The 117507-nt window shown below is 36.5% G+C and overlaps 2 protein-coding genes across 2 annotated transcripts; one reads left to right on the top strand and one right to left on the bottom strand.

Annotated features, from left to right (window-relative positions):
* Positions 1 to 10451: 10451 nt before the first annotated feature.
* On the bottom strand, positions 10452 to 24605 carry LOC108715184 (intestinal mucin-like protein). The gene is made up of 11 exons (XM_018260094.2): positions 24496 to 24605; positions 23538 to 23569; positions 17134 to 17308; positions 16727 to 16831; positions 16064 to 16104; positions 13862 to 13972; positions 13613 to 13711; positions 13297 to 13425; positions 13116 to 13155; positions 11227 to 11350; positions 10452 to 10763 (listed from the first exon to the last, which is right to left on the bottom strand). The coding sequence occupies exons 1-11, from the start codon at positions 24587 to 24589 to the stop codon at positions 10589 to 10591; spliced, it is 1125 nt and encodes a 374-aa protein (XP_018115583.1). The 5' UTR covers positions 24590 to 24605; the 3' UTR covers positions 10452 to 10588.
* An 11215-nt stretch (positions 24606 to 35820) lies between these two features.
* LOC108714921 (mucin-5AC) lies at positions 35821 to 92507 on the top strand. Its single transcript, XM_018259797.2, has 31 exons — positions 35821 to 35886; positions 50751 to 50765; positions 56529 to 56662; positions 58301 to 58415; positions 59125 to 59218; positions 59758 to 59864; positions 62542 to 62758; positions 64428 to 64553; positions 65496 to 65613; positions 65701 to 65839; positions 65917 to 66027; positions 67757 to 67826; positions 69168 to 69305; positions 70653 to 70817; positions 70987 to 71081; positions 72249 to 72375; positions 72511 to 72766; positions 73663 to 73717; positions 75181 to 75279; positions 75551 to 75702; positions 75787 to 75925; positions 77598 to 77708; positions 78429 to 78608; positions 79216 to 79455; positions 82786 to 82942; positions 85511 to 85639; positions 85748 to 85892; positions 87105 to 87148; positions 87233 to 87415; positions 89447 to 90565; positions 92341 to 92507. The coding sequence occupies exons 1-31, from the start codon at positions 35821 to 35823 to the stop codon at positions 92505 to 92507; spliced, it is 5013 nt and encodes a 1670-aa protein (XP_018115286.2).
* Positions 92508 to 117507: the final 25000 nt, after the last annotated feature.

Below are 117507 nucleotides of genomic sequence, written 5' to 3'. Positions count from 1 at the left end.
CCATTCCGTGATTTGAAACTTTCTGGATAATGGGTTTCCGGATATACCTGTATAATCAATCTTCAATATACAAAATAGGTTTATTTATGAAAATAAAAAATATACATATATATATATACATATATAGTATATATACACCTCTCTCTCTCATATATATATATATATATATATATATATATATATATATATATATATATATATATATATATACTGTAAATATGTTATAAATTAGGTGACAAGCGTCTTCATAAAAATAAACTGTTTGTATTCATTGAATTCTCGACTAATGTTTTGTCAGCTTCATATTTACATCACGGTTTTCCAATTTGTTTTCACTGAAAAGGTTGGAACATAAATCACCTGTGTTTGATTTCATAGGTGAGCGGCTTCCACCATTGCATGTAGTGTATACTGTGTATTTGTTGAAAGAACAGAAAACTTCCATTTTACGTTGGAAAATATCAATGACGCTCTAATGGTTCTTTTCAAGTTCCAAACCCCACCCCCTGTTGGAAAAGACACGAAAGGCAAAAATACTTTCATATCCTTTTCTTCTGTTTTTAATATATTGCTTTGCTAATGTGTTATCACTATTTGTTTTAGTTTTTGTGCTAAAAGTGATGAGCAAAACAACAACATTTCTATAAAAAATTGTCAAAAAAAAATTGTCAAATGCCTTGAGCCAATGGAAATTGCAGTTAATACATTTTTAGTTCTGTAATAGCATACACATAGCCCTATCTTGTTGTGAAACATATTTCTATGCTCCAACTATACTTTATAGAGCTAAAAAGTTTCCATGTTGTCAATTTCTTTCAAATATGGCACCTGGACAGCTTAGACAGACTGTGAATGGCTCCCATCTGATTGGTTGAGGTGGACAGCACATAATAACATTTTTTACCATTTTTCTGGTGCAAAAACCTGTTGTTGTTTTTTATCACCAACAACATTTTTTAGTGCCACTGGCACAAATACAGAATACATGCCAGCTAACCAATGACAGTTTTGTCTGCTTCTTCGCCCTGCTATGAAATGTTGGCCCTACTATAAACTTTTGCCGTCTGCCCTTGACTAACGGCTGTCATCCATTTTGCCAACGGTGTGACATTTGTATGTATCGTCTAATGATATAATTGGTACATTTTATCTATAATTTCCTTTCCATATGTTCTCCAAAATCAAGATAAAGATCACACAATCACAGGTAAGAGCAGTAAAACTCTTATGAATTAAGAAACGAAGGCGGTAGATGGAGATAGTTGGCAAGGCAGGAGTTAACCTGGAGGTGTTCATGCATCCTATCAGCAGGAATCAAAGGGGATTTAAACCCCAGGTGATAGTAAACCTATACAGGTATGGGACCTGTTATCCAGAATGCTCGGGACCTGGGGTTTTCCGGATAATGGATCTTGCCATAATTTGGGTCTTCATGCCTTAAGTCTACTAGAAATTCATTTAAACATTAAATAAACCCAATAGGCTGGTTTTGCTTCCAATAAGGATTAATTATATCTTAGTTGGAATCAAGTACAAGCTACTGTTTTATTATTACACAGAAAAAGGAAATAATTTTAAAAAATGTGGATTATTTGGATAAAATGGAGCCTATGGGAGACAGACATTCCGTAATTTGGGGCTTTCTGGATATCGGGTTTCCGGATAAGGGATCCTATACCTGTACTATATTTATAAATAAGGAATCTATTTCCTCTAACTCATTTCACAATCACCCATCCTACAGAACGTGCACATCTCCCCTTGCCAGTTCAATTTTGGTTCTTGGAGTAACTAGCAGCTCCATTACTCTGATGGTGTGCTAGTGGTAACTAAGGGGCAGATTTATCAAGGGTCGAATTTCGAGTTCATAGGAGTTTTTTAAAACTCCCATAAACTCCCATGAACTCGAACAATCAAAATTTATTTTAAAAATTGCATTTTTCAAAGTGGGGGGAATAGGATCGACCCACAAACTCAAATTGAATTTGATTCTAGTGTTTCAAACTCGACTCGAGTTTTTTTTGCGCAAAAAACTCGAATGTCAGGAAGTCTGCAAACAACTCCTAATTGATCCCAGGACGTCTTCCATAGGCTAAAACAGCAATTTGGCAGGTTTTAGGTACATAGTCAAATTTGAGTTCTTAAAGGACCCGTGTATGATAAATCTGGAAAATCAATTCAGAATTTTTAAGAAAAACTCTAACTGAAAACTCGAAATTCAAATTTTGCCTTTGACCCTTGATAAGTCTGCCAATATGTGTATGCTGGGTGGGGCTTGATAATACCCTGACCCGCTCTGACTCAGCCCATGTCTGCTCTAACCGCGTCTCCTCCTTGCCTAAATGGCTCGTAGTAGACCTTTTTCCTGCTGCTGAGAGGTGTTCATCACCACGGCCACGCTGTAGCGTTGGATAGGCCCGGCGTTCCACTTTTGTACTGTTCAGTTAGGCCGTTCCAGCACAAACCATTCCACTGTCAAGGTGCAGTGGCCCCAACCACCACATCAGTCTGTCCCTTTTTTCTTCCACTCCACCAGCAATCAGTAGCATGCAAGTGGATGCTGTGAGACTCACCGGCCAGCAGGCATTGTACCAAGCAAAACTTCAGGGTAAGGGTATTGCTACATTTCAAGACTCAGCCACTAGAGTTTTGCAACATTGTTTCCAGCTTCTTAACAAAAACATCTTTTTTTTTTCTTTGTAATAAGAAAACAGTGCCTTGTAGTTGATCCAAAATAAGATAAAATTATTCCTTATTGAAAACAAAACCAGCCTATTGGGTTTATTTAATGTTTACATGATTTTCTAGTAGATTTAAGGTATGAAGATCCAAATTATAGAAAGAACCATTATCTGGAAAACCCCAGGTCCCATTTCCGGATAATAGTATAATACCGTGAATGAATCTCTAACCTTAGTAATTGCACATGATTAAAAACCAAAATAAACACTTCAGGGTATTTTCATATGCTTCTGAATTTTGTTACTATACTGAAAGAAATACCAGAGTAAGCAAACAGATATAAAAACATTTTAAGCAATATTATTTTTTCCAATGATTCTGTGTCATATAATCCCTAGCTAATCACTAAACTCAGTCCAAGCACAATTAAGCAAATCTGTCATCAAGCAAATAACACAGGTCAAGATTAAGTCAGTACTAATCTCATGTGACTCAAATGCTACAGTGGTTGAGTAAATCTCTGATTGGTGTCATTTCAGAATTAAATGGTGGATATCAATTGTTTACTTTGCAATAAAAAAAACCCAGTAAGAACATTAGTAGCTTTGATAAACTAAAAAGAACATTTTTATTTGGATAAATATCTACTAAGGCTCTCAGTAATTCAACACTATTATGCCATACACTGTTTTTTTAATATATATTTTTAATTTACAGTTATTTTTACAGAGTCACACGTAGACTAATAGATCAATGTAATTAAAAGTCTTAATTTTACCCACATCTTGTAACCAACAGAAATCAATCAGATGTTTGTTATCAAACAGCTAAATAGTAAATGCTGCTGGCTTAATGTTTGTCATAAGGTACTAGACACTTAGGGGCATATTTATCAAGGGTCAAATTGAAAATTCAAATTTTTAAAAGTTTATTTCAGTGCAATTCGACTAGGGAATAGTCCAAATTTGAGTCGAATTTAAAACAAATTTGAAATTCTAATTTTGAAATTTATCATGTACTCTCTTTTAACAATTTGAAATAGACTATTCGCCATCTAAAACCTGCCAAATTTTTTTCAAATTCAAATCAAATTTGGACTATTCCCTAGTCGAATTACACAAAAAATAGATCAAAATTCGATTTTTTTTTATTCCTAATTTTCCCTTCGACCCTTGATAAATATGCCCCTTGTTGTATTACTAGAATTGGGACTATTAAAAAGAAATGGTCCCTCAGACCAACTGACCCCCCTCTGACATCAAGGGTCCCACCCCTCCTGCTTATTTATTACTATTTACATATTTACATATTTAAAAAATAATTTTGGATTTATTTTATTCCTCACTGCATAAACCTCTTTATACCTGAGAAAACACTTCTGTCAAACACAAAGATTTCGCTTTGCGATGATGATCCTTGCTTACAAGGGGAATATATTGACATGTATTGACAGACTTATCAAGGGTCGACTTTCGAATTTGAAAAAATTTGAAATTTGAATTCAAAAAGACCAACCAAAATTAAAGTTAAGTTTTTGTGGCCGAACAAGTCCATTTTCGATCGAATAGGTCCATTTTCAATCTGATTCAAATCTTTCGAATAGAACTAATATCGCATTCGAATCGTACGAGTAGAAGTTTTACCAAAAAAAAAAACGTTAATTTTTCAAAGTCACCAATTAACTCCAAATAGATTCTAGGAGGTCCTCCTTAGGCTAAAACAGCAATTTGGCAGGTTTTAAATGGCGAATGGTTGCAGTCAAATTTTTAAAGAGACAGTACATGATAAATTTTGAAATTCGGATTTTCGATTTTTTTTTTCAAATTTGGACTACTCCCTAGTCAAAGTACACAAAAATTCATTCAAAATTCGAATTTTTTTAATTCTAATTTTCACTTTGACCTTTTATAAATCTGCCCCTTAGTAAGCAGCATTTTCAAAACATCACACTTTTCGTCTGTGTTTAACCCTGCTCACAACTTTTTCCAGTTAATATGAGATGCCCTTATACTACCAAAGTTTGCACATCTAATATTTAGTGTTTTAGTTACTCCCTTATAGAGTTGTTTCTGCAAAATAGTCTGAAAGGAGACCATGTTACGATCACTATTCCCTAAATGCTCATCCACACAAATGCTAGAGATGAGTTCAGTATTATTAGTTATTACAAGATCCAAAGGAGAGTTATTCCTAGTAGGATCCAAGCTAAGAACCTGAACAAGCTGAAATAAAAAGTTGGCTTTAAGTATATTTACAAACCCGCTAGCTTTATCTGACTTGGCAACCCCATTACTCCAGTCAATGTCTGGATAATTGAAGTCATCCATAATAATAAGTTGACCTAGTTGAGAAGCCACCTTTATTTGTATAAGTAGCTGGGCTTCATTCCTGTCACTTATACGAGATGGTTTGTAACATACAAAGATGGTTTTCTTTGTAACCCTTTGTCCAGTCAAAATTTCAACCCAAAGGGATTCCACACCCTTTCCAAGTGCCATCCATTGTTATTTCTTTAGAGCACTGCTTTAATTTAGGTTTTACATAAAGACAAATTCCTCCACCATTTTTAATCCCTCTGCCCCTCCTAAAAAGGGTATAGCCATTTAAATTGAAACCCCATCAGGCCTCAGTGATATTATATTATACTTTCTAGTGCACACAAATAACTCTAACTCTAGGAAAGAAGTAGGAGCCAAATAAATATTTAACATGGCGGCACTGATGGTGGCACAGGTTCAAGGGGCCTGGTTAGATTTTTATGGGCTGGCTGCTAATTATTAAATTATTATCTTGCGTGTAACATCTGAAGCACATTTGCCGATGCTCTCTGACTAACATGTCTGCTGGTCGGGGGCAGCGCTAGGACACTTACACCGGGAGGGAGCTCCAGATGTGAGTGTCCTCCTGAGGGATTTTTTTTTTAAAAAAAACTACTGTTACCCCCAACTGGAGTGTGGGCTTTATTAGTTTGCGCCTTTGGTTGGGGATAATAATTTTGCTCAACAGGTGCCCTTTCATTAACCCAGTCACCAGGCAGTATTTTAGAAGTCAAAATGGAAGATGAAGTGGTGAGTGTCTGAAATGAAAGGCAAAAAATAAAATAATAATAATAATAATAAATGAACACTCAGGGGCACATTTACTTAGGGTTGAATATCGAGGGTTAAATCCTTCGACTTTGAATATCGAAGTCGAAGGATTTAGCGCTATTCATTCGATCGAAGGAATAATCGTTTGATCGAACGATTAAATCCTTTGAATCTAACGATTCGAAGGATTTTAATCCATTGATCGAACAATTTTCCTTCGACCAAAAATTTGTTAGAAAGCCTATGGGGACCTTCCCCGTAGGCTAACATTGAGGTTCGGTAGGTTTTAGTTGGCGAAGTAGGGGGTCGAAGTTTTTTTTAAAGAGACAGTACTTCAACAATCGAATGGTCGAATAGTCGAACGATTTTTAGTTCGAATCATTCGATTCGAAGTCGAAGGTCAAAGTAGCCAATTCGATGGTCAAAGTAGCCAAAAAAATCATTCGAAATTCGAAGTTTTTTTTATTCCATTCCTTCACTCGAGCTAAGGAAATGTGCCCCTCTCAGTAGATATGGGTTTTAGTTGCCAGGACAGTGTTTTCAGTTGTAATCTGTAGATAGGCAGGAAAGCCAATAATTCAAATCAAACAAAAATAATTAAGACCAAGTAAAAATTTGCTAAAATAGTTCTATTTATAACTTAATACAATTAAATCAAAAGGTGGAATTCCCATTTTAAAGTAAACTGAAATTAGTGTATGGATGTTCACTAATGATTTTTTATAATACATGTTGTATCTGACATCTACGGATCTACTCACCTGTTGTCCACATCATCACTCCAAGGCTAAACACAATGTGCAACAGTAACTTTGACAAGTTCCATAACACAACTTTGTTATTTAACAAAGTCAATCAGCAAATCCAGCAAATATGATTTAGCAAGAAAGTAACACTGAGATTGCGGAAAAAGACACAGAACAGAGGTGCTGGAGATTAAAATTAAGAACTTAATCCAACCTCAAATAATTTAACAGCAAACAATCTACGCATTAAAAGAAGTGGTTTCTCAACTTAAAATAAAAGAGGAGGTTTAGCATAGGTCATGTAGGCAAAATAAAGGACACTCAGTAAAATAACCTAAGGGAAAAACAAAACGTGTTATTTGATTAACTCTTAAATGACGACAAACTCCAACCTTGTTGCTTTTAACTGATTGTTGCCCACAGAGGCCGTTCTGCCTCCAACTGAACCACATTGGTGCATACCCTAAAAATGCCCTGTAACCTCTGTACCAGCATCGTAACTGCAGATTTACATAATGAGGTCGGCAGCCTCCGTCTTTGACAGATGTTTTTTTTATGGCTGGATAGCAATCGTCAATCTGGTGCATGCAAAATGGACACCAGGCCCATGCTCCTGGCTTTTTAAAATTGCCCAGTAGTGATGGGCATCTGACCTGTTTCATTAAAATTCACAAAACTGTCAAAATTTTGCCAAATGCATTGAAGTCTATGGGCGACAAATTTTTTGATGCATGACAAATTTTTGACAATTTTTTCTCACCCATTGGAGTCTATGGGTGACTTTTTCAAAACCTGGCCAAAAAGTTTGCGCACTATTACTGCTTAGGGATCTAAGCAGTAATAAGATCCCTGGCGCTCCCCCACGACTCTACTGGCAGTGGCATAACTATAGAGGAAGCCAACCCCATGGGGGGCCCGGGGAAAAGGGAGGCCCAGAACCATGGGGTCAGCTTTGTCTACAGTCATTCACTGTGGATTCGCAAACCTGCTGCCTGAATGGCCATGTGCTTGCAACCTCTATAGGGTTTGATCACAGGGCAGCTGGAATGTTGTACAAATAAATAAATGGCAAGCCTGCAGGCTCGGCATGGGTTAATCATGTATTTATAGATGACATTGATAACCTAGAGATCCCAAACCTAACATTCTTCATCTTCCTATTACTGGATTCAATTACCCAACTCCTTATAAAATCAATATTGTCTTGAAATCTCAAACATCTCCTATCCAGATTTAGACACCTCTGCCCTTTATAACACACTCACTACGATTTCTCGCCAACTTAAAATGCATTAGACCCAAACAGCCCCATAACTAGCATACAGCGCAAAATACAGCTCTCCAAAGATGGCCACATGCACTTAAAGCACACCTCTCTTTTATTGTTTTTATTTTTGTTTTTAAAAGAGAACTTCTTTATCTTACTGTTGCCTTCACCATTACCTTTTCTTGCTACATTTAAATATATTTTTTGTAAAGGTTCAAATGCCACATGAGGGGGCCGATTCACTAGCTTCGAGTGAAGGATTGGAAGTAAAAAAACGTCGAATTTCGAAGTGTTTTTTGGGCTACTACGACTTCGACTTCAAATAGAAGGATTCAAATTAAAAATCGTTCGACTATTCGACCATTCGATAGTCGAAGTACTGTCTCTTTAAGAAAAAACTTCAACCCCCTAGTTCGCCATCTAAAACCTACCGAACTCAATGTTAGCCTATGGGGAAGGTCCCCATAGGCTTGCCTAAGTTTTTTTGGTCGAAGGATAATCCTTCGATCGATGGATTAAAATCCTTTGAATCGTTCGATTCGAAGGATTTAATCGTTCGATCGAGGGATTATTCCTTCGATCAAACGATCAAACTATTTGCGCTAAAATCCTTCGACTTCGATATTCGAAGTCAAAGGATTTTAATTCCCAGTCGAATATCGAGGGTTAATTAACCCTCGATATTCAACCCTTGGTGAATCGGCCCCGAAGTGTCATTACACTGATAACATTACTCTTATCTGGAAAGGAGGATTAAAAACTGATGTCCTGCTTTAATAATAATTGAAATGTAGCCTTTACCCACACTATTGCAAAAATGGTATAGTTGTTTCTTGATACTGAGTTGTAAGGAAATTCTTAATGAACACACACATTTCAAAACTGGGTGTTAATTTCTACCTACATCCTAAACGTATGCATCCTTCCCATTGCATTAGAACTATTTTGCTGGGCCAGTTTCTATGTCTAGCACAACTGCAGTGTACTTTCAGAGTTTGTTAAACAGACTGAATGAATCATTAGAGAATAAGAATTATGACGTGACTGTGGTAAATAAAGTGATGGCGAAGGCTTCTTATTTAAGAACAAAGTACTGTATAAGATAAAAAAAAGAAGTTTTCCACACTTTATTACACACTACACCAGTGTGGCCAGTTTGATACACAGTGCTTCCTTTTGTATCACAAAACATTTAACATTCAGCATATAATGGGCAGATTTAATGTGAGATTAGAGAAAAACCTATCCATTTATTCGTATGGGATAGTAGAAGTGTATTTATCAAATAGTGAATCTATCTTTCACCTATTCATAAATTATACAGTAACTTTTGCTCAATAGTGATGGGCGAATTTATTTGCCAGGTGCGAATTTGTGGTGAATTTGCGTAATTCGCCGTCAGCGAATAAATTTGCAAAACGCCCGTGAAAATTCACGGCAAAAACGGGCGCGGGCATCAAAAACGGGCGCCGGCGTAAAAATAATGGGCGCCGGCATCAAAAACGAGACGCCGGCGCTGTTTTGCGAATTTTTCGCAAATTCGCCCATCACTATTGCTCAATTCTTTTCTCTTTTTTTCTCTTAGGGGCCTATTTACTAGCAATCGCAGATTGTCATTTTTTTCAATGAATCACAAAAAAATTTGGATTTTCCTTTATTTTTAAAAAGGTATAAAAATTCACACTTTATTAAGTGAAAAAACCACTAAAGCTTTTAATGCTAAAAATGAGTGTATATCAAGTTTTAGTGAATTAACATCAGATGAGTGAACATTCTCTTAGCATTAGTGAACATTCACATCTTTCAGCTACTATAGGTGGAATTTCTTAAAAATTTTAATAAAGCCATGAAAACACCTGTATACATTAAATTCTTATTCTACCCACCATTTTCAATGGGTCTACATACCCTCAAAAAAATTAAAAATGATGTTTTGCTCTTATTAAATATTAAGCATTCAAGATTTTGAAACTCTAATTTTAATTTTTGAGTTTAAGGGGTTATTTACTAAGCTCCGAATACCCGAAATTCCCAGAAATCTGAAAAATTCGTGATTTGTTTTATAAAATTGGACTTTTAAAAAAAATCACGAATTTTTCGGAATTTATTAAACCCCGAGGGCTAAAAAGCCTGAATATAAAAACATGGCATCTCAAACCTGTCGAGGTTGCATAAAAGTCAATAGAACAGTCCCATTGATTTATGGTTGTGTCGGGGGTTTCGGGCAATTTCACTATGTTTTCAGAGCTTTCGGGTGAAAACTCAGAAAAATTCAGAGATTTTGGGGAAAATTCATGAAAAAATATTGAAAATCTGAGCTTTTCCCTCAAAGCAAATTTTCGGAAAAATGTAATAATTAATAAGCGTTAAAAACCCGAGCGGGTTAGATCGGAGTTTGTAGCAGCCAATATTGAGATAAATTCGGACCTTAATAAATAACCCCCTTAGTGTAAAATGCTTTAATTCTGCTAAAAATTCGAATTCATATGTTGAAAAATCAGTCCCAAAAGGTTCACCCTAGTTCTGCTCCCATACCAGTAACTTATGAACCCACTGAACTACCAATATTTTCAGATAATTATTGACCTAAAATATTTCAGTTGTACCAGTGTTACGAAAAGCATAAGAATGAATCTTTCAGACTTCATCAGTTTGTATTGCATCAGAAAGTACTTTATTTTTAGGAGGCAAAAGTATAAATCACACTAGCAATTAGCAATTCATTTATTTGAAAGTAAAGTGATTATTAAATTAATGTTTTTCTATTTGATTAAAATACCTCCTTAAGGGTTTGAATGTTTAGACTATATGTTTCCATCTGGACATTTGGTGCCAGTACACTTGCACTCCTGCACATCAATGTATTTATGATCAACTAATGTTCCATCAGGGCATTGCAGCTTGATTTCATTTGTTGTAGTCTGAACCTCTTGGCAACAAGAACATTTATGGGACATAGTCTTTTCCTGAGCAGAATATCTAGACAGAGGAAATACATCAATTATTGTAGGAGTCTTAAACAGAATTGTTTTCTTTTCAAGTTCCAATGATTCTATTTTTTGATCGAAAAACAGTTCATGAGATATTTGCAAAATGCATCAGTAAAAACAAACATCTTGACAAACCTGCTTTTGGTTTCATTTAATGAGATTACAAACCTGATATTAGCCCTGTGGAAGGGGATAAGGAGTTTGAGGCTAGATTATAGTGAAACAACAAATTCTTCAGAAGTGCTAAAACTGCAGTGATACCTTCAGAAAAGTTTGTGAACAAATAGGCAAACTAATTAGGAAATTTAAGTTCACCTTTAAATTTAAGTTCATTTCAGTTAATCAAATTCAAGTAGTGTTAAAAAATCAAAATAAAATGTTACTAAATCTGCACCAATTATATATATATATACATATATATTCAGTTTATGTAACAATTATTTTCATCTTACATTGAAGATGTTCTGCAGGATCCTTCACAGCGAGACATTCTGACTCTTGTTGTAGACAAGCACCCTCGGTAGCTCAAGTAATCATCAAATGCCTGTACCTTGCAGGACTCGTTCTTGTGGATACCTGTAGAGTAGTTACATTACAGTTATTTAAGAAAGATTTATTTATTACATTAACAAGCTTTAACATATTTACATTTAACATGCAAGCTATACATATTTGATAGTACTATATTCTTATTCTCCCTGTTCCTTAATATTTTTTAAAACATATCTTTTAATTAGTAATTACAGGTTGACCCTATTATTTTATTTCTTTTTACTTTGTAATTTCTTTTGTTTTGTGGTTTGCTATCAGAAACGAGGTTTGTTTTATTACTGTAATATCAGATAAAGTCACTTTACTGTACACTCAGTCACATAGGGGTGATTAAATTAAAGAAAAGAGAGAAGACTGGGGAGCTACATTTAGTCCTCCAGGAACCCATGACTGACACCCTTTTATGTTTTAACCAACACATTTGATACTTATTTACATGGGGGTTATTTATCACTAATAATACAAATGTTTCTGATTATTTAATTAAAAAAGTCTGACCAATCTAGAATCCCTGATTTGACCTTATTTATTATTAAAAAAAGCTTGATTTAAATGAATTGTGGAAAAACGTAATAAAATCAGATTTTTTCCCCCTAAACGTTTTTGTGGGCTTTTTCCAGAAAAGTACACATTTTTGGATTTTTGTCTGAAAAGCCTGAAATATTCAAATTTTTGGGCTAATTCTAGTGCAAACTACAGAAGCTTTCAAATACTACAGAAGCTTTCAAATAGGATAGGGACCTCTCTCATTGACTTATATATACAACTTCAGCAGGTCTGAGATGCTGGATTGTCAGATTCTGATTAGGGATGGGCAAATGTTTTTGCCTTGTTTTGCAGTGGAAATGATGCCCATAGACTTGTATGGTGGTGCATGTAAAAAAAAATGATGCGCTTCAAAATTTGGGGACGCAACATTTTTTTTGCCACCCTTAGACTTTAATGGGTGTCGGCATCATTTTGACGGCGGTGTATTTTTTGGCGAAACGAAACGGCTCATGTTTGCCCAAGCTTAATTCTGACTTTTTGCATCCTCGGGGTATAAATAAATCTCAAAATATTGAAGTCTTGTTTTCACACAAAATTTTATAGTAAAAAAAAAAAACATTCGGACTTTAATAAGTAACCCCCATAGTATGCTTCTGATGCTTTTAGAGACTGAAGCTGCATCTAGCAGGTAATGTATGAGTATAACCAAAGTCCATTGTTTTGAACTAGGTTCAAAGACATATGTGCCTGGTTCCATGGAAGACACGGAGTCCTTAACATGAAAGTACCACTTGGAAATTACCTTGCTTGACCTAAAGGTGGCCATAGATGCACAGATAATATCGTACGAAACAAATTTTTGTCCGATATTCGCGTGTATGGTGAAAAAAGAGCCGACCGATATCAGCAGAAGACTTGGATATCGGTCGGCTCGTCGATCGGGCTGGACGGAAAATTTTGATCGGGTGCCTTTGAAGGGACCCAAACATCGCCCATTGTTAGTGCTGAATCGTCAGATACAGGTAGAATTCTATTGTTTCTTCCCGTATATCTACCTGTATATCTGACGATTCAGCTCTACACGTGTGTATTGAAACGAACGATCTTTCTTGGAAAGATCTTTTCCAAGAAAGATCGTAATTGTTACGTCTATGGCCACCTTTAACCATGAAGATATTTTATTGCCTTTGCTTTGTTCAAGACACTTGTTTATATAATATAGTTTTGTAATAAATGGTGTATAAATTAAAAGATATAGAAACACATAAAATCATGTACAATATATCTATAAGGAACTTACATGTTTTACAGCATCCATTAGGTGAGAGATGAAGGCTTCCCTGGTATGGGGAGGGGAGAAGAAGGTTAGTGTTGTATAATTGTGGACTATAAGCAAGAGATCTCTAGAGTCACATGGGAGTGCAGCTCCTTGATAGATATGTGAATAGTAAAAATCCACATGGCAAATATGAATTACTTACAGGCTCACAGTCTTCTTCATTTAATAAGGGGCAAGAGATTTGGGAGATGGTGGTGATGAACTGATCATTGATTAATGAGCATTTGTACATTGTGCAGTTATCATTCATGGAGGGCAGAACATCTCCAGGCTAAAGAAAAATAAAGTGGTGTAAATGGCAAGATCTTGTACAATTGCATTTTTACTTGATATGAAAACAACAACAAAAAATGAAAACACAAAGTGAATGACAAACATATAACTAATTTTATTAAAATATACAGGCTTGTACAGATAATTCTGCTACAATGTAACATTTCAACTATGACTAAACTTACATTCATAAGCCGGTAGGAGCCGTCATACTTCACAACACAGTTGGTTGGTTGACAGGAACCACAGCAGTCAGAACGGGAATTTTTCTTCACCTTAAAACCCTGTTAAAGTAAATAGAAGCTGTTAATAAACCTGTGTACATTACTGTTAGTTCTTTAGTAAAGTACATTGTGTATTGTGAAAGGATGTGAAAGAAAGGGATGCACCATACCATTAAGAAGATATTCAAATGCTCATTGCACACTACTTACAGCTGGGCACTGTATGTCACATACAACTGGGTTGCAGGCAATTGTAAAATTGTTTCCTTGTTGTTCACAGACACAACTCTCACACTTCTCTGAGTAAACAGGAGATCCAATCTGTGGGAACATAAAATACAACATAAGATTTAGTACAAATATATATATATATATATTCACCACATGACAACATTAAGGGGCCGATTCACTAACTTCGAGTGAAGGATTCGAAGTAAAAAAATTTTGAATTTCGAAGGGTTTTTTGGGCTACTACGACCTTCGACTACGACTTAAAATCGTTCGACTATTCGACCATTCGATAGTCGACGTACTGTCTCTTTAAGAAAAAACTTCAACCCCCTGGTTCGCCATCTAAAAGCTACCGAACTCAATGTTAGCCTATGGGGAAGGTCCCCATAGGCTTTCCTAAGTTTTTTTGATCGAAGGATATTCCTTCGATCGTTGGATTTAAATCCTTCGAATCGTTCTATTCAAAGGATTTTACGGTTCGATCGAAGGAATAATTCTAGTTCGATCGCACTATTTGTGCTAAAATCCTTCGACTTCGATATTCGAAGTCGAAGGATTTTAATTCCCAGTCGAATATCGAGGGTTAATTAACCCTCGATATTCATCCCTTGGTGAATCGGCTCCTAAAATGTAACCCATTACCAAATACCTAAAAACTACTAAAGACGTGCACTTAAAAACTGCGGTTTTTACCTCTTGTAATAATTACTGTTTTTGGTATGTAAATCTCAATGCTGCAGAATGTGCTGGCGCTTTATAAATATATGTTAATAAAAATAATATGTCTTGAGCCAATGTTTGCTCACTGCAGCTTTCAGGATATTTGTCCTCCAAAAAGATATAAAAGGATAAAAGGATAAAAACTAAAATGAATTGTTCACTAGTGATGGGTGAATCTGTGGTGTTTTGCTTCGCTGAATAATTCGCAAATTTCCTGCGAAATTCCGGCGAAAAATTAGCGAAACAATGCCGGCGTCCATTTTTTTTGGATGCCGGCAAATTTTCACGCCGGTTTGGTGAATCGTGGGAATTTGCCGCATCACTACTGCTAACATTCCAGAGCACAGAACTAGAGCACTGACTCAAATGCATGATCCCAAGCACCATAAATGTTACACTTCTGGACTGTGTTATGTTTTATAGGATGGTTTGTTACTAGGTAATGGACAACTGTAATTTAGATAAATTCAGAAAGATTAAAGGTTTTATAATATTTACTCTACTCAGTCAACTCATGCTTTTTATGTACCCTTTTTTTGTTATTTCTGGAGCTAAACAGGGACAATGAAGTTACTTGATGATTTATTCTTGAAAGGTAAATAATTTGATTACCAGTGCACAGTTAACCCTCCTACATAATAGACACCAGATCAACATAACATAAAATATGTAAAGAAAGAGGGTTTCATATTGGTAATCTAATTATTTAACTCAAAGAACCAAACATGGTGTAACTTCAGTTTCCCTGTTTGGCTTATTTAGCTCAAGAAACAACAAAAACATTGACATAGAATAATAAGCAAAAAGTTTGTCCAGCACAAGCCCTATTCATTAAATCCAAGTAGAACAAGGGATATACTGGCCCTTTGATCTATAAAGTATATTTGGTAGTGTTGTCGAGAATAAAAACAAAACACTGTTTTAAGGTTTCACTTTTAATTTTTAAATTCAATTATTTAATTCTTATTGCTCATATTTAGTTTAAAATGTATAAACATTTGTAGTATTATTACTGATTTGCCAAAAGCTATGATAAATATCTAAGTTTTAGTGGACTTAGAGGCCCATTTACTATTGGTCGAATATCGAGAGTTAATTAACGCTCGATATTCGAACCTCGAAGTAAAATCCTTCGGAAAAATCGTTTGAAACGAACGATTCGAAGGATTTTAATCCATCGATCGCACGGAAAGCTTATGGGGACCTTTCCCTTAGGCTAACATTGATGCTCGGTAGGTTTTAGGTGGCGAAGTAGGTAGTCGAAGTTTTTTTAAAAGAGACAGTACTTCGACTATCGAATGGTCGAATAGTCAAAGTTGAAGTCGAAGGTCGAAGTAGCCAATTCGATGGTCGAAGTAGCCAAAAAAAAACTTCAAAATTCAAAGTATTTTTTATCCTTCACTCAAGTTTAGTAAATGTGCCCCATAGTTTTATTATTTATCTCTTAAGAATGCTGCTTACCAAATATTCTGCGTTTTCTCTTACACAAACTTGTTTTGGTTCTGGAAAAAAGAAAACATGCATCAGATGTTTGATTTTATTTTTGTAAGTTAAATATCCCCCTAACATGTGATAAACCCGAATACCAGTGGAATGGTATTTCTGTATTTATAGGGCCAGACAAGAAAGGATGTCTTGTACTGACAGGCCATATATAAAACCCATTAATCAAGTTTATTTTCTCGTTTTGTAAATTATGATTTCCATCCTTAATATTAAATGGGATCTTAATCGACCGTAAAACTTTTTCATTTTAATGAAAACCTTCATATTTTCCCCACATTTATATCCGGTTTCCCCTCCCACTCTCTTTTTGCACCGCACCCATTTCTACCTCTATTGTCTATCCTTTTTTATCCTTTGTTCTTCCTAACCAACCCTACTTGTTGCCTGTTTCCCATTCTAATGCCCTTAAAAACCTTTGCTGTAGGGTGTGCTTCTAGATCTTCTAGTTACACAGATCAGACCACGACTGGTTGTTCAAGTGCAAAACTGATTAAATGTTTTGGGTTTTGCTCCATTGGAATCTACTGTTCATGTATATTTAGTTTATATTTAGTTTATCCACAAGATATCTAGTTTAGTCACTATTAATAACATGCAGTCACTTTATCACAAACTTACCGCAAATATAAGTATGGCAACAATGCCCTTCCTTGATGAAACCCTTAAGTTCAAATCCAGGTTTACATTTAGGCAAGTTATTTCTGCAACGATTCGGGTCACATCCTTTAAGAAAAATTATCAAAATTATATATACATATATATATATACAGCGTATTCTTTACTATTAATTTGATATTAATTACACTGATTTGGAAACCTCAAAATTCTAATTTAAGACGAAAGAACATAAATAAACAAAAGGAACTGGGCGGGAGTGTTTTATTTTTTTGTTGTTTCATAATAAGGTTGCCTGGCAAACTGAATTCGCAAATAAATACTCCCCAACAGTTGCCATTTTATTTACACTTAATTTTAAATTATTTTTAATCATTTGCTGTTAATGGGCATAATAGGAAAATACTTACTGCATACTTTTTCTTCACAACACTTATTTGTAGGGCTGATTTGAGTCACTTGGTAGAAGCCTTCCTGAGTACACTCTTCATTTTTTACGCGGCAAAGTTGTCTTTGGCAGATTATTCCACAACCACCCTCATAACACTTGCAGATCTCACAGTTAAACTCAAAGGTTTCTCCATACTGCAAAGAGAGGAAAAGGATCTAGCAACTATAGCCAACTCTATCAACAAGGTTAAAATCTTTGTACTAATGACATATAGGGCCTATCTTAGGTAATTGTATTATCGATTTATATGAACAAGGGGGCAATTCACCAAGCTGGAGTGAAGGATTCGAAGTAAAAAAACTTCGAATTTCGAGTCATTTTTTGTGCTCCTCGACTATCGAATTGGCGTAAATTCACCTGAGTAGAATGATTCGAATAGATCGAGCGCGAAAATGCTGCGACTATTCGCCATTCGATAGTTGAAGTACTGGATTGAGTGCAAAAACGCTGCGACTATTCGCCCATTCGATAGTCGAAGTACTGTCTCTTTTAAAAATACTTCGACTGCCTACTTCGCCACCTAAAACCTAGCGAATTGCTTTAAAAGCCTATGGGAAAGTCCCATAGGCTTGTTTTCCAAGTTTTTGATCGAATAAAAAGGCATTCGATCGAATGAAAATCCTTCGAGCGAATATTCGATCGAGCGCCTATTCGTCTGGCAAATATTCGCCAATTCGACTATTCGCCAGTGCATAAATTCGCCCAAATTGCCTATTCGATTCTATTCCGCAGTCGAATTTCGAGGGATTTAACCCCTCGAAATTCGACCCTTGATGAATTTGCCCCTAGATGCACTTAGGCCTGTATTTTTGTCATCTGAACACATGAAATGCTACTCCATTTAACAGGGAGATAGATGGAAAAATGTCTAAACAATATATGGATTAGTTCAAGATGTGTTTAATTTTTACCGAAACTGAACAAATCTAAGCACTAGATTTAGGGGCCGATTCACTAAGCTCGAGTGAAGGATTCGAATGAAAAAAATTCGAATTTCGAAGTATTTTTTTGGTACTTCGACCATCGAATTGGTTAAATTCGTTCGAATTCTAACGAAATAGAACGAATCGAACGAAAAATCGTTCGACTATTCGACCATTCGATAGTCGAAGTACTTCCCCTTTAAAAAAAACTTCGACCCTCTACTTCGGCAGGTAAAACCTACCGAAGTCAATGTTAGCCTATGGGGAAGGTCCCCATAGGCTTGCCTGTGATTTTTTGATCGAAGGATTTTCCTTCGATCGTTGGATTAAAATCCTTCGAATCATTCGATTCGAAGGATTTAATCGTTCGATCGAATGAAAAATCCTTCGATCGATCGATCGCAGGATTAGCGCTAAATCCTTCGACTTCGATATTCGAAGTCTAAGGATTTCAATTCGAGGGTCGAATTTCGAAGTATTTTTAACTTCGAAATTCGACCCTTAATGAATCTGCCCCTTAATGTTACAACGGATTAAAAAGCCCTTAAAAACAACCATACTAAGGGGCTACAAGATGCTCCAAATTTTTGTTAGTTCCAAAAGCTCATTTTGGTAAAAATATGGAAGGTGTTTTGTCTCCAAACCCAGAGTGAGTAAGGAAACTCACACAGGGCTTCCTTAAATGAATACTGTCATGGAAAAACATGCTTTTTTCAAAATGAATCAGTTAATAGTGCTGTTCCACCCGAATTCTACACTGAAATCCATTTCTCAAAAGAGCAAACAGACTTTTTTATATTTAATTTTGAAATCTGACATGGGGCTAGATAGTTGAAGTACTGGATTGAGTGCAAAAACGCTGCGACTATTCGCCCATTCGATAGTCGAAGTACTGTCTCTTTTAAAAATACTTCGACTGCCTACTTCGCCACCTAAAACCTAGCGAATTGCTTTAAAAGCCTATGGGAAAGTCCCATAGGCTTGTTTTCCAAGTTTTTGATCGAATAAAAAGGCATTCGATCGAATGAAAATCCTTCGAGCGAATATTCGATCGAGCGCCTATTCGTCTGGCAAATATTCGCCAATTCGACTATTCGCCAGTGCATAAATTCGCCCAAATTGCCTATTCGATTCTATTCCCCAGTCGAATTTCGAGGGATTTAACCCCTCGAAATTCGACCCTTGATGAATTTGCCCCTAGATGCACTTAGGCCTGTATTTTTGTCATCTGAACACATGAAATGCTACTCCATTTAACAGGGAGATAGATGGAAAAATGTCTAAACAATATATGGATTAGTTCAAGATGTGTTTAATTTTTACCGAAACTGAACAAATCTAAGCACTAGATTTAGGGGCCGATTCACTAAGCTCGAGTGAAGGATTCGAATGAAAAAAATTCGAATTTCGAAGTATTTTTTTGGTACTTCGACCATCGAATTGGTTAAATTCGTTCGAATTCTAACGAAATAGAACGAATCGAACGAAAAATCGTTCGACTATTCGACCATTCGATAGTCGAAGTACTTCCCCTTTAAAAAAAACTTCGACCCTCTACTTCGGCAGGTAAAACCTACCGAAGTCAATGTTAGCCTATGGGGAAGGTCCCCATAGGCTTGCCTGTGATTTTTTGATCGAAGGATTTTCCTTCGATCGTTGGATTAAAATCCTTCGAATCATTCGATTCGAAGGATTTAATCGTTCGATCGAATGAAAAATCCTTCGATCGATCGATCGCAGGATTAGCGCTAAATCCTTCGACTTCGATATTCGAAGTCGAAGGATTTCAATTCGAGGGTCGAATTTCGAAGTATTTTTAACTTCGAAATTCGACCCTTAATGAATCTGCCCCTTAATGTTACAACGGATTAAAAAGCCCTTAAAAACAACCATACTAAGGGGCTACAAGATGCTCCAAATTTTTGTTAGTTCCAAAAGCTCATTTTGGTAAAAATATGGAAGGTGTTTTGTCTCCAAACCCAGAGTGAGTAAGGAAACTCACACAGGGCTTCCTTAAATGAATACTGTCATGGAAAAACATGCTTTTTTCAAAATGAATCAGTTAATAGTGCTGTTCCACCCGAATTCTACACTGAAATCCATTTCTCAAAAGAGCAAACAGACTTTTTTATATTTAATTTTGAAATCTGACATGGGGCTAGATAGTTGAAGTACTGGATTGAGTGCAAAAACGCTGCGACTATTCGCCCATTCGATAGTCGAAGTACTGTCTCTTTTAAAAATACTTCGACTGCCTACTTCGCCACCTAAAACCTAGCGAATTGCTTTAAAAGCCTATGGGAAAGTCCCATAGGCTTGTTTTCCAAGTTTTTGATCGAATAAAAAGGCATTCGATCGAATGAAAATCCTTCGAGCGAATATTCGATCGAGCGCCTATTCGTCTGGCAAATATTCGCCAATTCGACTATTCGCCAGTGCATAAATTCGCCCAAATTGCCTATTCGATTCTATTCCCCAGTCGAATTTCGAGGGATTTAACCCCTCGAAATTCGACCCTTGATGAATTTGCCCCTAGATGCACTTAGGCCTGTATTTTTGTCATCTGAACACATGAAATGCTACTCCATTTAACAGGGAGATAGATGGAAAAATGTCTAAACAATATATGGATTAGTTCAAGATGTGTTTAATTTTTACCGAAACTGAACAAATCTAAGCACTAGATTTAGGGGCCGATTCACTAAGCTCGAGTGAAGGATTCGAATGAAAAAATTCGAATTTCGAAGTATTTTTTTTGGTACTTCGACCATCGAATTGGTTAAATTCGTTTGAATTCTAACGAAATAGAACGAATCGAACGAAAAATCGTTCGACTATTCGACCATTCGATAGTCGAAGTACTTCCCCTTTAAAAAAAACTTCGACCCTCTACTTCGGCAGGTAAAACCTACCGAAGTCAATGTTAGCCTATGGGGAAGGTCCCCATAGGCTTGCCTGTGATTTTTTGATCGAAGGATTTTCCTTCGATCGTTGGATTAAAATCCTTCGAATCATTCGATTCGAAGGATTTAATCGTTCGATCGAATGAAAAATCCTTCGATCGATCGATCGCAGGATTAGCGCTAAATCCTTCGACTTCGATATTCGAAGTCGAAGGATTTCAATTCGAGGGTCGAATTTCGAAGTATTTTTAACTTCGAAATTCGACCCTTAATGAATCTGCCCCTTAATGTTACAACGGATTAAAAAGCCCTTAAAAACAACCATACTAAGGGCTACAAGATGCTCCAAATTTTTGTTAGTTCCAAAAGCTCATTTTGGTAAAAATATGGAAGGTGTTTTGTCTCCAAACCCAGAGTGAGTAAGGAAACTCACACAGGGCTTCCTTAAATGAATACTGTCATGGAAAAACATGCTTTTTTCAAAATGAATCAGTTAATAGTGCTGTTCCACCCGAATTCTACACTGAAATCCATTTCTCAAAAGAGCAAACAGACTTTTTTATATTTAATTTTGAAATCTGACATGGGGCTAGATAGTTGAAGTACTGGATTGAGTGCAAAAACGCTGCGACTATTCGCCCATTCGATAGTCGAAGTACTGTCTCTTTTAAAAATACTTCGACTGCCTACTTCGCCACCTAAAACCTAGCGAATTGCTTTAAAAGCCTATGGGAAAGTCCCATAGGCTTGTTTTCCAAGTTTTTGATCGAATAAAAAGGCATTCGATCGAATGAAAATCCTTCGAGCGAATATTCGATCGAGCGCCTATTCGTCTGGCAAATATTCGCCAATTCGACTATTCGCCAGTGCATAAATTCGCCCAAATTGCCTATTCGATTCTATTCCCCAGTCGAATTTCGAGGGATTTAACCCCTCGAAATTCGACCCTTGATGAATTTGCCCCTAGATGCACTTAGGCCTGTATTTTTGTCATCTGAACACATGAAATGCTACTCCATTTAACAGGGAGATAGATGGAAAAATGTCTAAACAATATATGGATTAGTTCAAGATGTGTTTAATTTTTACCGAAACTGAACAAATCTAAGCACTAGATTTAGGGGCCGATTCACTAAGCTGGAGTGAAGGATTCGAATGAAAAAAATTCGAATTTCGAAGTATTTTTTTGGTACTTCGACCATCGAATTGGTTAAATTCGTTCGAATTCTAACGAAATAGAACGAATCGAACGAAAAATCGTTCGACTATTCGACCATTCGATAGTCGAAGTACTTCCCCTTTAAAAAAAACTTCGACCCTCTACTTCGGCAGGTAAAACCTACCGAAGTCAATGTTAGCCTATGGGGAAGGTCCCCATAGGCTTGCCTGTGATTTTTTGATCGAAGGATTTTCCTTCGATCGTTGGATTAAAATCCTTCGAATCATTCGATTCGAAGGATTTAATCGTTCGATCGAATGAAAAATCCTTCGATCGATCGATCGCAGGATTAGCGCTAAATCCTTCGACTTCGATATTCGAAGTCGAAGGATTTCAATTCGAGGGTCGAATTTCGAAGTATTTTTAACTTCGAAATTCGACCCTTAATGAATCTGCCCCTTAATGTTACAACGGATTAAAAAGCCCTTAAAAACAACCATACTAAGGGGCTACAAGATGCTCCAAATTTTTGTTAGTTCCAAAAGCTCATTTTGGTAAAAATATGGAAGGTGTTTTGTCTCCAAACCCAGAGTGAGTAAGGAAACTCACACAGGGCTTCCTTAAATGAATACTGTCATGGAAAAACATGCTTTTTTCAAAATGAATCAGTTAATAGTGCTGTTCCACCCGAATTCTACACTGAAATCCATTTCTCAAAAGAGCAAACAGACTTTTTTATATTTAATTTTGAAATCTGACATGGGGCTAGACATATTGTCAGTTTCCCAGCTGCCCCCAGTAATGTAACTTGTGCTCTAATAAACTTCATTCACTCTTTACTGCTGTACTGCATCTTGGAGTGATAGCACCCCCTTCCCTTCCCCCTCAGCTGCCTAACAACAGAACTATGGGAAGTTAACCAGATATCACCTTCCCAACACAAGATAGTAGCTCCCTAGTAGATCTAAGAACATCACTCAATAGTAAAAATCCAGGTCCCACTTCAACACATTCAGTTACACTGAGTAGGAGAAACAGCAGCCTGCCAGTAAGCAGTTCCATCCTAAAGTGCTGGCTCTTTCTGAAAGCACATGACCAGGCAAAATGACCTGACATGGCTGCCTACACACAAATATGGCAACTTAAAAAAATACACTTGTTGGTTCAGGAATGAAATTTTATTTTGTTGAGTGAACTATATGCAGTGTAAACAGTGTAATTTAGAAATAAAAACTACACCATAAAAATCATGACAGAATCCCTTTAAAAATTGCTTATGCAAAAAAAGTCTTAAATTGATCCCTTATTCCCTTATTATATATATATATATATATATATATATATATATATATATATATATTAATCCAAAAATGATTACCTTGCGGGGTATGTTGTCTGGCCCAATACACCCTGGAAGAAACAAGACACAGTTCATGAGAATGAAAGAATATCCAGGTGCACAAAAAATTATTTTATTTATAACTGGAACATCATATTAATAAATTCACTGTAAACAGGGAAATTTATCTGCTGTATAAATGCCATATGAACCTATACATTGCATAAACAAACAGTTTCAAGCTGTGCAGTAGAATTAAATAAAATGTGATTATGGTAACATTTCTGGAGCATGCAGCTTTGCAGTTGTTTAATTAAATTATTATCATATTTATTGAAAATGGCTTTTGGTAAATCTATTTATAAGTAAAAATATATTTTGTGCACATATTGGGAGTATGCCTTGTGCCCTCTGTTAGTCTGTCTGCAAATGCATTCAGATTTTTCCCCTTAAACTCACTGCTTAAGATTAGTGATAGGCGAATTTATTCGCCAAGTGCGAATTTCCGCACGTTTTTTGACACAAATTTTGCTTTTTACGGCAAAGCGAAATGGGACAAATTCGCCCATCACTGCTTCAGATCATATAGTAGTACAATAATACTACTATACAGAACTACTATAAGTAAATACAACACATTCACTTACAACAGTGAAAAATTCCTAGTGGAGTATCCAAGAAAGATGCAAGGGACATGTAAGCAAAATAAGTACTAATACAGCCCAATACAGGGACCAGTCCCCGCCAGTGCTGCCTTTATTGTAAATCTGAATGAATGATGCCCACATTAGGTAACAATTAGGGAACAGGGAAGGGACGCCTACATGCCTCCCCATATACAGTTTGGCCAAATACAATTGCTTTATTTATCAGGGGCAGGCCTGAGGCAGTAAAAATGGTGTCAGCTTGCACTTCCTACTGCTCTACTGTTTACTGTGCATTGAGTTCTATAGATAGGTTAGCCTTTCTGGGTTAAAACGTCAAAACATATACTCACCACAGTTGCTTACACAGGAATCGATTGCCATGCTAAACGGCATGCTCCCTTTGGCACAGAAGCATCCTTCCACAACACGTCTGTCCCTTTTCATTGCTATTTCATCAGTTGGCCTAAAGATCCCACAGATTCAGAAATTAAGTTAATACGAATAATAACAATAGTAATAATAATGCAGGACATGTTTTAAAATCTTTCATATTCTTGGATCATTTGGATAGACTGGATATACTGTACTATGTAATGAGGAAATTTAGAAATGTATGGCATTCAGATGCAATAATCTCTGGGCACAAGCATATACATTATGGCACATTTTATTGCAGATCATAAAACATGAAAATGCATGGCTATTTAAACCATGGGTGTACTTAAAATCAACATATGGTATTCTGTACTATATTCTGCTTCTAAAAAATGGGTAAATTGATATATTTTCCTTCATTTTTGCTTTTAATACATTTTCGCAGATGTGTAAATGACAGGAAACACTGACGGTTGACTACCTACAGTAGAGACTGTGGAGCAGGAGAATGAACTACTTTCAGAACTTCTCAGGACCACCGTTAACAGATCACTACAACCACTTTCCTATAGTGTCACACCAGGTCACCACTACCCAACTGCTGGGAATCAGTCTTCTCGTCTTCACAGATCTGATGGTCGTCTTCGTTGAAATCCTTTTGGCTTGTAATCAGTGCTGAGGTCAATTTGAGTGATAGTTCTTAGTCTTATTGTCTGATATGCTTTCTGGCATAGAGTCTTCCAACTGCTTGATTTGCTTAAGTCGGACCTTTATTCTGATCAGTGGAGGGCTGTATGTAAAAGTAGCGGGCAGGTCTTCCTTATTGTGAATTTGTGTACTAGCACATATTTTTTGCATTGATAGGCTTGTACCCATCAGTCTTTACCCTGTATCTTCACTAACGTTGGTGAGATAAGTAGGGCTTGGAAAGGACCCTTCGGTCGTGGTTCCAGGGCGTACTTATAGTAATGATGTTTGAAGTACACCCAATATCAGGGCTGGAGCGCATGTGCCTGATAGTTGTGGTGGGTAAGCTGGACAGCAGTGACTTGTGATTTATTAATAGACAAGCTATTAGACAGTTGTATGCAGTATTGCACTACATTATCACTGAGGGTTCTGAGTTCTGCAGGGAAAGTCATTGAAACATCAGTAGTCATTATCCTGCCTGGACAATGGTTGCTCACCAGAAACACTCACAGTAGAATACTTCTGGTTGGCAAACACTTTACTGGAGACAGAATTTAATTTGATGTATCAGAAGAATGTGCCCCCCAACCCCATTGCACAACTCTGCAGTTACAGCACTGGTACTAGGGGCCCATACATTTTTCAGGGGAGTCACAGTTTGGGTAGGGAAAGGAGGGCTCTTTGGGGGTTAACCATTTACATTATTGGCTTCTCCTTTATTATATATACTTAGTGATGTCCAGGTGCATAACTATATTTCATCAACTACTGCTACAGATAATGTTTTATTTAGGTAAAAATAAAACAAATCAGACAACACTTTGATAACTTTCCTCTTGTCTCTGTCCTTTGTGCCACATCTGTGTCTCAGTGCCTTATCCTATCCATATAAACCAATTTTTATTTATTCCACCCTCAGGTACAGGGCTGGGTACTGAAATAAAACATGTTATGATCCCTTCAGTCTTTCTAAATCATGAGAAGCTTGTCAATTGCTTTAAAAAGTATCCACTTTTGGTTTATTTCTCTGGCTCCCTTGATAAATCTGGTATAAATAATGATGATACAGAGGCTGCACAACTGCAATTTTACATACTTGTCTCTCTTTATATAGCAGGATCACTAATAGTGTCTCTGTAACCTGGCCACCCACAATAGAGCCAAAAAGATTTGAATACCTTTCTTTTTTTGGAAAATTTAAAGAACCGTGATTTACAAACTGGAAAACAGTTTTTACTTGTTTAATTTGGGATATTAATGCAGACCAATGAGCTACTGTTTGATGCCCAATTTGCATAGGTTTACCAAAGTTGGAATTATGTAGGAGACCCAAAATTTAAAATAGTGCAGATGATTGTTAGGAGTGTGAAACAGATTGCAACAATTTACAGATCACAGTGGCTGGAGGCCAACTACTATGTAGCAGGGCCGAGTGAATTTTACTAAGGGGCATGTTTACTAACATTGGAGATAAATATCTGGAGAGATTTCTGGAGATGTTGCCCAGTTATCACATTGCAATAATGTAATAGCGCCCCAGCAACCTCAGTGCAGTATTCTAAAACCCAGGCATCTGACATTATCTTGCTCTCTTGGTTTTCCCACTGACTCCCATATCTTTATTCTTCAGGTAGCCACTCCACCCATACTGAACTGAATCTGAACACAAAAGCGGAGAATAAATAACAAATTATTGCTTGGATTGTTTGAACAATTTATATCTTCCCAATCTCTACCTCTTGATTCCCTTTAGTGTCAGACAAACCCAAGTTTGCAACCTCTACATATATCAGCCAATATTCAAGAAGAATATGTGCTGAATTCTTTGCCAGTCTTTGCCAGTCTAGCTCTTACACAGTTACATAGTTACAAAGTTGGGTTGAAAAAAAGACCAAAGTCCTTCAAGTTCAACCCATCCAAATGAAACCCAGCTCACAAAACTATACACACCCACTGAGACTATCAATTTTTAGATTTTAGCTTCACTATAGCCTTGGATATTATGCTTTTCCAAGAAATCATCTACGCCCTTTTAAAGGTGTTAACACTGTTGGCCCTCACAACATCGTCTTGCAGAGCATTCCACAACCTCACTGTCCCCACTGTGAAGAACCATCTACGTTGCTGCAAATAAAAGTTATTTTTTTCTCTAGTCTATAGGGGTATCCTCTAGTTCTATGATCCATTTTATGAAAGAATAAATCTCCCACTAGCTGTCTATAATGCCCTCTAATGTACTTACAAAGAGCCATCATGTCTCCTCTTTTCTGCAGAGAAAACAACCCCAAATGTGACTACCTTCACAATTTAAATTACCAGTTTAGTTGCACATTTCTGCACTCTCTCCAGTTCATTTATAACTTTTTAAGGACTGGAGCCCACTGCATACTTCAGATGAGCACTTACCAGGCCTTACCAATAAAGAGGCCACACCCATACCCTATGTAAACAAATCACATAAAGTATGACCCATCTTAATGTTTCGGTAGGGTACTCTGTATGACATGGCTAATCCTGACAAATTAATGGACAGCAAGTCAAACCATGCACTGAACCTAATGTTATATCTTAACCAGCCATCTTTAAAATAGGTTCATAAGCACTGGGGTTGCTGATGCACTTTTAAATGTCTTGACTACTCCTAAACTATGAAAAGATTTCTATGTGTGTCCGATTCATCAAAATCAAGTCAACAGTAGCTCCAGGGTTTGCACAGTGCCATGCATCAATAGACATAGCAGTGCTCAGAACGGATGGCAGAAAGGACTGATCCGCAATAAGTGCAACCATACAGAAGAACACCGAGTAATTTTGGAAGCAAGAGCCATATTGTCTGCAACTGAAGGGGATAATGGTTATGAACATGTGGGAAAAAATAAAAGCAAAATATCTTGGAAAGTGTTAATGGGATTCTGAATATACCTAAACTGAGAAAGACAAAAAGCTTTACCATGAAAACCCATAATTATGTTCCCAAGTATTTATATTTTCAGTGTCATGGAAGTAGTAACTAATACAATTTTTAAAAAAAGTGATGGAGAATATTATTTTAAAAAGTGAGCAATACTGAATTTTTAGTTCTCACTTTAATGTTTTAAAATGTTTTAAGATATTTATTTGTCTGATGTTATATTGTATTTTAGGATGTATATATCCAGTGGTGTAACAAGATACAGTATTACTGGGCCCAACAGCAAATTATTTTTCAGGCCCCCAAAATGTCTAGAGTTTTACTGAAATTGTATATGAATTAGGGCCTCATGGGGACCCTATACCTCCTGCCCCCCCCCTGCAGCCAGAGGGTCTGCTTTGTCTATAATTACACACCTGTATATATGAAAAAAGTATCCTGGAGCATTAGAGTTTAAATGACTGAAGGAAATTGTCCCTAATCCCCTTGAAATAAATTTCCTTAATTTTAATCCTGTGAATGCATTTAATTGGTTAATACAGTTTTGAAGTTAAAGTACACTTGGTCCACGTGCATTTTTTTATGTTTGAATTTCCTCAACTGGAAACTGCCTGGTGACGCTTAGTTACCAAACACACATGTTGCCCAGCACCCGGAACTGCCCGTTGGTGTAGGATGGAAAGTGCAGCTTTATTGTTTAATTAACTATAAATAAATAGCAACAGCAATGTAATTCAATATTACTTGAATGACAGATAGATTCTTCAATCTTTAGCATTTAAAGTATCATGAAAAGGGGACTCCTAAATTGACCTTTCGCTTTCAGCCCTCCTACTAAACCCCATTGTTAAATAATTCAATGAAACACCAGGATCCAGAAATGGTGGAAAATGGTCACAGCATGTATTCAAATTACTCAGGAGCGAAATCTTTCACCAAGTTTAGTTGTGAAATTGATGCCTATAGACTCCAATGGGTAAAAAAAAAATGTTGCGGGTCATAAATTTGTTGCGCAATTTGTCGCGCATCAAAACACATTTTGTCGATCATAGACTTTAATGCCTTTCGGCGAATTTTAAACACTTTGCGAATTCATGAGAAGATTCTCCCCTTAACTATTCATGTTTTATCAAATAAATAGGACTTTGCCAGCCTCACCCCAAGGCAACCCAACACCAGAACAAATGCCAAGCACCCTGGTCTCGGCTCGTGCTTCACCTGTAGTGCTACTCAGCTACTTGGATGCCACCAGGACTTAAACGAGAGGTGCAAGGCTAGAGGTTCTGGATAAGCAGAGGGGCACGACTGTTAGCAAAGTCTTTGGGAAGAAGGTCATGGTACAAGGTGTTAAACAGAATCATAGTCGGAACTGGCCGGGTCGAGGCAGGCATAAAGGGAGCGTAAACAAATCAGGCCGGGTCTGGGCAGGCAGCGTTCAAAGCGAGGTCAGTCAGGCAGGTGAGGTCAGGCAGGCAGGAGATCAATCAGAAGGATATAGCAGAAGAGGTAGTCGAAATTCAGGCAATGGATCAGGATATAGAGGTCAGAACCGTCAGGAACAGGCAGGGGCAGATAATGAGAATCAAGCTCAGAATCAAAATGGCAAAAGCTAAAGTCACCAGGAACAAACCTATAATGGGCAATTAGAATCTGTATAATGGGCCTTTAAATATCTTCAAATTTCGCGCCATTACATGCTAACGCCATCACGCCAGCGCGCATGCGCCAATTTACACAGCAGAGGCGCGCCACGGGCGCCCTTAACAAACTAGATTAGGAGGAAGCAGACGCGGCGGGCATCCCCACCGAGGGGGCGGCAGGCTTCCCTGCCGTCCCCCCACTAGACCACCAGGGTAAGCCATTACACCACAATATAACAGTGAATGCAGGAGCATCCACATTTGCTTATTGATAGATAATATGAGAAAGAAAAACTACTGATGTTTCACAAAATATACAAAAAGATGGGTGGCTTGGTGGGATGTAACTATCTCCTCAGAAGATAAGGAAGTGAACTGCTTCTTCTCCTGACATTGCATCCCTCTGTTTCTCCACCCCAGCCCAGCTTTCCACTGCTTTAACTCATTCCTTCTCATCCAATCATAGCTGCATCGGATTCTGCCAGTATCTATAAACATAAACCAGTATAATTTGGATCCTGGTCATTTGGTTCCCTTGTCATGCATCCCCTGCATTTATAGCTCCAGGACTTTTTTTTCCTACCTAAGTTTTTGTGTCAGTTGTACTTGGACAGGGTGCCAATACTGTCAATTGGATCCAGCTGCTCACATCAATACAGTGGAACCTGTAAACAATGACCTTTTTGAAAGCTGTATGGGAGTCCGCAGTCTACAATCTAACATGCCCAATATGATGCATTTAATACTGGGGATATACAGAAGTCAGTGGATGGTAGTGCCACTATATTGATGCACATAGTTAATCAAAATGAGGCCAGAGAGCCTGGTACCACATTATTTCTACATTATTTCCCTCTGAATTGGACCAGCCCAGTGTGCCACCTCCTCCTGCACACAGCTGATCTAATCTTAAATGGAATTCTGCCATACTGGACTTGTTTGTTCTGTGTCTATTTTCCATCTGAACACTGGGGCCTGATACTACCTGCAAGTTGAGCTTTATCCATTAAAACCCTATGTCTGACTAGCCCTAATCACCTGCCTCCAATCCACATATGGCTGACCATTGCATTTTCCTTAATATCATGCTGCTTCCCATCCATTCATGCATCATGTGAGGATAAGGGGCAGATTTAGAACTCACCACAGAAAGACTCACTCACTTTCTTTTCATTCTTATGGGGTTTTTAGAATCATATTTATCTATTTGGGTTCACCATTTAATAAATATACTTTTAAAAAAGTATATATAATATAGAAAGTCAGAATTTTGAGTTTTAAAAGTCATAATTCATCAGAATTTTTTTTGCTGGTCACAGTGCTCTTCATAGATAAGATAATTGGGTGTATGTATATCTGATCATGCAACCCTATTTGAATTGCCTTTTATGAGGAGGTGATCAGGAATCTTGATTCTGCGATGGCAGTGGATGGGATCACTTGTACTTTGCTAAAGGTTTTGATACAGTACCACATAGAAGATTATTGGTTCAATTAAAGGAGAAGGAATACCATTTTCTACTTGGGGGTGCCAAAAGTTAGGCACTCTCAAGTGACTACTTTTACTTACCTGACACCCTGAGCCAGTGCTCCTATCAGAAGAAAAAAATGGCAGCGCTGTTTCGCAAATTTTTCACCGTTTTGCGAATTTCTCGGGAAATTCACACATTTTTCGGCGAAGCGAGTATCCCAAATTCGCCTATCACTACTTAAAAGCCTTAGCAAAATGTATTTTAACCTTGCAGAGACTCTCTTAAAATATAAACACACTTCATTTGTTCCAAAAACAAGCAACCTGAGTAAAACGTTTGTGAATAAGCTGCAGCTTTGAAATGGAAAAATCTAAACGAACACGTAAACATTGCTAATGGGAAAAAGTGTCTATGTTTACCTTGTTGATATGTGTCATCATTTGGTTTGTTACCTAAATCAAACATTAAAATTCAAACTAAGCTTGTATTAATTTGTTCAATGCAGGTGTGCCTGTTACACGTGTCTTTATTAATTTTTTCCAGTATTCAGGGAAACCTATATGCAATGTTTTGTAAGCTCACGCGACTACAGCCCTTTAATAATTACAGGTATGTTTCATTTTGTATCCCTTTTTTATTAATGCACTGTAAATTTTATGTTTATTATATTATTATTATAGAGCATTGTGTAACTTGCTGGCACTATTCATTTATAATATATATATATCTATATATATCTATATCTATCTATCTATCTATCTATCTATTATCTATATATCTATATATCTATCTATCGTATATCTATCTATCTATCTATCTATCTATCTATCTATCTATCTATCTATCTATCTATCTATCTATAGATAGATAGATATATATATAGATATAGATATACACAGTTAGGCTCATAAATCTTTGGACTTTATGAGCCTTGGTTCTGTACATTACCACAATGAATTTTAAATGAAAAAAAACTCAGATGCAGTTGAACTGCAGACTTTCAGCTTTAATTCAGTGGGTTGAACAAAAAGATTGCATAAAAAAGTGAGGAACTAAAGCCTTCAGGGGGTCACATGTAATTGGACAATTGACTCAAAGGTTATTGGGCATGGGCAGGTGGGGGCAATTACTTTGTTATGTCATTATCAATGAAGCAGATACAATTACTGGATTTGATTTGAGGGGGGTGCTTGTACGTGGAAGATTTTGCTGTGAACAGACAACATGCGGTCAAAGGAGCTCTCCGTGCAGGTGAAACAAGCCATCCTTAAGCTGTACAAACAGACAAAACCCATCCGAGAAATTGCTACAATATTAGGGGGCCGATTCACTAACTTCGAGTGAAGGATTCGAAGTAAAAAAATTTTGAATTTCGAAGTGTTTTTTGGGCTACTTCGACCATCGAATGGGCTACTTCGACCTTCGACTATGACTTCGACTTTGTATCTAAGGATTCGAACTAAAAATCATTCGACTATTTGACTATTCGATAGTCGAAGTACTGTCTCTTTAGGAAAAGACTTCGACCCCCTAGTTCGCCATCTAAAAGCTACCGAAGTCAATATTAGCCTATGGGGAAGGTTCCCATAGGCTTTCCTAAGTTTTTTTGGTCGAAGGATAATCCTTCGATCGTTGGATTAAAATCCTTCGATTCGTTCGATTCGAAGGATTTAATCGTTCAATCGAAGGATTATTCCTTCGATCAAACTATCGAACTATTTGAGCTAAAATCCTTCGATATTCGACCCTTGGTGAATCGGCCCCTAGGAGTGGAAAAATCTACAGTTTTGTACAAAGAAAGAAAGCACTGGTGAACTCAGCAACGCAAAAAGACCTGGACGTCCACGGAAGACAACAGTGGTGGATGATCTCAGAATCATTTCATGGTGAAGAGAAACCCCTTCACAACAGCCAAACAAGTGAAGAATAGTCTCCAGGAGGTAGAGTATCCATATCCAAGTCTACCATAAAGAGAAGAATGAAAGTAAATACAGAGGGTGCACTGCAAGGTACAAGCCACTCATAAAACTCAAGAATAGAAAGGCTAAATTGGACTTTGCTAAAAAAAAAAGTCAGCACAGTTCTAGAAAAACATTCTTTGGACAGATGAAACCAAGATCAACCTCTACCAGAATGATGGCAATAAAAAAGAGCAGCCAAATGAATTCTGAAATACAGATGGACAATGACTCAAAACATACAGCCAAAGCAACCAAGGAGTTTAATTGAAAAAAAAAAGTGGAATATTCTCGAATGGCCAAGTCAGTCACCTGATATGAACCCAATTGAGCAGCATTTCACTTGTTGAAGACTAAACTTCAGACAGAAAGGCCCACAAACAAACAGCAATTGAAAGCCACCGCATTAAAGGACCGTCAGAACATTAAAAAGGAGGAAACCCAGAATCTGGCGATGTCCATGAGTTAAGACTTCAGCCTGTCAATGCCAGCAAAAGGTTTTCAACCAAGTATTAGAAATGAATATTTTATTTTCAGTTTTTTAATTTGTCCAATTTATTTTGAGCCCCTGAAATGAAGTGATTGTGTTAAAAAAAGGCTTTAGTTCCTCGGATTTTTATGCAATCTTTTTGTTTTAATAAAAAAAAGTCTGCAGTTCAGCTGCATCTGAGTTGTTTCATTTAACATTCATTGTGGTCATGTACAGAACCAAAATTAGAAAAAAGTTGTCTCTGTCTAAAGATTTATCGGCCTAACTGTATATTCGCTTGATGAGTATGCAGCATGCACAATAACCCTTTAGGTCCAGAAAACAGTTGCATTCTAACAAATTGCAGAGTTTTAACCAATTGCACAGGTAAGGAATATGGTGCATAACCAATAGACGGAAATGTAATGACCTGATGAATGTACCGTGATGCTCATACTTAGCTTAATGAGGAAGGTACTAATAGAGGCTGTGAAGTACATGGTAATTGATAAGATCAGAGTGAAGAGAGTGCTGGGTAACCCACACTGCACTTATCATGAAATACTTGAGGGGCCAAACTGTGCGTCTTTCCCTACTTGTTGTCCCCTGTTTAATTCCATGGAACTAGCTCATATGTTTTCTTACTCCCATGGACAATATTTTTCATCTGGGCATCCCTCTGTCTACACTGTTGTAAAATTAGCAGCTTCTTGCTTTTATCACTGTAAACTGTAATTGGTTAATCACACTTTGGTTTTCAGGCAACATATTCAAAGTGATCACAGTGCTTTATAATAATATTGACCAAGCACAAGGCACTCAAACTGTAATACCAAGAAATGTAATAAGTCTGTAACTGCTAATTTATAAATTGCACTCTTAAAAATGTTTATCCTTTTTGGTCTTCCATCTTTCTTAAAACATATTTTGCCACATCATCCTCTCTTCCCTTCCCATATACTGTATGAAGTTGTATAACTCCATCTACCTCCTTTCATTCAGATAAACCAAGAGCCAAGAAACCCCATTCAAACTTTCCTTGCTATTACTGGTAGCTGGAGAAATGTCCCCATCTCTATTTTTTCTTTGTCTCTTTACACTTTATATTTCTTTACAGCTGTTCTTCTAATTTGGTCACTAGTGATTTGCTGTGAAAAAGATGTCCATAGACTCCAATGCGTGAAAAAAAATTGTGGCATGTCAAAAAACATTTGTTACTCCTAGATTTTCAGCAAAGAGAAACGGGCCAGATTCACCCATCACTAACACAAACTGCCCAACACTGGCATACAGCTCAAACCAAAGCTCTCCCATTATGGTTTGCTTAGAACACGGGCATAATCTGCAGCACGTGTGAGAAAACATTAGAAGCTCCCTTTCCAAAGTCATAAATTACAATCACTGATGTGAATAATCTTTTTTCCACAGTAGCAGAAGTTATTTTGTGAGGCAACTTTGTTCTACTACAAGATGCATGTGTTCCTACATTATGGTTAGATGAAAGCCAACTTCAGATGTGGTAAAAAAATCCCAGTCAGAACCAAGCTTTTGCAGCTACAGATCTACTCTGCCATCCTATAACTTGTCTCTGCTTCGCCAATCAAACCTAATGTCACGGCCGGCACCCAATACCAGAACAAGTGCCAAGTACCCTGGTCTCGGCTCGGCTTCACCAGTAGTGTGACCTCCGTTGGGCTTCGGGAGGAGCCCTCAGCTTACTTGGGTGCCACCTGGACTTAACGAGTGGTGCAAGACAAGATGTTCTGGCTGGCAAAGGGGCACGGCTGTTAGCAAAGTCTTTTTGGGTGAAGGTCACGGTACAAAGGATTAGGCAGAAGGATGGTCAGACAGGCTGGGTCGAGGCAGGCGGATATCAGAATAGGCAGGCAAGGGGTCAAACCGGGTGATCAAACAAAGGGTTAAGCAGAAGAGTTGTCGTAGGCAGGCAAAGGTCAGGATACAGATTGTCGGATTGTCAGGAAGCAGGCTGGGTCAAACACGGATAATCAGATCAGAATTCAAAGACAGACGCACAAGGCTCAGGAAAACCACTAGAACTAAGTTCTATCACGGGCACTGGCTGGGGGTCAGAATGGGCCTTAAATACGGTTAAAGTTCGCTCCAAAACGTGCATCAATGCGCGCGCCCTAGGAATCAAAGATGGCTCCTAAGAACCACGCGGCAGGCATCCCCGCCGATGGTGCGGAGAGCGACCTCGCCGCACAGGTAATTTTATTACACCTACTTTACTGCAACCACTAAAACACTCTTTAACACTTTAAGTGCCACATCTGGTAGAGTCTAAGAGCTGTGGAAAAAAAGGATTTAAATGTCGGAGATCATAGATTCTACCATCTTTGAAAGTTGTGTCTCCCTTCCCTGCTTGTTCCCCAGCCCAGAGGTAAGAAGCAGAATGGGGGAACGAGTGCTGCTAGGTCAGCGGGTCCTAGCACCCAACGCTCAACGCTCCCCGTGTGCACGACTGTGGGCATGTGCCGGAGCACTGGGGATTATGAGTACAGGAATATGCATCCCCAGTGCTCCTTAGATTGCAACTGGGCTGCATGCTTCCCCTAAAAGCTTGCTACCCTAGGCTTAAGGCAAGTAAGGCCATTGCTTTATGCCCAAAGTCTTAGAAACCCTGCCAGATACAAAGCCAAAACATTTTACAACCCAAATTCTACATCTGGGGATCTCTCCAATAGTCATATTATGTGACAATATAACAGGGAAGAGGGCATGGTTGAGGGCCTCGGATGGCAGCCTTAGGAGGACAACCACAGAGCACCTCTATATACAGTTATGGGCCCTGTAATCCAGAATGCTTGGGACCTGGAGTTTTCTGAATAATGGATCTTTCCGTAATTTGAATCTCCAAACCTTAAGTACACTAAAAAATAATTAATTAAACCTAACAGAATTGTTTTGCTTCCAATAAGGATTAATTGTATCTCAGTTGGGACCACCTACAAGCTACTGTTTTATTATTACAGGTAAAAAGGAAATCCTTTTTTAAAATCTAAATTATTTGCTGAAAATGGAGTCTATGGGAGGTGGTCTTCACGTAATTCAAAGCTTCCTGGATAAAAGGTTTCCAGATAATGGATCCCATACCAATATTAAAAAAAAAACATTAACCTCTTCCAAAAAAAAATCATAATGGGTGAATTTGAACACAATCTGCACTAACTATGCATACTCTAATCTTGGAGGAAAAGGGGGCTGCCAGAGGGCCTGTGCCTAAGCCAGAACTCGACTGAAATAAAGTTCTGAGAAAAGGGCATGGCCAACAATAGAAACTGAGCCTTTATAATTCCAATTTGAATTTTCTTTTTAGAAGGGTGTTAAAACATATTGCTACCCTTCCATGCATAAAATATGGAATTAATTGCCTGCATACTTTTATGTCACTGACAAAATCATATATACATAGTTTAGCATGCCTTCCGAGTCATTAATAAATATATTATGGTAAGCAAAAGTGAACACAGGCTAGGTTGAGTGCCAATATACAGTATAGCCATAACGTTTTACAACTACAGGTATTATTATTTATTATTATTATTAACATGTATTTATATAGCGCCAACATATTGCGTAGCACTGTAACAGAACTTGTGTTTCACACATATTTAAAACATTTTGCATGCTGTCCACCACAATATGTGAACGATTGCCCATTTCTTTGCATTAGTTTAGAAGGAGATGGTCAGTTAATGGAAACTCCTCTCTCTGCAAGTCACAAGTCGGCAGCTATAGACATAGATGCAAACATTTAAATAAAGCAAATAAACACGTTGAGGCAATAAACACTTTGAGGCAACTATAGATAACTTGCTTGCTGCTGCTTATCTAGCGTTACAGCATGTTAAACCCACAAAAAAAGTGGCTCCATCTGTATATGTTTAAAATACAATAACACAATACAATACAATACAATGAGTATACAAGATATAGCCAGATGTTTTCAACAAGTCTATACACAAATTTTAAAATTAAAACGATGAAGGTAAAATGAGTATAGAAGGGAACAAATTAAAGCATTTTTAAAAATATAAATATCGTTAATATTAATAGGGCATAAATGTCTCAGGAGCTAGACTTACCTTTTACAGAAGATGAACTTAGACATGTTATTAAAGATATTTTCATTAGGGAAAAGTCCAGGGCCAGATGGGTAAACAATCAGACTGGGTGGTCTGGCCCATTGAGACTGCTGCCTTAGAGGCCCACATACCCCCCTGGCCCCCCACCCCAGAGTGGTCCACCCGTGTTACGATACCCTCTGCAGCACCCACAGCTTCAGTGGTTTTTCCCTGGTGTGTTTTGTTGACCCAGTCCGACCCTGCTTAAGGTCTAACATGAATATAGCTACAGTTATACAATGATTAGAAAGAGTCAGATCCCTATAGGCTCCCAGGAAGCCCATATGATTGTGAAACTATTTGAAGGAGCCACACATACGCAATTTGTATGCAGCTTGGGAACTTACCCCATTTATTGTTACCACAAGTGCACCAAAGTTTCAGGGGGATGCAACCCACCCGTTGACAATTACATTGTAGTTTGGTTCTTGCCAGTCTTAAGAGTAAACCTACACTACCAGTGCAGTGAACTGAAAAGGAGTTGTTACTTATCTCTTCCTCAGAAAGCAAACGCTGGATTAAATGGCATGGCCCTTTTGAGGTACTGCATAGAGCTAAATTACAAAAATGCATGTCCAGATTCCTGAATAGGTAAAGAGCTTGATCATGTTAATCTTGTAAAGCCCTGGAAGATAAAGGGCACCATGTTTACTGAACCTGCCCTACATGACTATTTTCCCACTGGTAAATGTGTGAGAAGTCCTCAAGTTCTATAGGTTAACAAGGTTGGCACAGAAAAGTTATCTGCTGACTCTAATTTCATAGTTTACAGATATGTTCTTAGAGCTACCTGGTAAAACACATCTGATGACACATAATTCAAGGATTAAAGACAAATCTCACAATTATCTCCTCCTTCACACGAGAAAAGGTCTTGTGAGGAGGAGCTGGTGTAGCCCCATAGTCCTAGTCCCTTATCCAGATAGGTCTATGCAGTGTCTAAGTTCGAAGCCTACCCAATGCTCTAAGTGGATGAATTATTATACTTCTCGGGCAAGGCAGCTTTTATATATAGATCTTAAACTTAAAGAAAGTTTACAAGAAAGTTACAGGATAGGATTAAAAAAAAAATGTTAGTAGCTTCAAATATAGAAACATTGATCACAACTTTTATTCAGGAACAGCTACGCTGGACATCAAACTTGATGCTCTCCAGGCTAGACATTTAGGGGCTAATTCACTAACTTCGAGTGAAGGATTTGAAGTAAAAAAACTTCGAATTTTGAAGTGTTTTTTGGGCTACTTCGACCATCGAATGGGCTACTTGACCTTCGACTACGACTTCGACTTCGAATCGAATGATTTGAACTAAAAATCGTTCGAATATTCGACCATTCTATAGTCGAAGTACTGTCTCTTTTAGAAAAAACTTCGACCCCCTAGTTCGCCATCTAAACCTACCGAACTCAATGTTAGCCTATGGGGAAGGTCCCCATAGGTTTTCCTAAGTTTTTTTGATCGAATGATATTCCTTCGATCGTTGGATTAAAATCCTTTGAAACGTTCGATTCGAAGGATTTAATCGTTCGATCGAAGGAATAATCCTTCGATCGTTCAATCAAACTATTTGGGCTAAAATCCTTCGACTTCGATATTTGAAGTCGAAGGATTTTAATTCCCAGTCGAATATCGAGGGTTAATTAACCCTCGATATTCGACCCTTGGTGAATCGGCCCCTACGTGTATTGTGAAATCAGAGCTGAGATGTAGGCAGGGGCATCATTTTTAAGGGTCTTGAATGTGAGTCTTAGTAATTTGCATTTGATTCAAGCAAAAGGATAGGCATAGGGAAGCAGTTGTTGTGGAATGATGAGATAGATGAATGAGTCTAGCAGCAGCATTTAGAACATACTGCGGTTGTGAAAGGTTATATACTGGAATGTCTGCATTTGGGCAGTGTTACACAGGTAAAAACAATAGGATTTGGCAAGTATTTGGATGTGCATTGTAATAGACAGATGGGAGTCTCAGATAATTTGTAGGCAGCACACCTATGTAGTTGATTGAAACGTAATATTATTAACTGCGAGTGAAACCTGAGGTACAGGGGAAGTTATTGGAAATATATCGAATTCTGTTATCGAGAGATTTAATACACTAACTCACAAAACTGCACAGCTTGCCAACCCAACATGAGCACAACACTGCTGGTTACTGTGTTGGGAAGCACCAGATGCTGTGGTAGAGCCCATCAGTAGAGGTATACACATCAGTTCTTCAGCTAATTGAAATGTTCAAATACTTTGATCATTTTATTACTGTCTTCAGTCACGCAAATATTATTTACAACGTCATTTAATTAACAGATTAACCAATGTGGGCTCTCAAATATTTTTGAATGAGAAAGTTTTATGATAATAGTCATTTCTGTTTTCAGACTCCTCCATTAGAGAAACATATTCTTAATCAATCTAGTGATTAAAGAATGTTTTGATATTAAATTAATTATTAAAACTTCCACGTCCTATTTTTTCCTGAAATATGCTACAATATTGGTACTGAGAGTTGTCCTACATATCCCTATTGTATTACACCAATTAAGCAGGATACTTTCAGTCTTCGTCATTGTGAGCAAGTTTTGAACAAACTCTCACCTTTTTTTGTTCCTGCAAAAGTCCATGGAGATCCTTTCTCTCTGCAAATATTGCATGTTAAATGAGGTGAATTAAGCCAAAACACACCTTGATCTCTGTGTCAGGTCAACCTCTCTTTGCCACCATATAAAAGCTTAGACTTTGAAAAGGCCAATCTGTTCATTGTATGATCCTTCCTGTCTGAGCTTCAAACGCTATGGGATCCTTTATTAGGATTCCATTATGGATGCTATTATTAAGCATGGGACTCTTGAAAGGTGGGTTATTGTGCCTGAATTTTTGTATTTCCAAAAATACCTTCACTTCATTTTGTCTAGCAGTGCTATTGTAGCCTTAGTTAAATTTACCATAATGACAATTGTATAAACGTATTGTTGACTTTCTATATAAATCTATTACAGAACATGGACGCTGACTTTAAATCATATCTTTTTCTGCATAGTTAAAAATGGAAATGACACTGTTACTGATACTGTTTATGCAATGATGATTCACATCTAATCTATTCCCTTCTGTTTTAATTAATTAATGCAATATACTGTATTGTTACAAATACATTTAAAAACACAGAAACCTTTGACACAGTGTCTATTTTTAAAACATGTCATAAACCAACATTTGTATTTTGGGTTAAAACCAATCTCAATTAGTTTTAAATGAGAAGATTTTTTTTAAAATTTGTTGAAAATTGATTTGTTTCTCTTTTCCTAGTTAGACATATCCTATACCCCCATTTAGTATCCACTGTCTATTGAGTTAGACTTGACAATTTGTCATTCTCATCTCTCTCTTCAATCTCAACATTTTTTAGTTATTTTGCCTCTAAGAAAAATTCAAATTTAGGGAATTTTAATATGTCTCAACTCAATATATATATTTTCTGAAGGGTTCTTGGTAGAACTGAGTTCCACAATTACTTATAAATAATAGGATTCAAATGTGTACACAGAAAATATAACTGTGCATGTATAGCTATGGAAGCTCTATTACCCAAAAAACTTCAAAGGCAAATAATCATCTTAATTTTTGAAAAAGATTCCCATAGATAGGATTATCCATTACAGAAAGATCTGGAAAACTCCAGGTCCATACCAATCTAGATAACAGATCTTGTTCCTTTACTTAACACTGTAACCTATGGTGGATGATCTCCAGCAAAGCAACGTGCCAAAAATAGAAAAAACATTCAGAACCTGAAACATTCTATCAAGTTATCATGTATCAAGCATGTATCAATCATTAGTACATATATAGCTTTAGGATTTCCGAATTTTGCTTTTGGACATATTTTGTTTGTTTTTATACAACAATATTTGCAATTCTCATATTTTAGCGATACCTTTCTAACAATAGTACTTAACAATGAATTTTGATTTGTTGAAATAGTATTTTATAGATTTTTTTTTTCGAATAAGCAGAGATACTGATCAACTAATTTGTTGTATCACAGAAATAACCAAATAGACAGCAATGTCCCTGAGTAGGGAAAGGGGGGACAGCAAAAGATTTTAGTGGGGTCTGAAGAAGAAAAGAAAAATTGACAATGCAATCTACTACCCCATAGAAGGGAAGCAACAGATCCTAGGACCTGCTGTTGTGAACACCTAAAAAAATTATTTGCTTTGGTAATGCCTCTACATACACAGATGTATTTTTCTCCTTGACTAAATATTTTTTTTGTGCAATGCCTTAAGATGTCCCTTAAAACCATTTATGGAGTGGATTATTATAATAATAATATTTGTATATTTGTTAGTAAAGCAGAGAAGTGTTAAATGAAAATTCTAACTAATAGATTAATTTCAAGTATACTTGCTAGCTTTATAACAGTGTTAAATACATCATTGGTCCAATAAATGTAGCCCTCATGCAAGAATGTTGATGTTAAATGGGATTTTTTTTTTTGCTTAATAAAAGAAAATATAATTATAGACAACATTCCACTATACATTTATTAAAGGGCCCTGTATTCTAAAAACCCCAAGGTTGATACATACCTGATAATTAATCTCATACATGTATCTATTTACTGAAGGGAAGATGCAGGAAAAATACTGTTTCAATCCCACTATCATAAAATTATATTTAAGTAGTTAAGAGCTTAAATTAAATTTTAATTGATTTATATCTAGTTTGCATAGAAGAATGAATGGGGTGTTAAAGGGGTCTACCACCCTAAAAATACAAATTTCCATTATATTTTATTAAAAATTTAATTTTTTTTTTAAATTATTTGTAAATGTAACTACTAATGAAAGGTGTGTTTTCTTTAACACTTTTTGTTTTCTGATATTTCAACATTGTAACATTAGTCAGGTCTTCTGTAGGTTGTTTAATCAGCTGTATTCACCTAACTCATGAGGAAACTTCGAGAGACTTCGGAAAACCGAAGCGCTACATATGCCATCCCGCCGGCGATTCTTGCCAGCGGGAAGGCATTGCGGGGAGATTAATTGCCCGAAGAAGAGGAGATTTCTTGCTGGGCAAATAATCTCCCCACAATTGCTACATTTGTCACCAGCCTAAAAGAAGGAAGGCTATTGTCATGCCACAACTGCTTCTTAGATAAGGATTTAGGTAAAAACATTTATTGAGATAAAAGTTTGATGGTAGTTTTACACCCTAAGGCGGGTTTGTCTCACTAGAGGAAAATGGAAAGGATATTGGCCCTGGTATACCCAATCAATATAATTCAATTATCATTTGTCCAACAAAGAGGTGATACAATAGATAACTGGGACAAATCATGAAAAAGTTGCACATCCATGCCTAAATCCCTGCACACATATTTTATTTTGTGCAATAAATGACCAAATGTGGGCAAAAAAAACCCCATTTCTAAAAAGTTAGTAAACCTATACAACCTATTTAAATACTTCATAACTTCACTCTTCACAAACTTCTTTGACTCCTCTGGAATTCTCTACTGGTAAATAAAACATAGCAGAGTTTATTTCAAGAGCCCCTAATATATAAGTTTATTTTATTACTGGATTTTCCCAATTCAGTAATTTATCTTGTGAATATGGAAATGAAAATTGTACTGCAACTTCTAGCTGGTCAATCAGCCTTTTAATACAGGACCTAATGTAGTTGGCCTTTCCTGGTTGTATGTCCAAATTTTGCTGCAGACATGGCACATCCTAGATAGATTTCATGGTGTTATTAGTGGATAGATAAAAAAGTGTACCCCATACAAAAATACATTACAAACCACTAAGAACTGTAGTGATTATTATTATTATTATGATTATTATTATTAGTGATTAGCAAATCTGAGCCATTTCGCTTTGCCAAAATTCATGAAATGGTGAAAATTAGCCAAACTGCATTGAAGTTCAAATATTTTTTTATCCGCAACAAATTTTTGATGCACAACAATTTTTTTCACCCATTAGAATCTATTGTCATCATTCGCTCATCACTGTTTACTAGAATCTGAAAAGTTCTCATTATTTTAGTAAAACCACTTCTGCATTGCTTAAATTACTATGTTATGTGTATATAAAATAAATATGATAGCATACATATTGATGAGCTGAATAGTTAGCTGTAAAGAGTGTGGGCTATGCACCTTTCTGCCTATGTATAGTGAATACCCTAATCAAGTACAGTTTATAAGCTTTCAAATGATTGCCTGAAAAAATAGTGGAACCAACCAGCGTTGGCACTTTCATATGATTCATGACAGAAAGTAGCAGAGGGTGAAACATGATCGGTAAAGCACCCAATAATTACCCAATGTGCCATAGGGCTTGCCAAAAACCCCTCGTGAGGCAACTTCGGGCGACTGCGGAAAATCGATCCAAGTGCCATCCCAACTTTGATTTAGATTCTAGCCGGTCGCCCAAAGAAGAGGCAATTTTTTGCCGGCCGACATAATATCCCCGTATATTCTCGTCTGTCTCTGCCCTAATATTTACAGTTTTTACCATTAGGATGGCCCTGTCATGTTTGGTCTGTAAATACTAATAAGCAATAAAACAAACAATTAAAAGGCATGTCATGGTAAGTGTAACAGAGCAGCCTTACCACCTCAGTGTCCACCAGATTAATTTCTTTTAACGCTCCATCCCACCAACAATTTAAGTTTTTTGTAATTAGAAGAAATGTCTCAGTAAAATGTCATATTTGTTTTGGCACACCAGGCTTCTTTTATCATATAAATCAACTGTTAAAGGACATCTTACCTCATATTAAGGTTAAAGTGATAAGAATGAATTGCTGTTGCAAATGGTCTTTAGGTTGGATTTTTAGGAATATCTAGTTTAGCAAATAACCTTTTTTTCAAATATCATTTTAATTGTCCTTCAGATTGGGTCTCCCCATGTATTCTTTAGGGGACCACTGTAGTCTGCACCATTGTACGGTTTGGTGTTAAAATCACCATCACTAATTTCCATTTAGTTGGGACTCATCATTTAAATTATTTGGAGTCAAATGCAGTTTCATCACTTGGACCATGTCACCATGGTATTGAATTAAAAAAACACATTTTAATTAAAATTTTTGATACAGGTACAGGATTCCCTATCCAGAAAGCTACAAATTGTGGGAAGACCATCACCTGTAGACTCCATTATAGGCAAATAATCTTAATTTTTGAAAAGGTTTCCCTTTTCTCTGCAATAATAAAACAGTACCTTGTATTTGATCCTAACAGATATAATTTGTATTTGATCCTAACAGATATAATAGTCATCCAAATTATGGAATGATACTTTATACGGAAAACACCAGGTCCCAATACCTCTAATAATGCAGTAATAAGAGGAAGAATAAAAAGAAACATACCAATCAAGCTATGATGTTTTCCATAAAAAAAATCCGCTTATTGATTTTCGCCTTGATAAAACCTTTATTGCGAAATGCGAGTCAACTAAATTGCCTTCAGCTTTATTTATTTATTTTAAACTGCTAAGATCTATTTCTTTACATCACAAAAATCTGTAAATGGTTGTTCTGGGGTGGTTTTAAAACCAACTGCTCGTCTCATACTATCCTCTCTTCTATTACAATTCTTTGTCCTATTCCAAAAGACCGTGGATTTGTGGTTTTTCAGGTTATAATAGCCTGTTTTTACTGCTAATTTAAGAATTGAGACCACAGTCCAGGTTACTCTGCCTTCTCCACCTTTGTGGTGTCCCAGGGATAGAATCTTTTAGGCAGTAGATTTTGGGACAACTCCACCATCTTCTATTTCATTTTCTTTCCATTTACTTCATGAATTTTAATATTTAGTGGTCACTATAAATTAATTATAAGTTTGGAATGAATTTGGGATGATAAATTGATTACTAGTTATTGGCACTGCACTTTAATCAAATTGACTCTTTATATTTCATCTATTCACTATGTTGCATCGGTTTTAGTAATCATCGGTATTTCACTTAAATTAATTGACCTCCATCAATACAATTGAGGAATTTTAATGAATTACAATAATGAAGTAATTTGTAATAACTGTTAGCAGTTTATTTATATTAATTGAGTTTTATAATTAGGTGATTGGGCCAAATTATCCAAAAATTATCCGCCTATGTGGTCTGTATGCCTATCTTTTTAACATGATTTTTGAATAAAGACTATTTTTGAATATAATATAGAGTTTTGGTTTTGGGATAACTTATTTTATTTTACTTTTTGGTTTTGGATGTTTATACCCTTTTGAACTGGGGTCTTTATCTCAAAAATCACAGGCCCTATAGAGACTAGCATCCCATCATATACATTTTTTCTATGTAATATTGGTCCAAATTAGACTTTGTTTAGACTTTTGTACTGCCAAATAGTTATTTACCGAGTATCAAAATGCATAGGGGTTGGTAAAGGTAGAACAATAGTTCTACCATCATGTTAGTGACCTATTTTAAGAACTTTTTTCTTTCTCTAAATTGTTACTTATAGTTCACTGACTAAGGTCAGACCTCTGCTGGAATCAGGAGGATAAAATGAATAAGAGTTAATCAAGGGTATCTTTTGCTCTTTTCATACTTACACCGTATCCCTTATGTTCTTTGTGACTTTAGCCATTATTAACAAAAAAATAGGGTTCTAAAGGTCAAAGCCATGGTATAAGTAACCCACATAGAATCTTCTTCAATAATGTACAATAGTTACAAGAAGACTATCTGTTTGGAACAATGTAAGTTCAAGTTAACCTACTCTATTAGACCTCACTTTTCATTCCACGTTGATATGTAATCATTAACCTGGCATAATGTGTGAGCCGATTGTAAATTCCAACAAATGTGGCACACAGGGACATTGTGTGACATGTCACATATGCTTTTAATCTTGAAGAACACAATGCTTGCAGTTATTAATTTTCAGCCACCAAACTTAACAAAACAAGAATATGCTTTGTTATATTGCTGAGGACACATCTGTTGTACATTTCTTAGAAAAACTACCTTCAAGTACTCAAAGATAAAGATATATGTTAAAGTGATCATTTGGATGACTACGTTGACAACAGTAAACGTGAGGAAGTATCAGTATGGCCCTTTTTTTCTGCATTTAATCAGTTCTTAATAATTAATAATTTTGCATTTAATCAGTTGCATTAATAATTATTCTTTTCTTAAAAGTAGGTGAATGAGCGGAATGTAAACATCTTCCAGATGAAATGTTTCAATAAGTGTTAATCTTAGCTTAATTTAAACTGGAATGTAAAAAGATACAATTATAGTATCGAATTTGTCATTGTTTTGCTTAATTTCTCTTATCGTGGACATATACAGGATCTAGGGGTCTTTGTAGATAACAAGTTGTCTAATTCTGGGCAGTGTCATTCTGTGGCTACTAAAGCAAATAAAGTTCTATCTTGCATAAAAAAGGGCATTAACTCAAGGGATGAAAACATAATTATGCCTCTTTATAGGTCCCTGGTAAGGCCTCATCTGGAGTATGCAGTTCAGTTTTGGACTCCAGTCCTTAAGAGGGATATAAATGAGCTGGAGAGAGTGCAGAGACGTGCAACTAAATTGGTTAGAGGGACGGAAGACTTAAATTATGAGGGTAGACTGTCAAGGTTGGGGTTGTTTTCTCTGGAAAAAAGGCGCTTGCGAGGGGACATGATTAGACTTTACAAGTACATTAGAGGACATTATAGACAAATGGCAGGGGACCTTTTTACCCATAAAGTGGATCACCGTACCAGAGGCCTCCCCTTCAGACTAGAAGAAAAGAACTTTCATTTGAAGCAACGTAGAGGGTTCTTCACAGTCAGGACAGTGAGGTTGTGGAATGCACTGCCGGGTGATGTTGTGATGGCTGATTCAGTTAATGCCTTTAAGAATGGCTTGGATGATTTTTTGGACAGACATAATATCAAAGGCTATTGTGATACTAAACTCTATAGTTAGTATAGATATGGGTATATAGAATTTTAATTAAAAGTAGGGAGGGGTGTGTGTATGGATGCTGGGTTTTCATTTGGAGGGGTTGAACTTGATGGACTTTGTCTTTTTTCAACCCAATTTAACTATGTAACTACTATGTAACTATATTAAACGGTACCAGTTTTTAAAAACAGTTTGCAAAATATGTCTTCACAACATAGTGCTTAAATTATGGGTGTTTTTTTTTTGTCCTAGGTATGTGCTGCTTTCAACAGGTTTTTAATCTTTCTGCCATTTATTGTGGGAAATTAACTTAATAAAAACTCTTACAGTATGCTTGCAGCTCTTCAACTGCAAAAGTACAATTAGTCTATATCAATGCTGTAGCAAAAACACAAGACAACCTTGTAGTAAAGTGAAATACATGTTAGTAATTATTATTTGGTTTTACGAGGTAGGAATTTTGCACTATATATCACATGTAAGAGAATACAGTAGTTGTGAATAATACAGTATACAGGTATGAGACCTGTTATCCAGAAAGCTTAGGACTTAGGGTTTTCTGGGTAATGGATATTTCTGTAATTTCTTCATACCTTAAATCTACTGGAAACTCATATAACCATTAAATAATCCCAATAGGCTGGTTTTGCTTCCAATAAGGATTAATTAAATCATAGTTTGGTTCTAGTACAAGGTACTGTGTTATTATTATAGAGAAAAAGGGAATAATTTTTACAAATTTGGCTTATTTGGATAAAATGGAGTCTATGGGAGGTTTTCCGTAATTCTGGATAATGGATCCCATACCGGTACCTTGTTCCTTTTCTGTATGAGCAGATCTTGGAGTGCACCCAATGACTTTAGACCATGAATCAAAGCCTGCCAAGCCTTGTCCTTTGCTAGCTCTTTGTTAAGTTATTATAGAACAATATAAAAGGTGTTGGCCACCTAACCGAAGAAAATGTCAATTAAGGCAAGACAAAAATTGTAAGCTGATACAGTAAAGTTTTCATAAATTATGAAGAATTACAATTCACATTACACTGATATATTATTGGGCATTCTAGGGCATCATTTCTGTATCAGCACAAAAAGTCGGAAAATGAAGCTCTCTGAATTTTATTACCTCAACCTCATAGTTTTTACCTTTTCATCGTGTACATACAGCATATTCATCATACCAAGAAAAAATTTAATCAAATACCAGGTTTAAATGTGTAATTCTCTACTAGCTGTTCTTTCAAAGCGGTGAAACTAGTGATATGTTTAATTGAATTAAGCATTATGTAAAAAACTAAGGGGGCTTGGATGCAAGTTCAAGAGCATCAAGGAGCACAAAAGTACTCTTTTGTCTTGGACCTAGCTGTGCTCTGGACCTCCAAATGGAAAAACACACAGCAGACCTGTCCATACCACCTCCTCTAGTACAGGACTCCATCGCTGCCTGAGCCTGCCAGCAGTGCATACCCTGAATTCCATGACTGAATGAGTTATATGTTAGGGGATCCCCTCCATCAGCCACCCATTAATATAGCATTGCTGAATGCAGGAAGTATTTTAAAGTGCAGTATTGGTGCAATGTGTAGAAAACAGCATATAGCACCTGTTTTTGAAATTTAATACCAAAAAAGGTCCCGGAGAAGTCACAAAACTCCACAAAATGTGAGTAAAAAACAGATGATTTATGTTATAATCTGAATACAAAACTTGCTTTCAGATATAAATCCTTTAATTCGGCATATCTCAGTTTGAAACTGCTCAAGTTCATCAATGCTGCTTTTAAGTTCAAAACTCTTTCATGAGGGATACAGTAACACCAACTCAGGTGTTTGTTTAATTCAGAAGACAAAGGGGTACATTTATTAAAGAGTAAAGTAAAGGTGGCCATACACGGGCTAAAAAGCTGCCGACAGACCGTGTCGGCACCTTATTGGGCCGTGTATGGGGCCCCCCAACGGCTTCACCGATCGAGATCTGGCCGAAAGTCGGATCGCGGCTGCATCTATTCGTTGATGTGGTCCTGCGATCCGACCGCCCATTACTATTTGTTAGGATCCGATCGTTGGTCCCTAGGGCCCACGATCGGATCAGCCCGATATTGGTCACCTCAAGGTGGGCATATCGGGGAGAGATCCGCTCGTTTGGCGACATCGCCAAACGAGCGGATCTCTCCATGTATGGCCAACTTTAGAGATCACTACTGTCCTCTAGAGTGAAATTCCGCCAATCGTTTCTATGGCATTTTTAAAGGCGTATTTATCAAAGGGTGAACTTTCACTTTGACCCATTGATAAATCCCATAGAAATAAATGGAGTGTGGCAGAATTTCACTCTAGCAGACCGGGGCGATCTCTAACTTCACTCTTTCATTAATGTACCCCAAAGACTGGATGCATGATGGATCACCCAGAAATGTACTTGTATCTTGTGTCACAGTTATGAGATGTGTCCGCAAGAGAGGCTTTAGATGAATATTTATCAAAAACATGTCTCAGATAGCTAACAGTATTCCACCAAACTACTCAACTTAAATATATTATTATAACTTTTCTACTAAAATTAATGCTGTGGGGTCAAAACTGGGCAAATTAACTGTTAGGAACCTATATTCATTATTATTACTCTGTACGAAACTGCAGAGATGAAAACATACTTAATTATGTGATAAAAATTAAATAAAAACAGGTTTAAAAAAAAAATCTGGCCAAATTTGCCCATGGGCAGTAACCCATGGTAACCAATCAGATTGCTGCATGCATTGTTCTACTTGCAGCTGGCTTTAAAAAGCTAATCACTGATTGGTTGCTATAGGTAACTGCCCATTGGCAAATTTGGCCAACGAGCCTCTATGACTCATTGTGCCAGGGTGGGCTATGCCATATCCATATGCTGCAGGAGATATAGATACCAGTAAAATGATTGCTCCATCTACCGTCAAAATTCTGCTAGCTTTTTCTTGATGCATGTGTTACATTAACAATCCTTTTTTCTCTTTTTAACTACAGCTGAGGATACAGAAGGTAAGTTATTTTCTTTTTTATCTTAGTATCACAGTACTAGCTGAAATAAAGTTTTGGATAACGATTTGACACTTTTTTAAAGAATATATTAGCACCTTAAAGAATTCGTGTGGCCTCAACTAAAAATCAGGGTCCTGATAAGTAATTTACTTCTTCACTGCTCCCCCCTATTAAGTTCATTAGATTTTTGGGTACCAGGGTCTATGACCCCCATTTGAAAGCTGAAAATAGGCACAAGAGAAAGTCAAATAATTCAGAAACCATATACTATATATAAGTAAACTATATATACTATAGATAAAAATAAAGACCAAGGAAAAGTTGCTAAAAAAGGCTATAGCATAAGTTAAACTATCTCTTTAAGGCATCATCTCAAAACTAAGCCGTTGTTTTCCAATATGAAGAAGGTAAATTTTAGGCAATTAAAAATGGGAAGTGTGAGTGAGGAATAATTTCACAAATGCAAAATAGGATTTCACACAATAAGACTAAAGGAAGATGCACACATTATGATAAGTTGGCTCAGACTTCATAGAGGTTGGGTTCAGTGACTTATAAGTGGGTCAGCTTGTTCTTTTGTGTTTTTTTTCTTTTGTACCTGAGCATTCATGCGAGAAACATGAAAACGAATTAAACTGACAGACTGCAAGCAATGTACAAACAAGAATTTAACACCAGGCATTTAGCAGTAACATTAGAGCTCGCAATTCCTTCACCTATTTATTGAAATAAAAATAATATTTTGAGGAGAAACGATTGCATTTAGAAATTGACGTTGACAACTCCATTGCACACTTATGCACATATTTATATAGACCTATACATATATATATATAGATATATATATATATATATATATATATATATATATATATATATATATATATATATATATATATATATATATATATATATATATATATATACTAATACCTGTACTAACTGTAGATTTTTGTATCACAATACCCTTGCGTAGTATGCTTGTCAAAAGCATTAATAGAATTGGCCTTCACAACATCACCAGGCAGGGTATTCCACATCATCCCTGCCCTGTTCCTCTAGTTTAAAGGAGAACTAAACCCCCTTGAGAAAAGACTCATCCACCACCCCCCATAGTCCCCCCTCCCTGCTTTTTCATAATGCATTCATGTAAAAAGTATCGCCAAATGCCAATCTCACTTCTTCATGCAGGGAAGCACAGCAGAGCTCCAGGGCACCATCTTCCACATCTTCTGTTTTCTTCGGATCCTCTTCCTTCCCTTTGGCAATTTATAGCTTTCCAGCGCAGTTGGTGCAAATACTAGAATGGCTCCAACTATGCAAACGCCAAATAGCTCAGTGTCGGCGTTCCCTTTCCGAAGAAAGCTGAAGATGCTGAAGATGGCACCCTGGAACATCACTTTGCTACTCTGTATGATGAAGAAGAAGTGAGATTGCCATTTGGGGACACTTTTTGTACTAATGCATTATGCAGGGCTGAAGCAGAGAGGGGGACTATGGGGGGGTAGTGGATGGGGCTTTTTTCATAGGGGATTAAGTTATCCTATAAAGGGATGGCATCTGGTGCATTGATCAATTTTATGGGAAAATAATACAGGTATGGGACCTGTTATCCAGAATGCTCTGGTAGTTTTTCCAGATAACAGTCAACTAAAAATCATGTAAACATTAAATAAACCCAGCAGGATTGTTTTGCCTGCAATAAGTATTGATTATATCTTAGGTTGGATCAAGCAGAAGGTGCGTTTTTCTTATTACAGAGAAAAAGGGAATCATTTTTAAAATTTAGAATGTAGATTGTTTGGATAAAACAGATGCCACAGAAACAGAGTCTATGGGAGATGGCCTTTCCGTAATTTGCAGCTTTCTGGATAATGAGTTTCCAGATAATAAATCCTGTATACCTTTAATATACTTCTAAAAAGTAATCTTGTTCTCTTGTTAGCACCTTATCTGGAGAGAAAACAACCCCAACCTTGATAAATTTTCCTTATAGTTTAATTCTTCCATCCATTTTACTAGTTTAGTTGCACATCTCTGATCCTCTCCAGCTTACTGATATCATACCTAAGGACTAGATCCAAAACTACACTGCATACTCAAGGCAAGATCAACATGCAGATCTCCATGATATACTTTAAGGGGCAGATTTATCAAGGGTCAAATTCATAGGAGTTTATAAAAACTCGAAATTTGAGTTAAAATCAAACACAATCAAAAAAATTGAGTTTTTGTAAATCAGGTGAATGGGATTGACCTGCAAACTCAAATCAAATTTGATTAGAGTTTTTTCCAAAAAAAACTTGATTTTCCGGAAGGCTGCAAACAACTCCAAATTGATCCCAGGAGGTCCCCCATAGGCTAAAACAGCAATATGTCAGGCTTAAGGTGGCGAATAGTCAAATTTGAATTCTTAAAGGGCCAGTGCATGATACATTTTGAAATGTGAGTATTCCCTAGTCAAATTTAAATAAAAAAACTTGGAAATTCTAATTTTGACTTTGACCCTTGATAAATCTGCCCCTAAGTCTTGGTAATTCTGCTCCTCATACAAAGTAGTTGGGTTTAAGCAGGTTTCTGCAGGTAAGGAAATTGGACAATGAAAGTTAAGTTGCTTTAGCCCCAGAATAATAATTGTCAAGGAGCAAGTGGATGCAATAATAATGTATATATCAACTAGCAGGTAGTTAGCAGGAGTTGAGCTGAAAGGGTTACGCTCCCATGAGCAATGACTGCAGGCAGAGTGTAGCTGCCTTAATGAATCAAACATAGAACACTAATAGCTGCAATAAATCTACAACAAAGAATCAAAGTACTGGTGAACTCTAGGGAAATACAACAGCTGCTCAAAAGTATAACTTAGATAAGAAAAGAAACACTTGACAGAGCAGCAGTAAGAAGTTACTGTACATACTGAGCTCAGGTGATCAAAAATGCAGCAGCAAAAACTACCCAGGACAGACAAAATTACAATTTACCAAAACTAAAGTCAGGAATCAGACACAGTAACTGGAAGCCTCACGACTTACCCATATCTAACCCACTTCTCACTCTCTCCACAACCTGTAGCTCAGGCTGTGTGATCAGATGACAAAGGGTTATTTATACAAAAGCTTCCCCTAAAAGCTGATTGGTTACCACTCTTGGAAAAATTGACTGTTCCATTGCTGAAGTAAACCAGAAGGTATGAATTCCCAAAATTGCACTGACTGGTAAACCAGTGGATCCTTCTATGATTATACTCAAGGCAAGGATGACCCACAAAGAGGCAAAATTATGTTTTTGTCCCAAGTGAATCCCATTTTATGCAAGGGAGTACATCATTCACTTCAGTGGCCACTAAATGACGCAAAAATCCCCAGATCCTTCTCAGTTATGGATACCCCATCACACTGCCATTTAGTTCTTGACTATTATTTCTACCAAAATCTATAATTTGCACTTGCAGTGCCAAATATCAGATTGTTAAATAAAGACTACAGAGTGGGACAATTTAGAAGTTGTTTAATATTAAAAACTACTTAAATAGTTTTTGAGTAGCCTCTGATTTTGAAATCAATGCATTCAATTGACTACTGACATAAAATGATGTGGAAATAAGAAACTATTTAACTATGTACCTTATATATTATTATGTACTAGCATTATAAACTGGGAGGCACATTTATCAAGGGTCAAATTTCAGATTCATGTGAGTTTTTTTTAAAACTCCCATAAACTTGAAAATAAATGTATTAATAAATTAATAAAATCAAATTTTCTCAGCTCAGACAAATTGAATCGACACGAAAACTCGAATTAGATTCAAATGAAAAAAACTAGATTCAGGAAGACTGCAAACATCACCGAATTGATCCCTGGACCTCTCCCATTGACTTATACATTAATTCGGCAGGTTTTATGTGTCGGATAGTCGAATTTGAGTTCATAAAGGGCCAGAATATGATAAATCTCGAAATTCTAATTAAAACTCTAAGCGAGTTTGGATCACTCACAATTCGAATTTGAGAGTTTTGACCAAAAAAATCAAAAATTCAAATTCAAATTCGAATTTTCACTTCGACCCTTAAAAAAAGTGTTTTTTTTTTATAAAATATGCACTAAAAACCACTATTATTTAACAGAGGATTTGACCTTCAATTTCAATGATAAATTTCTTCGAATGGTGAAAAGTAAGTAAAATTCCAATACAGGTAGGTATTACCTGAAAATGACAAAGATGAGAAAGTGTGATCCAGTGACATTGATACTATCAATCTTATAGAGGCACGTACCTCTTCTGTTGTCTATACCTGGTCTGGGCGTTATCCTCCCTCCTTGCCAGTTATTCCCTGTGCCGCCACGTCATCAGCGCACGCATATGTGCCAGGTTGCCTATGGCCCTAGTTGGTGTGGCCCAGCACTGGTGAAACCACTTGGGTATAGATGTTAAAATAGCAATGTATGTTGCTCACAAATGGTATCTCAGGATCTCTCTTCTGTTCTATACAGTGTTACAATGGTGATACTAAACAATTGGAAATGGAATGGTCCAACATAGAACGGCTAATGCCTCAGGACAAGACTCAGCAGTCTAATTCTAAAAATCTAAGGGCAGAGACACACGGGAAGGTTCGGGGAGATTTAGTTGCCCATCGACTTATCGCCTCTTCTTCAGGCGACTAATCTCACTGAAAAGCCCTGCGAACTAGAATCTAAATCACCGGCTGGATGGCACTCGGAGCGATTTGTTCTCCGAAATCGCCCGAAGTTGCCTGACGAGGAAACTCCGGGCGACTTCGGAAAACAAAGCATTCCGAGCGCCATCCCACCGGTGATTTAGATTCTAGCTGGTGGGAAGGCTTTTCGAGGAGATTAGTCGCCCAAAGGAGAGGCGATTAGTTGCCGGGCGATTAAATATCCCTGAATCTTCCCGTGTGTCTCTGCCCTAAAGAGAACTCCTTAGAGGACAGAAATGTGAATATTTTGGACAGAGAGGAGGGATGGTTTCAAAGAGGCCAAACTGGAACAATAATCCCTAAACAGAGGAGGCAGAGGCCTGCAATAAAATCCCAGGGAATTTCCTACCACTCCTATTTGAACTGAAAAAGCTGCGCAGATGAATGTTGAAAACAAATAGCTTTTTGCAAGTTGCTTATCACCCCTAGATACCAAAGCATAAGGATTTATTCTAAAGACCATTTGCACAAAACTAATTATTTATGTTTGAATTGTTCTTCAACCCTTTGTTGTTTATTTACATATTTAATGATTATAACATCATAATAATCAATTTGGAGTTACAACTTTACTGAAAGTTTTAAAGAACTTAAATAGGAAAGTGTTTGAGAGTGATCAGCCTTTTATGTGGATCTCATGCTAGAAACCATGTGACCTAGGAAAGTTATTTAATATCCTGGTTTTCTGGAATGGCTTTATTGTTCTAAAAAAACTCTCAAAAGCCCTATTGGAGAAATGTACTACATAAATAATTACCTTTTCATGGTCCTTTTAATTTATATATCTTCTGTCCCAAAGCTGAAAATACAGAATACAAAGCTCAATATATATATAAAAAAGGAATCGATTTTCTTAATTGTCATGTCTTATTTAAGCATTCTGTTTTGATAATTCCACGTTTTTTGACATCTTCTACTATTTTCAGCCACTGGAGCAATGCCCAATGAAATCTGCAGTTATTGGAACTTCCATTTTAATACATTTGATGGAGATGTCTTCTATTTTCCTGGAAGCTGTAATTATATTTTATCCTCTCATTGCAAGAGCACCTATGAAGACTTCATTGTTCAGATTCAAAACACTATGGAGAACGGGATTATCCACACAAAAATTATTATGAAAATAAATATAATGATTGTGGAACTGTTTAACGACACTGTTTTGGTCAATGGAGAATTGTAAGGCACTAGACAAATACTCATTTTATAATTCCTATTTAATTATATGTTTTATTCTAATTGACCTTTTATGTTGTGCTCTTTCTCTGTAGGCATTTACAGGTTAATACTAGCACATACACAACATGCAAAACACAAAGGGGGAAACGCAATAATTTTCACAAAAGAGCTAAACTTTGCGAATAATCTATCACAATCACTATGTAATATTCTTCATTAGACTTCTATTGCATTGCGAATTGTAATTGCGCATTACGAACCTGTAACACCTGTTTCGTTAAATGTTTTGTTGCAAAAAATGGTTTGCAATTGCCAAAGTTTATAACATACTCTGCGAACATTCATAAACTCTAAAATTCACAATCACTATCTTACTGTCTTGTAAGGGGCAAATTATTCGCAAAGTCAAATTGTTCTACTTTGCGAACATTTATTCACATTGCGATTCATTTTTGCATTATTACATCCCCCTCAACAGTCTCATTTTAGTGGTTGTAAAGGGTCTTGAAATCATGGCTAAACTCACTTTCTCTAAAACCACAAATGTCATGAAATTTAAATCTGAATTTAAAAATAACGAATTGGAAAAGTTGCAGAAAAATCACAAAAACCGCAACTTTTTTAGATTTGTCCCACAATAACTATTTTTTTCTGTTGTCAAACAAAAGCCAGCATCAAAAAGTTCTAAAGTCACAAATCAAAGAAAGATGTTGCAAAAGGGACATCTGCCATTGACTTCTACGTTTTCAACAGATTTTACCTGGACTATTTTCACATTGTTGAAATTTTGTCGCAGGATAGAGTTGCACTTTTTTTTCTGCAACTTTTGCTGTTTAAAAGTTAAAATCCAAAAAGTTATGGCTTAATAAATTATTCCCCGTAGTATAGGCAATTAAGTTATTAATATCTGTACAGGAAACGTATCACACAAGGGGATTTAATATGTTATGCATTAAATGATTGGCATAAGGAAGGCAAATGTTCTTCTGTCTTTTAAAGTTATACAGTTCAAGTGGAACTTTTTTTTCACCACCAATTAGGAAGGCAACAAGTTCAATTAGTGACTTCTTCGTTCCAGCAATGTTATCAATATTACTTTTTTTCTTTGAGGTAGGATTTGTGATTGGTTTGAAGATTAACAAAGGCATAGCTATGGGGAAGGTACAATTTAGCACCCATCTTTGGAAATGCTCACTCGTGAAAATCAAAATATAGGGGAAATAAGTGAACAGATGTTAAATGAAGGGTTTAAAATGAAGGGTTTTATACAGTATTTCACTCATAATGGGAACTCATAAAAAAATATATCATACATCTTAGAGAGCCTTATAAAAGCAGTTTTAATTTTAAGTGGATTTTTATATGGACTGGAGAAGGAGAAAGACTAGTTTGTCAAAGGTTTCATTCATCTAAAGAGTGTTTTGTTTGATGCTAGCTTTAATACTTGATTTAGGCTCTAAATACATGCGTTCAGTGCAAGAATTACTATTTTATATTATCCCCTAGTTATTAATAACTAGACTTTTAGCTTAATATTTTTGTGCATGTAAAGCATACACATCAAAGCATGTTGACTGTGGATATTAGTGGTGCTTTCACTTTAACTGCTTACTAACCCATCTTTTTCTCCTCACTCAGAATGGATTTGCCCTATAGCTCATCAGGAGTTATGATAAATAAAATGGGGGTTTACACAAAACTTACCTCCAAAATTGGCCTGGAATTTGATCTGAATGATGATGGCAGCCTAATGGTAAGAGAAGAACAATTGCCGGTGGATCGGATTCTTGTATAGTATGGAAAAAGATGATTAACAAACTAATCAGGTGTTACAGTTAGATAGGAAAATCCCACAGGTTTTACTTAACTTTTTCCTGTGCCGAAAAGCATGAATGATCTGAAATTGCCCCTACATGTCAATATTAGCAGATGTCAACAATGCATAAATTACTAAGGGTCGAAGTGAATTTTCGAATGAAAAAACTTAGAATTTCAAAATATTTTTTGGGTACTTTGCCCATCGAATAGGCCAAATCCGACTTTGATTCGAATTGAAAATACTTTGAATATTCGACCATTCGAAAATCAAAGTACTGTCTCTTTTAAAAAAAAGGCTATGTTAGCCTATGGGGACCTCCTAGAACCTACAGCCAAAATTTGGCTAAGTTTTAAAAAGTCAACTTATTTTTTTTGAACATCGTTTGATCGATCGATTAAATCGTTCAAATCGTTTGATTCGAACGATTTCTGCGATCGATCGAACGATTTTAATTTGACCGAAAACGGACAAAAATATCCAAAAAGAAAAGTTTGACTATCGAATTTGGCCAATTTGATGGTCGAATTTCAAAGTTTTTTAACTTCGAAATTCAACCCTTGATAAACGTGCCCCTTAAAGTATGATATGGGTATGTCCTGTATTATAGCACTTACACATTCTTTCATCATTGTTTAATGTTTAGCTCCGGCTTGATGAAAAATATTCTAATCAGACATGTGGACTTTGTGGAGACTATAACGGCATCTCTAAGTACAATGAATTTATTAGCAGCTCTGGTAAGGCTTCTGTACATCGCTTTCTTTACAATGAATTGCAGAGTAAATGGATAGTGAATTAATGGATTTTCCCGTTTCGATTCGCTGAAAAATTCACTAATTTCCTGTGAAATTTACAAACGGGAAAAATTCATAAAAACACATTGAAGTTAATGCGATCAAGATTTGTTTGATGCGCGTCAATTTTGATGCCCACGGCAATTGTTATACGCGTGCCTTTTTGGCCAAATGCATTAAAGGCAGTGGGCATCCAAATAATTTTGATGTGCAACAATGTTTATTTATTTGCCGGTGGCGAAACATGCCAATTTTCTCTTCAAGAAAAAACTGAGAGTCTACCTTTTGGATCTTAAAATAAATCCTATGAACATCAACGTTCCTGTGATTAAAGAATAAATGTTTGCGGACAGTGTTTGTGTTGGTTGTTTCATGTTATACTAACACATTTTGATTTAAAAAAAAAAAAAAAAGCTGACCATTCAGTAAAAATGTCACATACATTATGTCATAGCCTTCAGTTTTATTTTCTCTACTCACAGGATATGAAATCGGTGAAACTGAATTTGGAAACCTCCAAAAAGTTAATGTCCCAAATGAACAATGTGAAGATGTGACTGCTCCTAAATGGGAGAGCTGTAATGAAACGGTAAGTGTTCTTTATTATATTCTGAAGTTGGCCTGCTGATAAACCTTCACCTAGACTAGAGTGTTAGTACCTTTCTATGCTCTACCTGAATGTATAGATACACTTTTTTTCTAAATACCCTCACATTTGACAAAATGACTTGCTGGGGCAGATTTACTAAGCTCGAGTGAATAATTCGAATAAAAAAATATTCGAATTTCAAAGTAATTTTTTGGGTACTTCGACAATCGAATTGGTCAAATTCGATCGAATTAGATCGAATCGAATGATTCAAACAAATCGAAGTGAAAATCATTTCACCATTCGACCATTCGATAATCGAAGTACTGTCTCTTTAAAAAAAAACTTCGACTTCATACTTCGCCAAATTAAAGCTACCGAAGTCCAATGTTAGCCTATGGGGACCTTCCAGAGCACTTTTCGAAGTTTTTTTTGATCATATAAAAATCATTCGATCGTTCGAATCGAAGGATTTTATCGTTTGATCAAACGATTTTTATTTGATCGTTCGATCAAAGCTTTTGCACTAAAATCCTTTGATTCGATATTCGAATTCGAAGGATTTTACTCCGAGGGTCGAATTAGAGGGTTTTTTAATCCTCGAAATTCGACCCTTGATAAATCTGCCCCGTTGTGTAAGGTATATCTCTGAATTTAAGGAATTGATGATTATGAGATATATTGCAGATAAAAGCAACCCAGATTAATTCTTCAGATGGAATAAGTGCTGATAGGTAAGCCTGGAAGAGTAACAGAATAATTTAAATAAAACTACAGAGACAATATCAATGAACTTTGCATTTTAGTAAATTAGCGTAGTGGTTACAAATTTACACCTGGCGAAGTGGATCGAAGGGTGTCGGAGCATTCGCTGGTGAAAATTCACCCTTTTCTGAATTGGCACCTATGAAGTTTGTGGTCTACTATTCTGCACTAATAAAGATAGGGTCCCCAAAACCAAAGAAAACCTATTGTCCTATGGATATATTGAATGCATGTACTAATTAGTAGGGATGTAGCGAACGTCGGAAAAAAAGTTCGCGAACATATTCGCGAACTTGCGCAAAAATGCGAGCGGTTCGCGAACGGTTCGCGAACCCCATAGACTTCAATGGGAAGGCGAACTTTAACATCTAGAAAAGACATTTCTGGCCAGAAAAATGATTTTAAAGTTGTTTAAAGGGTGCAACGACCTGGACAGTGGCATGCCAGAGGGGGATCAAGGGCAAAAATGTATCTGAAAAATCTGCCTGTGTGTGCTTGGAAGAGATAGTGTAGGGGGAGAGCTGTTAGTGATTTCAGGGACAGATGATAGTAAGCTTGCTGGCTAGTAATCTGCTTGATACTGCTCTGTATTGGAGGGACAGAAGTCTGCAGGGATTTGAGGGACATTTTAGCTTAGGTAGCTTTGCTGGCTAGTAATCTACTGTTCTCTTTAAACAACTGCCATACGTTGACCTTGTAGGCATTGTTTGCCCAGTTTTTTTGGACGCAGCCACTGAAGCACAGTTGCCAGAAAAAATATGCCATATAAATGCTGAAAATAGTCATTTTTCGCCATACGTTGACCTTGTAGACATTGTTTGCCCAGTTTTTTTGGACGCAGCCACTGAAGTGACTCCGGTGTTTTTTCTGGAGACGGTAATATTATGGATATTTAGACAGAATGTGAACAAGGTCACACAGCTCGATGGCGGGTTGAAGAAAACAGTGTGCAAATAATGCCTACAGGGCAAATAATGCCTAAAAGGTCAACTTATACACTACTACAGCGGTAGTAAAATAAAAAAAGTAAAATAAAAAAAAATGAATATTAAAAAAAAAAATTAAAGTTGGTGCTGCTGAACTACTAGGAGCAGCAGATTAGCACACCAGTCCCACTCCCCAACACTGCTAGACTAATAGCACTGGGCTCTTATAGTAGTAGTAGTAGTAGTAGTAGTAAAACAACAAAAAAATAAATAAAAGCAGTCCTTACAAGGACTACTGTTATTGCAGCAGTCAGCAGATGAGATCAGAAGCAGGACAGCTGCCCACTGCAGCTACATACAGAGCACTGCAGTAGAAGGTAGATTACTAGCCAGCAAAGCTACCTAAGCTTAAATGTCCCTCAAACCCCTGCAGACTTCTGTCCCTCCAATAACAGAGCAGTATCAAAACGATTACTAGCCAGCAAACTTTCAACTGTCCCTGAAATCACTAACAGGCAGCAGCTCTCTCCCTACACTATCTCTTCAGCACACACAGGCAGAGTGAAAAAACGCTGCAGGGCTTCGGTTTTTATAGGGAAGGGGAGTGGTCCAGGGGAGAGCTTCCTGATTGGCTGCCATGTACCTGCTGGTCTGGGGTGAGAGGGCAAAAAAAAGCGCCAACAATGGCGAACCCAAAATGGCGAACGTCGCGCGACGTTCGCGAACTTCCGGCGAGCGCGAACACCCGATGTTCGCGCGAACAAGTTCGCCGGCGAACAGTTCGCGACATCTCTACTAATTAGGACTCCATAGGGCCATCAATAGTCCTGGAACTCTCCAGAATACATTTTCCACCTCAGTTCTTACTCTTCTAAATGTATTTTGAAATTTTAATGTGTTCTGGGCCCCTGTCTGAATTAGGTTTTGTGATAACAATTGTATTCAAATTAGTAGTATACTATAACTAATGTCTTTATTTTTTTCAGGGTGATATATGTGCATATATTCTAACAGGCTCAAGTTTTGCAGACTGTCTGTCTATCCTTCCTATTGATGCTTATGTTTACTCCTGCATGCAAGATTTATGTACCTGTAAAGAAAACATTTCATCTGACTGCATATGTTCCACAATTGCTGAGTATTCTCGTCAATGTATTCGTAATGGTGGGAAACCTGAAAACTGGAGAACTCAAGAACTTTGTCGTAAGTTTTACCGATATAGAGAATACTGCTGTCTTTTATATGAAGGAAGATAACATTTTGACAATATATTCTAATGCTAGACATGAGCAAATTAGATTTGGTTGGCATCACAATGAGGTATGCATATTCCAAAATTGTCACTACATAGTCCCAAATATATGGTATGATGTTTTTTGTCCCAAAAATAAAATTTTCTAGATACAATCTATTGGACCTGAGATAATGCAAATAATAGCATTATTCAGCTAGGTTGGCTGTTGCCAGAAACAAGCAGATCTCAGCAAACATGTTAAATAGTGTCTAGTTGTACTTTTGATCTGCCCATGCCTCATTTATGTTCCAAGAAGAGGTCTTGACAATTATTTTGTATAGACATATGGGAAAAAAACACATGTAAGATCAACTCCCATACTTAAAGATAGTGTTGTCCAACCTCTGTTGTACTGAAGGCCGATATTTTTCTGGCCTTTATGGTGGAGAGCCGATAATGGAAGCCAGCGCTGACCACTCCTCTTTTAAACTCCACCCATTTTAACCACACCCATATTATCTCATTAATGGTGGCAATACATCAAAAAAACCATGGTTGGTGCTTACTGCTGGACCTTCACTCATCACTCATACAGTATGTGAAAAATGTGAGTCATACCCTTAAGTATACCAAAAACATACCCTTAAATCCATATGCTGCCTCCCCCTGTGGATAGCACAGCACCCCGGAGCACATGATTAAACACCTTAGGGGCCCCTACCAACAATTTCAAAATGCTAAACTGCCAGAACAAACCCTACCAGGCTCACATCCAACAGAGTACAGAGTAGGGCAGGCAGAGTATGGCACACACAGGGAGCATAGGGCAGGCAGAGTATGGCACACACATACAGAGCATGGGGCAGGCAGAGTATAACACACACATGGAGCATGGGGAGGCAGAGTATGGCACACAGAGGGAGCATAGGGCAGGCAGAGTATGGCACAAACAGAGCATAGGGCAGGCAGAGTATGGCACACCCACGGAGCATAGGGCTGGCAGGGTATGGCACACACAGGGAGAAAAGGGCAGACAGAGTATGGCACACAGGGATCATAGGGAAGGCAGAGTAGAGCAGGAGACAGTGAAATCTATCAGGACTCTAAGATGGACATACTGTGCTACATACAGTGAAACATTGTTGGTTTGTCGGAAGTGTGAATAAGTAAACAATTTGGGCACTTTAATTCTGGGTCTGAGGTGTAAACAGTACAGGGTTTAAGGGGTGTGAACAATGCAGTGTCTTAATGTCTGAATTTGGAGTGTAAACAATGCAGGGGCTAGTTAATCTCAGCACTGATACCTATTAAAGCTTACACAAGGTAAGAAATCACAGCAGCCAGACTTTCATGTGGGGGGCCCACATGGGGTTCCAGTTGAACAGCCCTGCTTTAAGATATTCTTACCAACTGTATGCTGTTTCTGTATTATACTCTTTATTATTTTTAAAAAAGAGACATTGTCCTAATAAAAGCTAATTTTATTGTTTTTATAAAAATGTACACTATAATTACAAATCCTTAAAGTTACTTCATATCTTTATAAATGCTTCCTATTCTATATTAGCTGTTTCTATATACATAATATCTATTTTTGTCTCTATATTCATAAATAATTTTTTCTTTGTCTCTATGTAGCCAAGACCTGTCCTTTGATCTTGGAATATAAAGAGTGTGGGCCTTCTTGTAGAGACAGCTGTTCAAATCCAGAAAGGGGTTCTATCTGTGAAAACAGATGCGTTGAAGGTTGTTTCTGTCCCTCAGGTATACTTACCTCTCATGTTTATTTACTTACTAAATTATCTTCCAACAAAAGATGTAGATGATAAAGTGTAAACACAATGGGGCAGATTTAGTAAAGTTTGAATGGTAAATTTGAATTTTAAATTGTTTTGCCAAAACTCACAAATTCAAATTTAAAAGCACCAACTCAATGTAAATTTGACTATAGAAACAGTTCGAATTCGAATATTCACCAACCTAAAACCTGCCAAATTAATTTACAAGTCAATGGCAGAGGTCCGTTGACCCATTTGAAGATGTTAATAGCCTTCCTGACATTTGAGTTTTTCTTCAGAGAAAAACACGAATCGCGTTTCATTCGAATTTGATTCGGGTCAGTAACATTCGTTCAAATTTTAGACGTTCTAGATAACATTCAAGTTATTACGTACATTCCAATTTATTAGAGTAAGAAAAATACATGAATTCAAAATTTGATAAATCTGCCCCAATATGGTATGCTTTTGAATTGTGAGAAACTTACACAAACACAGGGAGAATATAAACCACACAGATAGCTACACATATAGAGCCCAGCATGGCATTAACCCCTAGACCCTATGGGTGAAAAATATCAAATTTACACTAAAATATTTCGCTATCAATAAATTAAATAGCAGCTTATTCAAGGAACTCAAAGGGATGTTTTAATGATAAAAAGGAACAGAACAAAACAGAAAAAATACATAATACAATATAATACAATATTCTGGATCAAGTAAAAGTAATACCGAATTTCCAAATATTAGTAGTAATATTAATATTATATTATTATATTATAAAATAATATTGTAGTAATATTAATATTAATAACTATTATATTATATTATTATATTTATATTATAATACGATATTGAGATAATACACAAAATACTAATTAATCCAAAATAATATTTTATCTCTCATAATAAATTATAATTCTAGGAATGGTGCTTGATGATATTCAATACGAAGGTTGCGTAAACATAGACCAATGTGCGTGCTCATACAACGGAAATGTTTTTCTCCCAGGAGAAACACGCTCTACTTCTTGTAGTTCCTGGTAAGTCAAAATGTCAATCATTCTAATTTCATTGTGTGTTATGCTATTGGATGATTTTGTCTCTTTATACCTGTTTTTTTTTCTCAGCACATGTTTTAGTGGAAAATGGAATTGCACAAGTACACCATGCACTTCCACTTGTTCCATTGAAGGAGGGTCTCATTTTACAACGTTTGATGTTACACATTTCACTGTTTATGGAGATTGCACTTATGTACTTTCCAAGGTAAGCATATTAAAATATTAAAATTGCTTGACTTATTTTGCATATAGAGATGAAGCAGCCATTTTTTCACATTTCAGGTATGTGATGGTGGCAATTTTACTGTCCTGGGAGAAATAAGACCTTGTGGGAGAAAAGATACTGAGACCTGTCTGAGGGAAGTTATCATTATTTTGAACAGTGGGCAAACAGTAAGTGAATAAACAAATATATAATGGACATTAATTCACTGTAATACAACTTTTTAAAGGAAAATATATGTACATTGCTACATACATTACAGGTCATAAAACATGAGTAAATGGGCCTCAGAATAAAAGAACTTTGTTTGGGTGTTGTGGGGGACTCACTCTTTAGGTAGCAGCTCCTTTCACACAAATAAGAGACAGTTCTAATTGAACTTTGCATGTGAATTTATTTAACACAGCAGCTTAAACACAAATGAAAGAAATACTTTCCATCTAAGATTTTGCAAACCATGCTACAGTGTCTTATATGGGTTATGGCAAAGGCAGACTAAAGTATGTCTGTGTTACTAGGAGCTTGGCTGAAAAGGTTACTCAGTTTTGCTACAAGTAGCGATGAGCAAATTTATTCGCCAGACATGGATTCGCGGCTAATTTAGGCGCTGACTGCAAGGGGCCGATTCACTAACTTCGAGTGAAGTATTCGAAGTAAAAAAACTACGAATTTCGAAGTGTTTTTTGGGCTACTTCGACCATCGAATGGGCTACTACGACCTTCAACTACGACTAAGACTTCGAATCGAAGGATTCAAACTAAAAATCGTTCGACTATTTGACCATTCGATAGTCGAAGTACTGTCTCTTTAAGAAAAATCTTCGACCCCCTAGTTCGCCATCTAAAAGCTACCAAACTCAATGTTAGCCTATGGGGAAGGTCCCCATAGTCTTTCCTAAGTTTTTTTGATCGAAGGATATTCCTTCGATCGTTGGATTTAAATCCTTCGAATCGTTCGATACAAAGGATTTAATCGTTCGATCGAAAGAATAATCCTTAGATCGTACGGTCGCACTTTTTGCGCTTAAATCCTTCGACTTTGACATACGAAGTCGAAGGATTTTAATTCCCTTTGTGAATCGGCCCCCAAATGTTTTCACAAAACTGCTGCGAAAATCCACCATGAAAAAATTTCCTGTGCGTCAAAATTATTTTGATGCCTATTGACTTTAATGCATTTGGACAAAAGAGACGTATCTGTAAAAATGTTCCCCTGCATAAAAAATGTCAGACACCAAAATGATTCGGACGCCCATTGACTTTAATGCATTTGGACAAAAAAGTTGTACGTCTAAAAATTGTCGCTCGTGTCAATGTTGTGGCATGTTTTGACGCCCATTGACTCTAAAGCGTTTCATGAATTTTTCGCCGTTTCACAATTTTATGGAGCTTCGCTGATTTGTCAGTGAAGCGAAATGGCACAGATTCGCCCATCACTAGTTACAAGCTGTAAAGCTTCTTGAACATGCTAGATTTTATATGGTAATGGGATGAGTAAAAAGAAACATTAAATTGCATTTTCTGGTATTCCCTCTTTTTATCTAATAGTGATACACAAGAACCATCGATATCCTGCGAATTATAGTTTTAGAAACAGTGCTTAGGGATATCATCAAATATAGTTGGTGCTTAGTGATGTCATTTGTGTCATATGACTCAATAGAATTATGTATTATAAAGATTTATACACCTCCTGTTGCAAGTCACCTGGGAGTTTTATGGCCTGTATAAAAGCACACAACCTTTAGCCCTGAGCCATGGAACTTGGTGACTTCTTATATTCTTATGTTTTACAATGGGTATAAACTATTCCTTAAATAAACATGCCTCATAAAATCATACAGTGAAATAATGCAAATTTTTTCACTTATAATTTTCTCCCCTTTTTTTGTTTTTTAGATTATTGAAGTAAGACCTACAGGCGAGGTGTATGTCAATTTTTTGTATACTTTCCTGCCCATTTCTTCAGGTATTTATGGATTCAAGTACAGTCTTGGTGCTAAGGGTTATCATACTGAAAAACAGCAAATATATGCACATGCCACAAATTCATAAAGAGTTTCACATTTGTTTTTACAGTTTTTTACACATGCACAACTCATTTTCTTTATTAAGAGATACTCACCCCCAAAATGAAGGTTTTTATATGTATTGTAATACTTTCCTTGCACAAGCTTTCTAATTTTGCCATAAAAGTACTCCCTGGTGCTTTTACATTACCCGTCATATCCCCTAAGTTCCTTCCTTATTTGTGCAGTTGTAGTCTGTGTTTGAAATTCTAACAGACGGGTTAATAATGGACAGTCAGGTTGGCGACTGTCAAGTACTTAAAAAATCAAAACTATTGGTGAAAGATGGTCAAAATGACCTAAAGGTAACTTTTAGGGCCTTATCTATCAAAGTCCGAATTTATCGGACTTTTTTAATGAAAAAAAGTCTGACCAAACTAGAACCCACAATTGGACCTTATTTATTATTGAAAGATCGCGATTTTATCCAAAAAACACGAGCAAACATTCAAATCGTACAGTTTTTTTGGATTTTTTTCTAAAGTCGCTACATTTTTTCAGACTTTTTGTCCGAAAAACCCAAAATAGTGGGAATTTCTGGCTAATACCAGCGTAGATCACAGAAATTTCCAAATATGATAGGGACCTCTCCCATTGACTTGTATACAACCTTGGCAGGTCTGAGATGCCGGATTCTCTGATTCAGACTTTTCCCATCCTCAGGGTTTAATAAATCTCAAAAAATTAGATTTTTTTTTCCACTAAAAATTCAGATTTTATAGTAAAAAAAACTTGAATGTTTCAAGTTTTTGGCATTCGGACTTTAATAAATAACCCCCCTTAATATTTTCATTATTTTCATTATTTCATTATTTGCATATTATAGATTATTTCCAACTGTGATAATATTAATGATAATTACACTATTGTGATCCCTTAATAAAAATGCAGAAAGTTAATGTTACTGTTTTACCCACAAACTAGAAGATATTTCAGGATATTTTCAGATGTCTACATGCCACCTACCTACCACCAAACCTGGACACAGTTTCATTGATCACAGACGTTGTTGTATTTATAATGAAGTGAAACTCTTTGTTCTCGATTCAGAGCAGGAAATGGTGCACAGGCTGGATGGATATTGGCAAAGTAGGCAATGGAGGTACAGGGTTCATGTAGAGGGACAAGACAAGGCAAAATACCATGCCTGGTGGCAAGGCTTTATAAAGTTTATGGTAAAGGTCCAGGCACTGGTCAGGGCAACAAGTATTATCATCAAAATAATTTGTTGTAATTCACAGGAAACTTCAACATGTTACAACCCTCACCCTTCTACATCGTATTTGATTCCAACGATGGAATGCAGGCAATAATTCAGCTAATACCTGTAATGCAACTCTATGTGGTTTTGGATCCTATATATAAAACTAGAACCTGTGGTAAGATGTGCGATTTCTTTCCTTCATTTTACAATTAATTCAATGCTTCTTTAGTAAGCTCTTCAAAGAACAAGAAACACGTCAAAACATTGCAGAAAAGAAAAAAATAGTATTGGACTAAGTTAAATGGATTGCCAGTCCAAGGAAATGAATTGATATTTTGCCTACTCATAATTATTAAATTGCCCATATTGTGAATATGGGACCCATGACTTACGTTTTAAGTTTTTGTTTATTCAGTTTAAAGGAACAGTAACACCAACAAATTAAACTGCTTTAAAGGAATTACAATATAATGTACTGTTGCCCTGCACTGGTAAAACTGGTGTATTTGCTTCAGAAACCCTACTATAGTTTATATAAACAAGTTATCGTGTAGTCACGGGGCAGCCATTTAAAACTGAAAAAGGAGAAAAGGCACAGGATACATGTTTTAAGAAAATTAGATTCAAAATAAGAAATTATTGCATTTGTAGTAAATAGACATTGGAATACTTGAAATCTCTGGTACATGTTGTTGTGATAAGCTCTAATGATGATTTCTCATAAAGAGTGGTATTGATGAGCTTTATATAAGAGTCAAATGTGCTTAATTATCATTTAAAAATGTAAATTTTGGGAAATAATGATAGAGTAGCTGCTTCAAAGTCCCTTAATTTGGTTAGATTAGAGGATTTAACTAAAATGAAATATTATCATGATTCTGTCTTCTATGGCCTTTGGGAGGGAGGTTTTGCTAATTGCCGCAGGGATGTAGTGATCCATTCTTATCCCTAGTCCCCAGTTCACATAAGTGTGGGGGGCGCATGGCTCATTTTGTCTCCACTTAGTACCTGAAGTGACTGTTCCTAGAACATTAGGCCCCAGTATCAAGTTTAGGATCCTGAGGAGACCAGCAACCTCAAGCTTAGGATCCTAAGGAGACCAGCAACCTTAGAGAAGTTGGGGAGTGGGGACCCCATGAACAAGATAAAGGCAGTGGAAAACAGCTTCTGTCATAGCATCAGCGAATGTGAATTAGACTGGCCATCTTAGAAAATAATTACAATGTTTGCCTTTTCCCCTCAATTATGATTTGGCTGCATTCTTATACAGGCACAATAAATTAACAAGTTGATAGGGTTCTTATAGCAGTCTACAATGTGATAAATATCCCTATTATCACCTTTGATATATTCATAAGTAATTTGTAAAGAAGAATATAACCAGGAATAAATATTTCCAGAAAAAAAGTAATGGTGCATTTATTTCTTCTATTCAATATGCATATGTACAATGAGTATTTTTGCTTAGACTGAAACATGACTACTTGTGTTGAATTAAATGCCATTGTAAAATATTATTCAGGTATCTGTGGAAATTTCAACGATATTCAGACAGACGATTTACGAACAATTAGTGGAGTAACTGAAGGAACAGCTGCAGCATTTGTAAACACCTGGAAAACAGAAGCTCAGTGTCCGAGTGTGAGGAATATATTGGATGACCCTTGCGCCCTTAGCCTGGAAAATGGTACATACAATCCATTTAATGTGGAAATGTAAAATCAACGTTTGCCTGACTTAGATTCGTTAAGAATTGAATGCATTTCATCTTATTCAATATCATCCAAGCATTCCTCCCATTCTTCCTGCACAACGGTATCGAAATTATTTCTCTTATTTGAATATTTTCCTTACAGAGGATTATGCAAAACACTGGTGTGGTCTTCTTACTGATCCTGGGAATGTCTTCAGTCAGTGCCACTACGATGTGAACCCCAACATTTTCTACAAGGTACAAATCCATCGAAATAAACGTTTCACAGCTAGATTGGGTATTTTATTTTCTGGAAACCTTGTAAATGCCTTGCCTAAATTTTTATGTGCCTAAAATTACATTTCATGAATGGTTGTCTTCTGTGGCAGATCAAACCAAAATGGGACAATTTTTTTCCTATAGAATAAAGCACAGAAGCAACAATAGAGAAATTTTAACATATACTATAAGTGGTATTAATTGGTAACAGTAGTTTTGCTTCAGTCCATCCCCTAGGCCAGGGGTCCCTAGAGCCACACTCAAATGTTAGAACTTTATGAGAGCCATACAAGGAAGAAAACATTTTCTTGGGGATGCCAAATAAGTGACTGTGATATGCTACTTGATAGTCCCCTGTGGACTGCTAGCTAACCTAAGCCTCCAAAATTCATGGTTTCTCTAAGGGGCCGATTCACTAAGGGTCGAATATCGAGGGTTAATTAACCCTCGATATTCGACTGGGAATTAAAATCCTTCGACTTCGAATATCAAAGTCAAAGGATTTAGCGCAGATAGTACCATCGAACCATCGAAGGATTATTCCTTCGATCGAACGATTAAATCCTTCGAATCGTTCCAACGATCAAAGGAATATCCTTCGATCAAAAAAACTTAGGAAAGCCTATGGGGACCTTCCCCATAGGCTAACATTGAGTTCGGTAGGTTGTAGATGGCAAACTAGGGGGTCGAAGCTTATTTTAAAGAGACAGTACTTCGACTATCGAATGGTCGAATAGTCAAATGATTTTTAGTTCGAATCCTTCGATTCGAAGTCGAAGGTCGAAGTAGCCCGTTCGATGGTCGAAGTAGCCCAAAAAACACTTCGAAATTCGAAGTTTTTTTACTTTGAATCCTTCACTCGAAGTTAGTGAATCGTCCCCTATCTCTCAACTTCATAGCTGAGGGCATCTATCCGCTACCAGTATTTCTAGAGCAACATTTTGCTCTCCACTACCATTGATGTTGCTCCCAGTGGCCTCTTAGTAAGTGCCCACTTAAAAATTCCTGAAATTCCTTACATATTCTACATATTGCTCTTCTAAATTAAATTTAGTTGAGATAGCATACACCAGAGCATTATGTGAACAAAATTATGAGCACTGTAATCATAGAATCTAGTTATTATTGTTGGTGTCATTCCATTAGAGTTGCTTGACCGACACCTGTTCCTGTGAAAAGAGTGAAGAATGTATGTGCGCTGCTTTGTTCTCCTACGTTCGAGCCTGTGCCGCCAAAGGTGTGATACTGACCGACTGGAACAACTTAGTTTGCAGTAAGTAATGATGGATTTAGTGTCTTCTAATAAGATGATATTAAAAAAGCACTGGTATCAATGCACATACTCTTTTAAATAAAAATATATTGCTTACTTAATAGCCTCAGAGTGTGGAAATATTTCTTTTTAAAGGCAACTACAAATCAATTTGCCCCGAAAACCTCGTGTTCAGCTATGTTATCAGCACCTGTCCACCAACCTGCCGAAGTCTTAGTATCTCAGATGTAATGTGCAGGGTAGAATTTGATCCTCTGATGGGTTGCAGCTGTGGCAAAGGGTTATACCTGAATGACGATGGTGAATGTGTACCTCCATCTTTTTGCCCTTGTTACTATCGAGGATCTCCAATAAATTCAGGGACTACTTTTAATGAAGGAGGAGTAATATGGTAAGCAATCATTGGCTTGTCTTAGTGTGATCAAATAAGTGCAATGTGAATTTAAAATCTACTCGTTTCAATTTGTGAATATAATTTTTTTTTGTGGGAATGTAATATATTTTGTTGTTGCAAAAAAGTTTTGCAAAGACCATTGCGAATGTTAGTGACCACGTTTGCTTCCGTTTTGGCCGATTACAGACCTCTATAACGACTTCCATGCAAATTTTGCAACCAAATGGGTTTTACAAATATTCGCAGTGTATGTAATACATTTTCACAATCACAAAGCATGTTTTGCAATGAAATTTTTCACCAAACTCCACACCAGGTGTTAATGCTAACCTTTGCTTCGCGATGTAATATTTGCCAGAAAAATATTTTACATTGCAAGCAGCGATAAGCCTTCACAAAAACCTCATTTTAAACATGCTTGCAATTTTTAAGTACATTACCCTTTAATGTATTACATTCATATACTGTTATATGAGTACTGCATAACTATAACCAAGTAACCCATTTGATAATGAGTTAAACATTAGGCAATTTGGCCATTTGTGGAAGGCCATACTGCAACTTGATCAGAGTGTTAGTCAGTTGGACTACTACATAGAAGAACTAGTTTGTGATGCCACATAAAGTATATTTGCTGAATCACATCTTTGGTACATCGCACCATAAGCTGATCTGCCAAAGTGGCTGCTTTGGGGTCTTGAACACACAGAAATTTTCCCAGTTCTGGTCAAATTTGAACAAACTACATGAACAATGTTGGGAAAATGTATGGGAAAATCTGTTTTGTTTGTTTTGTGCATTAAAATTACTTTTGGTAGCTGAAAAAAGTTTAAATGCAATTCTGTAGAATAAAATAGAAAAATTATATTAATATGCTTCATGTAAATCCACAGCACCTGTACAAAAGGAAAACTAAACTGCATTGGAAATGAAGTTGCAGGTAAGGCTATCTGAAATAACAGGCAATAAGAAGTAAATATAAACTTAAATTATATGATTTTGTTTTTACAGTTGAAAGTTACTTTCACAGAAATCTTAAGATATCAAGTTCTTCACTGTATCAGCCTGGAAGTTGTAGTATATCTCACAATGAGTATCACACTCAGTCTTGACAGGCATATTTCTAATGTATCATATGATGATCCAACAGTGACTGTTAGGGGCAGATTTATCAAGGGTCAAAGTGAAAATTCTAATTTTGAATTAGAATTTTGAAATTTTAATTTTCAAGGTTTTTTTGTGAAATTGACTAGGGAATAGTTAAAATTTGACTTAAGTTTTTTTTAAAAAAAATCTAATTCGATTTTAGAAAATATAAAATGTACTAGACCTTTAACAATTGCATTTGACTATTTGCCAGCTTAAACTTGCCAAATTGCTGTTTTAGCCTACGGAGGACTTCCTGGGATCAATTTGGAGTTGTTTGCAGGCTTCCTGAAAATCAAGTTTTTTTCAGAGAAAAAAAAATCGAATCAAATTCTAAATTTGGCCCTTGATATTATAAATAATATCTCTTGATTTATCAAGAGTCGAATTTCGAATTGAAATTTGTAATCAAAAAGACCAACCGAAATTAAGTCGAAGTTTTTTTTGGTCGAATAGGTCAGTTTTCAAGCAAATAGGTCCATATCTGCCCAAATTCGAATCGAACAAATCGAAGGAATATCGCATTGGATCGAATTCGATTCAAAGTTTTTCCCATAAAAATCTTTGATTTTTCAGAGTCCACCAATTGATTCCAATTAGGTTCTAGGAGGTCCCTCATAGGCTAAAACAGCAATAGATGGCGAATGGTTGAAGACGAATTTTTAAAGAGACAGTACATGATAAATTTCAATATTTCGAATCGAATTTGGACTATTCCCTAGTCAAAGTACACAAAAAAATTTTTCATTTGAAAATTCACCTCGAACTTTGATAAATCTGCCCCTTAATGTATGAGATTGGCAACCCACTGCTGCATGTTGCCTAAAAGAAAGCCAGACCAATCTCTGCCAGTGCTCCATATTGCTACAAAGTTCAACAATCTTCACTGTTACTCGCTCTAGTATCTCCTGACTGGCACAGAAACCTGGACAGCTGTACAGTGCTGTCATTTGGTTGGTAATTTTAAAAGGGTTTACTTTGAGCTTTAAAATATAGTTATGTGCTATTTTTTGTATTAGTGTGCTCTATATGTATGTACAGTCCATAGAGGAGGATAGCTACGAATTGTATTCCCAAATAATAAGCCCATCCCTTGCCTACTACTGGAGCACAAAATCAACAGCATTATGGCCTTTGTTAGCAAGCGGTACAGCTCACTGTTTACCTCAATGTTAACCTTTCCACTTTATTATCTTTTATTCTAGTAGAGAGTACCGAATAGTTGGTATATGTTGAGTGCTAACTGTTTTATCTCTTTTCTAGACTGTGTGGATCCTATGGTCTATATTAGTTGCAACAATTCTAAACCAGGCACTCCAGGAGCTGAGTGCTTTAAAAGCTGTGAGACTCTGGACATGCACTGTGTGAGTGGTTAGACAATAATCTGAAACATATATTTGCTGATATTAATAGGTGTATTGCTTGATTTAAAGCAATGTCTATGTCATAACCTACATGATTACTAGAGTTGATACATGACAAGATCTAAGGGGTCCATCTACTGGTGTTTGAATTACCTGGGAACAAGATGATTGGGTGGGAGCGTACATGCCCAAACATCTGGGTGATATTTTATTAATTGTAAGGATAATTAATTCTTTTGTAATGACAAGTTTTTGTGGTTAATTTTTATAGTACAGTAAAAGGTGCAGTCCGGGTTGTGTCTGCCCTAATGGACTTGTGTCTGATGACAAAGGTGGCTGTATCAATGAAATAGATTGTCCCTGTATCCACAATGAGGCAATGTATGCCCCCGGGGAAGAGATAAAAATTCGATGCAACACCTGGTATGTACAGTATAAGTATTTTCCAACCAAGATTTTGCTTGTAAAACTATATAGCTAAGCATATGCCTTCACATATTTCTGCAGTGTTTGCAAGGACAGAATGTGGAATTGTACCGAGAATGGTTGTCTGGGGACTTGCAAAGTATACGGAGATGGGCATTATGTCACATTTGATGGAGAGAGTTATAGTTTTGGAGGAGAATGTGAATATACTCTTGCAAAGGTATGCATATCTTTTTGATTCTCAAAAATGAAAAAAAAAAATCTTTGTCAACAGATGCTGCTATACACTGCTATTTGTACTGATTTGTTTCATACAAAAATAGCAATAAGTGAGGCATGGTGAATAGTGATGAGCTAGGCATGAATTCACTGAGAAATTCCGCACTTCACCAATCTGCAAATTTTGAGAGACTGCAGATAAAATCTGTGGCGAAAAATTTAGCCAAAAGAAGAAACGCCCCTTGGACAAATAAGTCGCAGAGACAAAAAAGTTGCCAAGACAAAAAAGTTGCAGAGACGAAAAAGTTTTTATAAGAAAAAACACCCATTGAGTTTAATGCATTTGGACAAAAAAGTCACAGGGACAAAAAGATGGCCAAGACGAAAAAGTTGCAGAGACAAAGAAGTCACCACATAAAAAATAGTCGCACATAAAAAAATGTTGACGCCTATTGATATAAACGCATTTCACACATTTTTTGCATTTTCGTACATTTTTTGTTTTTAAAGTAATAATGCACCTCGAAAGCTGAAGTGACTCCAGTCCCTGATTCAGATGCTTCTTCTCAGACTTACGAGCTGTAGACTTTCTTACTCCTACATTTTCATTTGTTGTAACCAGAATTTATAAGTAGCAGAGTACAGATAATGACGATAGCACTCATACTAGCGATGCAGGCGTAGGCAACCCACTCAGACCCTAGGAGTTGCGGATACACACGATTTTCGTCGAATTTTGAGTTTTTTTTAACTTCCATAACTTTAAAATTCAAGAAAAAAGACCAACCAAAATGTATTTAAAAAATTTAAGTTTTTTTCTGTAGGTGAATAGGCTGTATTCGAGTCATTTGAATTGAAGTAAGATTGTATTCAATCGAATTTGATTGAAAGTATTTTTTTTAAAAAACGTACGATTTTCAAGGCCTACCAATTGACTCCAATTAGGTTCTAGGAGGTCCCCCACAGGCTAAAACAGCAATTCGCAGGTTTTAGATGGTGAATGATCGATGTCGAAGTTTTAAAGAGACTGTACATGATAAATTTCGATATTCGAATAGTCACATTTTTTTTCAAATTCAAATCCAATTTTGGCCTACTGGGTCAAAGTACACAAAAATAGTTCGAAATTAGAATTTTTTTACGTTGCATTTTCACCCTGAATAAATCTGCCCCTTGATGTTGTGTTTTAGTTAAAATAGCCGTGTGATAGTTTCCATGTGAGATATTTATACAGCCAGGGTTTGGAAAATAAAAATTGTATCATATATTCTTTTTGCTCATTGATAACAAAGGTGAGAAGCATAAATAAATATCTAAATCTTAAAGTAATAGCTTTTGCTGATTAACAATGTTTATTATTAGATATACTTTAAAGCTTGTTAAACAACAACATATCTTAATAAGATGGGAATTTTATCAAGCTCTAGTGAAAATAAAATTGAATATAATAATCCCTTTATGGCTAAATCTGTGCCATTACTCCAGCAATTCTGCATTGTATTGTAATCTTACAAAAATCCTACTTTTTGTTTTACAAAGACCTTTCATTTATTTTACAATAAATTTGTGTGGTTTTATTTTGCTCCCCTCACATAACCTTACTGGCTTTGCCATTACATTTATGTCTCTTATTCTACACTTTCATTTATTTATTAATAAACTTTACTATACAGGATCACTGTTCTTTAAATGACACTGGCAGCACTTTTAGAATTATCACTGAGAATATCCCATGTGGGACTACAGGAACTACATGCTCCAAATCCATCAAAATCTTCCTAGAAGTAAGTGCAATTTACCTCTATTGTATAAACCACTCATTTTTCAAAGAAATGTTGCATTCGAAAGTTATTATAGTGCATTTCACTCTTCGATAATTAACTCATATTGTGTAACTTAATTCTTATCTTTTAAAAAAAAAGGTTATGATTGCAGCACTTGATAGAATAGGTTATGAATTTACATGTAATAGGATATAATTTCTTACAAAAGTAGTAACAAAATCGAAATGTTACCGTTGTTTCTTCTGAATGTCAAAAAAGTGCACACTGATCAGTAAATGACCATAAAGCTTTGGAGCTATCTGATAAAAATCTGATAAAAAATGTTTTCACAAAAAATGTGAAGCATTATCTTAATACCAGTGATTAGTGATGGGCAAATCTCTCCCGTTTAAAAATTCCTGCAAAATTTGCGAAACGGACAAAAATTCGCGAAAGATCGTGAAATCGGAAAGTTCACAAAAAAATCGTGAAATTCTACCGTTTTCACAAAAAAATCGGGAAATTCAAACATTTTCACAAAAAAATAGAGCAATTCGAACATTTTCGCTAAAAAATCGAGCTCTTCGAACCTTTTCATGAAAAAGTTGAGCAATTCGAACATTTTCACGAAAATTCATGCAAGGCGAATTTATTTGCCCATCAGTGATCAGTTTTCAGGAGTTGAGTTTTTTTTTTTTTTCTGTTTTAAACCTTTTAAGTTTATAAAGGATTTCTCCACAGGGTTATGAACTTATTCTTCTTGATGATCATCTCAATGTGATACAAAGAGGTAACGGAACTGGAGTCCCATACAGGGTGCGTTTAATGGGCATTTATATGGTTATTGAGACTAACCAAGGCTTGCTGCTTGTGTGGGATAAGAAGACAACTATCTATATTAAAGTCACTAACATCTTCCAGGTAAATCAATAGCTACAATATATTCTTCTTGTTAAATAACTAAAGACCTTTTACTTCTGGTTTATATGTTATATTGATATAATGAAGTAGTTCTTTATTTTTCAAGACCCATGTTTTGCAAACTTCATGCAATTAAAAGTCCACTTAGTCCATCCAGTTCATTATTATAGAATAGTAACATATTTTATATGATAATTAGAGTTGCCACCTTTCCATGGCCCACAATCAAGGCAGGGGGCGGTTCCATAATTTCAGAGGGATGGGCCTGTGTTGTGGGTGGAGCAAGCTACATCAGTGGGGTGAGACTATGATGCTATGATTAGCGATTGGCTGATCATCATGTCAATCAAGGGAGATCTTGATGGGTAGACTGTCTTGACCCAGGCAACTCATCTGAAAACCGGACTGTCCGGGTCAAATCCGGGCAGATGGCAACCCTAATAATGCAAAATTATGTGATGTTTGATGCATTCATAATATAACCTGTAAATTATACTAATTTATTTCACATGCATGTTACTGTAAAGAGCAACACTGTGTAACAATACTCTACAGTCTTAAGAATTCACTAGAGGACAGTGTAAACATTTTTTTAATCTCCTTTCAGGGAATGCTTTGTGGGTTGTGTGGCAACTACGATGGTAACAGAAACAATGATTTTACCACCAGAACCAATGCTGTTGTCGGAAGTGTTGAAGAATTTGCAAACAGCTGGAAGTTGTCTCTGGCATGTCCAGATGCAAAACTCAACAAGAACCCTTGTGCCTTGAATCCATACAGATTATCTTGGGCACAAAAGCAGTGCAGTATTATCCACAGCAATGCATTTTCTGCATGCCATCCACATGTGAGTGAGTTGGTCATAGGATTTCATTCCGCAGTGGAAGATTTTATTATTTTTTCCATTTCTATTGCCTTCAGTAATGTTAAAGCTCATTAGCATAACTCCTTCAATGGATTTGCAGTTTGGGGTAGGACTCCACTGGCAATTTCCACGTGTTCCGACGCGACGCGCTCACGTTGGATGCGACAGAAATAAGGTAAGAGATGGAAATGTCGGATGAAGTCGTCTCGTTGATCCAATGCAACACGACTGTCAGATGCAGACGCAGTGTTCAAGTCTGCATCTGACAGTTGTGTCGCGTCGGATCAATACTGCGTCACCATCTGACAATGCTATTACTTGTCTTATTTCTGTCGCATCCGACAGTGCGCAGCGAGTCGGATAGCGCGGAAATTGTCTGTGTAGTCCTACCCTTCAGTCCTTAAAGGGTCTGGTCATCTTTGAATTACTTTTTAGTATGCTGTAGAGAGTGGTATTCTAAGACAATTTGCATTCGGTTTTCATTTTCTGTTATGTGAGGTTTTCTAAATTATTTTCAGCAGTTCTCCAGTTTGCAATTTCAGCAATCTAAAATACCCTAGCAACTATGCATTTGATTATGTGACTGGAACTTGAAGAGGAGAGGGCCTGGATAGAAAGATGAGTAATAACGAGTAGAAACATCAATACGTTTGTTACAGAGCATTTGTTTTAGTTGGGGTTAGTGACCCCCATTTGAAAGCTGGAAGGGTTAGAAGAAAAAGGCAAATAATTAAAAAACTATAATAATGAAAAAATGAATGCCAAAGAAAACGTTGCTTAGAATTAGCCATTCTAAAATATGCTAAAATGTAACTTAAAGTTGAGCCACCCCTTAAGAAGGATATAAATAAGCTGGAGAGAGTGCAGAGATGTGCTACTAAACTGGTATTATAAGGGGATGGAAGATTTAAACAATGAGGGTAGACTGACAAGGTTGGGGTTGTTTTTAGTGATGGGTGAATTTACTCGCCAGGCACAAATTTGTACCAAGTTTCCGCATTTTGCCGCCGGCAAATAAATTCACGAAATTTAACAAGCAAGCATACTATCAAAGTCTATTGTGATACCTTAACCTACTATTAGGGGCAGATTTATCAAGGGTCGAACTTCGAAGTAGAAAAAACTTTGAAATACGACCTTCGAATTGAAAAACTTCGAATTCAAAGTTTTTTCACCGAATTTTGCAATCCTACGATCAAATAAAAATCGTTCTAAGGATTTTTATTCGATGTGTAAAGACTTAGAAAAAGTTTGTATAGGGTCCCCATAGACTAACATAGCAATTCGGCAGGTTTAATTTGGCGAAGTATTGAAGTCGAAGTTTTTTTTTAAAGAGACAGTACTTTGATTATCGAATGGTCGAATATTCAAACGATTTTTACTTCGAATCGAAGTCGAAGTAAATTCGAAGTCGTAGTATCCTATTTGATGGTGGAAGTATCCAAAAAAATACTTCGAAATTCGAACTTTTTGTACTTCGAAAATTCACTCGAATCTTAGGAAATCTGCCCCTTAGTATCTATCTATCTATCTCTATCTATCTATCTATCATCTATCTATCTATCTATCTATCATCTATCTATCTATCTATCTATCATCTATCTATCTATCTATCTATCTCTATCTATCTATCTATCATCTATCTATCTATCTATCATCTATCTATCTCTCTCTCTATCTATCTATCTATCTATCTATCTATCTATCTATCATCTATCTATCTATCATCTATCTATCTATGATCTATCTATCTATCTATCTATCTATCTATGATCTATCTATCTATCTATCTATCTATCTATCTATCTATCTATCATCTATCTATCTATCTATCTATCTATCTATCTATCTATCTATCTATCATCTATCTATCTATCATCTATCTATCTATCATCTATCTATCTATCTATCTATCTATGATCTATCTATCTATCTATCTATCTATCTATCTATCATCTATCTATCTATCTATCTATCTATCTATCTATCTATCTATCCATCTATCCATCTATCATCTATCTATCATCTATCTATCATCTATCTATCATCTATCTATCTATCATCTATCTATCTATCTATCTATCTATCTATCTATCTATCTATCTATCTATCTATCTATCTATCATCTATCTATCTATCTATCTATCTATCTATCTATCACCTATCTATCATCTATCTATCATCTATCTATCTATCTATCATCTATCTATCTATCTATCATCTATCTATCTATATTTTATATATGTGAGTGTATCAATAGGTCAGTAAGCAGTAAGAGTATATATATGCATTGGGGATCATTTGAAGGGGTTGACCTTGATGGTCTATTTTCAATCCAAAGTAACTTTGTAAAATGGAGTCCAGATACTTGGGGGCCAATTCACCAAGCTCAAATGAAGTATTTGAAGTAAAAAAACTTCGAATTTCGACCATCGAATGGGCTACTTCAACCTTCAACCTTCGACTACGACTTCAAATCGAATGATTCGAACTAAAAACCGTTCGACTATTCGACCATTCGATAGTCGAAGTACTATCTCTTTAAGAAAAAACTTCGACCCCCTAGTTTGCCATCTAAAAGCTACCGAACCCAATGTTAGCCTATAGGGAAGGTCCCCATAGGCTTTCCTAAATTTTTTTGGTCGAAGGATAATCCTTCGATCGTTGGATTGAACTATTTGCGCTAAAATCGTTCGATCAAAGGATTATTCCTTCGATCGTTCGATCGAACTATTTGCGCTAAAATCCTTCGACTTCGATATTCGAAGTCGAAGGATTTTAATTCCCAGTCGAATATCGAGGGTTAATTAACCCTCGATATTCGACCCATGATGAATTTGCCCCCAATTGATTTCCCTGGATGACTACACACTGCCTGTATTGGCGGTTCTGTGTTTAGGCATAGGGTGGCATATAGGTTACCCCTTGTTTGGCATGCCATTCAGATGTATTAGTTAGGGAGTGTTTGTGGGTGCAAGCATGCTGCTCCATAGGAGACATAAAGGACATGGCGACCTTGCACGCACCAACACAACTCTATACGGTTACAAGGTGCAGAGGGCAGCCAGACCTCAGACTGAAGTGCTTTTTCAATGAACACTAAAGGGAATGATTTTGTGCCCCATAGTACTAGTTTATTTATGTCAACAGTCTTAACAATCTCTGGAAATCTCTTTCCATCATTTCTGGAAAGATACTGCATTTTTTTCTTCCATGTTCCAAGTTTTCTTTTCAGTAGTATTTCATTAATATATGGCTATGAACTCTTGTTGTATTGTAAAAGAAAAAAATGTCTGTTTTTTTATTTTCTAGGTTAACCCTTCACCATACTATGACAATTGTGTTTCTGACACTTGCGCTTGTAATACTGGAGGGGACTGTGAGTGTTTTTGCACTGCTGTTGCTGCCTATGCCCAGGCATGTGGAGAATTTTTTATATGTATTTATTGGAGGACCCCAGCAATTTGCCGTGAGTAAAGTAACATTACCATGATTTCGTTTTTAAATCAAACACATCAGTTGGGAATAACAAACGGGTTACTTATTACAGTATTTGAAACTTCATTCTTAACATCTATTGAAAAAAATGAAATCTCCTTCAAAATCAAATGTGTCCAAATGTTTGTGCATTTAGCAGCTGTGGAAAAAAAACATTTAAAACAAAATGTAAAATAAAAGTGTTATTTGTTAGGGATGCATACAATCTAGAACTTTACAAAAAGTTCAGCTAAATCTCAAAACAAATCTGAAACCATTAGCACATGCAAATTTGCAAGGTCCCAAAATAATTGCAGCATGTGAAAAATAATTGTCACCTTTAGTTGTGGTCTAAATGAGCATAATATTGAGGGGCACATTTACTTAGCTCGAGTGAAGGAATAGAATAAAAAATACTTCGAATTTCGAAGTATTTTTTTGGCTACTTCGACCATCGAATTGGCTACTTCAACCTTCGACTACGACTTTGACTTCAAATCGAACGATTCAAACTAAAAATCGTTCGACTATTCAACCGTTCAATAGTCGAAGTACTGTCTTTTTAAAAAAAAACGTCGACCGCCTACTTCGCTACCTAAAACCTACTGTGCATTAATGTTAGCCTATGGGGAAGGTCCCCATAGGCTTTCCTATCTTTTTTTGATCGAAGGATAATTCGTTCGATCAATGGATTAAAATCCTTTGATCGTGCGATATTCGAAGTCGAAGGATTTTACTTCGATGGTCGTATATTGAGGGTTAATTAACCCTTGATATTCGACCCTAAGTAAATGTGCCCCTTAGGGTTCAGATTTGGTTTGGCCAGGAATTAGGATTAGCTGGAATCTTTGCCAAAAGATTTGGTATAATCTCTGATCCAGCATTGGGTGCTACTGTTCATTATACTATATAATTCTGCTTATTTAGAAATTTTATACCTTCCATCTCCATTACTAATATATGAATATCTCTGGAATCTCCAGCTCAATCATTTACGTACATAAAAAGTGTTTTTACAATAAGGGGTAGATTTATCAAGGGTCGAAGTGAAAATTCGAATTTTCGTGTTGATTTTAGTGTAATTCGACTAGGGAATAGTTAAAATTCGATTAGAGTTTTTTTTAAAAAATTTAATTTGAAATTTATCATATACTGGCCCTTTTAGAATTCGAATTTGTCTATTCGCCACCTTAAAGCTGCTGAATTGCTGTTTTAGCTTATGGGCTATGATCCTGGAATCAATTTGGAGTTGTTTGGAGACATGCTGAAAATCAAGGGGTTTTTTTGTGAAAAAACTCATTTCAAATTTGATTCGAGTTTGCGGGTCGATCACATTCACCCAAATTTGAAAAAATTAAATTTTTTCAAAAGTTTTTATTGGTCTTTTTTTTTCAAATTTCGAGTTCATGGGAGTTCATGGCAGTTTATGGGAGCTTTTACAAACTCCTATGAACTTGAAATTCGATAAATCTGCCCCTAAATGATGTTTTATTGTTGCACTTCGACAAGTATGGCCACCGAGTTTCTATAAATGGCCTGTCCATTCAAATGTAATCCTTGTAGTGTTCTCATTCTGCCAAAATGCTAAACAAATATATGTCATTAGCAATTTGTGTGATAGCCATCCATGGGTATGGCTAAATGATACTATTTATGCCTTTACAGTCCACATATCCATCATGTGACACTTTATGACCACCAATATAGACTGTCATTTATGTTCTAACTGACTTTCATCTTCAGTACACATTACAAACAACCTGAAATTACAATGAAATGACATACAGTAGAGTAGACAGAGAGCAACAGAAAATGTATTTTCTTCTTTCTTCTTCCATACTGTAGATGAAAATCCTCCAAAGTGCAAAGTGTTTTATCAGTAGTGATGGGCGAGTTTATTCGCCAGGCATGGATTCCACGTTTTGCCACCTGCAAAAATTTTTTTGCTAAATTGCTGCAAAAATTGGTTGCATGTCAAAGTTATTCGGAAACCCGTTGACTTTAATGCATTTGGACAAAATAGTCACACTTATAAAAAGTGTCACTTGCTTCAAAATTGTTGCGCATCAATTGACTTCAATGTGTCTTAAATTTTTTGCTTTTTTGCTAATTTTTTTGCTGTTTCTGAAAGCGAAACGGGACAGATTCACCCATGACTTTTTACCAGCCTTACAGTTTCGTTTTCTATTCCAGATCAGCACAGCTTCTTCTTGTGCTTGCACTTTATGTTTTAAAGACTATGCTGTATACCTGCATTTCATCATTCACCAAGGGGCAAATTTGGGCAAAAACGGTGCCGGTGTCTCGTTCTTGATGCCCCCGTCCATTTTTTTTGAGCGCCGGCGCACATTCACTGGCGAAAATGCAAAAACAGACGCAAGCATCAAAAACGAGACAACGGCGCAGTTTTCGCTCAAATTCGCCACAAATTTGCACCTGGCGAATAAATTTGCCCATCACTTCACTAATCAAAACAACCAGATTCTAAGCAATTCTCATTATATACCATATCTGCATAAAGAAATAAACTTTCTTCTGTGTATTCATTTTTTCTTATCAGCTCTGTTCTGTGATTACTATAACAAGGAAAAAAGGTGTCAATGGCATTATAGGCCCTGCGGGGCACCTTGTTTGAAGACCTGTAGAAATCCTAGTGGAAAGTGTTCGTATGAGTTAAGTGGCCTTGAAGGTAAAATAAATGATTTTATTCATGCAATAATATATATGATATTTGACTCTCTTTTAATTGTAGTCTTCACATTTCCTAATGCATGAATTTTCTAACTTTTTCCATTAGGATGTTATCCCAAATGCCCAAAAGATGCGCCATTCTTTGATGAGGATGAAATGGAATGCGTATCACAATGTGGCTGCTTTGATGAAGACAGAAAATATTATAAGTTGGGATCCAAAATACCCTCTAAAGAGAGTTGCTTGGACTGGTAAATCTGTTTTCTTCCTGCAATAAGAGCCTTGTGGAAATGTAATAAAAGGTGTACAGTTATTATAGGTCTAATTACTTACATCAGCCAATCAGCATGAAGCATTTACTGGGCACCTGCTTAGGAATAAACATTTTATTGGTCCCTATGGCAACTGCACCTGAGCAAGCTTATTAACCCTTCTTACATAGGGGTAATTTATGACCCCCCCCCCCAATAATGGTGCTCTAATGCTCTAAAATGCACCCAGTGGAGAGCACATATTGATACAATCCATTAAAGAACTAAACCCTAAAAATAATTATGGCTAAAAATGGCATATTTTCTATATTGAACTTATTGCACGAGGCTAAAGTTTGAGCTTGTCAATAGCAGCAATGATCCAGGACTTCAAACTTGTCACAGGGGGTCACCATCTTGGAAAGTGTCTGTGACACTCACATGCTCAGTGGGCTCTGATTGGCTGTTGAGAAGCTAAGCTTAGGGCTCGTCACTAATTATCCAGCAGAAAATGAGCTTCCCTGGCTGTAATATAAGCTGATGCTACAGGTTTGCTGATTATTCAATTCTGATGCTAATTGCACTGGTTTCTGTGCTGCCATGTAGTAATTATGTGTATTAATTACTAATCAGCCTTATATTGTGACATTTCTATTCTATGTGTACTGTATATTGTGAGTGGCTCCCTAAGCTCAGTAAGTGACAGCAGCACAGAGCATGTGAATCAGTGAATCAGCAGAAAAGAAGATGGGGAGCTACTGGGGCATCTTTGGAGACACAGATCTTTACTGCTAAAGGGCTGTGGTTGCCTTGGGCTGGTACAGAAGCACAAAACATCATGTACAACATTTCTAGCTAATCCTTTAGTACTTGCACCTAGTGATGAACGAATATTCATTTCTGCATGTCGCCGTCACAGCCAAATAAATTCGCGATACTGATTCGAAAATTCTCCGGTGACAATTAAAGGCGCCCATTGACTTCAAAATGCGTCCAATTGTCGCCGGCATCGGTATTGTCGCCGGTGTTGGAATTGTCGTCAGCATCAAAAAATGTTTGCAGCTGGCGTTTTGTCGAGAAATTCGCCCATCACTACTTGCACCCAAATTTGTTTCTCCACATGGAAAACGTTCTATCGGTAGACTACCCAAGATTAGAAAGTGTACGTTTTACAGATAATGACAGATAATGACTTATTTTTGTCCCCTACAGTAACTGCACAGAACAAGGCATTATATGTTTGCCTAATACTGAAGGTAAGATGGAATCAAATCTGTAACTACTGTTAAATATTCCTCTGTCTTCCTTCCTATACTTAAACACGCAATCTTTTTTTTTAGCCTGTATTTGTATATATGAAGGCCGAATGTACCACTACAATCAAACCATATACAACACTACAGATGGTATAGGAGGTTGTATTACTGCAATATGCAAGGAAAATGGAACCATCCATCGAGAAATCTACCCATGCCAATCTGCCTTCACGTCACCATTTACCTTTTCAACTGTACCCACTACAGGCAAGTATTTCCTAAAAAGTGCTTCACAAATATTAAAAAAAAAATATAAGTATGGGACCTGTTATCCAGAATGCTCAGGAACTGGAGTTTTCCTGATAATGGAGATTTCCATAACTTAAGTCTACAAAAAAATTATTAAAATGTTAAACCTGTTTTGCCTCCAATAAGGATTAATTCTATCATAGCTGGGGTGAAGTACAAGGTGGTGTTTTATTATTACACAGAAAAAGGAAAACATGTTAAAAATTGCAATTATTTGATTAAAATTGAGTCTGTGGGAGATGGGCTTCCCATAATTCGGATAATGGGTGTCTGGACAATGAATCCGATACCTGTAGTAAGTATTAGTACAGAATGACTTGTGCAGTATTTTTGCTTAGACATTATTACCAATAATAGTTCATTTCGTGGCCGATTCACTAACTTCGAGTGAAGGATTCGAAGTAAAAAAACTTCGAATTTCGAAGTATTTTTTTCGACCATCGAATGGGCTACTTCGACCTTCGACTACGACTTCGAATCGAAGGATTCGAACTAAAAATCGTTCGACTATTCGATAGTCGAAGTACTGTCTCTTTAAAAAAAACTTCGACCCCCTAGTTTGCCATCTAAAAGCTACCGAAGTCAATGTTAGCCTATGGGGAAGGTCCCCATAGGCTTTCCTAAATTTTTTTGGTCGAAGGATAATCCTTCGATCGTTGGATTAAAATCCTTCAAATCTTCGATTCGAAGGATTTAATCGTTCGATCGAAGGAATAATCCTTCACTTGTTCGATCAAAGTTTTTGCGCAAAATCCTTCGACTTCGATATTCGAAGTCGAAGGATTTTCATTCCCAGTCGAATATCGAGGGTTAATTAACCCTCGATATTCGACCCTTTGTGAATCAGCCGCTTCATGTCAGTTCTTGTTTTGTTCAATTTTCTCTCTTCTTTCAATGTCACATGTGTGATATACTCCTCTGTGTCCCAACCAAAATAAAGTCCATTTACTTGGCTTGGGACTTTTTGAAGCAAACACACACAGATTATGAAAAGTTGATCATATTAAGGGGCAGATTTATGAAAGGTCGAGTTATAGAGATTTATTTTTACCTCGACTGAACTTGAATGACCTCAAATGACCTCAAAACTCGAATAGTATCTTATTTAAATTTGAATCAAATTCGACTAAGCTCGAATCGAGTTTTTTCCTCCAAAAAAAACTTGAATGTCTGGAAGTCTATTAACATCTTCTAATGGGTCACTGGAGCTCTGCCATTGACTTCTACATGAACTTGGCAGGTTTTAGGTGGCGTATTATTGAATTTGAGTTGTTCCCATGGTCAAGGTATGATAAATCTCAAATTCAAATTCCAGTTTGGATTATTCCCAACTCAAATTTGTGAGTTTTGACCAAAAATCCAATTTATAAATTCAGATTCAAATTTACAATTCAAATCTTAATAAATCTGCCCCTAACTGTTGGCCATATTTAAATGCATTGAAAATCCTTTCATCTTTTGGTGTTGTCCTTTAAAGAACAGTACTATACTGTTTTTCTACATTTTCAAAATGCATGTATTGCAAACTGAGATATATATATATATATACCAGCACTCCCTTTTGTGTAAAAAGCGTAATCTTTTATTGTCGCATAGTATCAATGCCCAATCTTTCGGTCCCTATTTGGATGATCATCCTTGAAAAAGGTCCCAATAGGGACCGAAACATTGGGCATTGATACTATGCGACAATAAAAGATTACGCTTTTTACACAAAAGGGAGTGCTGGTCTGGAAACTATTGGGGTATACACGATTTACCGAGCACCCCTCCTTCTATTAAGATTGACTTTGGAGTACGTATACTCGTCTGAAAGTTATATATATAAATATATATATAAGGGTCTTTCTGAACTGTATATAATGCTTTGACCCAGCACCCTCATCAACATAAGACTGGCTCAGAGTGCAAACATTTGATCCTATATATATATTGGCAAGCTCAAGCTGTAGACCATGCCTAAAAACATTTTTTTTAATCTACTTTCAGCAGCAACAAATGTCACTCAAATGACAACATTATGTCTTGTTGAACAATGTGAATGGTCTGAGTGGTTTAATGTCAGCCATCCAGGAGCACAGAATGGAGATCATGAAGATGAATCATACCAAAACATAAGAGCAAACGGATATACCATTTGTGAAGATCCAAAAGACATTTATTGTGAAGCAGATAGTTCACCGGTGGATTTAACTAGCTACAATATAATATGTAATGTATCTGTTGGGTTGTTATGCTATAAGCTGTCACCATCTGCCCCTTGTCCTAACTACAGAATTAAAGTTTTATGCTGCAGTTTTGTACCGTGTGAATACCTAACATCTACAGAGACAACAGCTACTGAAACCCCTTCAACCACATCAAATCTCACCACCACAAAAGTAGAGATAATGACAACAAAAACAAGTCCAAGAACGCCCATATCAATATCCCAAAGGCAGCCATTCTCAACAGTATCATATTCAACGTCTGTATTCTGTATACCAGGATGTCGGTGGACACAGTGGTTTAGTCTAAATTCCCCATTATCTGGAATAAGTGGTGGTGACTTTGAGAATCTCAAAGATATACAGTCAGTTTCATCAGTCTGTATGAGCCCTGATAACATTGAGTGTAGAGCAAAGAATTACCCTAACACTCCATTGAGTCAGCTGGGACAAAATGTAATATGTAACATCGTGGATGGATTGGTGTGCCTCAACAAGGATCAGAATTCACTAACATGCTATGATTATGAGATCAGATTCTATTGCTGTGATGACTATAGTAATTGCAGGACAACAGCACGACCTACAACAGGAACAACACAAAAAGAAACCTCATTGTCTTTATATACCACGGCAACTACCCAAACAACAAAGAAATTCACTATACTTTCAACGCTATCAACTCGACGTACCACTGGAATATCAAGTATATCTCCCACAACTTCAACACTGATTTCAAAATCAACCAGTCCCACCACAAAAAAGATATCCACTACACCTACTACAATCAGAACAACAAAACTGTCTACCACAGGTCCTGTAAAAACCAGCACAAAAGTTACCACAGCATTTACTTCGCCACATTGCTACTGTCTTGTAAATGGCACCGCATTCTCACCAGGTAAGTTTTACATTGATTTAATTAACTATGTAACATGCATTTGGTGGTATATATGTACTGTACACAAAGCTGGCTATTTATTATGCTGTGTAAATTGAAATTTACCCAAAAAAAATGGTGTGAAAAGCTGTGCAAAATAAATGGCAAATTTATCAAGGTGTGTTGTATTTTATGTCATGCAGATATGCTGCCATTATTTTACACAGCTTCAGACCTTTGTAAGTAAGTTCCAGCAAAAGTTGCTCAAAGAAAAAGTGTGTAAATAAAATGACGGCATTTTTACACAGTTTTTCATACCAGCTGACAGTGGCGTAATTACCAGGGGAGCAGAGGGTGCGACTGGGCCAGAGCCCATACCCCCTCAGGGCACCCCAGCAGCTCGCGTGCCACTGACTCCGCCGGCAGAAAATGACGAACAGAGGGGTGCGGGGGCCCGACTGCACATCCCGCACCAGGGCACGCCCCCCTCTAGTTACTGCCAGCCGACTCAGATTCAGTCCTGCCCTCCCCATTACACTCCCTTGATCCAGATCTTGCCTTCCCTGTTGCTCCCCTGCTGCCTCCCCTCCCTCAATCCAAACCTGATTGTGGCCTCTCTGTGGCTCCCTCGCTGCCCTTTTTACATCTTAATGTTGCTCATGAGTAAAGAAGGTTGGGGACCCCGAATGTACAGACGCATATTGTGGGGGGTTGTGAAAAAGTAGTCTAAATGGCAGGTGGTCCAGCTTAAAGGACAAGGAAAGCCCTATTCACTGAGTGGTGCCAAAATGTTAGTGAATAGAATCTCTAGGTTCATTTCACAGGTTGGTACTCATGTTAGAAGAAACTGTGGCAGGGGACCCATTACCCAAAAAAATTATTCCAAATCCTATTTTATCACATTAGTCAAGAAAAATAAACTTTAATTACACTGCATAAAGTATTTGAATCTTATTTTCCTTGGTCTGAGAAATCAAAATAACAGCAGGCAGGATCCATTTTATGAACACTTTTATTAAATAAGTCTTGTATCATCTCAGAATCTTGTTTGTGCACAAGAATGGGGGACCTGATGTCCATCCCCATGCCCTGGCTACACAATTAAATGGTTAAGAGAACTGGGGGAATGTGGGGAGAGCAGTGACATCTAGGAAGTGCTGAATGGAAAGTGAAAGTAATTGCTTGCCCCACCTCAATGCCTAAGGCATAGAGGAGGGGCAGGCAATATTTGATTGACAGCTGAGATTTTTAAATGAGTTTACAACAGCTATGAATGCTTTTAATAAAAAATAAATTTGAATTTCATGTTTAATTTGAAAATGACTTTTATTATACAGCTTTTTTTATGCTTTAAATCACAACTCCACAACAGAATCTGGTCTTCCCAGCTCCCCTGTTGGACTTAAACATAGATTACCCCAGGGCTGCTGAAAGGGTAGATCGGGATCTACCAGTAGACCTTTAGCTGGTGATCAGTAGATCTCAAGACACTATCAACAAATGGCTTGTCTAAATCACCCTCCTATTTCATTCTTTTCATTCAGATGTTTATTAGGTTAAAATGACATAAGAAATAGTTGTTAATTAAATATAGCAATATATATATTCTCATTAATCAATATTTAAGTAATATTTTCATGGAACAGAATGCTAACAAAGCTTTAATGGATGTAGATCATAATGAGACATCGCTTAAACTCAGTAACCATATAAAAGCACAGGTCCACATTTTCCCATACATTTTGTGGCCAGAGTCTGAGTTTATGAACTTTATTAACATATATCTATATGCACAGTTTTGTTTTTTAACCTAAATTTACAATGTAACTATGAGAGCTGGATATACTGGCAACTACTGAGTAGAAATAAATATTCTGACTCTGTGCATGATCTAAAAGCAGTGAGAAACAGCTTGGAATTCTTATTAGTGCTCAGAAAGAAAAGAGGCAGTGTTGGCATTTAAGGCCTATTTCTTTACAATTGTAAAGTTACGCACAAGTAAGAGAATTATTAGGAAATTATTGGATGATCTATTTAATATTGATGTACCTTTTTTTAGGTGATACTGTTTACAACGAGACTGATGCATCTGGTTGCTATTACCTTGGCTATTGCAATGCAAACTGCAAGATTGAAAGAATTTCTGGACTCTGTCCATCCACACCTACCACATCAGTGCATACAACTAAAACTTCAGCACCAACTAGAACCACATCCTCAACTCTGACTCCAGCCAAGACATCCACGTCTATAACATCTGTACATACAACTAAAACTTCAGCACCAACTAGAACCACATCCTCAACTGTGACTCCAGCCAAGACATCCACATCTGTGACATCAGTACATACAACTAAAACTTCAGCACCAACTAGAACCACATCCGCAACTGTGACTCCAGCCAAGACATCCACCCTGTCTTTGACATCAGTGCATACAACTAAAACTTCAGCACCAACTAGAACCACATCCACAACTGTGACTCCAGCCAAGACATCCACCACATCTTTGACATCAGTACATACAACTAAAACGTCAGCAGCAACTAGAACAACATTCTCAACTGTGACTCCAGCCAAGACATCCACCACATCTGTTCATACAACTACAACTTCAGCACCAACTAGAACCACATCCTCAACTGTGACTCCAGCCAAGACATCCACGTCTATAACATCTGTACATACAACTAAAACTTCAGCACCAACTAGAACCACATCCTCAACTGTGACTCCAGCCAAGACATCCACATCTGTGACATCAGTACATACAACTAAAACTTCAGCACCAACTAGAATCACATCCACAACTGTGACTCCAGCCAAGACATCCACCCTGTCTGTGACATCAGTGCATACAACTAAAACTTCAGCACCAACTAGAACCACATCCTCAACTGTGACTCCAGTCAAGACATCCACATCTACCACATCTGTACATACAACTAAAACTTCAGCACCAACTAGAACCACATCCTCAACTGTGACTCCAGCCAAGACATCCACGTCTATAACATCTGTGCATACAACTAAAACTTCAGCACCAACTAGAACCACATCCTCAACTGTGACTCCAGCCAAGACATCCACATCTGTGACATCTGTACATACAACTAAAACTTCAGCACCACCTAGAACCACATCCTCAACTGTGACTCCAGCCAAGACATCCACCCTGTCTGTGACATCAGTGCATACAACTAAAACTGCAGCACCAACTAGAACCACATCCTCAACTGTGACTCCAGCCAAGACATCCACCACATCTGTGACATCAGTACATACAACTAAAACGTCAGCACCAACTAGAACCACATTCTCAACTGTGACTCCAGCCAAGATATCCACCACATCTGTTCATACAACTACAACTTCAGCACCAACTAGAACCACATCCTCAACTGTGACTCCAGCCAAGACATCCATCACATCTGTGACATCAGTACATACAACTAAAACTTCAGCATCAACTAGAACCACATCCTCAACTGTGACTCCAGCCAAGACATCCACGTCTATAACATCTGTACATACAACTAAAACTTCAGCACCAACTAGAACCACATCCGCAACTGTGACTCCAGCCAAGACATCCACCCTGTCTGTGACATCAGTGCATACAACTAAAACTTCAGCACCAACTAGAACCACATCCTCAACTGTGACTCCAGCCAAGACATTCACATCTACCACATCTGTACATACAACTAAAACTTCAGCACCAACTAGAACCACATCCTCAACTGGGACTCCAGCCAAGACATCCACCACATCTGTGACATCAGTACATACAACTAAAACTTCAGCACCAACTAGAACCACATCCTCAACTGTGACTCCAGCCAAGACATCCACGTCTATAACATCTGTACATACAACTAAAACTTCAGCACCAACTAGAACCACATCCGCAACTGTGACTCCAGCCAAGACATCCACCCTGTCTGTGACATCAGTGCATACAACTAAAACGTCAGCACCAACTAGAACCACATCCTCAACTTTGACTCCAGTCAAGACATCCACATCTACCACATCAGTACATACAACTAAAACTTCAGTACCAACTAGAACCACATCCTCAACTGTGACTCCAGTCAAGACATCCACATCTACTGTGACATCTATTACTACTAAAGGGCCAACAACAACCTCTTGTGCATACCCAATGTTTCCTGTAACAGAAGCTAACATAACAGTAGAAGGATGCCCTCCAAAAAAGGTCCTCGAAAAATGCATTACTTCGTAATTTTGTTTTTATGCATATATATACATGAACAGTGTTGTTCATGATTTAACAATTGTGCTTCCACAAACTATGTCGAATCCATATAGTGGAAGTCTAAACTATGGCAATGGTTACTGTGAATAATTTGTGTTTTTTTGGGGGTCAAATCCCAAAAATTCGCACAATTTGAATTTTTTCCACAAATTATCTTATTGATAAATAAGGCTAAAAATATTTTTTTTTTATATTCAGGTGAATAGGATCAACGTTCCAAAAATTCATTCGAATTCATTTTTAAAAGATTTTTTTTAAAAAAAATGTTTTCTTCAAAATTCCACCAAACAACTCCAGATTGATTGTAGGAGGTCCCCCCAATTCGGCAGTTTTAGATGGTGAATAGTCAAATTTGAATTCTTAAAAGGGACAGTACATGATAGACTTTGAAATTCAAATTTCTAATTTTTTTTAAACTGGAATTGAATTTGAACCATTCCCTAGTCAAATTACACTAAAATAAACTCGAAATTCAAAATGTAAAATTTGAATTTTCATAGATTATTAATATATATTATGGGGCAGATTCATCAAGGGTCGAATTTCGAAGTGAAAAATACTTCGAAATTCGACCATCGAATGGCTTTACTTCGACTTCGAATACCGAAGTCGAAGTTTTTTTCACCAAATTTGACTGTTTTGCTCTCAAAGTAAAATCGTTCGATCGAACAATGAAATCCTTCGAATCGAACGATTCGCAGGATTTCATCCATTGATCAAACGATTTTACTTCGACTTCCAAAAACTTAGAAAACTGTTCTCGAAGGTCCCCATAGGCTAACATAGCACTTCGGCACAGTATTAAAGTTGAAGTTTTTTAAAGAGACAGTACTTCGATTATCGAATGGTCGAATATTCAAACGATTTTACTTTGAATTGAAGTCGTAGGGGCACATTTACTTAGCTCAAGTGAAGGAATAAAATAAAAAATTTTTGGCTACTTCGACCATCGAATTGGCTACTTCAACCTTCAACTACGACTTCGAATCGAACTAAAAATCGTTTGACTATTCGACCATTTGATAGTCGAAGTACTGTCTCTTTAAAAAAAACTTCAACCTCCTACTTCGCCACCTAAAACCCACCGAGCATCAATGTTAGCCTATGGGGAAGGTCCCCATAGGCTTTCTAGCAAATTTCTGATCGAAGGAATTTAGCTCGATCGATGGATTAAAATCCTTCGAATCGTTCGATTCGAAGGATTTAATCGTTAATCTTTATTCCTTCGATCGAGCGATCAGCACCAAATCCTTCGACTTCAGTATTTGAATTCGATATTCATATTTTTACTTCCATACTTCGAAAATCCCCTCGAATTCACTTAGACCCTGGATAAATCTGCGAGTCATATACATGAGCTGTGTCCCTAAAAATACATATTCCCAGTGAGGCAATCCCATTCAATGATTTTCCTATGTAGCCAGTTAATCTTAAATGACCTCTTTTATGTTACAGTAACTCCACTACTGTAAACTGCTATGTCTGAAAAATCTAGAGAAGCAAAAAATAACTCCTGATTTATATTTCCTTTGAGATCCTCAAATAATGAAACTTTCCACATTTTCCAATTTAGACAAATGAGAAGTGGAACCTTGATAACTGCACAGTGGCCACATGTCGTGGGAATAACATTGTTACTCTAGAACAAGTGAAATGTCCTGATGTGGAGAAAGGAACATGTGCTACTGGTTCTCAGCCTACTCTGGTATACAGCGCTAATGGTTGTTGTCATGATTATGAATGTGAAGGTAAGTATTTATGTTTACATAGTCCAAATAATATTTGCTTTGTGGACAAATGCATATGTGAAATTATTGAAAGCCTTATTTTATTCGAACTCCACATGATGGACAAATAAATGAATGCATTAGGGGCAGATTTATTAAGGTTTGAATGGTAAATTCAATTTAGAATTTCACTTTTTTTTTCTTTTAGTCATAACTCACAAATTCGAATTTGAAATCACCAACTCGAATTTGAAATGTGAGATTTATCACACATCGAACCTGGAAGAAGTTCTAATTCGAATATGCACTACCTAAAACTTGCCGAGTTCATTTACAAGTTAATGGCAGAGGTTCCATTTGAAGATGTTAATTGCCTTCCTGACATTCTAGGTTTTTTTTTTTTCGGAGAAAAACTCAATTCGATTTGAATTTACGAGTTGTTCATATTCAATGGAATATTAGACGTTCAAGGTTTTTCATAAATGACCTCCCATTCGAGTTGTGATTAAATTTGAATGTATTTGACTGTCTGACACTGAGGGGTAAAGAATTCTATAGTGAAGGTCCTGGAGAAGTCTTGAAGACATACATCTGATTAGATTAGTATAGAAAAAAAAATCAAGATCGTAGAGGAGCAAAGTGGTTGATCTGGAGACGAGAGTTGAAATGTAAAGTGGAGCACTGGAGTTTGTAGGCGAGGATGAGGAGTTTGATGCAAGAATGTAGTGGTAGCCAGAGGTGGTTTTGCAGGTGCGGTGGGTGAGTCTTGCAGCTGTATTCTGGATGGGTTGTAGAGAGAATAAGGCGAGTGAGTAGTAGTCCAATAAGGAGGACATTATAAAACTTTAAGCAGGAGATGATTACTCAATCAAATAGTATTTTTGTTGCTTCCTGTCTGAGAAAGGGGGTGTTCTTGCAATTGATTTTTGTAACATATTTAATAGAAGTTTGTTCTATGCTATATTATTTTACACTAGAAATAGAACAAAAAATAAAAAAAAAACAGTGGGTAACATGGAATTATTTATGTATGTGAGTAGTAATGTGAAAGTATGTGATTGCAGAAAACCCAATGATTACTGTTAATAGTTGCCTCCAATATGAGGTGCCACTAAAAACTCTTGTCTGTCAAATCTCTCAGAACTCTAAAGACATCAGTAATATAAATAATGGATTCAAATAAATAAACTTGGTGGGCCATAATCTCTGGCAGAATATTTGTCTCCTATCTACAATGATGCTGGAATTCTGGGGATTTATTTGAGTGAGGGACTTTAAGGTTGGAAATTGAACTAAAGCAGAACCACATTTTGAATGTGTTGATTGCATATAAATGTAATACCACTACTGAATACATACATTGGCATATTCCCCCAGGTGTTTGTGTTGTAATGAACAACAACCAGTACACGACCTTTGATGGGACCACATATGAATTTGTCAACAACTGTACCAACATTCTCGTGCAAGAGAGCAATGAACGATATAACCACTTTCTGATCCTTGCAAAAAATGACTACTGCAGTGAAGCCAATGGTGCAAGATGTCCACAGACGATCATCATTTCTTATGAAAATAATATAGTGACATTGATGCGCTCCATGAAAAATGGTGCAATGAACAAACAGGTATGGCTATAACTCAATTTAGATAACGGCAATAATGTTATCAATAGACAATCATGCTATTTACAGTTAATACTGCCTGTAGTGTAAATCATACCATACATCAAACTTTTATTTGACTTCAACAGAATTTAGATAAATTCTGGTGGACAATATAGACTGTCCTTTGTTGTTCTTGGATGTTCTTGGATGTTCTACATGTGGAGGCTTATTTATTAATTTATTAGGCTTTTCAAACCATGACTAATCAGGGGCTAATTTATAAACTTTGCACAGGGCAGGGGCAGAATGGTTCGCACAGTGAATATATTTGCCCTGCACATTGTTATATTTATAAAGATGAATAAGAGTGGTATATTTTGGGAGTCATTTCTTATTAAATCCAAATGCCCAAAAATGAAAAATTATAGTTTTTTTTACCATAATATCCGAATTTTTTGTGGGAAAAAACTCATAGTTTTTGAGATTTATTATACTCCTGGTATGGAAAAAGTCAGAATCTGAATATCCGGCATTTTAGACCTACCGAGGTTATATATGTCAATGGGAGAGGCACCTATCCTATTTGGAAGTTTCTGTGGTCTGAGCTAGATTTAGACCAAAAATCCCAGTATTTCCCACTTTTCAGGCAAAAATCTGACAAATTCAGGCTTTTTCGTGAAAAAGCCTGAAAAATCGAGCAATTCGGGAAAAAACTTGCAAAAAATCGTACGATTCTGATTTTCGATAGATTTTTTTCCGTGGTTGTGCGCTATCTGATTAAATCAGGATTTTTTTAATAATAAATAAGGTCCAATAGTGGATTCTAGTTTGGTCGGACTTGTTCGAATAAAATACTCCGAAAAATTTGGACTTTGATAAATAAGGCCCTCAATGTGCAAACAGAATTGCAATTTTTTTTTTCACATTGCGAATGTCCATAAAAGCTTTTTAAATATGGCAATAATCACAAATTGTGAATATATATGAGCACACTCTGCATTTGAGTTACTCCACAACTTAGGTGGCTAATTTCCTAATTAATTTGCAAATTGGAATTACTGTCTATACTATTTTTGCACACAACAAGCTCATACAGTGGGAGCACTGACACAAAATCCCGTCTCAATTGTGAGGCATTTACCATGATTTGTGCGCAATGTGAGTTCTCAAAAACTGGGAAGACTAGCACAGCAGTGCAATATTTTAGCGTCTAGGGAAAAATAGACAATAAAACCATTTGAGAATAAATATGCGCTACGCATAATTTATAAATGACCCCCACAAATTCTAAAAACCACGATTGGCATGAAATTTGTTAAAAATTCTGATTATAAAAGGTATGAATATAAAGAAATTTAGTTTTTTAAACAATTGCTCGTCAAAAAAAATCTAAAAGTCTGAATTAATTTATAATGGTCAGTGCAGCTCCCATTGACTTCTATAGGACCTTGACAACTTTAACCTGGCGTATTTTTGTTTTTGAGGTTTTCATGGTTTTTATACTTATACTTTTTTATACTTATACTTTATACTAATAGTGCATGTTAGAGCTTTTCTTAAAAAAGAAAAAAAAATTAAATTTGATTGTAAGTAAATGAATCCCCATAGATTCACGTTTGCATTGATTCAGGCATATTCCATTAAAAAGACTAGAGTATAAAGTATCAGTGAGACCTAAGATATGATTTATCCAAATAAGTAAATGCTAGTGTGTGAATTACGCAGCTTAAGTATAGTTAATCATTTGCAAAAATGGGGCAAAGTACAGAAAGGAGGCACTATGAACAATGTTTTTTTTGCACTTTGCACCTTGTCCCCAATGGAATTTGTAATTAGTCATCACAGATTGGAGTTCAAAGAGTTATGCATCTATATATGGAACTACCTACATTCAGCATCACTGCATACAGGAGGGGAGCACCACATGGGCAACCCCTGGCATACCACTTGCTTGCTCATCAATCAGGGATCCCTTGTACCTGTGAACAGAGCAAAGTACAGATGGAAGAAATTGAATGGCTAGGTACAAGTATTTGTGTATGGAGCTCAAAGAGACATATTCTTCATTGGTGATCCTACACTTATCAGAAATTTGTGGAGCAGGCACTCAAAAAAGCCAATTTTCCATCAGGCAGTAAAATAAGTAAAACATTTAATTACAGTGTATGTCAAAAAAGCATAGCCTTACGCGTTCTGTGTTACTCACACTTGGTCTTAAGCTCCTACACTTATATGTAGCCTTTTGTACGTTACCCATTTTATCTCACCTAGCATCCTACTTTGGCACGTCACAGATATAGTAACCACAATGATTACTTCTTCTAGATTATGTTCAACCAAAAGATTGTATCCCCTGGGTTCACTAAGGATGGCATCACCATATCCAGTACTGGGATTGACATTGTTGTGAAAATTGCAGTTTTAAAAGCTCACATTATCTTTAGTGACTCTCTGTTTATGGTAACATTGCCGTTGAGCATGTTTTATAACAGCACCGAAGGTCTGTGTGGTAAGTTTATCAACATCTTACCTATTACACATTATTATTCGAAAGAAATTTAGTTGTAAGTTATTACATTTTTTAATGAGTTTAAAAATATTTTCACTTACATGGTACAAACACTTGTCCAAGTGATAATAACCAAAATGTAGTGGCAAAATATTAAGCTGTAAATAATGAACTAATCGGTTGAGGCTTATTGAACCAGCTGGAGGTACAGTAAAGACCCATGAATTCCAAACTGTCCATGTTGCCTCCCTTCTTTCTTATTCAATTCTCTTCTTCTCTTCTACCCAAGGTACTAAAACATTTTGAGTGACTCTTCATTACTATGTATGGTTACTACTGACCTTTAGAAAAAATATATGGCTGATCTGAACTAGAAGTTCAGTATTTAAGATTAAAGGGGTAGTTTACTTTTAATATAATGTGATATCCTTAGTAGTGATGGGCTAATCTGTCACATTTCGATTAAGCAAAACATTTGGGAAATTTGCTGTGACTATTTTAGCACACAATACATAGGAGTCTACAGGGGTTTTTTGTTGCAATCATATTTTATTCCTTTTTATTTTTTAATTATTTAGTTTTATGTTGCCCCTCCAACACATCATGACCCACATTTTACTTTATTATTCTTAGATCTTCATTTAACCTATCCACACAATTACTCACTGCTACCGCCCCCATCCATAACATACCTCTAACCTTCTAGCCAGCCTTTACTCCAGAACAGCTCATTATGAATGAGGTATGTAGACCATCGATAGCAGAGAGCCTGTTTCCAATCAAAACCTCTAACCTTCTAGCCAGTCTTTCTTCCAGAACAGCTCAATATGAATGAGGTAGACCATCGATAGCAGAGAGCCTGTTTCCAATCAAAACCTCTAACCTTCTAGCCAGTCTTTCCTCCAGAACAGCTCAATATGAATGAGGCAGACCATCAATAGCAGAGAGCCTGTTTCCAATCAAAACCTCTAACCTTCTAGCCAGTCTTTCCTCCAGAACAGCTCAATATAAATGAGGTAGACCATCGATAGCAGAGAGCCTGTTTCCAATCAAAACCTCTAACCTTCTAGCCAGTCTTTCCTCCAGAACAGCTCAATATGAATGAGGTAGACCATCGATAGCAGAGAGCCTGTTTCCAATCAAAACCTCTAACCTTCTAGCAAGTCTTTCCTCCAGAACAGCTCAATATGAATGAGGCAGACCATCAATAGCAGAGAGCCTGTTTCCAATCAAAACCTCTAACCTTCTAGCCAGTCTTTCCTCCAGAACAGCTCAATATAAATGAGGTAGACCATCGATAGCAGAGAGCCTGTTTCCAATCAAAACCTCTAACCTTCTAGCCAGTCTTTCCTCCAGAACAGCTCATTATGAATGAGGTAGACCATCGATAGCAGAGAGCCTATTTCCAATCAAAACCTCTAACCTTCTAGCCAGTCTTTCCTCCAGAACAGCTCATTATGAATGAGGTAGACCATCGATAGCAGAGAGCCTGTTTCCAATCAAAACCTCTAACCTTCTAGCCAGTCTTTCCTCCAGAACAGCTCATTATGAATGAGGTAGACCATCGATAGCAGAGAGCCTGTTAAAAGACCAATAGTTGTTAGCGTTAAATATTCTATAACTACACTACAAAAAGTTAGCTCAAAGGCAAACTGCCTCTTTAATGAATAATCCTTATTGGAGGCAAAACAATCCTATTGGGCTTATTTAATATTTCATTCTTTTTAGTAAACAATGTATGATGATCCAAATTACAGAAAGAATTCTTATCTATAAACCCCCAGATAACAGGTTCCATAGCTGTATAAGATTACACATTTATTATAGGTTGTTATGTTCCAGGTTAGGTAATGTATAGTTTTGATTCTTGTAAGGGTGTGTCAATTTTTCCATATGTATTTAATTTTTATCTTTCATACAGGAACCTTTACCAATAACAGATCAGATGATTGCCTTTTGCCAGATGGAACATATGCTTCAGACTGTTCCCAAATAGCTCCATTCTGGAACTTTAATAACATTACAGAGCCACTCTGCAGCCAGACTCTACCCCTCACTGCTACGGAAAAAACTCCTACAATAACTACATGTATTGAAACTAATTTATGTGACATCATAAACAGCCCGTACGTCAAACCACCATTATTATGCTTAAACCGTATTATCTTAGTGGACAGCAGAGTAGGATTTTTGCAAGAACACAGCTAATTTTAACATAGTTATACATTTATTATATGAAAACTTTACATTGAGCTAATGCAACATCCTACCAAGAGTTGACATTGTGGAATTGTTTATATTAATTATTAATAAATGTTAGACCATAATGAAAGGCTTAATCATTTTTACACTGGTATTCTCTCTGAAATGCATGATCTATATGCAGAGAGAGATAAGCAATTACTTGACATGGACTAAAGAAGAATGTCTTATGCCTCACCCAATAGACCTTTAATTGCAAATAGAGTAGATATTTACTGTTTTACACTATTTTCATTTGCAGCTTCTGTTATGTTTTAACTATGAATCATCATAACAACTCCTACTCTCACACAAGTATCATTTAAAATAACCTTCAGATTATAGATTGAATACTGAGCAAAATCAATTTCCAATAACAAATTACTACTATAGTTTATATAAACAAGCTGCTGTGTAGCCATGGGGGCAGCCATTCAAGCACAGGATACACAGTAGATAACAGATAAGTACTACTATAGTTTATATAAACAAGCTGCTGTGTAGCCATGGGGGCAGCCATTCAAGCACAGGATACACAGTAGATAACAGATAAGTACTACTATAGTTTATATAAACAAGCTGCTGTGTAGCCATGGGGGCAGCCATTCAAGCACAGGATACACAGTAGATAACAGATAAGTACTACTATAGTTTATATAAACAAGCTGATGTGTAGCCATGGGGGCAGCCATTCAAGCACAGGATACACAGTAGATAACAGATAAGTACTACTATAGTTTATATAAACAAGCTGCTGTGTAGCCATGGGGGCAGCCATTCAAGCACAGGATACACAGTAGATAACAGATAAGTACTACTATAGTTTATATAAACAAGCTGCTGTGTAGCCATGGGGGCAGCCATTCAAGCACAGGATACACAGTAGATAACAGATAAGTACTACTATAGTTTATATAAACAAGCTGCTGTGTAGCCATGGGGGCAGCCATTCAAGCACAGGATACACAGTAGATAACAGATACATTCTGAAGACTCCTATAGGGAAGTGTTACTTGCCCTTTTCCTAAATACATAACCCTGTGTTTCTGAAGAATACACACCAGTTTTCACCAGTGCAGGGTGACACTACATTATATTGTTATTCCTTAAAAATAATTTTATTGTCTGGTGTTATTGTTCCTTTAAGTCAATGAAAGCTGTAGTAAAACAATATCAGGGTTATAATCTGAAAGCAATATTGCTCAATAAAACTTTATTAAAATGCAAAATAATACCCCAATTATTATCCTACTTGATCTGCATGAATCTTGTTTCCTGTTCTTTGCTCCTGCAAGATGGATAATAAAGCCAAAATGACACAAGCTTCATTTTTCACAAAATAATTGCCTTTTCATTTCAGAGTCTTTGCACCTTGTCATGAAAACATTCCACCAGGCACTTACTTCCAGATGTGTTCAAAAAAGGCCTGTGAAACTGTGGATGAGACAAACCTCTGCTCCATCTTAGAAATCTATGCCAGACAGTGCCAGTTGCAGGAGACGTGTGTAGATTGGCGAAACAGTACTGGAGGCAAATGCGGTAAGTGCCACGCTCATTTTAAAAACATTATCCACTGCCTGATCTCTGCTTATTTTAGGATGAGATATGAATATAGATAAAAGAAAAAAACATCCATCACCACCTTAGTTTGTAAAAAGACCAAGAAACACCTCATATTAACCTTGGATCCATATTATAAACATTCAGTCCTTATAAAATATAGTAATGCCACATCCAGGAACATAACACGGGTCTTCTACTCGGTTACAATTCATATGAAGTTTGTTTAAAAAATTGTAGAAACTCATTTTCTGTCCCCATATGCTGGGTGTAACTATAAGTGAGGTTAAGAACTTGCGCTCTCAGTCATCACTGTTGTTGTTGATGTTATGATCTAGAGACTCTAGTCCTGGAGATACACGAGTAGAACACTTTCAAAATCAGCAAAGACTGCAAATGCATTTAATAGATTGGCTCTTAGGTTGCATGAAGTTTAAAAGGGTAATTTAAGACTGCAAGTGCTATTGTGCTTGGCCAACATTCGTCGAACACAAAAGTTCAATTTATTAAAAGGACTTAAACATATGCTCCTTGCACATCTAAACAGTCATGCTAAATGCCGCTTCCTTCCTCCTGCATCCTTTTGCAAAATATTATGCATTTGCATCTATCGATGTACAACTGAAGCTACTTCTGACCCAGGTAGTAGCTCCACCATGGCCTTTGTTGATCAGCACAGTGCACCTGGTGAAAAACAGTCACGAGTCACTTCCGTGCTGAACTACAGAAATTACACCAACTGGTTATTTTCAATAATGATGGACAAATGTATTCACCAGGCATGGATTTGCGGTGAATTTTTGTGCTTCACCACCTGCGAATGGTTTCACAAAACTGCTGCAAAATTAATATATTTAATTGACGCCCATTGAATTTTATGCATTTGGACAAAAGAGTTGTGCATGTAAAAATTAACGGGAGCATAAAAATTGACGCACATCAAAATTATTTTGACGCCCATTGACTTCAATGCGTTTCGCAAATTTCTTGCCATTTTGCAAGTATTTCAGAGTTTCAAAGCATAATGGGACAGATTTGCTAATCACTGATTTTCAATGCGATTGCATCCAATTTGCATTGATGTGCAAGCGCAACTGCATCAATTTTGTTGTATCAGATGGAACACCCCCTGACAATGGCAATGACAAAATTATGGAAAAGAATGCTATACTGTTAGAGGCTGTCTTAACCATTTAGTATATTTTGACATTTTTTATGAATTCATGTTGGTGGAAAAAATATCCTCAATGGAAAGATGAATCAACTTCCATATAAAATAATTTGAAAACATTTTCAGCAGCAACTTTCTAACAAAGTTTTTTAAATATTTCATATTTTGTATTAATGGTTGAACCAAGAGCGTCTTCGTTATGTTTTAGTTACCTGCTGATTAAACTACTTCTGTTGCATTCTCTTTCCTATTTAATGCAGAATACAAATGCCCTCTTGAAATGGACTACCGGGCATGTGGACCCTCAGAACAACCAACATGCTTTCCAAAGTACAGTAAATATTTAATATTATAATGTATATTTAATATAGGGGGTTATTTATTAAAGTCTGATTTTATCTGGTTGGAGTTTTAAATGGGAAAACACAATTTTTTCAGACAAAAAATGTATTAAACACAAAGGCTGCTAAAAATCCAAATAAAAAAGTACTCCATCTCAAACCTGCCGAGGTCATGTAGAAATCAAAGGCAGATGTCCCTTTTACAACTGGAAGATATCATGATTTGCACTAGGTTTCCAACATTAATCAGAATAATTCTTAGTTTTCAGGCGACAAACGAGAGTTTGCAGGCTACAAATCCAAAGAAATTGTGCAATTCAGATTTTTTTCACGATTTTATCGAGTCTATTCCCGCACCAGATTTTGTTGAGTAAATTTATTGATAATAAAAAATGTGCATGGGTGAAAATGTGCATGGGAGTTTGGTCAAAGTGGTTTTAAGAAAATAGGGAGACATTTTCAGATTTTAGCAAATAACCCCCTAATTGTCAACTCTATATTAGCACACAGCAACCATGAACACCCAAATGATTTGGGAGCCATTGTGAATACTTGAGTACAACGCACATCTCCCCACTATTTTCAAAAATAGGAAAGACAAGCACAACAGTGAAATATTGAAATATTTCGAGGAACACATGCACAAAACAAATACCTTCTATACATTTGCTGGCCTCACCAGGCCAAATATATCAAAATACCACAGAAATCCCACAATCCCAATAAAACATCAATGTGAGCATAAAATGAAGAACAACTATTACAATAGTTTATAGAAAAACGATTTACCTTAGCTTGGTAAATCAAGGCGATATGTTTCAAGCACAAACAGAAATAGAGACTGTAGAAAGGAAATGCATCATAATTTTCAAATATTTAGATCTATCAATATGTGTGTTTGTAAATTTCTAAATTTTTATCTTGAAAGATTGCCATTAACCAGTAACGAAGACATCACTGAGGGATGCTTCTGTAGAGCTGGGACAATACTCTTCAACCACTACACAAATCTTTGTGTTCCCACATGCTGTAAGCAAACGATTCATATTTACTCTTATGGAACCATTTTTTTTTCATATGACAATACCAACTAATACCTATTTGTTAGAATTCTCCTTTGTTAGAATTCTCCAGCCTCAAAGACTGAAAAGTGATGAGGTATTGATACAGACTCCAGGTCTGGGCTCCTATTTGTACTGCAAATTTCGACCAGTAGACCTGATCCACCTACCTCACCTATCTCCTGCCCAGTAACCAAGCTTAATACGTGGGGGCAGATTTATAAAGGGTTGAATTATGAGTTTATGGGAGTTTCTAAAAACTTCCATAAACTCAAAATTCAAGAAAAAAAACCAACAAAATTAATTAAAACTTTTATATTTTTTAAAAATTCGGGCGTATATGATCGGTAGGGTGGATTGACGTGGTCTCAAGTGTGGTAAGTTTTAAAACAATTTAGGAAGTTTGGGGAAGCTGACCTAAAAAACACAGACCCTTATTGCAATGGATCATCATAAAACAGTAAATAGTTCATACTGAAGAAGTTTGATTTGCAGTTTATCTTTCCCTTTATTCTGATCTTGTTCAAAACACATCCAATTGAATACAAAATACTATATATTAATAAATACAAACAATATAAAATGAAATAGATGCTGTATATTCTTTAAATATAGATGGTGAAGTATTTATTTATTGTATTTGTTCTTCAGCGTGTATTGGTCCTGATGGAATGCCAAAAATGGTAAGTCAGACTAATAATTGAATTAATTGTTGTATTTGTATTTAATTACAAACAGCTCGAGTACTAAATACATTTATGCGTTAGTGTTAAACTTAGGGATGCACTAAATCAATAAATACATTTCATAAAGGATCCGGACAAATCCTAAACTTCATTTACAAATGTTATTTAGGGTAAGAAAGAGATAAAAAGAAAAAAAAGGGCAAGTTCCCTGTTTGAGTGTTGAAAGGTCACATGGTTTTTAATTAAGGGGGAATTTTATTCAAAAATTGCAAGGGTTCTTTAAAATGCTGTTTTTGTGCATATTTAGTGCTGCTTGCAAAGTAAAATCATTCACTGGCAAATATTACAACTCTCGTTAGCAATAAGCAAAGGTTAGCGTTAACAACTCTTTAGCACTAATTAACATATTTTCATATTATATTTTTGGTTTTTTTCTCCTTTAAGGGGTAGTTAACTTTCAAGTTTAACTAATTTACTAATTAGCTGTGTAGCTATTTAACAAGAGGCATCTTCATGGCCCCTTGGGCCAAACTGTATGTTTAAATGAAAACCAATAAAAATGTAAAAAAAAAAAAAAAAAGAAATCCAATTCCAATCTTTGGAATTCATATTCTAGGAAGAAACCTTTGGTTGTATGTCAATTTCAGTGCAACTGGAAAAAAAGGCCACCTATTTAAATGAAAAATACGCGGACGAAGACCCACAAGAGGGGATTAGTCTCATGGCTTGATGATATCCCTCAATTACAACAGTGACAGCACAATACATCACTGTATATTAGATCACAACCAGCTATTTTGCCCAATCAGTTGCAATTATTATTATAATTTGCATGAATTTCAAACTTCTATTGAGCGTTAGTATACAATGCATTGTGGTCTTACATATGGCATTTGTTTTGTCAAAGATTCATGTTAGCGATGTGTATATACCTGTTTACATTAAGGGGCAGATTTATCAAGGGTCGAAGTGAATTCGAGGGAAGTAAAAAAATTCGAAATTCAAAGTAATTTTTTGGATCCTTCGACCATCGAATAGGATAGTACGACTTCGAATTTACTTCGACTTCGATATGAAGTAAAAATCATTCTAATATTCGACCATTCGATAATCGAAGTACTGTCTCTTTAAAAAAAACTTCGACTTCAATACTTCGCCAAATTAAAGTGCTATGTTAACCTTTGGGGACCTTCTACAACATTTTTCTAAGTCTTTGCACATCGAATAAAAATCCTTAGATCGCAGGCTAAAATCGTTCAATTTGAAGGATTTAATCGTTCGATCGAACGATTTTTATTCGACCACAGGATTGCCAAATTTGCTGAAAAAACGTAGAATTCCATGTTTGAATTCAAAGTTTTTTAATTCGATGGTCGAATTTCAAAGTTTTTTGTACTTCGAAATTCGACCCTTGATAAATCTCCCCCTAAGGGTCATATTTATCAAGGGTCGAATTTCGAATTTGAAAAACATCGAAATTCGAATTCATAAAGACCAACCGAAGTCAACGTTTTTTTTTTTTTGACCCCAAAAAAACTTTGATTTTTCAAAGTCCACCAATTGACTCCAGATAGGTTCTAGGAGGTCCCCCATAGGCTAAAACAGCAATTCGGCAGGTTGTAGATGGCGAATGGTGGAAGTCTAATTTTTAAATAGACAGTACATGATTAATTTCGATATTCTAATTTTTTAATTTTTTTTTCAAATTCAAATCGAATTTGGACTATTCTCTAGTCGAAGTACACTAAAAATAGCTTGAAATTCGAATTTTTTGAATTGGAAAATTCCCCTCGAACTTTGATAAATCTGCCCCTAAGTAATTCTAATGGATTTATATTTTGCTACCGAATTTCACAGCCTGGATCATCCTGGATTACTGGCTGCCATGACTGTGTATGTGAAATGAACTCAGTGACCGTGCAATGCCAGCCAGTCCAGTGCACCACACCAGTCGTTCCCCCTTGTACACATGCTGGCTATGCTTTAGTTGAAGTCAACGATCCACAACATCCGTGCTGTTCAAAGTTTGAATGTCGTAAGTAGTCATGGGGAAGAGAAATGTGCAGCGATTCAGCCGAATAAACGTCAAAGTTGTATCCTAGAATGTCAGCTTCAATATTTAATGCAATATTCCTTCTTCATATCTCCTTATAGGATGCAATACAAGCTTATGCCAAAATACAACAACAGTATGTCCTCTTGGGTTCCAGTTAACAGCCCCTGTTTATGCAGAAGGCGAATGCTGTGTTACTAATGAATGCAGTGAGTAAATGTGTAGATGTATAAACATAGCACTTTTGTTGCAGTTGTATAATTGCGCTAGTAGGTGGGGTTCTATATCCACCAATAAGCAGAAGTGCACCCCATAGACAGCGTGTTTCCCATTCAGTTGAAAGAAATAGGGTTTGATGGTAGGGAAGTGAATTTCAGAAGTTGTGATTTTTATGGGTCATTTTGTGTATCTGTAGGATCATCTGCCCATCTATCTTGTTGTTTTGTTTTTGATGCTGTTTAGTGTGTATTTCTATCCCAATTTGTCTGTCTCTGTATATGTTTTATGATCACTGAGTCTGGCTAACACTAAGGGGCATATTTATCAAGGGTCGAATTTCGAAATTGAAAAAAACGTTGAAATTCGAATTCAAAAAGACCAACCGAAATTAAGTCGAAGTTTTTTTTTTGGTCCGTTTTCGATCGAATTTCAAATTCGAATTGTACGAATTGAATCACATTCAACCAAATTCGATTCAAATTTTTTCCCAAAAAAAACTAAGATTTAGAAGTCCACCAATTGACTCCAAATAGGTTCTAGAAGGTCCCCCGTAGGCTAAAACAGCAATTCGGCAGGTTTTAGATGGCAAATGGTCGTAGTCGAATTTTTAAAGAGACAGTACATGATAAATTTCGATATTCGAATTTTTGAATTTTTTTCAAATTCGAATCGAATTTGGACTATTCCCTAGTCGAAGTACACAAAAATAGCTCGAAATTCCGGGCAGATTTATCAAGGGTCAAATTTCAATATCAAGTGAGTTTTTTTAAACTCCCATCAACTCGAAATTCTAATAAAAATAGACCAACCAAAATGTATTAAACCAAATAGGTTCTAGTTTCATAGGCTAAAACAGCAATTCGGCAGGTTTTAGGGTGACGAGTAGTAATGGGCTAATAAATTCGGCAGACACAAATTGACAGCAAATGCCCACATTTCGCCGACAGCGAGATAACTGCGGCGACAATTCTCTGACGTAAAATATATTTTGACGCCCATTGATCAATGTGTTTTGCAAGTTTTTTCCGAGTTTCTGAATTTTGCAGTAAATTTGCAAATTTTTTCGGAGAAGCAAAATGCCACAGATTAGCCCATCACTAGTGACGAGAACTAGGCTACAAGAACACAAGATCCAGAGGCAAGATCACGGCAACAGCTTAATGACCAAGCTCCGAGGCAAAGGTCAGGATCAAGCTTATAAAGGGTCAGGATTGAATAAAAAAATATAGATGGGATTAATAAGAAGGACAGAGAGATGAAGCAGAAGAGGTACAACAAGAAAAGACACAAGTAGTCTAGAGTTCAAAACCCACTACGTCCTGACACATACTCTATTTTCAAATTACCTAAAGAATCACCTTCTAGAGAAAGTATTTCAATAGACTTCCTGGGCAACAACGCACCCCCGATTTATGGACTTTTTCTGTTCCCCATTTCTTTCTTCTGTTCCCCATTTAGCTTCTTTTCTTTAGAAAAGAATAGAAAAGAATAGATTTTTGTATCATTGCTACAATTTATTGAACCTCGTATTCATTATGCATTTATTATTGCCAATTTATAATAAATTTACCCCTCTATTTGTTTATTCATTGTAAAGCTCTGCATACAGTTGTGGTACTAAATAATTACAATAAAACAATAAATTATGATAAAAATCAGCTGGTTCAGTCAAAAGCATTCCTATGATCCAACTCATTCAATGGGGCGCATTTAATAAAGGTGTATTTTTACAACACATCTCCATATTTACTAAAGATCATAAGTTTACTTTTTTTCAAGAGAAATTGGGGAGTTTTCTCCAGGCGTAAAAATCTGAGTGAAAATCTATTTCCCCATACAATAGTAGTAGGCAAAATGCTTCAAAAATTAAAAGTGGATGCTCTATCTCTATAATGGTAGTAGGGATGCACTGAATCCAGGATTCGGTTCGGGATTAGGCCTTTTTCAGCAGGATTCGGATTCGGCGGAATCCTTCTGCCCGGCCGAACCGTATCTGAATTCTAATTTGCATATGCAAATTAGGGGCAGGGAGGGAAATTGCGTGACTTTTTGTCACAAAACAAGGAAGTAAAAAACGTTTTCCCCTTCTCACCCCTAATTTGCATATGCAAATTAGGGTTCGGATTTGGTTCGGTATTCAGCCGAATCTTTCACGAAGGTTTCGGGGATTCGGCCAAATCCAAAATAGTGGATTGGATGCATACCTAAATGGGAGTTCACCAGCCTAAACCTGGCGAAGTAGACTTTGGTAAAAAGGGTAACAAACAGAAAAGTGCAAATTAGTGGATTTTCACTTCTGAGCGAAAATTCACCTAGCGAAGCGGCACAAAAGTTCTCCAGCACTGAGGTTTTTTACTAGCAAAGTATCTTACTGCAAATTGTCTTTTTAACAAATCTTTTAAAAAAACACACAATTTGTTCTTTAAAGGAAAACTATACCCCCAAAATGAATACTTAAGCAACAGATAGTTTATATCAAATTGAATGACATATTAAAGAATCTTACCAAACTGGAATATATATTTACATAAATATTGCCCTTTTACATCTCTTGCCTTGAACCACCATTTCGTGACTCTATCTGTGCTGCCTCAGAGATCACCTGACCAGAAATACTACAACACTAACTGTAACAGGAAGAAGTGAGGAAGCAAAAGGCAGAACTCTGTCTGTTAATTGGCTCATGTGACCTTACATGTGGTTTGTATGTGTGCACAGTGAATCTTACGATCTCAGGGGGCGGCCCTTATTTTTTAAAATGGCAATTTTCTATTTATGATTACCCAATGGCACATACTACTAAAAAAGTATATTATTATGATAATGGTTCATTTACATGAAGCAGGGTTTTACACATGAGCTGTTTTACTCGGTATCTTTTAATAGAGACCTACATTGTTTGGGGGGTTTAGTTTTCCTTTAATAAATGTGCCCCAAGTCTTTGTTTCCCATACTGAATTCTGTTTCTCAGTAGTGATGGGCGAATCAATTCACCAGGCACGAATTTGCAGCGAATTTTCACGTTTCGCCGAGAGTGAATAAATTAGAGAAACTGCTGCGAAAATTTGGCGACGAAAAAATTTGCCCGCCCATTGACTTTAATACATTTGGACAAAATAGGCGCATGTATAACAATTGTCGCTCCCGTCAAAATAATTTTTGAACGAATTTCCGCCCATCACTGTTTCTCAGCAACTGACACTTACATTTCTTTGTAATTTTTTGAAAATGAAAAGGGCATTTCAATTGTTCAGTAAATTCTCAAAAACATGTTTTTTTTTCCTTTTTGCTTCATTTTCACAAAGAACCTATGAATGTCTGTGTGGAAAATGGGAAAATATATATGGTAAGTGTTTATCCTATTAAAAAGGCAATGTCGACATTTTAGAATTGATCATTTATATTTAATCTACGTTTGACTTTTAAAACATTCTCTTTATTTTATAGCCAAACCAAATGGTACCCTCCATATTTCCTGATTTCTGCACAGAATGTACCTGCACCTCTGACACAGATCCAGTCACCATGATCAACTCCGTGGCTTGTCTTGTGACGGACTGTTTGATGCTATGCCAAGAGGTACATTCAGTCTGTTCATTTGAATAATTTATCCAAACACCATTATCATTGAAATGTTCTACCATGTTGTATTTTCCTTGGTAGGGTTTCAACTATACGGTAAAGGATGGAAAGTGTTGTGGTACCTGTGTGCAGTCGGCTTGCATCATGACTGTGGAAAATGAAACAATAATTATTCAGGTACAGCATTTATGACCTTTTAATGAGTATCTAACTTTGCCTTGGGTCTGACATAAATATTATAGAAATTCATTTATTCCAAATATATTTATCCCCAGAAACTCCTAGGGGCAGATTTATCAAGGGTCGAATTGAAAATTCAAATTTCCAATTTATTTTTTGTTTAATTTGACTAGGGAGTAGTCCAAATTCGATTTGAGTTTAAAAAAAATGTAAAATTCGAATTTTGAAATTTATCATGAACAGTCTTTTTAAGAAATCGAATTTGACTATTCGCCATCTAAAACCTGTGAATTGGTGCTTTAGCCTATGGGGGACCTCTTACAATACATTTTAAAAAAAACCTTAAACGAATTAGATCAAATTTGATTCAAATTCGATTTGAGTTTGCAGGTCGCCCCTTAATTTCGATTGGTAATTTTTTTTCTATAAACTCCCGTAAACTCGAAATTCGACCCTTGATACATATGCCCCCAAATGTTGTGAAGCTCCCTACACTTCCTAGATTTCTGAACTGCTTGTATTTCTTGCAAAGCACAAAACCAAATTACAGGATGTATCATTACAGTATGTATCATATGGATACTTGTTTGTATCATAGAGGGCTTGGCAGCTATTTAAGTTGGACTCTCAAGGCACCTTGATAAGCAACATTCCCAGGTCAAAATGTTTAGCCTTTAATGTTTTTTAACAGATTCAATACAGCAGTAATTTTCAAACTTTAGTTCCATCATGCCATGAATGCCTGTGGCTGATGCTTTTAGATATACAGGTATGGGACCTGTTATACAGAATGCTTGGGACCTGGGATTTTCCGGATAACTTTCTGTAATTTGGATTGTCTTACCTTAAGTCTACTAGAAAATCATGTAAATATTAAATATGAATGCATACATTTATATGTAGTGATGGGCGAATTTGCGCCGTTTCGCCGAAAAAAACTGTGAAAAATTCATGAAACGGCGCCGGACGGATTTTTCCGGGCAAATTTTCTTGGGCGCTTTGCAAATTTATTCGCTGGCGGCGAATCGCCCATCACTATTTATATGTAACTATTCTTTAAAAGAAGCTTAACTAAAGAAATAGCTAGAAATGTTGTACATGATGTTTTGTGCTTCTGTACAAGCCCAAGGCAACCACAGTCTTTTAGCAGTAAAAAGTGTCTCCAAAGATGCCCCAGTAGCTCCCCATCTTCTTTTCTGCTGATTCACTGCACATGCTCTGTGCTGCTGTCACTTACTGAGCTTAGGGAGCCACTCACAATATACAGTACACATAGAATAGAAATGTCACAATATAAGGCTGATTAGTAATTAATACACATAATTACTACATGGCAGCACAGAAACCAGTGCAATTAGCATCAGAATTTAATAATCAGCAAACCTGTAGCATCAGCTTATATTACAGCCAGGGAAGCTCATTTTCTGCTGGATAATTAGTGACGAGCCCTAAGCTTAGCTTCTCAACAGCCAATCAGAGCCCACTGAGCATGTGAGTGTCACAGACACTTTCCAAGATGGTGACCCCCTGTGACAAGTTTGAAGTCCTGGATCATTGCTGCTATTGACAAGCTCAAACTTTAGCCTCGCGCAATAAGTTCACTATAGAAAATAGGACATTTTTAGGCACATTCATTTTTAGGGTTTGGTTCTCCTTTAAAGGCCATGTAGTCCAGGGATATACAATATAATGTACTATTCTGCTATTGTCTGTAACAACCTTAGATTTTATTCACATCTGCTGATCCAATTCATTCTAGTGAACTTGGATTTACCTATACACATTGTACTTTAATTATAAATCCTTGTTAATCTCTTAAAATCCATTTTTCTTCCTTTAATTTCTATTTACCTTCCAGATGTTTTATTATTTAATTCTTTTACAGCCTGGAGAGTCGTGGCGCATGCCTGGAAATAACTGCTCCTACCATAGATGTGAGGCAAGAGAAGACCACGTCGTTCTTACCACTGTGCAAACACCATGTACAGTCTTAAACCAAAGTGATTGTGGGATGGTAGGAATTTTACAATTTATTTTTAAATTATTTTGTAAAACGATCATTCACAAACTTCAAGTTCTCTGCAAATCAAGGCAAACTTGTTTTTCAACAATAGTTTGTGTTTTTGGAATTCACCATGATTCCTTTAAGTAGTTCATCTTCACAAAAGGTAACGATTGTAAACGGAACAGCACAAATAATAACTACATTGTTTTCTATTTATTTTTACGGCTGAAAATTTACTTTTTTTTTTTTTTTTTTTTTTAAAAATTCTATTTGTTAAATTTTTGCAATGAAGAAGGCAGGTGGGGAATTTTAGGTTTAATTACGCTAGCAACCAGCATGCACTTTGGAAGTCAGAAAAGAAGATGAGTACAGGTATGGAACCTATTATCCAGAATGCTTAGGACCTGGGTTTTTTCTGGATAATGGATCTTTTAGTAATTTGGATCTTCATACCTTAATTCTACTAAAAAATCATGTAAACTTTAAATAAACCCAATAGACTGAGTTTGCTTCCAATAAGGATTAATTATATCTTAGTTTGGATCAGGTATAAGCTACTGTTTTATTATTACAGAGAAAAAGGAAATCATGTTTCAAACATTTGGATTATTTGATTAGAATAGTCTATGGGAGACGGCCTTTCCATTATTCGCTTTCTGCATAATGGGTTTCTGGATAACAGATATACCTATACCTGTAGTTTTGTGACTGAATAGAAAAGACAATATAAAAAAGAATAACTACTGTATAAAATTGAAGCGTCGTAGTGAATCTGTTCTTTTGGTTGCTGGGTTTATCTATCCTCAAGAACTGAAAACATAAGTTTTCCTCTATATAGATCCCTGCATTATTTTAGTATGCACTGCAGTGTTGGGTTCCAGTCCTTAAAGGGCATGTAAAGGCAAAAAAATAAAATCCCATTTTTAATTTCTTTAATGAAAAAGAAACCTATCTCTAATATATTTAATTAAAAAAGATGTACCATTTTTATAAGAAACCTGACTGTATGCAGTGAAATTCTCCCTTCATTTACTGCTGTGGATAGGAATTGTCAGACGGTCCCTAACTGCTCTGCAGGGAAACAATCATACTTATGAACAGCAGGAGGAGCCCCCGCCTTACTTCCCAGCCATGCAGAACTCAAGCAGCTTTGTTTGTTTCCCTGTAGAGCAGTCGGCGACTGTGTAGAGATTTGTATTGGATTTTATTTTTGCCTTTACATCCCCTTTAATGTTTCAAACTCCAACTGCAGGGACAAAGATCATGGAGTCAATTGTCACGGGCTTCGAAATTGACACGCTTCAAAATAATTTTGATGCCCATTGACTTCAATGCGTTCTGCAAATTTTTCGCTGTTTTGCAAATTTCACAGGAAATTCGCAAATTTTCCGGCGAAGCGAAATGGGACAAATTCACCCATCAATGTAAAATAACAGTGTCAAATCTGGCGTTCACAAACACCTTGATAAATTTTCCATTTATTTTAGACAGCTTTTTACCCAGATTTTATTTTTGCCTTTATATCCCCTTTAATGTTTCAAACTCCAACTGCAGGGACAAAGATCATGGAGCCAGATTTAAACTGATAAACAGGGATTCTATTTGGAGGATTATTTTGCTGCAGCCACTGGTTCTGCAGAGTTGGAGAAAGTTTGTATTAAACAATACAAAAACTATAAAATCCACATTAGATTACATGACAACACAGGACCCAGTGCAGTCTGTATATTCTGATTATTA

The sequence above is a fragment of the Xenopus laevis genome, chromosome 4S (genome assembly GCF_017654675.1).
Source record: "Xenopus laevis strain J_2021 chromosome 4S, Xenopus_laevis_v10.1, whole genome shotgun sequence".
Lineage (NCBI taxonomy): Eukaryota > Metazoa > Chordata > Amphibia > Anura > Pipidae > Xenopus > Xenopus laevis.
Note: the sequence above shows the minus strand (reverse complement) of the source record. Positions and strands in the feature narration are given on the sequence as shown.

Excerpts from the sequence above, each read along its gene's own strand:
- LOC108715184 (XM_018260094.2), bottom strand. The coding sequence starts at position 24,589 with ATGAAAAGGGACAGACGTGTTGTGGAAGGATGCTTCTGTGCCAAAGGG. Across the intron at positions 16,105-16,726 it reads TTGCCATACTTATATTTGCG|AACCAAAACAAGTTTGTGTA; the intron begins GTAAGTTTGTGA and ends TCTTTTTTCCAG. Across the intron at positions 13,712-13,861 it reads GTGACATACAGTGCCCAGCT|GGTTTTAAGGTGAAGAAAAA; the intron begins GTAAGTAGTGTG and ends TTACTTTAACAG.
- LOC108714921 (XM_018259797.2), top strand. The coding sequence starts at position 35,821 with ATGGCTCCTAAGAACCACGCGGCAGGCATCCCCGCCGATGGTGCGGAG. Across the intron at positions 69,306-70,652 it reads ATATAAAACTAGAACCTGTG|GTATCTGTGGAAATTTCAAC; the intron begins GTAAGATGTGCG and ends AATATTATTCAG. Across the intron at positions 70,818-70,986 it reads CGCCCTTAGCCTGGAAAATG|AGGATTATGCAAAACACTGG; the intron begins GTACATACAATC and ends TTTTCCTTACAG.